The 142,250-nt window shown below is 49.2% G+C and overlaps 1 protein-coding gene, 1 long non-coding RNA gene and 1 pseudogene across 5 annotated transcripts; 1 reads left to right on the forward strand and 2 right to left on the reverse strand.

Moving 5' to 3' along the window:
• Positions 1-24,983: 24,983 nt before the first annotated feature.
• Positions 24,984-111,939, reverse strand: LOC144179808 (uncharacterized; annotated as a pseudogene). The gene is made up of 12 exons (XR_013324331.1): positions 109,646-111,939; positions 106,339-106,676; positions 94,657-95,041; positions 78,937-79,070; positions 78,059-78,184; positions 73,766-74,230; positions 68,801-69,022; positions 57,260-57,402; positions 51,757-51,880; positions 46,409-46,954; positions 46,307-46,366; positions 24,984-25,532 (listed from the first exon to the last, which is right to left on the reverse strand). The product of XR_013324331.1 is annotated as an uncharacterized LOC144179808 (transcript).
• LOC144178958 (zinc finger X-chromosomal protein-like) lies at positions 25,397-46,404 on the reverse strand. 3 transcript variants are annotated; one of them, XR_013324114.1, is made up of 4 exons: positions 45,935-46,404; positions 41,629-41,850; positions 30,073-30,488; positions 25,397-25,532 (listed from the first exon to the last, which is right to left on the reverse strand). XR_013324114.1 is itself a non-coding variant. In XM_077707108.1 (3 exons), exons 1-3 carry the CDS (start codon positions 45,957-45,959, stop codon positions 30,175-30,177), a joined length of 561 nt encoding a protein of 186 aa, XP_077563234.1. In that variant the 5' UTR covers positions 45,960-46,404; the 3' UTR covers positions 27,499-30,174. The 3 variants fall into 3 exon arrangements, 1 of the variants encoding a protein (XP_077563234.1); XR_013324113.1 differs by having other exon boundaries at positions 25,411-25,532; positions 29,692-30,488; XM_077707108.1 differs by lacking the exon at positions 25,397-25,532 and having other exon boundaries at positions 27,499-30,488.
• Positions 50,542-55,543, forward strand: LOC144178968 (uncharacterized). Its single transcript, XR_013324117.1, has 3 exons — positions 50,542-50,803; positions 51,657-54,193; positions 55,417-55,543. It is a non-coding gene; the product is annotated as an uncharacterized LOC144178968 (long non-coding RNA).
• Positions 111,940-142,250: the final 30,311 nt, after the last annotated feature.

Consider the following 142,250-nt stretch of genomic DNA (forward strand, 5'->3'; position numbering starts at 1 on the left):
GTAGCGGGGGAATCTCCAGCAAGCTTACCCGATGGATAGAAAATCGGCGGCAAACAAAGAAATGTTCTCTGGATTCAATTTATTGCCAAAAGTGGCACAAGGGACCTGTTTGTGCTTACAATTCCCTGTCTTCGTCTTTTATGCGCTGTTTTCACCATGAACATTTCAGCGTCGTGTTTGTGTTTACAATTCTCGGTCTTCGTCTTGTAATCGCTGCTATCACCATGAACGTTCACAGTGCCGTGTTTCTGCTTACCCTTCTCTGCCTTCAGCTTTTACACGCTGTTTTCACATTTGAACATTTCAGCACCGTGTTTGTGTTTAGAATTCACTGCCTTCGTCTTTTACGCGCTGTTTTCACCATGAACGTTCACAGCGCCGTGTTTCTGCTTACCCTTCTCTGCCTTCAGCTTTTACACGCTGTTTTCACCTTGAACATTTCAGCGCCGTGTTTGTGTTTACAATTCTCGGTCTTCGTCTTGTAATCGCTGCTATCACCATGAACGTTCACAGCGCCGTGTTTCTGCTTACCCTTCTCTGCCTTCAGCTTTTACACGCTGTTTTCACCTTGAACATTTCAGCACCGTGTTTGTGTTTAGAATTCACTGCCTTTGTCTTTTACGCGCTGTTTTCACCATGAACGTTCACAGCGCCGGGTTTCTGCTTACCCTTCTCTGCCTTCAGCTTTTACACGCTGTTTTCACCTTGAACATTTCAGCACCGTGTTTGTGTTTAGAATTCATTCCCTTGTTTTTTACGCGCTGTTTTCACCATGAACGTTCACAGCGCCGTGTTTCTGCTTACCCTTCTCTGCCTTCAGCTTTTACACGCTGTTTTCACCTTGAACATTTCAGCACCGTGTTTGTGTTTAGAATTCACTGCCTTCGTCTTTTACGCGCTGTTTTCACCATGAACGTTCACAGCGCCGTGTTTCTGCTTACCCTTCTCTGCCTTCAGCTTTTACACGCTGTTTTCACCTTGAACATTTCAGCGCCGTGTTTGTGTTTACAATTCTCGGTCTTCGTCTTGTAATCTCTGCTATCACCATGAACGTTCACAGCGCCGTGTTTCTGCTTACCCTTCTCTGCCTTCAGCTTTTACACGCTGTTTTCACCTTGAACATTTCAGCGCCGTGTTTGTGTTTAGAATTCACTGCCTTCGTCTTTTACGCGCTGCTATCACCATGAACGTTCACAGCGCCGTGTTTCTGCTTACCCTTCTCTGCCTTCAGCTTTTACACGCTGTTTTCACCTTGAACATTTCAGCGCCGTGTTTGTGTTTAGAATTCACTGCCTTCGTCTTTTACGCGCTGCTATCACCATGAACGTTCACAGCGCCGTGTTTCTGCTTACCCTTCTCTGCCTTCAGCTTTTACACGCTGTTTTCACCTTGAACATTTCAGCGCCGTGTTTGTGTTTAGAATTCACATCCTTCGTCTTTTACGCGCTGCTATCACCATGAACGTTCACAGCGCCGTGTTTCTGCTTACCCTTCTCTGCCTTCAGCTTTTACACGCTGTTTTCACCTTGAACATTTCAGCGCCGTGTTTGTGTTTACAATTCTCGGTCTTCGTCTTGTAATCGCTGCTATCACCATGAACGTTCACAGCACCGTGTTTCTGCTTACCCTTCTCTGCCTTCAGCTTTTACACGCTGTTTTCACCTTGAACATTTCAGCGCCGTGTTTGTGTTTACAATTCTCGGTCTTCGTCTTGTAATCGCTGCTATCACCATGAACGTTCACAGCACCGTGTTTCTGCTTACCCTTCTCTGCCTTCAGCTTTTACACGCTGTTTTCACCTTGAACATTTCAGCGCCGTGTTTGTGTTTAGAATTCACTGCCTTCGTCTTTTACGCGCTGCTATCACCATGAACGTTCACAGCGCCGTGTTTCTGCTTACCCTTCTCTGCCTTCAGCTTTTACACGCTATTTTCACCTTGAACATTTCAGCACCGTGTTTGTGTTTAGAATTCACTGCCTTCGTCTTTTACGCGCTGCTATCACCATGAACGTTCACAGCGCCGTGTTTCTGCTTACCCTTCTCTGCCTTCAGCTTTTACACGCTGTTTTCACCTTGAACATTTCAGCGCCGTGTTTGTGTTTAGAATTCACTGCCTTCGTCTTTTACGCGCTGCTATCACCACGAACGTTCACAGCGCCGTGTTTCTGCATACCCTTCTCTGCCTTCAGCTTTAACACGCGGTTTTCACCTTGAACATTTCAGCGCCGTGTTTGTGTTTAGAATTCACTGCCTTCGTCTTTTACGCGCTGCTATCACCATGAACGTTCACATCGCCGTGTTTCTGCTTACCCTTCTCTGCCTTCAGCTTTTACACGCTGTTTTCACCTTGAACATTTCAGCGCCGTGTTTGTGTTTACAATTCTATGCCTTCGTCTTTTACGCGCTGCTATCACCATGAACGTTCACAGCGCCGTGTTTCTGCTTACCCTTCTCTGCCTTCAGCTTTTACATGCTGTTTTCACCTTGAACATTTCACCTTGAACATTTCAGGGCCGTGTTTGTGTTTAGAATTCTCTGCCTTCGTCTTTTACGCGCTGCTATCACCATGAACGTTCACAGCGCCGTGTTTCTGCTTACCCTTCTCTGCCTTCAGCTTTTACACGCTGTTTTCACCTTGAACATTTCAGCGCCGTGTTTGTGTTTAGAATTCTCTGCCTTCGTCTTTTACGCGCTGCTATCACCATGAACGTTCACAGCGCCGTGTTTCTGCTTACCCTTCTCTGCCTTCAGCTTTTACACGATGTTTTCACCTTGAACATTTCAGCGCCGTGTTTGTGTTTACAATTCTCTGCCTTCGTCTTTTACGCGCTGCTATCACCATGAACGTTCACAGCGCCGTGTTTCTGCTTACCCTTCTCTGCCTTCAGCTTTTACACGCTGTTTTCACCTTGAACATTTCAGCGCCGTGTTTCTGTTTAGAATTCTCTGCCTTCGTCTTTTACGCGCTGCTATCACCATGAACGTTCACAGCGCCGTGTTTCTGCTTACCCTTCTCTGCCTTCAGCTTTTACATGCTGTTTTCACCTTGAACATTTCAGCGCCGTGTTTGTGTTTAGAATTCTCTGCCTTCGTCTTTTACGCGCTGCTATCACCATGAACGTTCACAGCGCCGTGTTTCTGCTTACCCTTCTCTGCCTTCAGCTTTTACACGCTGTTTTCACCTTGAACATTTCAGCGCCGTGTTTGTGTTTACAATTCTCTGCCTTCGTCTTTTACGCGCTGCTATCACCATGAACGTTCACAGCGCCGTGTTTCTGCTTACCCTTCTCTGCCTTCAGCTTTTACACGCTGTTTTCACCTTGAACATTTCAGCGCCGTGTTTGTGTTTACAATTCTCTGCCTTCGTCTTTTACGCGCTGCTATCACCATGAACGTTCACAGCGCCGTGTTTCTGCTTACCCTTCTCTGCCTTCAGCTTTTACACGCTGTTTTCACCTTGAACATTTCAGCGCCGTGTTTGTGTTTACAATTCACTGCCTTCGTCTTTTACGCGCTGCTATCACCATGAACGTTCACAGCGCCGTGTTTCTGCTTACCCTTCTCTGCCTTCAGCTTTTACACGCTGTTTTCACCTTGAACATTTCAGCGCCGTGTTTGTGTTTAGAATTCACTGCCTTCGTCTTTTACGCGCTGCTATCACCATGAACGTTCACAGCCCCGTGTTTCTGCTTACCCTTCTCTGCCTTCAGCTTTTACACGCTGTTTTCACCTTGAACATTTCAGCGCCGTGTTTGTGTTTAGAATTCACTGCCTTCGTCTTTTACGCGCTGCTATCACCATGAACGTTCACAGCGCCGTGTTTCTGCTTACCCTTCTCTGCCTTCAGCTTTTACACGCTGTTTTCACCTTGAACATTTCAGCGCCGTGTTTGTGTTTAGAATTCACTGCCTTCGTCTTTTACGCGCTGCTATCACCATGAACGTTCACAGCGCCGTGTTTCTGCTTACCCTTCTCTGCCTTCAGCTTTTACACGCTGTTTTCACCTTGAACATTTCAGCGCCGTGTTTGTGTTTAGAATTCACTGGCTTCGTCTTTTACGCGCTGTTTTCACCATGAACGTTCACAGCGCCGTGTTCCTGCTTACCCTTCTCTGCCTTAGGCTTTTACACGCTGTTTTCACCTTGAACATTTTAGCGCCGTGTTTGTGTTTACAATTCTCTGCCTTCGTCTTCTACGCGCTGGTTTCACCATGAATGCATTCACAGCGTCGTGTTTGTGTTTAGAATTTCGAATGGCTTTCGAATGGCTTTCGAATGGCTTTGGCTTCCGAATGGCTTTACTTTAGAGTGGCAACCCCATTTGCCGCTTCTCGTTTATGCCACCATGTAATGAGGGCGCTGACGATGACGGTGAATTTCGGTGGTTGTTATTCCCCTACCTTCACTACTATTTACAGGCAGGGCGACCACCCCTCGCTAGCAACTACTGCAGAATTTAAGCTCGCACTGTGGGAGGCCTCGTGAAGGAATCGTTTTGAAATGATGAACGCCAACGCCAGACGCCGGGATTGTCACTTAAGCTCGCGTCTTGGAACGTCTCGTAAAACATGTGGATTGCACATAACGACGCCACCGCACTTTTTGATCGATCGCTGTCAGCTTCATCCGCACTGCTCCATATAAGAGCTGCAGAGAGAGAGAGAGAGAGAGAGAGAGAGAGAGAGAGAGAGAATAGTCTTTAATGGTACTGGTGAGGTTAGCCTGGCCAAGGCGCCTAGCTTGCTACACCAGATGTATAAAAAATGAAATCGATGAAGAGATGATGATAATGACTGTGATGAAGATGACGCGCTCATTAAGAGAGTCTGTGTTTGTGTTTGTGTTTACAATTCTCTGCCTTCGTCTTTTACGCACTGTTTTCACCACGAACATTCACTGGGCCGTGTTTGTGTTTAGAATTCTCTGCCTTAGTCATTTACACACTGTTTTCAACATGAACATTCATAGCGCCGTGTTTGTGCTTACCCTTCTCTGTCTTCGTCTTTTACGACCTGTTTTCACCATGAAAATTCACAGCACCGTGTTTGTCCTTACCTTTTTCTGCCTTCATTTTTTACGCGCCGTTTTCACCATAAAAATTCACACCACCGTGTTTGTCCTTACCCTTCTCTGCCTTCGTCTTTTACGCGCTGTTTCCCCATGAACATTTCAGCACCGTGTTCATGTTTACAATTCCCTGTCTTCGGCTTTTATGCGCTGTTTTCACCATGAACATTCACAGCGCCGTGTTAGTGTTTACAATTCTCTGTCTTCGGCTTTTATGCGCTGTTTTCACCATGAACATTCACATCACGTGTTTCTGCTTACCCGTCCTTGCCTTCATGTTTTATGCGCTGTTTCCAAAATGAACATATCAGCGCCGTGTTTGTGTTTACAATTCCCCGTCTTCGTCTTTTATGCGCTGTTTTCACTATGAACATTTTAGCACAGTATTTATGTTTACCCTTGTCTGCCTTCGTATTTTACGTGCTATCTTCACCATGAACATTTCAGTGCCGTGTTTGTGTTTACAATTCTCGGTCTTCGTCTTGTATTCGCTGTTTTCACCATGAACGTTCAGAGCGCCGTGTTTGTGTTTAGAATACTCTGCCTTCGTCTTTTATGCACTGTTTTCACAATGAACATTTCAGCGCCGGGTTTGTGTTTACAATTCTCGATCTTCGTGTTGTATGCGCTGTTTTCACCATGAACATTCTCCAACTTTTACTTGCCCAGTTCGCCACAAAGACTCATCGTAGAGTCCAAACAAATATATTTGTCCATCCAATTCGCTTGTACCACATCTTTCTCACTCGGTTTTCCTCCCAATGCACATTCTTCGCTAAGCCAGGCACAGTATCCCACATTTTATTAGAGTGCAAATAACTCCGACCCCCTCCCCCCATTTCCTTCCCCCTCCACCTCCCTGAGGTGTGGGAGAGCCTGATTACCAGTGACCATCTGGACGTATACAGCAATGTCTGACATCTAGCGCATCGGTCGGACCATAGCTCGGCAAAACTGGATGCCATTCACTCACGCTCACTCAAAAAAATATATTTATCCTAACACACTCAGTCGCACTCGCACTCGCCACTCCGCCCTCACCACGCACTCTCACTCGCACTCACGCTCGCCACTCCACCTTTACTACTCAATCACTCGCGCTTATGCTTGCCACTCGCCCACACCACTCGCTGTCACTCGTGTTCACGCTCACCACTCCGCTCTCACAACTCGCACTCACTCGCGCTCACGCTCACCCCTCCACCCTCACCACTCGCACTCACTCCCGCTCACGCTCTCCACTCGTCCTCACCACTCGCACTCACTCGCGCTCACGGTCACCACTTGTCGTCACAACTCGCACTCACTCACGCTCACCACTCATCCCCACCACTCACACTCGCTCGCGCTCACGCTCACCACTGGAACTCATCCGCGCTCACGCTCACCACTCGCATTCGCCGCTTACACTCCCTCGCACTCGCACTCACCACTTGCAATGACCACTCACACTCACTCGCAATCACCACTCGCTTCCTCCACTCACACCCACGTACAAATATTTTCGGGCATGAAATACTCATTTGAGCTAAAATTTGCCTTTCTCAGGAATGGGGTCTCCCTTTTGCCTAAGTATGCATTCGGTTATTATAACCGCAGATCTTGATATGTCACTTTCAAAGCGGTAATCGTCGTTGGATTCTTTTGCGAAATGAACAAATTATCGCAAATTTGCCTGACGCCATTAATCATAACTTTTTAATAGTGTCTATGTTATTTCTCTCAGATTCTACAAAAGAAAAGAAACACCGAAAATTTTCACAGTGGTGGCAAACATAAAAGAAATAGTCCAGTTTGGAAGAAAACCTTAGAAAAGCTGTTGCCCTCTGTCAAAATACTGGCTAGCGCGCTATCCGCTATCCGCTATCGGTATCGAAATATTCCTATTTCGAAGCGCGCTATCCGCGCCACTAAAATTGCGCAGTCAATTTGCTCTGGACAACCCTCCAAAGGGTTTATTTCAAGAGTAATCCCAGGTGAAAAGAGCGCACAGCGAGAGTATCCAGCAAAACACCACCACGAAAAGATTGAAAACGGCAAACAGGGTGCAGGAAGGCTAGTGAAGCGCTTCGCTTTGAGCGCTTAGCAGAGGCAAGGCGAGGGAGAGAGGCGGCGCCGCGTGGTCGCACCAAATCGTCGCCGCCTGACTTTAGCGCGGGCGTCCTTATGAAGACGAGTAGCCTGGCGCCCGCCTCCCTACTCGGCCCCCTCCTTCCCCCCCCCCCCCCCCCCCTTAAACGGCGCCAGCCTACCGCAGAGCAAAACCGCAGCTTGATCCTAAACTACACCGTCATGCGCCCGCAACGGGCACCGAGACAAGTTCACGTCGAAAGTTTTTAACAAATAACGGGGAGAATAAGTCATCGGACACACACACGCACACGTACGCACACTCACGCACGCTCGCACGCACACAAACGCACGCATGCACACGCACGCACGCACACAACCACGAACACGCACACAACACACAAGAACACATACACGCGCACACTCACACAAACGCACATGCACGCACAAACACACCAACGCACTTAAACACGCGCACGCACGCACACACATACGAACTCTCATGCACGTGCACATGCATGCAGACGCACTCACGTGAACACGCAGACACACGCACGCACGCACGCACTGATTCACTCACTCACCCACGCACAAATTACGCTAACCGCCTGCCGAGAACGCTTACTATTCGTCACACCACTCAGGGGTCACAGTACCCTAAGCCGTCGGCACGCGGACGACGACGCAGTCCGCGTGAAAGCGAGTATCATAACATAGCGCCGCCGTAACAAGTAATGACAAATTCTGATGTTAATACGCCAAGGCCTCGAAAAGGAGCTACTGCTTCCAAAACACGCAACTCGCCCATTCGAACCGTTTCGCCATACTGAAACGCGATTCTGTGAAAATCTGCGATACCTTTTCAAACGTTTACGGGCACTCACAATTTGCGATTCAGAACAGCCGGCCATTTGACAGCTGCAGCAAGCCGGCCAATTATGTACACCAAGTACTACGGAACTAGGCCACGGTGCTTCCTAATGCCTCCATCCCAACGCTCAGCGGTAGGGAAGTGCAATCGCTTTGTTGCGACGACGTTACCGACACTAGTTACAATGCAAAACGCTGCGAGCCAGAAACATCCTTCGTCGAGAGTGCGCGCAACAGCCCCAATGAGTCATAACAGTGAGAGTATCAGTGCATTAAGGCGTCAGACGTCCATCCAAATCGTATTCCTAAATCAACAGGTCACTGGAAAGTTGGTTAAACGGTGCCCTAATTGTAAAGGGGACAAGCCACGTATTCCCGAAGCTAAATGCAGTCGTTCCATTAACTAGTGGCTGTGCGTACGAGTGGATATCGCCAGCAGCAATTACCACAGCAAGCGGCTCCTGCGACGAATGCCAACAGCGAGTGATGCTCACCGCGGTAAGCGCCGCACATCGCGCAAGGAGCGTGGGTTCACTCGCCACTCATGAGTGGTGAGCGGAGCTCGCCGCGAGTGGAACTCGCACTCGCGAGTGGTGAGTGGGACTCACCGCGAGTGGAATTCGCACTCGCGAGTGGTGAGTGGGGTTCACCGCGAGTGGCTTTTGTACTCGCGAGTGCTGAGCGGGGCTCGCCGCGAGTGGCGCTCGCACTCACTCGCACTCGCACTCACCAGGCCAAAACGACGGTGAGGGTCATTCACCACTTACTTGTGAGTGGTGAGTGGGGTGTGTGTGAGTGCACTCATGAGTGAGTTTGCCGACCTATGGGTCGGACGGTCATCACTTGGTCTTGGCATAGGGAACCACTCAATAAAAGTTTCGTATTACCATTACTCCAAGCTCTCATCTTCACAGGTTACAACGCAGGTGCACACTGCGGAACGACTGCTTCGACATTCACGAACACTCGTCTTGTAAAATAACATTCTTGAACCTGCTAGCCAAAAACACTGAGCGCCAAGTGACATTTTAGTGGCTTCTAGGCCACTATGGTGTTCTCTGGAACGTGAAGGCACATAAAACAGCTCGCAGGGGCCTTCCAATGCATGATATGGGGAAGGAATTCTTCACTAAGCATGATTCCTCAGCTATGACGGAGGCACTTGCGTTAATGGAGCAGAACCGTCTCTTGTCTATCCCACACCACCATTATGCTTTCTTGCACTACGTAGACCCCGAGCTCAGGACTAAGCTGCCGGAGCGACTTCCGCGCCGGCTATAAACTTTATACCACCGATTACGCCTCACCGCAGCGCTCATGAAATCAGGCCTGTTTCGACTTGGTGCAACGTCGAATCCTTACTGGGATAACTGCGGATCGCCGGAAACCGTGAAACATCTACTGTTACAGTACCCCGCTTATATGCTCGCAAGATGCCGTTTCGTTCAAAAGGTCGGGCACCTACGCCCAGGAACAAACAGCCTAGAAGTACTGCTCGATTTCTGGCCCACCCCTTCAGCTCAACGCAAAGCACTGGTGGCGTTACTTGAAATCGGCGTCACTGAAGCGATTTAAAATACTATTGGGAGCATAATCTTCATCAAACTGCTCACACGAACTGCACACTGTCTTCTTTTTACTTCTTTTCTCCTCTTGATCCGAACAGCCTACAAGTTTTCTCCCGGTTTACCCCTTACTGCTTTTACAGGCAAATATTGCAATTGGATCTGCACAACACTTGGGAGGGAATTGGCTGAAGCCAACAAAACTAGCCAATTGGAATGCCTAAAACTCACCAAGGCGGGAAGACACACCCTACGAGAACTAGGTTACGAAGTTCCCAAAGGCAATAACACTAAATGACGCATTCCTCTACATGTTAGAGAGAACATCACTGTCGCCCCGGTACCAAGCAACATGCATCCAATCCACAACAAAGCATGACCCAAGGCAAGAGTTCAAGCTCTTCGATCTGCATACGGGAAACGGCATGACGTTAGGCACGCAGACGCATCACTATACACCAGTCGATCAGCCCTCGCAATCAGCATAGTCAATAGTCAGGGACTGGAGATAGCTTTCTGCTTCTATACCTACCAAGGACATCGACACCGCCGAAGAAGCAGCCATTGCTCTTACAGCTACCACTGGCAAAGAACATGTCACCATCATATCAGACACACAGAAAGCGTGTCGAAACTTCCAAATTGGGCGCATTTCATCAACAGCAGCAAAATTCTATCAGCCCACCCTGATTTACCCGAAATTTTCATCATATGGACACCGGCTCATTCATCACTGGAATGGAATGAGGCGGCTCATGCATGCCGCTGCCCCAGCTCATAAACACCGGGCGCCTCCTTCTGGGATATCAGCCAGTCCTTCCCTTAGCGCAACACGACAAATAATCCCCAAAATGTACAGTGACATCCTGGGCACTACCGCTTGGAACGAAGAACCTATTCCTCCTCTACATCTCAACATGTCTCGCGAATACACAGTGATCTACAGACAACTAAAACTAACACATTTTCACATGGTAAATTGCTACACGTACCCAATAGATCCTACATTATACACATACACTTGTAAATTCTGCATAGAGCCATGCACTCTCTACCACATCCTATGGTAGTGGCGCCACACACCAACCTTTTCCCCAAATCTAAATCCCTCGTTTGAGCAGTGGGAGAGCCAGTTGACCAGCTCCAACCAGGATCACCAACATCTGGTAGACCGGGCGAGACAGGCCCCCAGGATCCAGGGCTTCATGGACTAAGGTGGTCCCCCACCTGGCGGTCAACCCCACAACATTTACTGCTCAATTAAATGTTTGTTCCTGCTTTTTTCCTCTTTCGTCTGCCCTGTTGCCTATAGGCCCTTTTCTATCCTCCCTTACCGATTCCCCCGCCAAGTAGCATGTCGGTGATGAGATTCTGGCAAACCTTTCGGCTGCCTTCTCTAATAAAGAGCTTTCTCCCTCCCTCCCTCCCTCCCTCCCTCCCTCCCTCCCTCCCTCCCTCCCTCCCTCCCTCCCTCTCTCCTCGGAATGCCTCCTGTGATGACGAAATACCAGCATTACGAATGAAACGGCCCGTACCATCGTTGGAAAAAGCCCAAGAACACAAATGCATCAAGCCACGCTATCGAAATCGGCGGCACATTTTTAAAGCGCTTCACTGACATGGTCAAGTTTTCAAGACATTAAACGTTGAAACGCTCTAGTCCCAGCCTAACGTAACCTGAAAGGTTACGAGTCGCTCCCAGTTTAGGAAATGTTGCATATTAACTTGATTACTCTACGGTATTACGCTGGTAATGTTGCAGCAAGAACAAAAAAGATTCAGCATTAACTACCTTTCAAAGGCCAACTGCACTCAAATTTCACCTCGACCAAATTTCTTTTTAATGCATATTATGTATCCCCAAATCAGCTGGGACACAAGTAGTATCCCCGTAAAAAGCCTCGTTAATCAGTCAGAAGCGTTAAAAAAAGCTCCGCCGCAGATCATGCTGGCCGTGGCGGCGGACCGGGTTAACAGCCATGACACGCCTTTGACGTTCCAGCCGACGGGGCTTCTTCCTGTGACCAGCCACGCAGCTGAAGGACCGGTCGAGCTCTACTGCCCCGTGCGCGCGTTGAGCTTGCGCGCAGACTTTCTCCAGAGCTGGTGACCGTCCGGCCGCTCGCTGGGCAGTTGCAACGTCACTGCAATGGCCGCGCTCTCCTCGGTTCCGGTTTCGAAATCGTCCATTTTTGTTGGCCCCTTGCGGCGCCACGCGAGTATTTCAGCTTTTGTATTTTGCATTTTGTTTTCTTTTTTAAGCACACTATACGGAAATAGCGTTTTCAAGAGGTCGAAAGTTTGAGTGCAGTTGGCCTTTAGGCCGTGAATTTATGCTCAGATATCGAAGATTTTCTGCCCGCCACGGGGCCCCAAAAGTTTAAGTGCTGTAGCGGAATTATATGCGACTATCCAGAACTTCCTAGTAATGACGCCAGGCCATCTAAATGCACTTGTAAACTACGCCGGTGCTGTTATTACGATGTGTTGTGCCTTGAGGCTATGGGATAGTTTGTGTTCGTGCAAGAGATTGGACGCCCCGTATCACAAATAATTTAATATGTAGGTAGCTTCGAACCTCGCTGGAAATAGTTTATTCGCCGAAAGTCAATGTTTCCTTGTTATCCGAGAAGTTGTTAAAAGAGATGGTATTTCCAATGTCGTTTTGGTGGTTTTGTACAACGGAGGGCAAATCATTGCTACGCCCGAGCCCTCAGGGCGCTGCTGTGCACTCTGACACAACAGCACAAAGAAGGGGGACAGCAATGCGCTGAACATTAGAATTCCCAAACTCAAAATACCATCTAGGCCTTAGTGCACCGGGCCTAGACAAGTTCGTGTCGGCATTGACCACCAGAATGCGCAGCTTAGTGCCCCAAATAAAAGCCCCAAAATTACACAGACGACCAGACTTCTGACATTTTTTCTCCCCTTTTATTTTCCTTCCTTTTTACTCTCACCTGTGACCACGCATGCGTTTGCACGAAGGCTATGCTGCGGGCTCTAGTCGGGAGGCGTATAGGCGTTTCCTAGTGAGCACAGCCAAGCGACGCGTAGCGTATTCTAGGGGCATGTTTGAAGCTATGTACACGTGTATGTGACCCTCAATTTAATCACTGGGAACCGCTTGGTCTCGTAGTGTAGTAGTTCCGCTCCTGCGAAGCAAACATTTTACTGGGGTTCAAATCCCGTTACCGCTTTTTTTCATTTTCAAGGGTTTGTCATAGTTGAATATTAACATTTGTTATCGCGCATGTATTGTATTTATAACATCTTTATGCATTATAAATGGGATTTCGGGTATTTCGGTTGCCTTTTGGTCAGTTTCAGCTAGTACTTCTTGTACGTTTTCACGGGTTTTCCCCTTTTAGGTCGGTTTCGGCTATTTCTGTTGAATATTTGTCTACACCGTGGTTTGAAACCATTGCAGATCCGTTCTGGCTGTTATTTATTACAGTTCGGGTGGTTTTCGCATGCTTCAGATACGTTTATGCTCTGATATAACCCCCAGAAGATAGCTCAGCCGACGGCTGGCTGTACTGTCTAGGCAACGCATATACGCGTCCGGGAGCTTCCTCCCCACATGGCTACTTCTGTTCTGGAACCAAGCTCTGGACCCGGGTTCTGGGTGCTAAGAACTCCGTTGGGTACGCATCGTTTGCCCCGTCTGTTGGTATAGCCCCAGAAACTCGGCCACTCTTCTGTCCGAGGACTTCAGCAGGGCCCTTTTTGTGATAAAATTATTGGGCAGACAGCAGTGTTGCCAACCAATTTTGAACGCAGAGCCCCACACCGCGCCTGACAAAGTTCTACATCGTCCTACACAATATTGTTAGTGGCCTTAAGCTCCGCCCTACGCTAAAAAAATGGGTATTTTGCGACATACATGTCAATTTACTTGTAATTTCTATCGGTGTTACTGCAGTTTTTGTAATTATTTCTGTTTTACTACTTTCACAGCGAACATGTATATATTTCGGTTTCACAAGATAGCGTGCGTCGAAAGCATGCCGAACGCGTCCTCTTGAGCTAAGAAAAGCAAAACTACCTCGGATGGTTAAGGCTGACCCCAACCACGAGGGAGAAATTCCGCGCAGAATAGCACTCATCAAACACTCCCAATTAACGAAAAGTAAGCTACATCTATCACTAAAAAATACAACCAGTGCATACTTCCGGTGATAACATACGGAGATCAAAACTTGACGCCTCACTAAACAAATAGAAAGCAAACTTAGATCAGCTCAACGGGCCATGGAATGAATAATGGTATGCATAACACTTAGGGAAAGGAAACGAGCTTCCTGGATCGGGTAACAAACTCGAATAGATGATATCATAGTTCACGTAAAGAAAAAGCAATGGACTTGGCTGTGCTTGTAGTGAGACGAACCGACAACCGGTAGAGAATTAGGGTAACAGAGTGGATAACACGAGACGGGTCTAAAATGAGGGAAAGGACAATAACGCAATTAAGGGATGAAATAGGGACATTCTGTGGTTAACAGTGGACTCGAGCGGCGCGGGACAGTGTAGAGGCCGCTGGCCACTCTGACACGTGTGAGCGAGCGCGCGAGAGCGCCTGACATGGAGCGCGTGCTGCGAGGCTGTCGGGAATATAGAGTTCCATTCTTGCTGCTGAACGGGTCGCTCGTCTCTATCGTGGGCTCCGAACAGCAGGAGTGATTGGAAGTCAATGGGAGAGGCCTTCGCCCTGCAGTAGACCTGAGTAGGCTGTTGATGATGATGATGATGATGATTGCTACGACCCCTAGTGGCATGGTTTGCCCTAAATAAGAGTCTCAAATAGCAGATTGTACTTTCAACAAATGGAAACAAGTTAGACTTCCCGCATTTCGGGAAATTACACAGTACAGTGGATTCGACAGACAACATTTCCATCAACCTCCTCCCAAGCTCCTCAAATTTGAAGAAACGACTCGCCGTCGCATCCAAAAAAATAACTTCGTCCATCCACTTCGTATCATACCCACATCACACATGTTTTCCGCTCAATTTTTTCCCAACGCACTTTCTGCTCTAAGCCAGGCACAGTATCCCGTATTTCATCAGAGTCCGCACATAATCCCGACCCCCTTTCCTTCCCTCCTCCTCTCTGAGCAGTGAGAGAACTTGATTACCAGCGGCCACCTGGAAGTATACAGCAACGGCTCTCATCTAGGGCACCGGTCGCCCGGTCATCACTTGAATTCCCGGACTAGGGAACCACTCCTACTTCCTGGCTCAATGAAAGTTTCGTACTAATACTACAACAGCCTTCAGCGCCATGCTTTACAAAATTGGGCTACCTGTCGTTAGCATTCTTAATCAGATGGTCCGTGCCCTCGTGGGAGACTGGCCAAGCATGCAAGTGCATTAAGCCATGCTACTGAAATCGGCTGCACATTTGTGGAGCGCTGCGCTGGCATTGGCAAGTGTCCTTGCCATTAAACGTCGTGAAACGCGCCAGTTTAGGTCCAACGTGACGTGAAATGTACCATCTCACACCAAGTTTAAGAAATGTGCAGATTAAAAAAAGAAGCGATGTACATGACACGCTGGTTAGAGGAGGAGGAGGAATACTTTTATTGTCAGAGGGGCCATGAATGCCTGGTTGGAGAAGGAGAGAGACGCGGAGGAAGGGAGGGAATAATCGAAAAAAATCTCTGTTCAAGGTTCGATCACTTGCAATGGTGGATAGCATTTTGAAGTGTATGGTTCCGTGAAGATATAGTTCGTAGATTTCGGGAAGAGATAGGTGCTACGCTTATGACAGGAGTCGGTCCAGGTTTTCACACCAACTGGTAGAGACCACTGGTCAGTGAGTCATCAATATTTTCTCTAGCGCTGAGGGGTCCTCTCGAACGCGTTGCAAATGCGCTTCTTCATCTGCGGGTGGGGAACCGAGGTCCAATAGTGGCTCGCGACCAGCCTTGAAGTGTGCACAGTGACATATCAAATGATATAGGTTAGGGATGCACGTCTCCTTACAATACGGGCAGTTGTACGGTGCAGTGGTAGTAGTGCGGAATTCAATGAAGAGTGGGCCGCCGGGAGCATCTGGCCACATTCTCTATAAGAACCTTCAAAATTAGCCATGCCCAGGCTACAGTGCGCACAACCTTCTCCATCTTGTCATGTCCGGATGTATGCATCCCTTTAGCGCTACCTCACCCCTAAGATTTGTATGCGGCTTTTCAGATAAGGTATCTCGGGTGCTCCGTATTATACACATATTTACTTTTCGTAGACAACTGCCGGCTGTTAAACAGCCACAAGCTGTTATTTTGGAGTTGTTATTTTAGGGCGCAGCCCTTTGGCGGCCGTTTCTGGGCTCAGCAGCGTCACCGTCCTGAGGGAACGATGACAAGACGACGGGTGGAAGAAAAACTCCCACCTCCACTCGCGGGAAGCCCTGTGTAGATGCGACGCATAGGCGGAGCGGCGAAGGGACCGCGTTTTATAGCGCGCATAACGTTGAGGGGACTGCGTAAGCTGGTCCCAGTCGAGGACGACGTTGGCGTACTTGTAAAGCGGCGTGGACTCTAGGTGTTTGAGCCAAGCGTGGATGTTGCTTCGCCGGGGAACGGCACACCGGTTATATGCGCAGCGCGCCCGAAGGCGAGGAAACCGCGGAAGAGAGAGTACTGCACATGCGCCGGCCCCAGCGCGTCTGCCGCGGCTATGACGCAACACAATCCAACACAATCCACTTTAATCCAATCCAATCCAAATCCAAGCCAATCCAATCCGATCCAATCCAAGCCAATTCAATCGAATCCAATCCAATGCCACTCGCGAGAGAGTGTTCGCTATCGGAGAGGAGAGGGGGTGAGCGGCGGAGAGCGCAGGTGGCGCGGCGAGGAGAATGGGGGAGGGGTGGACAACGCCGACGACGACGACGCCGGAGGGACAAGGCGAGTGAATCAGATGCTCTGCATCTAAAAAGCAAACGATGAAAGAGAGCAAAGGAGGAGAGTGTCGCGAAATTGTGAGGGGAGGGTGGTTCGCCGGGGCGGCGCGAGTCAGCGCGTTCCGAAAGTAAGCGGTGGGGGACAGGAGGGGGCAGTATGACGTTTGGCCAAAACGTCAGGGGGGCGTACTGTGATGTGTTTTCGCTTAAGACGCAGTTCGCGGTCCCTTCCTGAGACGCACTTCTCGCCGCCGACGCAGAGCTTCCCGTGGAGAAACCCCACGAGTGAATGCTGCCTCAGCGCACTGCTGCTGCGCCCAAATATCGCATTAAGGAGTGTTTAAATCGCCGGCCAATTTTTCTGACGTCATCCCTGGAATGCGTGGACTTCTGAAACTTTACATATTGTGACGACAGTCACTATCGACCCCAGGATGAAAGCATCTTCGTTGCGACACACGGTCTATTAAGTTTATGGCGATGTAGGGGACGTGGGGCCGTTATTCACCATTGGTAAAAAGTGACAAGATTGTCGTTTTTTTCGAAAGTTCACCCTGCTGCGTAATTAACCCCCTTCTAGTCATTGTGTAGTCAATCCCCCATGGGTACGTGCCATTAGTCAGAAAACACGTGCAGAAAGAAATGATATGGATTTGCAAAGGAAATTGGATCATTTATACACATACATAGAGACAAAACACCCTATATGTCGCCGCAGTACTGAACGGCGTTGTATTGAGGAAGCCTGGAAACTTGACGATTAAAAAGCCCATTGAAGTGCGAACAAATTTTGCCGAAAATTTCATTTACTTCACATCAGGATGCTTCGTAGAGACGCGTGTCTGCGGCCTCATTGTTTGAAGAAGAAAGAAAAGATGTCTGGCGTTAGGACACCCTCGACGACAAATATGTCCATTCTGGCCTTATTTATTATTTTCGCCTTCTTCACGGCGATCTGCAGTATTAAGCTTCCAGTTCACGCCTAATGCGGCAAGAGGGCGGAAGCGAAGGACATTTGGGTCTTACCAGCGGATTTAATTGCACGCATTTGTGCTTGTCGGTAGATTATGAGGCCTAAAGCGGGGCCCACACGCAATCAAATTGCAGGAAAAAAAAAAACACGGCCACCGCCCCCCGGCTGTGGCTGCGGCGACAACAAACAGGCAGTTTGTCAGGGATATAGCAGTGCTGGATACATAAAAAAAAGTATTCTTTGGGCCCTGGTAGGGTGAACTAGAATATCGGGTGTCTAAGGGGGCGGAGGGTCCACAGGGCGTGCCGCTGGCTGCTGCCGCCGTGTTAACTACGTTGGCGAAATTTGATCCATGTGGATGGCGAGTTCTGTTCTGGCAGTACGATGTGATGCCACCACCTCGTCCCAGTCGCTGTACTTCACGTCCGCAGGTTGGGGTGGCCTGTCAGTTATTTAGCTGATATAGAGCCGTCCCTGCGGCAGGCTGTAACGTTCACTCCACTCTTTACTTGGGTGTCACTTAATTATTGATTGATTAGAGCGAAATCCCGCGGTGCAGTTGCGTTTCTCAGGGACCATACCCCTCTCCTGTTACGGAACAGGTGTGCCGGTAGCAAATTTTGTCTATTTTGAAGACGAGCGCACTTGATTGGATCCACAGCCACGCGAGCAATGATACGCTATTTCTTGTGTCTGGATCACGCTGTTGAAGATGCGTTTCTTTTCTTTGCACTTCGAGCCACGCTATGGAAAAACGTGATGGCAACAACTGTGAAATGTGCAAAGACTTCTCGTTACTCCTGCTTCCCCATAGGACAACCACTCAGCCGGTTTGTACGCCGCTACGAGCCCCTGTATTACGATCCAGAACCTGTTCATCGGAGCCACGTGCGAGCAAAGCGCTCCGTCGGTGCCGGCGGAGGTGGCGACGTTCACGTGCGACTTCGCAGCAGCAAGAGGCGAGTGCGCATTCCTTGTCCGAGGAGTGTAATTCCAGCACGGGTGTCGTGGACGTGTGACTGCGAAGAAGCGTGAGTCAGTGTGTACATGCGTGCGTGATTGGATACATACGCCGTGACACGTCACCATCGGTGGCAATTCTTGTCAAAAAGTGATCATAAGTAAGAGAACAGGGGATCGGCATGATTTTTTTAAAGCGAAGCTTTAAATGCCTCACTGGTTGACGTCCCGGTAAAATACTTTGCAGAAAAGCCAACTTTACACAATGAGTTTCACAAAGCATACATCAGTCGTACACCACATAACATAACAACGGGATGTCTTTGCCCACCTAACGGACCCCTCGAAATACGCAAAGCATATTTTGGCGGTACACACGGTTGCGACGATGATGTTGAAACGCATTCTCTAAAGTGGGTTGAAATTTGGCTTTGGCTTTTGTGGCTGCCGGCTTGGGCATTTGCTTTGGACTTTGACCGAGTGGAAGGGGACTTTGGCAGCTCGGAATTGCAGCTTTGCCTCTGGTTGAAATTGCATGGGAGAAAGCTTCATGTTTCCCTTAATGAACGGAGTTAAAATACGATGGGTGATCGATCGACGATGACGATGTTTAAGGTGGCTCACTGATCGAAGTCACATAGCTGACGACGGTCTACTCCACAATATGTACACTTTATTACAATATTTACAACGATGTTACAACTGACATTGCCGATCCGAGCTAGAGACGAGCTCGAGACGAGCCCGCATCACGCGGTGCTCTCTCCTCCTTCTCTTAAACAAACACCTTGGTTTTATTTAAAAAACCACGCTTTCAAGGAAGGTTCAACCAGAAAGAGAAAGAAGGACACATAATGAAAATAACTGCCCATTCATAGGCCACACAGCCGCCACAGGCGGAGGTCATAATTAAGCAATTGGCGCTTAATTATGTCCCAAATTCCTTGTACCAAACTCCTTGTCCCAAACTCCATTCCTATTCCCACGCAAACTAGACGTATACGTGAAACCAGATTTCCTCGACCCTGGCCAGGCTGGGTTTCGCAAGGGATTGCACTTTTGACACCATACACCTGACAAAGGCAGCTTTTAAGCGTAGACACGGGCGTCTCCGCCAGGTTCCCGGGCTTTTGGTGGCTGTCCATCTTCAGGAAGCTTCCGATACGCGGTCAGACACGACTACCTGCGTAAGGATCTGGCTGAGACAGGTGCGAGTCCCCGTGTTCAGAACTTCGTATGAGCTTTTTTGAGACGTCAAACCTTGGAGTTTGCAGCTTCAAGAACAGGTGTCCCCTGGCCCAAGGTATTTCATGCTGCCGCAGTTGGAGTACCTCAAGGAGCCAACACATTGCCTACCCTCTTCAACAATGCTATGGCTAAGACCGCCCGGGCACTCAGGAAGATACCAGGTCATGTCTTGGCTGCCTACGCGGATGATGTCACCATCTGGGTCATTTCACAGCAGCGCACCACCCCCGAAGCCACCGTGATTGCTGCTAAACAGGCCTCGACACACTCTCAGAATACCTCAGACCAACGGGCATGCAAGTGTCTCCAACCAAGGCGCAATGTCTGGTCATTCGGGGCTCTGAAGCTGAGCGTGCCCAGGTCCATCTTACCCTGAATGGAAATGCCATATCGCGACCGACACATGACCAGATGGCTGGACTCGAACACTGGGCATTCCCTTCCACAAGAATATTGGCACTCCCAACGAATGGCTATCGCATCTCCGAAAGTCGTGTAAGTCGATACTACACGTAGTACAGAGGATCGGCAGCCGCTTCGGCGGTGCTTGCACCGAAGTACTGCGAACGCTCGTCACCATGATCCTCACAGCTAAAGCGTGCTACGGAAGGATGGTCATTGACTTAACCAAGGCACAATTGCTCAAGCTAGAAGTCTTGCACTGAGACTTCCTTCGGGTGGTCACCGGCCTCCCACGCCCCGCAAAAGTTGAGGAACTACATAGGTACGCCCGAATGCCTTCCTTGGCGGCCACGCTCGCTGCCAGAAGAGACAGCAATGCCTCGAGGTGAACCTTAACGAATGCTGCCAGGCGTATCATACGCCTTGCTGATGAATGGGTCCGTCCCGAGCAACTCCCACTACCGCTTATGACACCACCGTGGGAGGACACGCTCGTTACTCGGCCAAAACCACTGCCACGAAGACGCAAGAAGGAGCGTCACACGAAGGAACGGGGGGCTCGTGCACGCAGCACCATTACCCCGAGCTTCAGGCAACTACTGTGTACACAGATTCCGCTTGGAATGATGAGACACAGGAGGCCACCCTTGCAGTGGTCACACCCTTTGGGTCATACAGAGGGTCACAGGCCTACAAATATCGCGAGCCTACGAGCACACAACTATAGAGCTCCATGCCTTGTGGATGGCGACACTCTTGATACGCACCGAGGCGGCGCTCTCACTGTGGACGGCACGACAAAAAATCACCGTTATGTGCGACAACACAGTAGCCATCAAACGGCTTCAAGGACCAAGCACCCATTGTTCAGTGTGCCACCTCATTAATAAGGAGTGCAAAGCACTAAAAAACAACCACAACGTCCATGTGTGCATCGGCTGGATGCCGAGAGAGAGAGAGAGAGAGAGAGAGAGAGAGAAACATCTTTATTTGTCCTTCTCTAAAGGCTTCTGCTTTGACACGCGGGTAGCTTCGGAAACAAGGTTGCTCACGCGATGGCGAGCGCTCAAAATTTTACGCTTCACTCGCTTCCCGAACGCCCGGTGCCACCACTGATTGACGTCGACCCGGCGAGCCTCGTCGAACAAGAGAAAATGAAGGAAGACAAACCTGAGAGACATGACTCCCCAAAATGAGCACCCTCTTCCAAAGGGCTTACCCAGAGTGGCTCAAGTTCTGACCTTCAAGGCCCGCACAGAGGCCGCCCTTATCGAGGATGTGCTACACAAGTGGCGCTCCTACGTTAAAGTGACGGCGCGTAGTAATCCAGAAAGACGCAACGGCTTCGCCGCTCCCATCGACTCACCGTACCCCTGCCCGTACTGCATGGACTCCACAGTCAAGCATGACATTCGACACCTCCTGTGGGACTGTGGGGGTCTCCGTGAACTCCGAGCCTGACACTTTCTAGGGACCATACCGACACGCTCAACAGGTGCCACCACACGAAGAGTGGACTACACCCATGAATCCTAGTCATGCCAAGGAGAGATTGCTTTCCCTTTAGGTATAGTGTACTAGAATTGGAAAGTGTGTCGTCCGCGGCGCCGAACAATGGGAGCGGAGGGGTCACTGCCGCGATGAAAATCGCGGCGGGCCGGCAGGGGCGCCCCCGGCAAGAGGGATGCTACGGCGGCTGCAGCAGCTGCGGCGGCCAGCCTAACGATACGTTGCAGTGGCGCTCGCATGTTTCGTTGTAGGTGCGTAGTGTGGCTAAAATTTCAGGGGGATGGCGGGACAAGCGCGACCGCGTGTGTTTTGTGCCCAACTGTAACAGCGGCCATCGGTCGTGCAAAGAAGCGCGATCCATGTTTCGAGTTCCGGCTGACGCCGCTGAACGTGAAGCATGGTCACGACTTTTCAAAAGAGCCGACAGAGACCTCGACGACGCAAGTGCGGCTTGCGATCTGCACTTTGAGTCGCAGCTGTTCATTGAGCGGACCGTGAAGACAACTGTTAATGGCGAAGGTGTTGAGATTCATCCAGAGATATTACTCGAGACCAACCGCAACTAACATAATATTCAGCGCTCAGCATCGTTCCCAGTTACTCGAGCGGCATTGTAAAATCACCTAAAAAGGGGGAAAGATGTGAACAACATGCTTACCGCACGCGAGAGTAAAAAAAAAAAAAAACACCAAGCAACACCATTCGCGCATACATGTGCACTTGCTTTACCGTGTTTTATGGAACTTGCAGCAATGTACAATAATTAACCCGTATATTTACTTATGTCAACGCACCATGGAGATGATTGTTTCTGCGTGTCATTCAATTTTATTCACACTGGTATATTTCCTCATGGTGCATGCAAACAAGGTTTTTTCGCAGTTTATGCCACTACTGTTATTTTAAACTTGTGTCTCGTGCATTCACAGAAAAGCCCCCCCCCCCCCCCTTCCCCTCCTCAAAAAAAATTGAGCCCAGGGTCATGGGCATCCCGCGGACTAGGGACGTAACCACCAAGGGCAAAATGCAAGTCGTCTACTTGCAAAGTTCATTTTACTACTACTACTACTACTTCATCCCAGGTGCATGCATGGGCGCTATAATTTCGCCTAACATCGAATAATTATTTTGCAGTCTCTGAGCCGACTAGCTTAAAGGTGTTCGCTCGACACGACAATCTTACAATTTCTCTAGGAAAACAAATGAGCGTAATATCAAAGGTACCCAGAAAAGCCTTCTGTAAAAGTTACAAAAGGCCTGTATTGTCGCGTAGCACCAATATAGCGATGCAATGCCGTTGGAATTATTGATCTACATTCAGTATTAGCTGCACCAGAAGCAATTAAATGTACCTCTCCCCGCTTGCCGATCGACTCCTCTTCCCTCTCTGCTTCCTTCAAGGCAGCTGGAAACACAGGGAATAGCCATGGGACATCGCGACGCTCGACTTCCGTTCTGCGCTAGCTACATTCCTGCGCCTAGGCACGCGTCCATCGCTGCGGACCCGCCTTTGCCTCGGGATCGCGCAGGAAGGAGGAAGAGCAGCCGGAAGCCAATGGCAGTGACGCCGCCGACGGCCGACCTCGCCGGCGATTGGGCGAATCAGGGGGCGCCTTCGCCGTTGCGTCAGCCGCGATCGCTGTTGCGTCATCCGCGGTCGCCGTTGCGTCAGCCGCGCTCGGCTCGCTGCGGCGTCGCACGCAACGGCTGAGAAAGGAGATCTTCAAAAATTGTTTACAAATTATCCGTACAACGTATGGGGCTCACACTTGGCTCAAAAATCCCCCGTTATATGTTCTACCACCTGAATGCATTTGATTGCCACCTTCACAAAGCTTTTCTGGGTCCCTTTAAAGGGACCCAAAAAAGCCTTTTGTAAAAGTTACAAAAAGCCTTTATTGTCGCGTAGTACCAATATAGTGATGCAATGCCGTTGGAATTATTGATCTGCATTCAGTATTAGCTGCGCCAGAAGCAATTAAGTGCACTTCTCCCCCCTTGCCGATCGATTCCTCCTCCCTCTCTGCTTCTTTCAAAGCAGCTGGAAACACTGGGAATAGCCATGTGACATCGCGACGCTCGACTTCGTTCTCCGCTAACTACATTCCTGCGCCTAAGCACGCGTCAATCGCTGCAGACCCGCCTTTAACTCGGGATCGCGCAGGAAGGAGGAAGAGCAACCGGAAGCCAATGGCAGTGACGTTGCCGGCGACCGACGATCGGCCGAATCAGGGGGGCGCCTCGCCGTTGCGTCAGCCGCGATCGCCATTGCGTCAGCCGCGGTCGGCGTTGCGTCAGCCGCGGTCGGCTCGCTGCGGCGGCGCGCTCATCGGCTGAGAAAGGCGATCTTCAAAAATTGTTTACAAATTATCCGTACAACGTATGGGGCTCACACTTGGCTCAAAAATCCCCTGTTATGTGTTCTACCACCTGAATGCATTTGATTGCCACCTTCACAAAGCTTTTCTGGGTCCCTTTCAGGGACAAAAAGAGCGGAGTGGGTGAGGGAACAAATGCTTGTTAAGGACATATTATTAAATAAAGAAGAAACGGGTATGGGCAGGGCATGTAAGGAGAAGGCAAGGTAACCGTTGGTCATCAAGGGTAACAGAGTGGATCCCTAGAGAAGGCAAGCGTGGCAGTGGGCGGCAGAAAGTTATGTGTGCAGATGAGCTCACGAAGCTTGCAGGGATAAATTGGTTGCAGTTAGCACAGTACTGGGATAATTTGAGATCTATTGGAGAGGCCTTTGACCTGCAGTGGGCGTAGACATGCTGCTACTGCTGATGATGAAATGGTGGCATATCGAAATTCCCCCTTTCCAAGAGGGGTGTGCTCCTTGTGTCGGACTGTAGAGCTCCAGCTTGTGGTCAAGCACGCACTCTGTACGCTGGTGGGCCAGCCCTGGTCACAGACCGACGTGAGCCGTCATTGCCTGCCACAGGTTGCTCCCACAATAACACTTTCCGTGCTAGTGAGGCGCAATTGTCACCCAGCTGGTGAGGCCATGACGTGACAATCTTCGCTCGGAGCCAGGTTTCATTCCACTATAAAAGTAAAGATATTGGGCCCGCTTTATGACTCCCAATCACTTGGCATGCTCTTGCGTCACAACAACTGCCACAGAGAACTTTCTTCCCTTTCTCCGCTCACGACATATGGTGAGCCGCTGCGTACTTTCTATGTCTCTTCTATCCCCAACTCCCTTCCCTCTGAACTGTTTCCCCTTGGCACACGCGTGCTCAAGTTAGAGACACTGTTCTTGTGTTATTGAATGTTGAATGGTTGAAGTTTTTGAATATTTTTTCTGGTGCTTGTTTTACTCCCAAACTCTTTTTTTTGTACATTCTTTTTACTTTTTTCATTTATTTTTTTTTTCTATTCTTTCCTTTACAGACGACATAATGTTTGTATCGCTGTGTCCATGATGTGCAGCAACTTCTGGGCACGGCCCCAGAAGCCTTTACTTGGCCCGGGCTGGCCCGCACACGAATCCAGTGATGTTAAATAAAGATTATTATTGTTAAGTCACACTGGGTGAGCGTTCACACAGACACACGGTGGTTGTGCTCCTTCTCCTCGTGCGCCTTCTTCTGGAGGCGGTACGTGAAGGCCTCGGGGCAGAAGCGGCAGCGGAAGGGCCTCTCACGCGTGTGGGTGCGCAAGTGGCTGTCCAGTGCGGGGCTCTGTGCAAAGGCCATGGGGCACAGGTGGCAGTGGTAGGGCCGCTCGCCCGTGTGGATGCGCACGTGTTCGACCAGGTGGCCCCTCCGCATGAAGGCCTTGCCGCAGTGGCTGCACTGGTGGGGGCGCTCGCCCGTGTGGATGCGCAGGTGGATCCTCAGATGGCTCGGAAACGGTGCCACGTAGCTGCACTGCTGGCAGCGCAGCTGTTGCCGATTTGGCGGATGACCACGCTGCGCCCAGCGGAAATTCGCGGAACGAGGGGACGAACCTGCAACAGGAAGGGGAGGAGGAAAAAAACTGGGAGCCCCTCCACTGGAAGCCGCTCTGGCAGTGCACCAGCAGTGAAATTTTAAGCATCACCATGTTTCTTGGGCTGCGTAAGGGGGCCATGCAGACAAAACACAAGTTTGGTTCGATCGAAATATTGCCTCGTTATAATCATCCTGACATTATTCTTAATGTAAACTTCACTCAAATAAGCTATATAATTAGGGAAAAAGGGAATGGCCAAGCGACCCACTAGCTCATTTCCCACAACAGAACCTATGATGTCAAATGCACAGCTGTGCGGTTGCCTGAGGCCGACAAAAACAAACACAAATTAGGTAGGGCTTGTAAGCTTGCCGAACGAGCTATTTGCGCCTCAATGTAATGCCTATTCATGTTTCAGGAAATTATGATTACTTTCTACCGCAACAGAAACAAACCAGCTGCAAATGCGGTCAAAAACAAAGCAACGGCGGATAGGTCCGTGGCTGACAATGGTAGCGCCATCTGGGAGGGCTAACGGTAAGCAAGGCTGTAAAGCCTAATGACGCACTGGAAGTTCGTTTGAATACCCGCCCTCATGACTTCATGGCAGACGTCAGGGAAACACACGATTTGGTGGGAGAATCAAACTTTTAACCTAAATTTTCAATTTCTCAGTGAATACAGCATCGTTTGCTGCCGGCCAAGCGCTGGGGGCTCTATCAAAAACACAAAATCTTTCGTATAAAACAAACTTGTATTTTGTCAGCATGGCCAGGGTTAAACACGAAAATTTTGGTCTGCCTGCCTGCCACGAGTCAGCCTTCTGGCCAACCAAAAGTTGAAACCTTTTGTCAAAATGAAGTATGTATCCGCAGAACCACTCCAAACAACTTAATCTGCTGCGCTAAGTGATACACGTCCTCTATAATAATACAAAAAAAAAAACAGGCACATTTTAGGCAAAATAGAAGTACTTAAGCAGCAGGTCCTGCCTTCACTTAGGCAACAACACCTTGGATTGGTCTTTACAAAGATCGAGAGAACCAGAAAGAGGGCATTAAAAATGGTGCAGAAAGACTCCAGCAAGAGCGAGGTGAAAACAATCACGAAAAGAACAGGGCTCGCACCCATTTGGTTTCAGCTCCTGCAATAGCCCTTACGATGCTTCTGGCATTGGACCAGGGGTTAGCGACAGGCTGGTGGCCTCCTGGGACATCACTCATCACTATCGCACGAAGTGCCAGAGATATCCCGCAGCACAACCCACGCTCAAAAGATTTCAATCTGTAGCCCGGCGTCAGACAAGCCCAATCCTGCAACATTCAGCCACACTTATCCCAGTTTTCACAACCATCGATGTGAGTGGTGCACCCAGCAAGCTGCACTTTGAGCACTCCCGTGATTCGCACTTGTGATGCTCAGCCACGAACTCTGGGAGCACACTTTTGCATTACCAGTGCGAAGCAGTAGGAGGCCTTTTCGCTTATCTCCGCCCCAGAAACACAGGTCAACGTCATCCAACTGGCCAAAGGCACCGCTTGCACCCAAGGTACAGTGTACTAGAAGGTAAGGTGTGTCGTTTGGGGGAAAAACCAACGGGGAGCGCAGGTCCCTTTTGCGATGAAAAAATTGTTTGGAGTGCAGGCGTTCCCCAGGGAACTTCTACTGCAGCCAGTGCCACCTATAAGTTTTTAAATCAATCTGAACAGTTATTCGACAAGTTTTACAAAACATTATATCATCAAAGAAAGAAAGAAGGCTATTTAGGGCAGTAAATAAGAAATAGTATAAGAAACAAAACTTCTGAAACCAACTGGTATGCAGCAGCTTCCAGGGGCGCTGCTGAAATTTTCCTCAGCAGAAATTTTCATCGCGAAAGGGCCCCCCCCCAATCGTCCCCAAATGGCACACGTTTCTCTTTTAGTACACCGTACCCAAGGGCTGCAGGCCGCCATCTAGGGGAGGAGGAATCCTGAAGACTCCCACTTCCCCTTCCTCCCTTCAACCAGTTTTGGACGAAATGAAGTTATCCTCTTCATCGTGCCGTTCTAGGCAGAGCAAGAAGCAAAAGATAAAAAAAAGGTTGCAAGGTGCCCCAACAAATGGGCACCACCAGAGAAAAGTCGGGAAAATGGAATCGCACTGAACATTGCATCCGTTCCACTCATCGCAAGAGGAGCGAGAGGGGAGCAAGTGGAGAAGGAGTTACATGGCAAGGCAGGATGAAAACTATCGTCTTTCAACAACATTTGCACTGAAGCAAGCATATATGCGGCCATTTTTTGGAGACAGCTAAGGGGCCTACCTGAACAAATCGCGCCCTCACTCACCCTTAACAAATGAACCAGATAAAGCTCCACCCACGGCAGTCATGCCAGGAATCAGTGAACATGAAGTTGTTGGCATTCCTCCGAGGCATTCCTCCCGTTTGAGTTCGGTCACTCCAACAGCGGTGCCGTCAACTGCTTTGTTATCAGCAGTAAAGAAATCTTCCCCACATCAGATCATCGCGGGCCTCGAAAAGCAGGCCTAAGGAATGCGGGGTACCCAAACAGCCTACTGAGGCCTGCGTGCATGACAGGGCTGCAGAAAATCAAAGGAAAAGGGGAAAGAGGGCCACGCGAGCTTCCCGAAGGGAGTAGAAAACGCTTAGCTGTGTTGCCGTACGTATATTGGTTTTCCCACCCTGAAAAAAGTGGGGGAAAACATGGTGTCACGGTTGTGTTTTCAGCGCCCAACAATGCCTATGCCTTGTGTTGACGAGCTGAAAATCGTGCTCAACTTTTCGTTTGCAACAAAAAACACTGCAAGAATGTCGTTTATCGAATTCCTTTGAAGTGTAAGCGCGTTTACATATGCCAAACCAGCCAATGCCCAAATGACAGAGCTCATGAGCACGCAACGTCTCTCCAAGCCACCACTCCATTTGGCCACTGTCGTGATTGCACGTGTGAAGCTACCATGCATGACATTGCTGTGATAGACAAGCCAAACAACAAACTCGGGCGCGAGATTGCCGAAGCCTGCGGGGTCGACTTTGCTGGGGAGCTATGAATCAGCATTCCGTCCGTGGCTTTACCAGACTGTGAAAAACAGCTTCTGCACAAAACAATGGTAAAATCTTTATCGGTAACCTCGCAGAAGCTATAATCTTTAATCTCATGTTGAAATCTTTATTAGGAGATTGTTTATTTATATATGTATTTGTGTTCTCTTTCTGTTAAAATTCAGTTGTTAATCAACGGCGTGTCCTGTTTTCTTGTCTTTCGTTTTGTTTCAAGTTCGAGCTGCTTTTGGCCAAGAATGTACCAACTAGCACAGGTCAGAGCCATTCTATGAAGCTGTTGTCTTCCCGATGAAATTAAAGGGACCCTGAAGCAAATTAGTCCAGCCCCTACTTGTGGCTGCATGACGAAGTGTCTCCCACGTGATTGATTGTTTAGCAAACTCTGCAGTCCCAATTTTCTGTAGAAGGGGCAGAACAGAAAACCCTGTGGATCGGCCACGGTGACCCTATCGACCACTGCAGTGACGTCATACTAGTTTGCAGTCTGTTTTCGTGCAACATCAGCATCCGAAACTTCAGCCTCTTGTTTTTTATTGTGCACCGTTTAATACAAAAGCTTTAGTCAACTAGGCAGGTCAAAACTCTGCTGTTGCTGGGGCGGAGATAGCACACATCGCCGACAAATGGCTCACACACGAAAAAAAAAAAGGCTGACACCTCAAAAAAGAGGGAAAAGAATGCTCAAATTGATTCTAAATTCACTAGAAAGGCTCCCATTAACAAAGTAAAGCAACTAAACTGTAAAGAAAGTTGGGCAGATATAAGTCTGCGAGCGAATCAAACCCAGGGTCTCTGAAATGCAGAGAAGCATGCATGCCAACCAATGCCACAGTGGCTCGACGGCTCAACCCCCATTCCCTCCTCTTTCTTTTTTTCTCATTATGGTCAGTTTCTGCTTGTGAGATAGCTTTGCAAAGGGGTAGAAGCAAGCTTTAGTGGGTGGTTAACCATAAGTGGAAGTCTTCGTGTTTCTTCACTTCATCGATGTTCCTAGTTGCCCCTTGAACTGACTTCGCAGGAAGCAAACAGGTCAAGAACTGAACATCAGCTGCTGTTTACTAACAGAAAGCACCACCAAAGCGGCAAATCGCATGAGACACACACATACACAGCATGTGCGTTTGCATGCATATCAATGGTGACACATCGTAATCGCCCTTTTCCAAAATGGGTGTGTCTTCTTGCTTGAAAGCTGCAGCACATGTTCAAATGGGCACTCTACGGAGGCCGCTTGAGACCAGCACAAGATAGCACAGTCAGCCATAGGTCCCACTCGCAATCACACCTCCCGCACTAGCGTAGAGCAATAGTCAGCCAGCTGGTGGGGCCACGATGTGACGACTGAAGTGGAAATTTTCACTCAGAGTCAAGTGTTGGTGAACGATAGAACAAGCCCTCTCTCTGGCCTTCCCCTGCTTTCTTGGTGCGCCGCACAGCACCCCTTCGTAGTAACAATCTGCCAAGAAGGGGCTTGCTTCCTTCTGACCACGTCATGCATGTGCGTGGCTGGGTCCATCTTCCTTTCCTGGTGGTGACACGGTACGTCCTCCTGTTCGCCCTACGGCGACAGAACAACACATGGGCAGACAAGTCAGTAGGAGGAACGGCCGGCTGTGTGGCTGCGCAAGTGCTGGTCCAGCGTGGTCTTCCGGGCGAAGTCCGCGGGGCACAGGTGGCAGCGGAAAGGGCGCTCGCCCGTGTGGATGCGCAGGTGGTCCACCAGGGTGCGCCTCTCCATGAAGGCCTTGTCGCAGTGGCTGCACTGGTGCGGGCGCTCGCCCGCGTGCGTGCGCTGGTGCCTCAGCAGGCGGCTCGGGAGCAGCGTCACGTAGCTGCACTGCCCGCAGTGCAACTGGCCAGTCGGTGATGCAATGTGCTCCTGCCCACTCGTGGAGGGGGAAGGGCCTGCAACAGGGAGGAAAGGGAAACACTGAGAGCACTTCCACAAACAAACACGGAGGCAGGGCACCAGCAGTGATGGGGAAGAGGAAACAACAAGCACAAAAGAGGAGTTAGTGTGTCTCCGTTGGTACCAGGCAGGCCGCTCTGCGCCGGTTTAATATCCCTGGCCACTGCCTGGCAGCAGACGCGCCCTCCGCTTTCTTGGTGGCTCAGCAGCCTTTTGCTCAAACAACGCTGAAAAATCCTGAATTGTAATCAGTTCAGGAATGGCACGTCTGGTGCGCTCGCACTAAAAGCAGTCTCCCCTGATACCACGCTTACCCTCAAAGCTGCTAAGTTCAAGCAAGTGTTAATCACTGCAGCTGCTTTGCTGTCTACAGCGCGTTCGCATTCACTGACTCAATGGTGCCAGGATGGCTGCCCCAGCACGTGCACACTGCCTTCAGGTGCATTAAGTTGGTTCAGTTCTGGATGTGCTCTGTGGTGGACACTTAATACATGCATGCAAGTGTACAGTGGCACATAGCAATGGAGAGGAATCGGCCAGGGCTTTGTGAAATGACTCACAAAAGAGATATTCTCCTTTAACCAGTTACCACCAAAATGAATCGGCAATAACTTATTCACGTGAAACTGACTCGCAGAGCTTCCGCACACGCCCCCGGAACTTTACCTGAAACAGAAAACGTGCAGCAAGGGGAAGCTAACTGATGCTGTAACAGTGCAAAATCAAAGATTCAAAGAAAAAAGAAGCTGCGCATCTTTTCAGGCAATAATCAAAATGTGAAAGCGACATCCAAACCAATTTTCAAATATACGTCACACCCTAAACTCGGCTGTGAAGGTTTCCACAACAGGAACTGCTTGCAAGCATCTCATACAGCATGTATTAAAGTCTCACTGGACGCCGTACGCCCCAAGGGAAATTTCAGAACGGCAAAACGCTTTATCAATAAACATTATCGATAACAGGATTAATACCATCCTCCCACACAGCCTCTGTGAAAGTTATGTCATAACTCAAGGACGAATTAGGAGCAATTAAAACCAACTGTATTATTGTTGCCGCGAGCTCTAACCCTCCCGCTTCCCCCACTTGACCTAGCGTCTCCCTGCTGCAATAAAGGCTATCTCTCTCTCTAGGGCATTTCATCATCATTATCGCCCTACTCAGGGCCACTGCAGGACAAAGGCCTTTCCCACTGACCTCCAACCGCTCTTGTCTTGCGCTACTCGAGTCCACAGTTTACGCCCAAAGTTCCGTATTTCATCCTTCCATCGTGTTATTGGCCGTCCCCTTCTCCTAGACCCATCTCTTGGTATCCACTCTGTTACCCTAATTGTCCACTGGTTGTCGGTTTGTCTCACTACATGGCCAGCCCAAGTCCATTTTTTTTTCTTTATTTGAAGTATGATGCCGTCAACTCTAGTTTGTTCTCTGATCTAGGTAGCTCGTTTCCAGTCCCCGAGTGTTATTCTTAACATTATTCGTTCCATGGCCCTTTGGGCCGACCTAAGTTTGACTTCTAGCTCTTTAGTAATGTGCCAAGTTTCAGCTACGAATGTCATCCCCGCAGGATGCACTGGTTGTGTATTTTCCTTTTTAGTGACAGAGATAGCTTACTATTCATAATTTGGGAGTGCTTGCCAAGTGCACCCCAGCCCATGCCTATTGTGCACCGGATTTCTCTCCCGTGGTTGGGGTCAGCACTAACCATCTGTCCGAGGTAGTTATATTCTTTTGCTTATTCTAGTGTTTTGTTTCCTAAGCTGAAGAGGACGTTTTTGGCATGCTTATTCCTCATTGCTTTAGCTTTATTCATATTTATTTTTAGCCCCTTGACCTTGCTTTCTGATTGTAGTTCCTCAAGTGTGTGCTGCAGACTCACTCCGCAAGACTATGTTGTCCGCATACCTCAAATGGCTTGAGTATTCCAAGCTTTTTAAATACCCCCTCCAGACATGCTGTAAGTAGTTTTGGTGAGATGGCGTCTCCCTGGCTTACTCCCTTTTGGATCGGAAATTTATCGCTTTGCTTGTGGGGGGTTATCCTGCCCGTGCATTCCTCATATATGTTGTCTAAAAGCCTTATGTAGGTTTCCTCTATTCCCTAGTCTTCCAGTGCTTCTAGCACAGCTGCGGTGAGCACAGAATCAAATTCTTTCTCTAATCTATAAATGCCATGGAAAGGGGTTCAGTGTACTTTGCGGATTATTCTACAACTTGATTGACGACATGTATGTGATCCATGGTTGAGTACCCTTTCCAAAACCCAGCCTTCTCTCTGAGTTGCTGGGAATCCAGGCTGCCACCCATGCAGCTGGCTATAACTTTGGTAAACAGCTTGTAAACAACTGAGAGTAGGCTGATGGGTCTGTAATTCTTGAGGTCTTTGGGATCTCTCTTCTTATGAATCAAAATAATGTTGGCGCTTTTTCAGGCTATGGACACCTTTTTGAGTGTTCAAGCATTCCGAAAATAGTACAGCAAGCTTTTCCAGTACAATATCTCCTCCCTTCTTCAAAAGATCCACGGCTATGCCGTTGTCACCTGCAGCTTTTCCTATTTCCATGCCTTTCAGAGCCTTTCCAAATTCCTCTTTAGTTACTAGTGGGACATTGCAAGTTGACCTTGCATTCTCATTAGTTTCCCCTGGTCTAATCTCGCTGGCATACAGCCTGGTGTAGAATCGTTCCACTACGTTTATTATCTCGTCCAGGTTGTGCGTAATGTTACCCTGCTCGTCCCTGAGTCCATACATCCTGTCTTTGCCGATGGCTAGCTTTCTTTTAAGTTGCTTTCAAGCTTCCCCCTATTCGTGGCGTTTCCTCGATCACTGCCTAGTTATATGCAGGAACGTCATTTATTTTACTTCTGTTAATCAGTTTCGAAAACCCAGCTAATTCAATCCGATCCACTGTGCTTGACACGCTTTCATGTTCTTACTTTTGGCAATTAATTCCTTTGTTTTCTTTGTTAGTTTTCCACTTCATTCCATACATGTTTCTCACACAGTTGCTGCTGATTCACTGAGCGCCGATATTAGGTTGTCATTTAGCTTGTCTACACTGACCTCGTTCTGCTCGTTCAGAAGTGTGAATTCGTTCACAAGGGCATAACAGGAAGCTTAAATGCTGCCTCAGTAGATGTTAACTTAAAGCACACTTAAGCAACTTGCTTTCGAGCCTACCAGAGAAAACCACTTGCTTGATTCACTTCACACAAATGAATCAGATAGTCATGCCGGAAACAGCAAGGAACCTACTCTCTGCCCAATAATTTTATACGGAGCACTGTCAGGACAGGTTTCTTGTGGCTGTATCTCACCCATGTAATTATTTAACTGCTTGCCTAACACCCAGAGTTTTGATTTATATATGACAGGAAGCAGAAGAGAACCCCCCTCCCCACACACCTATCAAGGCGACCCTGCCAAACACACGATGACATCGTACTAGCTTGCAGCCTGTTTTCGTGCTATGTCTGTCAGCCTTCAAAATTTTTACTTTTTCCGTGTTCGTTAATATTGACTTTTTAGTGTGAAAGCATTAAACGTGGCACATGGACAACCTGACGTCGCGGTGGCAGCCAAGAGATGGCACACAAGATCAGCAACGGATGATGCCCCTCCCCCCCTCACACGCACACACACAATTGCTGACTATGAACTCTTTCATTACCGCACCAATTAAAAATCATTTATTATGAAAGATACCTTAGGAGCCCCTTTTCATAGCGTTCCAGGTGTTGCTGGAACAAGTAAACTATTTGGAGTTGGTACAGAAAATGCCCTTTCAAAATCAATTCATTTTTGCAACAAAAACATGTTCCCCTGAGTGTGGAAAAGGGGCGTGGTCATTGCGCGTCACTGCTACCAACGAAGAATGAGTGCCACTTGTAATTACTCTACATCAACGTTTGGTTTTTATTATTAGGACACGAATGATGAATCAGAAAATGATTTTCAATAGTCAGGTTTGCACTCTGACAGTACTAATCTCTTAAATTGGCTGAAAATGTCAAGCAGCGCCTGTTTGCAAAGCTACTTTATGATTTTAGGTAGTTTAGGCGCACGTTGTTATAAGTTGCGCTGTAATTCTACTTACCACAGGACTTTTCGCTAACAGTTCACAGCAGTTTCAGTTTCGTTTATGCATCGCAAAATTCATATTTGGTGCTACTACGCAGTTACTCAACTTCAAGCCTACCTGCCATGGTGCCTTTAGCGTCTGCGACTGATCCTCAAACAAAGCATGCCGCTCCTGATTTTACCCAACCCTAACCCAATTTCTGCGATAAGAACTTCTGACGCAAGTCAAAAGATAACACCCAGTTGCCAGATATCTGTTCCGACAAGAAGAGTGCTTCAAGCCGGCCTTACACACCGCCAGATGTTCGCCTGCCAGTTTCGTTTCCCTACGAGGGTATCTCTGGGAGTCTAGTGTTGCTCCTTAATTTTACTGTCTATTAAGACTGAGTTCTATAAGTTTTGTACTCTTTCATTTCAAAAACGTTAGGTGGCGCTGCAATGCAGGAGGCACGTAGTGCTGATCTTTTTTATCGCGCAACAGCTATTAGGCCAAAGTTTGCAGGGCACAATTCTAGCGCATCGTACCTCGTTCCTCGTACCTCGTTCCTGCAAGCAAAGCTACAATAGCGAGTCAGAAGATGATAATAAAGCGCAACTTTATGTTTTGACAGACAACTCACAATGAACGTCAACAAGCATGAACCACGGAGTTCCGTTTTCAAACTTCTTGTGTGTTTTCCGCATCACCTGCTTGTCCCAAATCCTGTGCTGGCCGTAAATGCAAGGTCAGTCATTTACAAGATGTTTTTACGTTATGTGGGGGCAAATTGGTGCCTCTAATAATGTCAAACCGCCAGATTTCTTACAGAGAAGTTAGAACCACCCGAAATTGCACATTTTGAAATGGAGGTTGGGCTTCACTGCATGACACGAGCACCACCTGTGCTAACATTTTTTTTATATCTGACAAACTGTTCCCCGCAAGTGGAGCAGTTTTTCTAGGGTGTGTTTTTGGAATGCTTCCCTGCAAAATTATATTCTATTTTTTCTCTACTATCGATAATTTCTTATACACAACTCCTTTTTAATCGTTTTCTTCAACAACTTGACAAAAATCGATTTTGATGTTTTTTTTTTGCAACTACGATGCAAAAAAACATCTAAAAAACTGGTGTTATTGGAAAGGCCGTTATAATCTGCATTTTGTGTTCCTGTAATTAGTGCCTAACCAATACTTTAGCAGAAAAAAAAATAAAAATTACGCCCACCTCCCCTCGCGGGAACCCTGGTGTGATGCGACGCTGAAGGGGGTTCCATTGGTGTCGCATCAAGCAATCGTCCGGTACGGCAAGAGAGCAAGCGCAAGCGCAAGCGCAAGCGCAAGCGCGGACGACCGTCGACTGAGGGACCGGCCGGAGTGCGGCACTCCGCTTCTATGCGCAGCGCACCCGAAGGAGAGGAGACCGCAGAGAGACCGCCGCGCGCAGCGCGACCGCAGTTGTTGGGAGAGAGCGTTCGCTATCAGAGAGAGGAGAGGAGGCGAGCGGAGGAGAGACGCAGCTGTGCGGACGCGGACGACGGACGCATGCAGGGCAGGGCCGCCGGCAAGAGATGCTCCTCAGCGTCGCATCTAAAATGTTTTCTTGGACCCCTAAAATCCGTCTCCGTCAATTTTCCCACGGTCACGAAAGAGTTTTCCCACGGTCGTCATCCCAACTCCTGGGATGACGACCCCACCGCTTCACAACATCAGAATCTGACGCTGTGGAACTCATACCCCTTCCTCGGATGAGAAACCCTCAGAATGCAAACTCGAACTCAGCTCGTCTTCAGATTGAAATTGGAAGAGACATCGCTCGTTGCCTGCAGTTGAAGGCCATGCACGGTCAGCCATCCGAAAGTAACCGCGCGCATGGAGGGAGCACTTTCAGCAGCCCGCACAACGCACAGAAACGACACGTTGCAAAATAATGAAGGCAGATAGAGATAAAAAGGGGATACAACACTGATACAACAACCTCGTGTGCTGCTGACACCAGCAAGTGAGAGCGTGGCAAGTGTGCGAAAGCCGTGATTGAGCCATGTTTCGGTCTATTGGAAAAGCAACGGTGCGCTGGGTTATCCTGGCATGCCTTAGCAGACGCGGGAACAGAACAGAATAAAAAAAAATCCTAGAAACCCGTTGTGGATGGCACAACAACACTTGCACCAGTAATCGCATGCGTGCTGCGTGGTCACTCATACGACAGGGTACAGCACATGGAGTGACCATGCCCCCATCAACGAAGGGTGGCCGAGGTCGCTCCATACTCTTCAATTTACCGTCATATGGAGCTTGCGAGTGAAAATACCAGCAACTAGAAAGATTCGACAGATGGTCCGGACAGTCCAGGTGTGCCAGCTTTGCGCTATGGCTCGAACTTTTGAACGCACGATGGAGAACGTACAGTGCGTGTCAGGCTTGTCTAGGGCAAACAAGCGCACGGCTCCGGAGCGTGCTGGCAACATCTGCTGATAGCCGCTGGGTTACAGATAGCTTGCCATTGCGCGTGCGTTCTCGGGCAGGGTCAGGCCGGTCGTTGTTTCGCATAGGCCACTCTAATTTGCAGAAGCCACCACCCACGAGTGGCGCTGATCTTCCAAAGTGCCAGCCGTGAGCAGTGACAGGCCAAATGGACGCGTCGTTTGACGCGGTGCTATGCCACCACAGGCAGTCACGTACCTTCTGAATCGCACGTGCACCAAATGAAAATCACGCAACAAGAATGCACTGCAGTGCTTTTGGTCGAACTTTTTCTGAGATTACGTGACTTCCTGGTGTAATAATGCACAGCGTCAAGTTACGCGCTTATCCCCGGTGCCACCGATTTCGCCTGGCACTGCTGCACAGAAGCACACCTAGCGGGTGAGGGCGTCTGCAAATTTGAGAGGCCCAAGCTAAATGACGACCGGCCCGAGCCTGTCCGAGATCCACGTACGCGCAAGGGCAAGCTATCTCTAACCCAGCGGCTATCAGCAGACGTCGCCAGCATGACCCGGAGCTGCGCGCTCATTTGCCCTAGACAAGCCCGACGCGCACTGTACCAGTACGTCAGTGAGACTGCGGAGGGGAAATGCGGAAATGTACGACTACGTCAGTGAGAGTGAAAGGGTTAAAAAGCAATGACACCTCCCCTCCCCTGTCCTTTTTCATTATGGTTTGCGCTCATTTGTTCAAGACATGTGACAAACAGTGGAAACAGAATTTATCAAATACCGTATTACTCAAATCTAGGCCGATACTTTTTTAAAAAAAGTTTTTTATGAAAGTCGGGGGTCGGCTTAGATTCGAGGATGCGGCTTTCCTGCCACCGCTAGCCACTCAACACCATCTCGCGGCCATAAGCTTGCAGCTTGCAGGCGCCATTTTGCTTGTTTGAACGTAGTGAACTTGGCTCTGGGCACTCTGAGATTGATTGTATGGCTTAAGCAGTACTGACACGAAATTTCTCACTTTCAGTTTTTATGCTGTAAAGAATACCTATTGGCCCAGTAATTATGAAAATCAAACCGAAAGCCGTCAGCCATCAACACAGAATTAATTATAGCACGTTTATTGCAACCAGTTTCAAATTTGGTCGCCGCGCGGGAAAATGGCCGTTCGAAGGCCAGCCTGCAAGCGGGCCAGCCTTACGTCACGATCTCACCCGTGACGTCAGGTACGTTCGCCGCATCGTCTGCTACGATTGCACATGGTCCGCACTCGCCCGCGCAGTCGACATGTCGTCTGAATCGTCAGACTCGGATGAGTCGCTGCCACCCGACAGACAGAACAACTTTATTTGGCCAGGCAATTAGGCCAGCGATGTCTTCGCCGTCGTCTGTTTATTAATATCACTGCGGCTCGAACCGGCGCAGACCGTAACAGCAACAGCTTGTCACCACTCTTCTAATCAATCTGATCCCGAAAAAGAAGTTCCACATGCGAGAAAGCAGATGTTAGTGTGTTGAAAAATTGTGCTAGGGGTTGTTATCAGCGCTGAATTTTAAAGCGGCGTTCAGATATTTGCCGTGATGGTAAGCCTACGCTGACCGGCAGCGGAGGTTCGGCGCTCCGACCCAGCACTGCCGGCACCGCGGTGCGGCGAGCGGCCGAAAGATGGTGCCACCTGCGCGCTAGAATCAAAATAGGCCACGGCAGATGTCTTGGTCACCGATCTCTTGCGGCCGCCGCCACGCACGAACTCAGTCCACGTTTAGCGCCGCATGTCGTCGCGTGGAAAATAATGCATCTTGGTGTCGTCATCGATCTGCTCCGACAGGCTTCCACAAGCAGTACTTCGCATTCCGCGAGCTCGCCATAGCACAACTTGGTCGAGCTCGGCGACGCGCACCGCCGCGTCGCCGCGGTGGGCGTCGCGCGTCGACATCGCGCACCGCACGGTGCCGGCACCGCGCAGTTTTCAGCACCAGTGCAAGGGAACAACATGCGCTGGCCACGAACTGAAGAGCAAAGACGTCGAACACGCAAAGTTACAAGCATTGCTCACACAGCTACACCCGTACGTCTCCTGCCCAAACGAATACCACCGAAAACAGCAGCGCGCAGCGCAGGATATCGTTTCCGGTTCCGAAAACGACTATATGACGTCACCCTGAACTGGCCAGACATGCAGGCCAATGTTTCGTCACGCGGAAAGCGATTTCGCTAGTGCTGCCGATTTGTGGAAGCTCGCGGCCGGGACAATCAAAATCGATTTTAGATGTGATTCCGGCCTCGGATCGCTGCAAAAATTTCTGTGAGGCATCTGTGCAAACTACTGAAGCCAATTATATCATTTTTTAGGTGTCAAAATTTGGTGTCAGTACTCCTTTAACGTGCCGACGCAACGCAGGCGATGAGGCGCGCCGTAGTGGAAGGCCCCAGATTAATTTTGACCACCTGGGGATCTTTAACGTGCGCCAAAATCTCGTACACACGGACATTTTTGCTTTTCACCTCCATCAGAAAAGCAGCCGCGGCGGCCGGGAATCGAACCCGCGACCTCGTGCTCAGCAGCGCAACGCCTTAGCCACTGAGCCACCGTGGCGGGTTCTGAGCGTTCCGTGCTTGCTTGCGTTCGTCGCTGCGTGACGTCGAGAAACGCCCGTGTTCGCAGCACGGGCGCTACACCGTGGCTTTTAAACGGGAGATAGCCTTGGATGCAGAGAAAACTCGAACCTTCAAGCACAGCGCGAATTCGGTATCGATGAGAAGAATGCGCGCCAATGGCGGAAGCAGCGGAACAAACTTTTCAGCTGCGCTGCCAAGCCAATGGCCTGCACAGGACTCAAGAAAGGTCAATACCACGAGGTGGAAAAGGAAGTCACTGACTTTATCCGGCAGCAAAGAGAGGGTGGAATGCCTGTGATGACGGAAATGATACAGGCGAAGGCGAGGGAGATCACAAACGTACGAGGCGTCGCACGGACTCAGTTCAAGGCCAGTAGGGGCTGGGTCACTCACTTTATGAAGCGGTTCAGGTTCAGCCTGCGACGGCGGACGTCTGTGTGCCAAATGCTGCTCCCGGACTTCAAGGAGAAGCTGGTCGCATTCCAGCACTTTGTCATCAAGAAGCGGGTGGAAAAGGAGTACCGACTGGGCCAGATCGGTAACGCCGACCAGACCCCGGTGTATTTTGACACGCCTGTGGCCTACACCGTGAATGACAAGGGCGCAAAAGAAGTCAAGGTCAAAACTGCAGGCTACGAGAAGCAGCGTGCCACCGTGATGTTGTGTTGCACGGCCGATGGGCAAAAGCTGCCGCCGTACATTATTTTTAAGAGGAAGACTCTTCCAGCTGGAGAAGTTTTCCCTAAGAACGTCATCGTGCGAGCCAACGAGAATGGTTGGATGAGTGGTGCCCTCGTCGAAGATTGGGTGAAGACTGTTTCGCAGCGACGTGCCGGTGCTCTGCTTTTTAAGGAGTCACTCCTGGTTCTGACTCCTACCGCAGCCACTTGACAGATGCCATTACGTCCGTGCTTTTGGAGGGCGGTACGAACATTGCGGTAATATTCGGCGGTATGACAAGCCAGCTACAACTGCTCGATGTGGCCGTCAACAAGCCATACAAGGACAGGCTGCGGAAGCATTACGACGACTGGCTGATGCTGCAAGAGATCACCACCTGACACCGACCGGCGCATCAAGCGCGCTTCACTCAGCCAACTGGCGAACTGGGTTGCCGCGGTATGGGCCGAAATTCCGGCCGAGGTAATTGTGTGGGCCTTCCGTAAGTGCAGCATTTCGAACACACTAAACGGAATTGAGGACAGTGCCAAAGAGGACAGCGACAATGAGGGCACCGATGTCGACGACGAGTGAGCATTGAATATTCTACTACAAGCGTTGCAAGCGTAATAAAGTGCATGTTCTGGTCTTAGTCCAGTGCCTGTTTTTCATTCCGCTTAGGTACATTCGACATAAGTTCTGTTTATTTTCTGACCTTCTGAATTTCGGGAGTCGGCCTAGAGCCGAGGCCGGCCTAGATACGAGTGAATACGGTAGCTGGCGTCAGTTTGTGCTTGTCATGTTCCTAAACTCTCTGGATGTTGCCACCTGACCCTTACAACTATATCAAGAAAAAGCATACGCGACGAGCCCTGGACATCAAGTGCAGTTTACCGACAGGAGGGACCATTACAGGGGGAAATTACGTGCGACATATGCAAACTGTGAACGTCTGCATGCGTAACAATGGAGACGTATCGTGATTCCTGCATTTTCCAAAGTGCTGTGTCTTCTTGCTTGTGTCGAACTGCAATGCTGCAGCATGCATTCAACTAGGCGCTTGTGATGAGATGCCGGTGATCGGCACAGGACACCACTGCCTGCCACTGGTCCCACCGGCAATCACACTTGCCAAGGTAGCGAAGGAAAATCGTCAACCGGGTGGGGAGGCACCGACGTGAATAAAAATGTGGTAATTTTTTCTTGGAGCGAAGTCTCAACGTACAATAAAACAGGCTCTCTCTTTCTCAGAGTACCCCAGCTCTGGGTGTGCTGCACAATACCGCTTTGCAACGGCCGCCAAGCCACCCTTCCGGGAGAATGGCATACGGGGCACAGGTGGCAGCAGAAGGTGCGCTCACCCATGTGGATGCGCAGGTGGGCGGCCAGGTCGACCTTCTGCACAAAGGCCTTGCCACAGTGGCTGCACTGGTGGGGGCGCTCGCTCGTGCGCGTGCACCGGTGCCTGTGCAGCGTGCTTGAGAATGGCGTCACGTAGCTGCAGTGCTGACAGCGCAGCAGCCGACGACCTGGAGGAGGGCTGTGCTGCAGCCCGTGGCCACCACACGCGGAGGGGGAAGAGCCTGCGAGGGGGGGAGAGGGGGGGGAAACACTGAGAGCGCTTCCACCATCAAACACGCCGACAGCCAGGCAGAAGAGGAAAGGACCAGCACGAAAGAGGAGGGGGCGTCTCCACTGGAGCCAGGCGAGCTGCTCTTGGCAGCCCTGATGCACCTGGCCGCTGCCCAGCAGCGCAGATGGACCCTCCTTTTTCCTGTTGGCTCGGCAGGATTTCGCTCAGGGGGCTTCCAAAACCTCGCAATCTAGGCTTGTTCACAAACAGTGTGCGTAATGCTCTCGCACAAAAAAGGGTCTCCTCTGTTACCACATTTTGTGGTACAAGCATGCCAAGTTCATGTCTACCCTGGAAAGCCATGGGAAGTGTTAGTCACTGGAGGTGCTTTGCTGTCCACAGAACATTGGCATCGGCTGGCTTGGCAGCGCCAGGCAGCTGGTGCGTACAGCGCTGACAAACGTCAAGTGCACGTACAGCCCAACTGGATGTGCTCAGAAGAGGACACGTACATTCGCACCTACTGCGGCAGATACCACAAGAGGGGAATGGGCCAGGGCTTGGTAAAATGGCCGATAAAATGTACATTTTCCTTTAACCAGTTAACACGAATTTCAGTCAACCAGAACCTCACCTTCTACTGGCACTGTCAACCTGGGCTCCTAGGCATAACCTGTAGGCAAAATGCTACTCTTAAATATTGTTAACTAATCTGCATTGAAGCAGACAGTTCTGGATGGAGCCTATTACAATGAACTAACAAATTAGCTATATAAATTTACCTCCACAGCAGTCATGCCAGGAATCAGCAAACACAAAGCTGCACTCAGTCCAATGAATCAGAAGGGTGAATTAGCAAGTTTGTTTCAGTAAATAAAATTAGCAAACATGCAGTAGGTCCCATTTGTGGCTCCATTGTTGCATTTGACCCACGTAATTAAATATTTCACTGTTTACCGAACGTCTAGGTTCTCAATTTGTAGCAGGCGGCAGAACAGATAAACCCATACACCAACCACGGTGGCCCCAGCAACTACCACAATGGCATATTACCTGACAGCAACGTGTTTTCGCACTACGTCAGCATTCAAAAATTTTCACTGACTTTTTCTTTGTTGCCAGTGACTTTTGGATGCGAAAGTCATATTTAATACAGTACGTCAGAAATCTGGCGGCGTCGTGGCCAAGATATGGCTTGCAATATGGCTGCTGTATGGCCTACCAAAATTTAAAAAAGGCCAGCACCTCAAAGGACAGAAAAAAAATATGTGGGAGATAATGCTCAGATTTGCAGCAAATTTTTCAGAGAACCTTTCATAAACAAAGGAAAGTAATCGAGTTGAAAGAAACATAGGGAATTATACACATGTGTTATGACTGTATCAAACCTCAAGCCTACATCAGTAATTTGGCCATGTTAATTATAGGAGTGCCAATTAAGCAAATACCAAAGTGCTTTTCTGCAAAATGTCCACTTTGCTCAGTACGAAATAGTAGTGCCATTCACTAAAACTCGCACTCACACAGCATTGTCCCAATGAATAGTGATGCAAGCACGGGAAAAGAAAAAGGCACACAGGGTAAATGATGATGATAATAATGGGAGAACATGTTTGGCAATCTTACAGTAGTGCTTTCACATTCACCAGCTGCAAGAGCAACTTCTTTTCTGTCCAAGCGCTCGATAGCAACAGAATGAAAACCCCTCTGAATGACCGACAGCCACTAAATTCATATGTACGTGACTAACCGCCGAGCACTTTCGCGAGAACTGCCAAGAAAACAAAACTTTTTTTTTCTTGAACCCTCCTGAGAAATCAGGGTCACAGCAAAGCAAACAGCTGCGCCATGATGGCCAACAGGAATTTTTTCTTTTCCTGGCTTCAAAATATCCAGCTTTAAACAACGAGAGAGTGAACACATGAATGCGCAAAGTGTGCAGGTAAATACACTTGTTAAATTGTTATGTGCCATCACATGTCTTACAGCACCGCAACATGGCCCAGTCTTTCAAAACAGCATCCCCCAACAACAAGATGACACACACAGTGTGGCTGACGGATGGGCCACAAAAAGAAAAGAGAAAGGAAAAGGCGACGTCTCAAAGAATAAAGGAACAGGTGGAAGAATGCTGCCAAAATTCTCAAAAAAAAGGTTTTGTACACAGAACCCCTCTGCCTACGTTGTATCCTTCACACTTTTCAGGCAACATGTGCATGAAAAGAAATCAATAAGCAGCCACTGAGGTGGTTGAATTCTTCATCATACACTGAATAGCAGGGCTTCTCTACAAACGTTCAGGAATTGAAGAAACACAGACGTTCACTCATGCAAACTGACCACTGAAGTTTACTACAGCCTGGGGGTGCTTGCAAATACAGTGGAACCCCGATAACATGACATCAAAGCACCGCGCGAAAGTGTTCTATGACCAGGGTGTCGTATGATTGGGTAACGGGCAAATGCCGGCCTATTACACGGTCTCCCACAACAGGTGGGTCAAGAACTTATTCAAACTACTATATTTAGCGCGTTCTCACGTAATTAACAAAGCTTTAGCTATATCCTGTTCCTTTAAAAAAAAAAACCTATTTGGTGCCCCCCTCCCATCCACAGTATCTGGCACTAGTCCGCCAGCCCTGCGCCCCTTGCGCGAGATAGGCTGGAGAGGCTGACGCAGCCGAGCAAACTGAGTAAAGAAAAAGGCGAGTGTCAAACTGCCAAGGTCAAGCGAAACAAACGATGGTACAAGGCGGCAATGGGAAAAAAGCGTGGAGGGGATGGAGCGACAATGCAGCTTTGAAAGACACTGGGGCTCTTTGATTTACAGTGTCCGACTCATCGTGGACTCCCAGGGAAGAAGTCCGGCATCCAATTTTCCCATCTATCCCTACGGCTTCGGGAAATCCTCGCACTACCTACAGACTATCTATCCGCAGTGAGTCCAAAACTGTAAATCGATAATTGATAACCAGAGAGAGCGGAGGGGGGAGGGGGGGGAGAGCGTTATGAAAGGGAGAAACTTGGATCGAGTAGGCAAGGAAAGCGGGTGTTCGCACATCACTATGGGGTTGCGTCGTAAGTGTTTTCACGTTTGTTGGCTCAATGAGAGCTACAAATTTGCAGTTCGCCGGCTGTTTGGACTATGACTTGTCGCTGTTGGCACGATGGCGTTCTGCTGCCATGTGGGGCTGTTGAAAATTAACACCTGCCCGCCAGCTTGGTTGCTTGCGCCTGTCGAGAACGTGGTCTGGCCCGCCTGCAGACCTTGGCACATCAAGGAGCATCAAACGGAAGTTAAGAATAAAGAAAGGTCGGGACGGGGCGCCGAAGCGGCGTAAAAGATGGGAGGAACAATGGTTTATCCCTGCCAGGGTTCATTGTATGAAGCAGACCGCGTACACCTGAGCGTTTTATAATCGAGGTTTTTATAGCACTGTTTCTATTGGGAGCTTGCCAGTAGCGCGGCGATCCCTCGTGAGAAGTGGGTTGTAATGTCGGGGGAAGTAACATTGGGGTTTCACTGTATATCAAAGAAATGGAAACACAGCATACTGGAAAACTGTCAGTACCGTTATATCACTGTTTGGCATCTTAAAAAGGCATGACCCCTACCCTGCTTTGCCTTTTTTTCATTATGGTTGGTGCTCGTTTGTTCAATGCATTTTACCAACAATGGAGCGGTGAAACATGGTAAAACAGCACAGCAGAGACGGGACGACCAAGAAGGGAATACACAGAACTAGTGCTGCAGTTCTGTGCATTCTCTTTTTTGTCGCCCCGTCTCTACCGTATTGTATTACCACGTTTCACTGCTCCAACCAACTAGCTCACATTCAAGCATTGCCTAACAATGGAAACAAACTTTATCAAGTGGTTCACAGTTATATGTGTCGTGTTCATTCACTCTGAGTATTTTTAGAGCTGACCCTTCAAGGTATTCGCACGCGGAGGGATCTGGACAAGCACTGGACGTCTACTGATATTTACAGACCAAAGGCACCTCACAGTGGCAAATTACACGAGAGACAAAAACATAATGCGCGTATTTGCACACCTACACATGGCGACGCACTGTGACTGCCCGAACTTACAGGGAGTGTGTATTTTTGCTTGCATTGGTCTGCAAAGCTACAAGCAGACACTGCACCGTGGTGGGCTGGCCCTCGCCGCAAGCCACTTGTAACCAACACAGTACGCCCCTGTCTGCAACAATCCCCACCCGATCACACTTTCTGCACACACGTGGAGCGATCGTCACCCGGCTGGTGAGGCCTTGGTGTGAAGACAAACGTGGAAATGTTCACTCGGAGAAGAGTCTCAGCGTGTGACAGACCAGGCTCTCTCTTTTTGAGCCCTCACCTTTTGCACGCTGCACAACACTGGTTCGTACCGATCCGCAAAAAAGGGGCTCGCTCTGCTCCAGTCTCGTCGGAACGAGTGTATGCGCACATGCACAGCTGGACCCTTCTCCTCCACTCCCCCTGCAACACTTGCAGTGTTGGTGCACTTCATCTTGATGCACCCTTTGGAAAAGGCAGAGGCAAAGGCCACAGGGCCGAAGAGTTAGCGCAAGGAGCGCCTGGACGCGTGGGTGCGCACATGGCTGTCCAGGTTCTTCTTCAGGGCGAAGGCCCCGGGGCACAGGTGGCAGTGGAAGGGACGCTCGCCCGTGTGTACTCGCAGGTGGCCGACCAGGTGGTGCTTATGCACGAAGGCCTTGCCACAGTGGCTGCACTGGTGGGGGCGTTCGCCCGTGTGGGTGCGCAAGTGGCTGACCAGGTGGGCCTTCTGCACAAAGGCCTTGCTGCAGTGGCTGCACTGGAATGGGCGCTCGCCCGTGTGCGTGCGCCGATGTCTCTTCAGGAACCACGAGTCCAAAGTCGTGAAGCTGCACTCCTCGCAGTGGAGCAGCTGACTTGCCGGCTGGGGGTGATGCTGATGCAAATGGCCACATGGGGAGGAGGAAGCACAGGAACCTGCAACAGGGAGGGAGGTTAGAAACACTGACAGCCTTTCCACCAATGAACGCGGCAGCACTGAGGTTTTAAAGACTGTGCGCTTCATTGGGCTACCTAAACGCAAGAACTTTAATCTCTCTTTCTGTCCTTTAATTCAACGTACTGGCCAAAAGTTGAAGGAATTTGTCAAAAATAAGTACGTATCAACAGAACTCGTCTAAACAACTAAATCTGCTTGCCTAAGCCATATGTGGCCTTATTATCGCAAAAAAAACCTTAGGGGCATTTCAGGCAAAATGGAAGTACTTAAGAGGTAGGTCCTGTGTTCATCTAGGCAAGAATACTCCTTGGATTGGTTTTTACAATGAACATGACCAGAACAATAACTGCACATTAAATGGCACAGAAAGACCCCAGCACGTGCAAGGTAAAAGCAAGCACCAAAAGAGCAGAGCTTGCGGTCTTGCCGTTCTAGGCAAAACAAAAAATAAACAAGCACAAGGCGTACCAACAAATGAGCACAAGCGGTGCAAAGGTGGGAAAATTGAAATGCACCGAATAAACCATCGTTCAAGCCATCAAAACAAAAGCAAGAGGGGAGGGAATAGTGCAAGGGGCGGAAGTGGAGAGCAAAGAAGGTGCTATGTGGCAGGAAAGGCGACATTTGCAGTGCAGCAAGCAGATGTGCAGCCAAACATTGGAGACTGCTTTGGAGCCCACCAGAATGTGTCCATGATTCACCTTTAACAAATAAACCAGACAAAGTACTCTCCACACACAGTGATGCCGGGAGTCAATGAACACAGAGCTGTTGTCTGCTTAAAGAGACACTGAAGCAAATTAGCCAAAGCTCTCCTGTTTGTGGCTGCATTACAAAGTGTCTCCCACTTGAATAAATGAATGTTCAGCAGTCTTTGAAGTCTCAATTTATGTGTAGCAGGTGGCAGTACAGAAAACCCCATGCACCGTCTGATTTTGTGCAATGTGAGCCTTCGTAACTTTAGCTTTTTTCCTTGTTAAAGCAGACTGTTTATTAGAGAAGCATTAGTCAACTCTGTAGGTGAAAGTCCTGGCGTCCCCACGGTGAAGAGGTAGCACACAACATGGCAAACGGATGCTTCACACACTCACCAAAAAAAAAGGCCGAGGTATTAATGAATACCAAAAGGGGAAAGAACATTCACATTGACGGCATATTTCTCAGAAAAGCTCCCCGTAAAAAAGAGTAAAGCAACCAAGCCGAAAAAGAATTGAGCAAATGTAGACCTGGGTGGGAATCAAAACAGGGGCTTCTGAAATGAGAAACAAGCAGTCATCCCCAACACCATGGTGGCTCAATGGTTCCAGCTAACTATAGGAGCACCCATTGAATGCATTGTGGTCTTCGACTTGGAAACACAGGTTCACCGAGGCCTACATTTGTAGTTCGGGCATGCTAATTATACAAATAGCAGTCAAACAAGTGAAAACATGAATTTTTGCAAAATCCCTGCTGTGCTTGGGTATCAACTACAGTGCTATCACGCGGCATCTATTGTAACCTGCAATCGTACGGTAACAGATGATGTGTGAGCAGTGCGAATTGGGGAAAAGAGAAAGGTGCCAGGGGGAAATGACATTAAGAGGACATAGTACTCAGCAGTGACGCATTAATGCGTTCATTTTCACTACATCACAAGGTGCCGTCGTAATTCTGTGTTTGTCCACCGCATGTAAAACACACTAGCAATCCATCAAATTTACCCGAGTGTTTACCGGAGGGTCGTCATAGCCAATGTCAGCAATTTGGCGAGCAGGATGGTTCGAGAAAAACAGCACTTTCGACCATACTTTGCCCGTTAATGTGCGCGTAAAGCTACCACAAATGCTTCACACCTAAATCAAATCAAAACAAATGAATGAATTATGAATTCAGAAAAGTAATGTTTGCAGCTGATTTATGAGTACAGCTAACTTATGAATTCAGAAAAGTAATGTTCACAGCTCATTTAAGAGTTCTTATAAGCTGTAAGAGATTAGATAGACTAGCAGCTGGCATGCACATTGCTACGCAATGGCAAATAATGGCGGAACTGCTGCCATGCTTGATGATTAAGTACCGAATCGAAAAGACTGTTTAATTGATGCACGGCATTCTTCGTACACCACCCAACTGCTCCATTTAAACATGTCCACCTAGATGGCTGAGCACACCAGACCTTAGCAACACGACAACCACAGCAGCATCAGGTGGCGAATGAAGGGCACTCAACAGGATGACCGGCCAACAATGAGAAATAACAGAGCTGCCTGTAACAAATGATTGACAAGCTCAAGAAGTGTTGAAGGTACATACACACAATGGCATATGCAGTTCATAACAGTTTAACAAAATCTTGCTAGAACCGTCACTTGTAACCCAACAACAACATTCAAAGCATGGCCTTCTTTCAGGTTTAAACATCTGACACAGTCCTTGTTCGCAACTGGTATGGCTAAGCTAACACACTAGCTGGAATTTCAGTTGACTAATTGGAGGAGACGATTTGACTGCTCGGTCATGCGTGAGGAACTCGAAGATCATGGCCATGTCAGAATGCAAACGGCAGGCCTCTTCAGCACGATCTTTCCCTCCCAGCAAAGCAGTAGCTCGCAGACGTGACAGATGCCTGCAAATGTGAAGCAACACATGCCAAGCCGCTCCAGTTTTGCGAAGAGTCACAAAGCTCATTCTACAAGCGGCTGAGCGGGCAAAGATCGCATCCACGACGGGCATTTTTGCTTTCGACAATTCACAGTTGGAACGAACAGCTCGGCCCGCAATTCGCGCTGTATTTTCTTCTGGAGCGTGACTGTTAAATGAATCGTGACACAGCGAACCCGCGGTTACGGAGAGCCCCGACGCTTTTCCGTGATGCTGGAGAGATTACCAGTATACCATCAGACATACCAGTCACTCTCGTTGCGCTCTTGCCAGCAACTCTCTTCTGGTTTTTTCATCTGCTCGGTCGTGTTGAGAAGCGCGTATTTCGCAACCCAGGCGTTAAAATAAACCGTGTTGAAACGAAGTCAGGACCTTGCCCCGTGTTCGAACTTTTCCAAGTGAGTCACGGCGATTTGAACGACTATCAGCTTGAACGACTACTAACGGGTGTCAGCCTCACTGTACCGGCGTGACCACCGACGTGCAAAAAGAATGACGGAAAACCACGCCAATAAATCCTTTAAGCTTACCCAAAGCTTGGGAAAACAATGACAAACTTCGCGGACCGATGCATCACGTGCCCGTTATTATCGCGTTGCAAAATGACCCGAACAGCGCGGGAAAAGAAAACAGTTCAACCCGCACGCGTCCAGAACTCGATCAAATTGTAGAGAAAGAAATATGATCAAACCACTGAGTTGTTTTCTCGTTCACCGTGCGGAAGCATAGAATGAATAGGATGAAACACCAGAAACACCCGCTACCGCGCAGGGTCACCAGATCGCCTCCTGTATTTTTAACAGGAGGCGATGTCGACATGTCGATACTGGCGTCATAGTAACCGCGGTAACCATCCATATCGAACTCTCCAGACTTGGAGGCAAACAAAGCAGAACAAATTAATGCAGCGAGTGACTGCATACTGGAATATTCCGTTTGTAAAAGCCCGTTCTAAAAAGAAAATATGACAACGTGTTGTAAGCGGGATTACTTTTTGCGTCAAAAACTTTCTTTTTTGTTTCGTGTCTGTGGCTTGGCAAAGTCGTATCGAGATGGCATCAATGATGGCGGCGCCCAGCCGGCCGATTGTTTGACAAATTTGACAAAAGGATTCCGATTTCTTTTTGCGTGCGCCAGTATTCCAAAAACATTGAAGGACCCTTTGGCGTGACGTTCGCGTGCTTCTGCAGCGCTGCACTGGCAGGGCGTGTGATTTGTGAGGATTACGGGGCCGGGAGCTTCGAGAAGCTTCCCGTCGTGGCGGACGTGTTTACCTGGAGCTGCGCGAAGTTTCAAATTTTTGTTAAGAAATCTGCCATGTAAGCTCAATCCTTTCCCCTCCTTATTTGTAACGTTCTAGATCACCTTTATGCGCAATTTGAACCTCCTAGCACCAATAATTTTACAATTATAAACGTTCTCTTTTTTTCGGCGTGGGGTGGCCGCGTCAAGTTAGGTGAGAAGGCAAGTAAAGCAAACCTAGCTAACTTCCGCGAGAGGGTGGCCTCTTAAAGGCCATGCTCGCGATATCGAGGTGCTGCTTTGATAGTATGACAAGTTAAATCAGCTTGGCAGGCGCATTTTTGGTAAAGTTACAGCCAAAAGGCCAAATGTAAACAACCGCAGTCACCGTAGCCCCAATCGGCAAAACCGCCGGTGCAAATCACAGAATAAGCAAGTAATCCACCCGGTGTGGCCTTTAAACAGTTGAAATACGTTAAAACAAACGCTTCCGCTGCACCAGTCAGGCACTTCGAAACAAGGAAAGGTCGAGTAATAGCAGCGCTCATCGAAACGCGACATAAACAAACCGCAGTATAACCGCGTGCCTAACCGGCCCAGCCGGCGGGGTTAATTTTTGAAATGAAAAAGGAAATTATTTGCTAGGCAGGGGTTAAAGATTGTTGGAAAAGCAAAATAAGACCTTCTGCAGCATTGGACACTAAGTTACGACGGTGAAAGAATCAAAGTTCAGCGCTGCGTCAGAAACGCTTTAGTAAAACTTGCTGTTGGGCTAGTTGGTTCAAGGTTCGAGAAAGGATTTAGTGCAAACAATTTGACAGAAGACACTGAAAGGCCAAACGGCACTTTATACGTGATTACCTATATACCTTACTGTTGTGTTCGTAGGTGGAAGGGCTCTCAGTGTCTGCCCCTCCTTCCCTGTCGCAGGCCCTTCCCCGAATGGCCCCAGGCAGCACAGCACGACCCCCTGCTGAGTCCTCGGGTGCTGCACTGCCAGCAGTGCAGCTTCAGGACACTGCTCCCGCACCAGTCACCCACATGGGCGAGCGCCGGCACCAGTGCAGCCACAGCGGCAGGGCCTTCGTGGAGAAGACCAACTTGGTGACCCACCTGTGACCCATGACATTCGCCCAGAGGACCACGCTGGTCAACTATGTGCGCAACCACACGGGGGAGGAGCTCTTCAGCTGACTCTTCTGCCGCAAGGCCTTCCCCCTCAGCATCCAACAAAAGACGCACGAGATGTCTTGTAGCCACCACCATTAATTAATGCAGCTGGAGCAGAGGAGAAGGGCCCAGCCATGTGTGTGCGCAAACGCTCGCTCCAACTAGAGCAGAGTGGAGCAAGTGGATCGTTATGGAGGGAGGTTGTGTGGCACGTCAAGAGGTACAAGGCTTAGAGAGAGAGAGCCTAACTCATCCTGCAACGAGCCGCGACTCCCGAGTGAAAATTTCTTCCGCCGTCACCTCGTGTCCTCATCGGCTGGGTGACCATTGCTCCATGCTTCTGCAGAAAGTGTGATTGTGGGTGGGACCTGTGGCAAACAGTGCCATCTTGTGTTAATCTCAAGCGGCCACTCTACAGTGCCCATTCGAACACACGCTGCAGCTTTGCAGGCCGACACATGCCCCTCTTGGAAAGGGGCTATCACAGTGTGTCACCATTGATGGGAATGCATGAAAGACATACACACATGTTGTGTGCGTGTCTCGTGTAATTTCCCACTGCAGGAGCGGAACCGCTGCGCCATTAGGCACCAAACTTGTTTATCAGTGCCATCCTGCGCCACAGAGCGCGAATTGAACCGCAGGATATGACCATCATGATGCCTCGTGCGCGAAACTTGGCTGAAACATCGTGTTTTCGGTTTGATTGTGGTTATGGTTTCGATTTCATCAAGTCTATGAGTGGCTATGGAAGCTGTGTTTTGCTTGGCTGTAAAGCCGCAGTCATCATGCGCACTTCACAGCCTTCAGTTTGGATTTATTTGTGTCGCATTTACGCGGTTTTGTTTACCGGCGCTGGTCCCTGCGCCACAATCAACGAAAGACGACCAAACTGAGTGAAATCTTTTTGTGTAACATCGCAAACATATAGAAAACAGAATAAGAATTACACGAAAGGTTGTAGCTTATTGGAGGTGAACGTCAATTTAGTTGGCCCTTTGCATGAATTGAACAAACGGGGTCTTTGTTGACGCTTTGCCCTCACTCGTTAATTTGGTTGGACTTTGTTGCGATGTAGTTACTCATTTTCATCTGTGAACTTTGGGGTTGGCTTTGCTTACGCGGAGGATGGTCCAGCATTAATTATACCTTCCAACACGCTCTCGTTACGTAGTCTACGGCATACGTTTAATTTTTGCAAGTAGCCCTTATGACGGGCCAAGAAAACAAGCTATGTCCTGCCCTACTTCGCATGCTGCTGTTCGATAAAAAAAAATGCAAGCAAATGCCTTGTTGTACGGAATGCCAGTGTGAGTTAGCTTTACACTGCTGTCTCTACCGCACATGATGCCAGGCCTGTTATCTGACCCCCTTCGATTCTGTGCGTGAGGTTTACACTTCGAACGGGGATAACGGGGCGCATTTGTTGGGGCCTATGGCAGATAACTCCGTTTATTGTAAATTTACAGATATAGTACAAGAACTGCATTCCTGGTTTGGAGTAGGTTCTAGTGCACGGTAGAAGGCCTAATATAGCAGATAAAAAGATTAAACTTAATTGCCTGGCACAGCAGCCCATGCCAGCACCCTGCCAAACGGCCTTTCTGGTGCTCCAAACCCGCTCCAAAAGGCAATTTTGCCACCTGCTCCCAGGACTGCTCCCATACCCGTGTCCCCTGTTCCACCCCTGCACTGGGATGGTTCCTTCTGTTTGGTAAAAAAACGGCTCATGTTCAGTGCTTGTCTCGTGTGCTTCTTGTGCAGGTGATTGACAGGTGCACCCATAAACTCCCCAAGAGAGAAGAAGAAATACGGGAACATCAACTTGCAGCAGCTACCCATTCAACTTTACTTCCACCATTTGTCAAATGTGTTGAACAAGCAAGCACAAACTGTAATGAAGTGAAAGGAGCAAAGTTTCATTATATCTTTTTTTTTGTAACAGTTGATACCTAAAACTAGCGTTTTATATCGGGATAGTCATGTTACCTCCCCTCCTCTATTTATTGGTACGGTGGGGTTCATTTTTTTTTATATATATCAGCTAAATGGCAAAAACAAACTGCAGTAGGCAGTGTTCGACCGTGTGTTCCTTCACTCCCTGAATGTTTTTATATGAACAATGAATTAGCCAACAACGTCAATGCTCACCCATTTTACTTTTCAGGTATAAAGGACCCGAGGGATCCCTTCAGTGGAAAGTGGAAGCAGCTAACGGAATTTACTGCCAGAAAAATATTCCAGGGAGACAAAGTGGCTCTTCGTAGCTTTCTCCCAGAAACACTGTCATTGTTGCTGTAAACACTTGTCTTCCCCTATTCCTAGAATCTGTAATTTCCACCTTTTAGCCTTCATGTCATGTGACGTGTGCGCCACAAATGCAGTGACTTCCACACTGCACAGCCATGTGTGGAAGAAGGCACATGCCCTACTTGACTACGTGTTACCTGAAAAATGTAATCCTGTGTTTATTTGAACATACTTCGTCCCCAAATTAAGCTCCTCTTCATTCTTAGAAACCACAAGAGTACAAAAATACCAACTGAATATGCCAGGTTGTGTGTGGCTTCTTTAGTGCTGGGTGGTATCTTTGAAAAGGCGTGAAACCTGTAACTAAATGAATACAGTGTTTCCTTTTAGGTTTTAAACTTTTGGGTCATCAGCCTAACTGCAACGGTGGTCACAGTGCAAATATTTTTTTTGTCTTTGCCCTTATTTTTCTGGTATTGCTGTGGCAGCATTTGTTGCGTATACTAGGAGACTGCTTTGAGTGGTAGCAGGCAGAGAAGCACGAGTGTTGTAACTTGACCCAGCCACATGTGACAGCTTTTCTTTTTGTTTCCTGCTAATCGCTGCCATCAAAGGCTGTCGGATAGACTCTGATAGCGGGGCATGTCATGCACTTTGAACTTGGTGAACACTGGCAAGGTGTGCAGTCTCCTGCAGCCAGTGCAACAGCCATGCTGCTTTCAGTTGCGTTGCACACCATTGTTTTTAAGTCGTTAGAACTGTTTTTGTTATTGTTTGACGAGACACATATGTGTGGGAGTCGGGCATAGAGGCCGAGGCATAACCACCACGATGCATTTACTTGAGATTTCTGGTTGGAACAAATTCCCCGCTCAGTGGGTGATGTTTCTTGGGACACCAGCAATGCAGTCAGGAAAACCCAGGAAATTTTGAAAATTTTGGGTGGGCATAAACGTAGCAGTATTCAGCACCAAGCATGTGGTATGATAGGGGACATGTTTAGTGCGAAAGCACTACAGAGGTAATTGTTGAACAAGCTGGGGTTCCGCATTTTCTGAGCCTTCTGAGGGACCAACTGCCCAGCCATCACAAAGAGCAGGGCTTATCTGCGTTGCTGGTGAGCCCTTCTCTCTGCTCAGGTACAGAGGTTTGCCTGGCACCAGTGAATACGCTGCCTAATCTTTCATGTTTGTGGTTTCCTCTTCTGCATTGCTATCGCCGTGTTTGTTGGTGGAGGCACCCTCAGTTTTTCCCTTTTCTCCTGTCGCAGGCCCGTCCTCGTACCCAAACGGCCCCGGGGTGCAGCACGACTCCCCACGGGATCGTCGGCTGTTGCAATGTCAGCAATGCAGCTACGTGACGCGGTTCACGGGACACCTGAAGACCCACATACGCACGCACACGGGCGAGCGCCCCTTCCAGTGCAGCCACTGTGGCAAGGCCTTCGTGGCGAAAAGCGCCCTGGTCAAACACCTGCGCACACACACGGGCGAGCGCCCCTTCCAGTGCAGCCACTGTGGCAAGGCCTTAGTGGACAAGGTCGCCCTGGTCAAACACCTGCGCGCGCACTCAGGCGAGCGTCCCTTCCGCTGCCACCTGTGCCCCGCGACCTACGCCCATAGGACCTCGCTTTACTCCCACGTGCTCACTCACAAGACTGGGCGTTCCTTGCGCTGACTCTCCTGCCCCACGGGCTTTGCTTGCCATCTTCAGCGGAGGACGCACAAGTTCACAGCCACCACCAGCAGCGCAGCAAGAGAGGAGGAGAAGAAGGGCTGGGTTTTGTGCGTGCTTGCGTGCAAATACTTGTTTCGGTGTGGTCGGAAGATAGCAAGCTTTTTTCGCGGATCATTGCGAAGCATTGTGTTGCAGCACGCCGAGGGGTGGGGGCTCAGAGAGGGAGCACACATTGTCGTGGAAAGACACGGGGCTCCACGAGAAAATTTCCTCATTTGTCATCACTTCGTCGCTTCACCAGCCGGGTGACAGTTGCTCCTTGTTAGTGCGCGAAGTGTGGTTGTGAATGGGAACTGTTGCGGGAAGTGGCATCCTGTGTTGATCTCAAGTGACTACAAGTGGCTGCAGCATTGCAGAATGACACAAGCAAGAAGACAAACCCCTCTTAAAAAGGGGCAGTTACGATGTGTTGTCATCGATACACATGCGAACAGACGTACTGTGTGTGTGTGTCTCATGTAATTTCCTGCCGTGATGGTGCCTTCTGCTGGTAAAAAAACAGTTGACTTTCAGTGCTTGTCCTGTGTGCTTGCAGCAAAGGGGCAGCTAGAAAAAAATTGGGCCCATCTCCCCGCGAGGGGGACTCGAGTAAATGCGTCGCATAGGGGGTGGGTGTATTGCGTTAACGTTCAGTGTTTGGGGAGTTGGTGGTAGTGAATGCGTTGTATCAGCAGCTTCTTGACGCAGTTTGAATGAGTCAAGGATATAAGGCGCGTTCGTAGCCTTTCATTCTGTGTCGGTTTTGTGGGGCAGTGGGTAGAGCACCATGTACCTTGCGTTCCGCCCGCAGGGTCGTGGGATCGAAACCAGGCGCCGGTAACTGTTATTTCTTTTTCTTTTTATAGTGTAGGGGGAGGCTGGCTGCTGCGGACGCCGACGCACGGGTGACATCGTGAGTTATACAAATGCTCTGTATTTAAAACGCTTCCGCTGCATCAGCCAGGCACTTCGAAACAAGGAAAGGGTGAATAATAGCAGCACTCATCGAAACGCGACATAAACAAACCGCAGTAACCGCTTGCCTAACCGGCCCAGCCGGTGGCGTTAATTTTGAAATGAAAAAGGAAATTATTTGCTAGGCAGGGGTTAAAGATTGTTGGGAAAGCAAAATAAGACCTTCCGCAGCATCGGACACGAAGTTACGAAGGTGAAAGGCTCAAAGTTCAGCGCTACGTCAGAAACGCCTTAGTAAAACTTGCTGCTGGGCTAGTTGGTTCAAGGTTCGAGAAAGGATTGAGTGCAAACAACTTGACAGAAGACACCAAAAGGCCAAACGGTACTTTATACGTGATTACCTATAAACCTTGCTGTAGGCACACTGCTGCTGTGTTCGTAGGTGGAAGGGCTCTCAGTGTCTGCCCCTCCCTCCCTCTCACAGGCCTTTCCCGGTATGGCCCCAGGCGACACAGCACGACCCCCTGCCGAGTCCTCGGCTGCTGCGCTGCCAGCAGTGCAGCTACGGGACATTGCTCCCGCACCAGTGCAGCCACATGGGCGAGTGCTGGCACCAGTGCAGCCACTGCAGCAGGGCCTTCATGGAGAATATCAACCTGGTGACCCACCTGTGCCCCATGACATTCGCCCAGAGGACCACGCTGGTCAACTATGTGCACAACCACACGAGGGAGGAGCTCTTCTGCTGACTCAAGGCCTTCCCTCTCCGCATCCAACAAAAGACGCACGAGATGGCTTGTAGCCACCACCATTAATTAGTGCAGCTGGAGCAGAGGAGAAGGCCCCAGCCATGTGTGTGTGCAAATGCTCACTCCAACTAGAGCAGAGTGGAGCACGTGGATCGTTATGGAGGGAGGTTGCGTGTCACGTCAAGAGGTGCAAGGCTTAGAGAGCGAGCCTAACTCATCCTGCAACGAGGCGCGACTCCCGAGTGAAAATTTCTTGCGTTGTCACCTCGTGTCCTCATCCGCTGGGTGACAATTGCTCCATGCTTCTGCGGAAAGTGTGATTGTGGGTGGGACCTGTGGCAAACAGTGCCATCTTGTGTTAATCTCAAGCGGCCACTGTACAGTGCCCATTCGAACACACGCTGAAGCTTTGCAGGCCGACACATGCAAGCACACATGCCCCTCTTGGAAAGGGGCTATCACAGTGTGTCACCATTGATGCGAATGCATGAAAGACATACACACGTGTTGTGTGTGTGTCTTGTGTAATTTCCCACTGCAGGGGCGGAACACCTGCGTGATTTGCGCCATTAGGCACCAAACTTGTTTATCAGTGCCATCCTGCGCCACAGAGCGCGAATCGAACCACAAGATATGACCACCATAATGCCTCGTGCGCGAAACTTGGCTGAAAGATCGTGTTTTTGGTTTGATTGAGGTTATGGTTTAGATTTCATCAAGGCTATGAGTGGCTATGGAAGCTGTGTTTTGCTTGACTGCAAAGCCGCAGTCATCATGCACACTTCACAGCCTTCAGTTTGGATTTATTTGTGTCGCATTTACGTGGTTTTGTTTACCGGTGCAGGTCCCTGCGCCACAATCAACGAAAGGCGACCTAAACTGAGTGAAATGTTTTTGTGTCACATCGCAAACATATAGAAAACAGAATACGAATTGCACAAAAGGTTGTAGCTTATTGGAGGTGAATATCAATTTAGTTGGCCCTTTTTTGATGAGCACAGCTTCATGAATTGAACAAACGGGGTCTTTGTTGACTCTTTGTCCTCACTCGTTAATTTGGTTGGACTTTGTTGTGAGGTAGTTACTCATTTTCATCAGTGAACTTTGGGGTTGGCTTTGCTTACGTGGAGGATGGTCCAGCATTAATTATACCTTCCAACACGCTCTCGTTACGTAGTCCACGGCATACGTTCAATTCTTGCAAGTAGCCCTTATGGCGAGCCAAGAAAAAAGCTATGTCCTGCCCTGCTTCGCATGCACAGAAACTGCTGTTCGATAAAAAAAATGCAAGCAAATGCCTTGTTGTACTGCCAGTGCGAGTTAGCTTTACACTGTTGTCTCTACCGAACATGATGCCAGGCTTGTTATCTGACCCCCTTCGATTCTGTGCGTGAGGTTTACCCTTTAAACGGTGATAACAGGGCGCACTCGTAGGGGCCTACGGTAGATAACTCCGCATATTGTAAATTTACAGATATAGTACAAGAACTGCATTCCTGGTTTGGAGTAGGTTCTAGTGCACGGTAGAAGGCCTAATATAGCAGATAAAAAGATTAAACTTAATTGCCTGGCACAGCAGCCCATGCCAGCACCCTGCCAAACGGCCTTTCTGGTGCTCCAAACCCACTCCAAAAGGCAATTTTGCTTCCTGCTCCCAGGACTGCTCTTATATCTGTGTACCCTGTTTCACTCCTGCACTTGGGATGGTTCCTTCTGTTGGTAAAAAAACGGCTCATGTTCAGTGCTTGTCTCTTGTGCTTCTTGTGCAGGTGATTGATAGGTGCACCCATAAACTCCCCAAGAGAGAAGAAGAAATACGGGAACGTCAGCTTGCAGCAGCTACCCATTCAACTTTACTTCCACCATTTGTCAAATGTATTGAACAAGCAAGCACAAGCTGCAATGAAGTGAAAAGAGCAAAGTTTCATTATGTCTTTTTTTTTTTTTTTGTAACAGCTGATACCTAAAACTAGTGTTTTATATTGGGATAGCCATGTTTCCCCCCCTCCTCTATTTATTGGTACGGTGGGGTTCATTTTTTTTATATATCAGCTAAATAGCAAAAATAAACTGCACTAGGCAGTGTTCGACTGTGTGTTCCTTCACTCCCTGAATGTTTTTATATGAACAATGAATTAGCCAACAATGTCAATGCTCCCCCATTTTACTTTTCAGGGATAAAGGACCTGAGGGACCCCTTCAGTGAGAAGGGGAAGCAGCTACCGGAATTTAGTGCCAGAAAAATATTCAAGGGAGACAAAGTGGCTCTTCGTAGCTTTCTCCCAGAAACAGTGTCATTGTTGCTGTAAACACTTGTCTTCCCCTATTCCTAGAATCTGTAATTTCCACCTTTACGCCTTCATGTCGTGTGACATGTGCGCCACAAACGCAGCGACTTGGATGCACTACTGAACGTCAGCTGGATTTCTTCTCCAAAAGACGTCTGAGCTGCTACGTTGCATTAGGCTGATATGTACTGCTCTCCAGGCTTTTGATAAAAGTAAATTTGTGGGTCAGTAAAGCTCCCTGTAGTGTTAATACAATTTATTGCACTTATATCTTTTTCCTGGATGCGAGGTCACATGCTGTCCTGGTTTATGAAAAAGTGAGCTGTTACGTTTAGAACCTGTCAAGCCTCCATGTCTGATGCGTATGCATGTGCACACAATACTGGGAAAAGGGCACATCAAAGTTGGCTGTGGAACGGCTGTTTTCAAATGGCACCGGACGCCTTCATTTTCTTTGGAGTTTGCCACGAGGCATATTGTGTGTTCCCAGAGCAACTATATACACTTGCTTTGCCAGGAACATCATGCACTGTTAGCAGTTGTCTCTTTTGCAAAAAAAAAATCATGTCTGCATGCTACTGCACAGCCATGTGTGGAAGAAGGCACATGCCCTACTTGACTACGTGTTACCTGAAAAATGTAATCCTGTGTTTATTTGAACATACTTCGTCCCCAAATTAAGCTCCTCTTCATTCTTAGAAACCACAAGAGGGCAAAAATACCAACTGAATACGCCAGGTTGCGTGTGGCTTCTCTAGTGCTGAGTGGTATCTTTGAAAAGGCGCGCAAGCTATAACTAAATGAATACAGTGTTTCCTTTTAGGTTTTAAACTTTTGGGTCATCAGCCTAACGGCAACGGTGGTCGCAGTGCATAAATATTTTTTTTATCTTTGCCCTTATTTTTCTGGTATTGCTGTAGTGGCATTTCTTGCGTATTGTAGGAGACTGCTTTGAGTGGTAGCAGGCGGAGAAGCACGAGTGTTGTAACTTGACCCAACCACACGTGACAGCTTTTCTTTTTGTTTCCTGCTAATCGCTGTCATCAAAGGCTGTCGGACAGACTCGGATAGCTGGGAATGTCATGCACTTTAAACTTGGTGAACACTGGCAAGGCGTGCCGCAGTCTACTGCAGCCAGTGCAACGGCCATGCTGCTCTCAGTTGCGTTGCACACCATTGTTTTTAAGTCGTTAGAACTGTTTTTGTTGTTGTTTGACGAGACACGTATGCGTGGGAGTCGGGCATAGAGGCTGAAGCAGGAACCACCACGATGCATTTACGATTTCTGGTTGAACAAATTCCCTGCTCAGTGGGTGATGTTTCTTGGGACACCAGCAATGCAGTCAGGAAAAACCGAATTTTGAAAATTTTGGGTGGGCATAAACGTAGCAGTATTCAGCACCAAGCATGTGGTATGATAGGGGACATGTTTAGTGCGAAAGCAATTCAGAAGTAATTGTTGAACAAGCTGGGGTTCCGAATTTTATGGGCCTTCTAAGGGACCAGCTGCCCAGCCATCACAAAGAGCAGGGCTTATCTGCGTTGCTGGTGAGCCCTTCTCTCTGCCCAGGTACAGAGGTTTGCCTGGCACCAGTGAATACGCTGCCTAATCTCCCGTGTTTGTGGTTTCCTCTTCTGCGTTGCTATCACCGTGTTTGTTGGTGGAGGCACCCTCAGTTTTTCCCTTTTCTCCTGTCGCAGGCCCTTCCTTGTACCCAAACGGCCCCGGTGTGCAGCACGACTCCCCACTAGATCGTCGGCTGTTTCACTGTCAGCAATGCAGCTACGTGACGCGGTTCACGGGACACCTGAAGAACCACATACGCACGCACACGGGCGAGCGTCCCTTCCAGTGCAGCCACTGTGGCAAGGCCTTCGTGGAGAAGGGCGCCCTGGTCAAACACGTGCGCCTGCACACGGGCGAGCGCCCCTTCCGGTGCAGCCACTGTGGCAAGGCCTTCGTGGAGAAGAGTGCCCTGGTCAAACACCTGCGCACGCACTCAGGCGAGCGTCCCTTCTGCTGTCATCTGTGCCCCGCGACCTACGCCCATAGGAGCTCGCTGGACTACCACGTGCTCACTCACACGACTGGGTGTTCCTTGCGCTGACTCTCCTGCCCCACGGGCTTTGCTTGCCATCTTCAGCGGAGGACGCACAAGTGCACAGCCACCACCAGCTTGCGCAGCAAGAGAGGAGGAGAAGAAGGGCTGGGTTTTGTGCGTGTGCGTGCATGTGCGTGCTCGCGTGCAAATACTTGTTTCGGTGTGGTCGGAAGATAGCAAGCTTTTTTCGCGGATCATTGCGAAGCATTGTGTTGCAGCACGCCGAGGGGTGGGGGCTCAGAGAGGGAGCACACATTGTCAGAAAATTTCCTCATTTGTCATCACTTCGTCGCTTCACCAGCCGGGTGACAGTTGCTCCTTGTTCGTGCGCGAAGTGTGGTTGTGAATGGGAACTGTTGCGGGAAGTGGCATCCTGTGTTGATCTCAAGTGACTACAAGTGACTGCAGCAGTGTAGACTGACACAAGCAAGAAGACAAACCCCTCTTAAAAAGGGGCAATTACGATGTGTTGCCATCGATTCACATGCGAACACGCGTACTGTGTGTGTGTGTGTCTCATGTAATTTCCTGCCGTGATGGTGCCTTCTGCTGGTAAAAAAACAGTTCACTTTCAGTGCTTGTCCTGTGTGCTTGCTGCAAAGGCAATTTTAAGGGGCAGCTAGAAAAATACAGGGAGCAAAGAAACGCAGAGACATAAACTGATGCCCAACTACGCACTGAGAGTTGTTTCTAACATTTGGTGAATGAATTGCAGGAGCGAGTGCTAACCATAATGAAAAAGAGAAAGAGGACAGGGGGCATAGTACTGACACAAAAAACTGGTATATATATATCAAGAAAGTTATGTCTTACCCCCCCTCCCATTTCTTCGTTATGGTTTGCTTCCATTTCCACAATATATTCGCTAAAGGCAAAAATAAACTTCAGCGGCAGTTGGTGTACATCTCTGCAAAAATAACAGGAGTAGTAAGTACTGTGTGCTGGGGCAGGCTGGCCTTGCATAAAACTGGCAGCAATGGCTACGCCTATGCAGCAACATACCACATCGAAGACACCAAGTCACCCCTCCCTTAAACCAACTGCACTGAAAATTTCGACCTCTTGAAAACCCTATTTCGGTATAGTCTGCTTAGAAAGAAAGCAATGTGCAAAATACAACAGCTGAAATACACGCGTGGACGCCGCAAGCGGTCAGCAAAAAATCGGCGATTTTGAAACCGAAACCGACGAGAGCACAGCCATTGGAGTAACGTTGCAGCCGTCCAGCAAGCAGCCGGAAGGCCAGCCGCTCAGGAGAAAGTCTGCGCCCAAGCTCTACGTGCGCACGGGGCAGCGAATGGGTGAAGCGTGCGCAGCAGAGCTGGACCGGTTCTCCAGCGGCGTGGCTGGCCAGAGGAAGAAACCTCCGTCGGCTGGAACATCACAGGCGCGTCATGGCTGTTTACGCGATCCACCGGAGGTTCGGTGTCGCCTGCGGTGGAGGTTTTTTAATGCTTCTGAATGATTAACGAAGCATTTCACGGGGCTACCACTCATGTCCCCAGCTGATTTGGGGGTACTTACTACGCATTAAGAATTAATTTGGTCAAAGTGGAATTTGAGTGCAGTTGGCCTTTAATGTTTCTAATAAGGAATCTTTGTGTACTAGGAATTACCAACCAAGAACCTCAATGGCTGCAAGATTTTCTCTTTTCAGGCGTAAAGGAGATACATAAGCTCTTGGGGGCAGCTCGCCCCGTTCACAGGATCCTTAGTCTTCCATTTCCACCTTGCCTTGTTGTCGTAGCTCGCTCGCTGGACCCAAGTAGAGCCACACGGCGTTTCGTCGTAGCAGCTGTCGTCGCAGCGTAACCCACAGGCTTCGAAAGCCAAGCAGCTTCTATAGACATAAGCGTTTGAAACTCGTGAACTGCTGGTGCTTGACATACAGGGTGTCCCAGCTATCATGCACCAAGATTTAAAAAAAGAGAAATCGCGTAACTTGAAGAAAACCTAGTGCATAATGTTTGCAGTACTGTCAAGATGCGGAGAGTAATTTTTTCGTTAATGAGACTTAATTAATTAATTGTAATTAAATATCTAACTCGAAAAATACTGTCCTAATCACTAAAGTGTCGATGAGGCACTTGTAGGTAACCATGAGGGGCATCTAACTGCGCTATTTTCAGCGACGAACTAATTGCGTACTCATTTATTCTGACTGATAAAGGAAACCCGCGAAATATGAAAAATACCACGTGACGACGCTTACGCGCGCATTGTGAAGCAGCGTCCCCAAACAAAGCTGATTGAAAGCAACTGCTTTGCGTGTTACCCGCCCGAAGAGACAGCGCATCACCTTGATAATAGCATGCATAGAAGGAGCAGCAGGGGCCCTATTCTCGACTGCACAAATTGCCGGCAATTTAGGCAATTTTCCGGAAGTCTTTTCTGATTGGCTTTCAATTTTGGTCACGTGCTTCCGGCTGACAAAGCGGTTGTGTGTGGTGTCGTCATTTTGACGTTTCATGTCGTCAACGGACACTAGTTCTAAAGTTTGCCTTATTTCTCGTTACTAAAGGCGCATAATTCTTGGCCGGCAATGAAAAACCAGACAAAATGCGGCGGACATGACAACGTAAGCCTGTCTTTGCTATTCAACAACAATACTGCTTGTAATACACACCCCCTCTGTGATTGGCTGAGAAGGCGTGACGTAATTTAAACAGTTGGCGGGAACGATTACGTCATGCATTGGCAACTTCAGCCTGCGTAAAAGTGACGTAATGCTACGTAACAGCATGAAAATGGCGGTTGTTTTTGTCGCAAAATACAAGCAAAATAGGGCACAATATTACCCCGGCTTACGGCGCCGCGAAATGTGCGGCAATTTGCAGCAGGCGCAGTTTCGCATGCGCGCTGTTTAAAGTATGTTTCCTACCGAAACAAATTATAGTTTCAACTGCTTCCAAGTCAGCGATCATGCGACATACAAATAACATGCAGTATTTTGCTTTTATGTTTGGCAATGAAATAAAAAATATTTGTTTGGCGTAACCGCAACATAAGAGGGCAGTACAAGCCTCTCCATGACAAAGAGAACCCAATGCATGGCATTTGTCCATACTTGTCCTAGTAAGCTGTTGGGTCACATGATCGAACTCAAGAGAAAAATAACAATGAAAAGTGACTATTTAGTTCATTACAGCGCTGATTGCAGTCGAGCTTGACGAATGAGTGAATCGGTGACATCGGTGTGCTCCGCGGTTATCAGGCGTAGCGCTTCGCTGCTCTTATGTGTCATAGAAGCGATAGTTGCGGCCGTCTTTTTCTGTGATCACGCCATAAACTTGTAACATAGCAGCAGACGATGGCGTGGCGGCGGTGGCGGCAGGGAAGGTGATAACGCAACAAAGCTTGCATTGAAGCAGAGAGCCCAGCTATGTTAATAAAAGCGATTGAAAGAAATAAATAGATACGGTAAAAAAATTGTGTGATGTTCTTTAGCTCGACATCCGCCTTTCGCTCGCTTTTGGATCAACGTTACTCTAACGCCTTGTGGTGTTGGCGCCAAGTCTGACCTCCAGAAATGTGTTTTTCTTGTCAGCCTCAGCTACCGTCTTAATTTTTATAGTACATGCCAAGTGTTTTTATATCTTTCTTGCACAATATTTGATACCTTGGTAGCGATCGTTATGAGTGACTCGTCAAATTACACTGCATGTCGTCATAGCTATAGGTGCAGAACGTCACTGATTGCTTACGTCGTGCTTACGCAAAAAAACATGGGCGAAATGCCGGCAATTTGTGCAGTCGAGAATAGGGCCCCAGCAGCAAGATTCGCGGGACGCATGTGCAGATAAGGAACAAACTCGGTCGCGATTTCTTCTTTCTTTCTTTTGTCTATTTCATTCTGGCTAACTCAGAGGCAGCCTGTTTGAGGGCGTTGCTTTACGGTGCGCGCGGAGGCGCCGTCACGTGGTATTTTTCATATTTCGCGGGTTTTCTTTATCAGTCAGAATAAATGTGTACGCAATTAGTTCATCGCTGAAAATACCGCAGTTAGATGCCCCTCGTGGTTACCTACAAGTGCCTCATTGACACTTTAGTGATTAGGACAGTATTTCTCGAGTTAGATAATTAATTACAATTAGTTAATTAAGTCTCATTAACGAAAAAAATACTCTCCGCTTCTTCACAGTACTGCGAACATTATGCACTAGGTTTTCTTCGAGTTACGCCTTTACTCTTTTTTTAAATCTTGGTGCATGATAGCTGGGACACCCTGTATATCTCCCCGTTGTTTAGCGCAAAGAAAAGTGTAGGTACATTTGAGATAAGAATTCGGCACACGTAAAAGACCCCCAGGCGGTCAAAATTAATTCGGAGCCCTCCACTACGGCGCGCCTCATCGTCTGCGTTGCGTTGGTGCGTTAAACCCTGCAATCAATCGAGACAAAATATACGTAATTAACCGGCAGCGCCCACGTTCATTTAGTTAGGAACACTCGTTGGGTTGGTTTTTACGATAGTAAGCGAAAAAAGTGGCAGTGCAACGCCGGCCTGGGTGGGAGGAAAAGCAAGCACAAAAAGAACAGAACTCCTGCTGGCACAGTTTCAGGCAGGCGGCGCGCGAGCACCGCGAAGGCGGGAAATTGGAATTACATTGGGTGGTAGCAGTGAGTGGATAACGGCGCCACAGCCCATTATGGCGAATCCCTCCTCTCCACTTCCGACAGCTTGCACATTGAGTGGAACGGCTTAATTTTTATGTTATGTGACCTCTGTGTCACAAACGCAATGGCAGAAGTGCACAGTGCACTGAACTTCAGCCAGCTCAATTCTCCAAAAGACATCTGAGCTGTGCCATTGCATCATGCTGATATGTACAAGCTCTTGATGAAGTAAATTTGTCAGCCGATGCAGCTTCTGGTATAAAACAATGTCACCTTGTTTTTTTTGTAGATGTGAAATCACGCGCTGTTTTAATTTATGGAAGTGCAACCTGTTACGTTTGGATCCTGCCAAGCCTCTATGTCTGACAATCATGGATGTGCACACACGACTGGAAAAATACACACACTAAATTGCTAGTTTAAGAATGACACTGGCCGGCTGCATTTCCTTCCACATTTTCCATGAGGGTTTATCGTGCTATGTTCCCATGGCAACTGTTTACACTTACTGCTCCGGGAAGATTGTGGGCTGTTGAGAGTTGTAATTTTTGAAGGAAGTCACACCTGCATGCTACTGCACAACCATGCATGAAAGAAGGCACGTACCATACTCACCTGACAAATATATTCCTACATTAATTCAAATAAACAATGGCCAAAAATAAGGTGCTCCTCATTGCTAGGAGCCATATAAGCAGGGTAAAAACCTACAGTTTAACCTCGTTGTGTCGACATGGATGTTTCAGACAAATGGGTATAAGAGACACTATTAACCCACACGGTTGGATGCCCTATCTTTCCCATTAAATTGACCTCTTTTATAACAGACATCGGATGTAGAATATAGCTGGTAATAAAGGACAAGTCATCCTTGAACTTTAATCAATTATCTCGCTTGTAACGGACATTTTAACTTCGGGTGCAGTGCCACCAGCCACCAACTGCAGTTACGTCTGTTGTGGAATGAAACAAAGGGGAAAGACAGATGCCTGCAGTTGCTATTTATTATAACTTCAAGCAAACCCAAAGTGGTTCAGTCAGCTATGAAATGATAATGAGAAGCCCTGCCAATGGAAATGCAGCTTACAGAAGTGGTTAAAGCTTACTGCCATGCGTTGGGGCGCGACCGTGCAGGTGGGCTTCTGCACAAGGCAAGAATACTGGGAGTGCACAGTGGGCTCTCCCAATCACGCAGCTCCCAATTAACAAGCACCGCAGATGTGGAGTCCTGCAAACCTGATGAAGAGCACACTCATCAGGCTCGTGAACTCGACATTTACTATTCTTCATCTTCTGCAAGCAGTGACAGAAGAGAAAGCTTGTAGATGATGATGTAAAAAAAACAGCGTAAATAGGTACAGTCATGAAACAAACAAAGATTCAGAACTATTTCATAAATTCTGGGGACCAAACATAAATTATGTAGTATGAATCTCTTGCAACATGCTGTAGCGTTCTTTTGAGCTTATTTTAATCGTACGGCGCCCAAATCGCACGACACTCGAGACGGTGGGGATACGCGTGCTGGGAGCAGCCATCTGCCTACAGATGTGTTAGGCTTGACACTGCGTGCAGATGACGATTTCTAATGCAATTCGCCATCGCATCATGAACTCCTTTCTCATATGTGCTGCATTGTTTGGGACTTGAGTCCCATTTCCTGCAGCAGTAACAAGCTATCGCTCAAGCTGCCTGCGCCACTTCGCGGCCATTGTAGCTGCCTGCGCAGTGACCATGCGGCTCGCTCAGTGCGCATTTCGTGTCACCAGCGCGTTTTCGCATCCAGTGTAATAAAAGTAGTAAAAATAGAGTGCCTGGAATCACTGTAGAACTTAGGTTGCGGCCAGATGCCCGATGAGCCAACAAAATCCCAGCGCCTCCGCCGCCAATGATCGCATCAATTGTTGCTTGAGAGTGAAAGCACCGACTACAGTGGCTATTCTAGCCACTGTAGCACCGACCTCCGTTCGGAGCGCCGAGCCTGTGAGAAACACCGGAAGTGCGGAAGCGGCCAAGTGACGTGTTTGGATGTTGTTTTGATGTCCTCCCCAGCCAGAAGACGATCCAGCTGGGGAGGCACCGACGTGATTAAAAACGTGGTAATTTTCTCTCGGAGTGAAGTCTCAATGTACAATAAAACAGGCTCTCTCTCTCTCAGAGTACCCCAGCTCTGGGTGTGCTGCACAATACCGCTTTGCAACGGCCGCCAAGCCACCCTTCCGGGAGAATGGCATACGGGGCACAGGTGGCAGCGAAAGGTACGCTCACCCATGTGGATGCGCAGGTGGGCGGCCAGGTCGACCTTCTGCACAAAGGCCTTGCCACAGTGGCTGCACTGGTGGGGGCGCTCGCTCGTGCGCGTGCACCGGTGCCTGTGCAGCGTTCTCGAGAATGGCGTCACGTAGCTGCAGTGCTGACAGCGCAGCAGCCGACGGCCTGGAGGAGGGTCGTGGTGCAGCCCATGGCCACCACACGCGGAGGGGGAAGGGCCTGCGAGGGGGGAGAGGGGGGAAACACTGAGAGCGCTTCCACCAACAAACACACTGACAGCCAGGCAGAAGAGGAAAGGACCAGCACGAAAGAGGAGGGGGCGTTTCCACTGGAGCCAGGCGAGCTGCTCTCAGCAGCCCCTGGGCGCTGCCTAACAACGCAGATGGACCCTCCTTTTTCCTGTTGGCTTGGCAGGATTTCGCTCAGGGGGCTTCCAAAACTTTGCAATCGAGGCTCGTTCATGAACAGCGGGCGTAGTGCTCTCGAACAAAAAAGCGTCTCCTCTGTTACCAAACTTTGTGGTACAAGCATGCAAAGTTCACGCGCATCCTGGAAAGCCATGGGAAGTGTTAGTCACTGGAGGTGCTTTGCTGTCCACAGAACAGTGGCATCGGCTGGCTTGGCAGTGCCAGGCAGCTGGTGCGTACAGAGCCGACAAACGTGAAGTGCATGTACAGCCCAACTGGATGTGCTCCGCAGGGGACACGTACATTAGCGCGTAGAGTAGCAGATACCACAAGAGGAGAGTTGGCCAGGGCTTGGTAAACTGGCTGATAATATTAATATTCTCCCTTAACCAGTTAACATGAATTTCAATCAACCAGAACTTCACCTTGTACTGGCACCATCAACCTGCACCCCTGTCCATAACCTGTAGGCTAAATGCTGCTTATTAAATACTGTTAACTAATCTGCACTTAAGCAGACTGTTCTGGAGCCTATCACAATTTACTTTTAACAAATTATCTATATAAAGTTCTGCCCACAGCAGTCGTGACAGGAATCAGCAAACACGAAGCTGTTCTCAGTCCAATGAACCGAAAGGGTAAATTGGTAGCAAGTTAATTTTAGTAAATTAAATTAGCAAACATGAAGTAGGTCCCATTTTTGGCTCTATTGTTATGTTTGACGCATCCAACTAAATATTTCACTGTTTAGAGACTGTCTAGGGTGGCTAATTGTAGTAGGCACCACGTCTGATGCCCGTCAGCCACACCAGCCACTCGTGTCGGTGAAGGAAGAGGTGAAGGGAGCCGCAGAGAGCTGTTGCACTTGTTGTGGCACCCAGGGCCTACGCCGCGAGGAGTGACCGCTGACCCGTGGGGGTTGCACGGCAGTCGCGTGAGGAAGTGCTGGCCTGGTGTGTTTGTCGCGTCGCACATACCGACATCAGGCCTTGAGAGTTTGGTGAGGATCCATGTCTCCGCTCGGGCCTACACCACGAGCCACCTTGAGGACACGAACGGAACAGCCAGGGCTTCCCGGAACACCCCGGAAGGAACCACCAGAATGGGCCTGGGACTCGGCAAGGGCGAAGATCTGGCAGTCAGAACTACAGAACCCGACACAACATGCTCGCCTTGACGAGATTCCGCGGAAACAAAAAAGCTCGAGCGCACTCCGTTTTCCTCTTTCTCTTTTTTAGTTGAAGCACATACCTCATTGGTCTTTGTACAGTAAACCACACCTCGGTGGACTCCAAGCAAACAGCTCATATTTTAGGGGCTCGCATTGTCATCGTAGCTTACTGTAACGCCCGATGTCAAGCAATGTCCGGAATCAGGCAGCGCAGTGAGATAACATCCGGACCCAAGTAGAGCCTGGTGTACCATCGTCAGGGCAACCTGCAGAGGCTTCGAAAACCAAGCAGTTTAAATAGGTAGTCATAACTGTTCGAAACTCGTGAATACCGCTGGCGCTTGTCATACATTTCCCTGTTGTTTAGTACAATGAAAACTGCTGGTACATTTGAGGCAAACTACATGTAATTAACCAGCAGCGCCCGTGTTCATTTAGTTAGGAATGCTCGTTGGGTTGGTTTTTAAGATAGCAAGTGAAAAAAGGGGTAGTGAAATGCCGGCACGTGCGGGAGGAAAAGCAAGCACAAAAAATGAAAGCTGTTCTACTCCCATTCAACGTGAAAGCTTTCGGAAATGCAGATCAGTGATTCGCCATAATGGGCTGTATCGCCGTTATCCGCTCACTGCTACTGCCCAATGCAATTCAAATTTCCCGCTTCCGCAGTGCTCGCGCGCCCCCTGCCTAAAACAGCACCAGCGAGAGTTGTTCTTTTTGCGCTTGTATTTCCTCCCACACGTGCCGGCGTTGCACTGCCACTTTTGAGTGCAGTGCAAGTATGTATCGTAAAAACCAACCCATCAAGCGTATCGAAGTAAATAAATGTGTGTTACATATATTTTGTATCAAATGTACCTGCAGTTTCCTTTGCACTAAATAACGGGGACAAGTGCCAGCGGTTCACAAGTTTTGAGCAGTTATGACTATTTAAACCGCTTGGTTTTCGAAGCCTCTGCGGGACACCCTACGATGGTACGCCAGGCTCTACTTGGGTCCATTATCTCGCTGCGCCATCTGATTCAGGCAGTTGCTTGACCTCGAGCATTATGGCGAGCTACGATGACAAGGCGAGCTGCTAAAGTGCTCTGCACTTAAAAGAACAGAACTACCGCTGGCTCAGTTTCAGGCAGGGGGCGCGTGAGCACTCCGAAGGCGGGAAATTTCAATTGCATTGGACAAATCTCTGTTCCATTCATCAAGAAAGGAGAGACCGGGGTGTCGTATGATTGGGTAACGGGTAAATGCCAGCCTAATACACGGTCTCCCGCAAAAGGTGGGCTAAGAACTTATGGAAACCACTATATTATTTAGCGCGTTCTCGCGTAATTTCCGAACCTTTGGCTAAACTTCCATGTTTCTTAAAAAAAAATTGCTATTTTGTGCTCCCCTCTACTTTACAGCGTCTGCGCTAGCCCACTAGCCATGCGAGATGCGCAACGTGACCCCCATGCCATCCGGTGCTTGTCTGCCAGCCCTGCGTCTCTCGCGCTAGATAGGCTGGGGAGGCTAACGTGGCCGAGCAAATTGAGAGGGGAAAAGGCGTGAGTATGAAACTGCCAAAGCCAAGAGAACCAAATGATAGTACGAGGTGGTGATGGAAAAAAAGTGGGGGGAAGTAAGGAACGGAGCGACAATGCGGCTCTGAAACACACTGGGGCTCTTCGATTTACAGTCTACGACTCACCGCGGACTCCCTGGGAAGAAGTCCGGTGTTAAATTTTTCCGTGCATCCTCGGGTTTGGAGAATCCTCGGACTACTCGCGCACTATCTGCGGTGAGTCCGAGACTGTAAGTCAAAGAGCCCCACTAATAACCAGAGAGAGGAGGAGAGAGAACATCATGAAAGGAAGAAACTTCGATCGAGCGGGCGAGGAAAGTAGGTGTTTTGGTCATCACCATTGGGTTGCGTCGTACGTGTTTCCACGTTCGTAAGCTCAATAAGAGCTACGAGTTTGCAGTCCGCCGGCCAACTGGACTTTACTTGTTGCGGTTGGCTGCTGCGTGGGGCTGTTGAAGGTTAACACCTGCCCGCCAGTACCTGCTTGGTTGCTTGCGTCTGTCGAGAATGTGGTCAGGCCCGCCTGTGGACCTTTGCACATCAAGGAGCGTCAAACGGAAGTTAAGAATAAAGAATGGTCGGGACGGGGCGGCGAAGCAGTGTAAAAGATGGGAGGAACAATGGTTTATCCCTGCCAGGGTCCATTGTATGAAGCAGACCACGTACACCTGAACGTTTTATAATCGAGGTTTTTACAGAACTGTTTCTATTGGGAGCTTGCTGGTATCGCGGTGATCCATTGTAAGAAGTGGGTTGTAAGGCCGGCGGACGTAACAGTGGGGTTTCACTGTATATCAAAGAAACGGAAACACAGCATACTGAATAAGTCTCAGTACCGTTATATCACTGTTTGGTATCTGTTATTAAAAAGTCATGACCCCTACCCTTGCTCTGCCTTTTTTGATTACGGTTTGTGCTCGTTTGTGCAATGCATTTTCCCAACAACGGAGCGGTGAAACATGACAAAACAGCGCAGTAGAGACGGGACGACCAAGAGTGGAATACACAGAACTAGTTTCACAATCAAGCATTGCCTAGCAATGGAAAAAAACTTTATCAAGTAGTTTGCAGTTATCTCGGTCGTGTTCCTTTACTCTTGAGTGTTTTTAGAGCTGACCCTTCACAGTATCTGCACAAGGAGGGATCTGGACAAGCACTGGTTGTCAACTGCCATTTACTGACTGAAGGCACCATCACAGTGGGAAATTACACACAAGACCAAAACACAATGGCAACGCATTGCAACTGCCCCATCTCACAAGCAGTGTGTGGTTTCGCCTGCATCTGTCTGCAAAGCTACATCGCGTGCTGAAATAGACACTGCACAGTGGTAGGCCAGCCCCCCACGCAAGCTACTTGTGAGCAACACAGAACACCCCTGTCTGCAACAACCCCCCCCCCCCTCCCCCACACACACACCGATCACACTTTCTGCACACATGTTGAGCAATCGTCACCCGGCTGGTGGGGCCTTGATGTGAAGACAAACGTGGAAATGTTCGCTTTGAGTCGAGTCTTAGCGTGCGACACAACAGGCTCTCCCTCTCCAAGCCCTCACCTTTTGCGCACGCTGCACAACACTGGTTCGTACCGATCCGCAAAAAAGGAGCTCGCTTTGCTCCAGTTTTGTCGGAACGAGTGTCTGCTCCCCCTGCACAACCTGCAGTGTTGGTGCACTTCGTCCTGATGCACCCTCTGGAGAAGACGGAAGTGAAGGCCACGGGGCCGAAGAGTCAGCGGAAGGTGCGGCCGGACGCCTGCGCACATGGCTGTCCAGGTTCCTCTTCAGGGCAAAGGCCACAGGTGGCAGCAGAAGGGACGTTTGCCCGTGTGCACCCGCAGGTGGTGCTTATGCAAGAAGGCTTTACTTCAGTTACTGCACTCGTGGGGGAGCTCACCCCTGTGGGTGCGCAGGTGGTCGGCCAGGTGAACCTTCTGCCCAAAGGCCCTGCTGCAGTAACCGCACTTATGTGGGCGCTCGCCCGTGTGTGTCCGCAGGTGGGCAATTAGGTTGCCCTTTTGCACAAAGGCCTTGCCGCAGAGGTCACACTGGTGGGGGCGCTCGCCCGTGTGGATGCGCAGGTGGCCAACCAGGTGGTGTTTATGCACAAAGGTCTTGCTGCAGTGGCTGCACTGGAATGGACGCTCGCCCGTGTGCGTGCGCTGGTGTCTCTTCAGGTTCCACGAGTCCGATGCCGTGAAGCTGCACTCCTGGCAGTGCAGCAGCTGACTGGCCGGCTGGGGGTGATGCTGATGCAAATGGCCACATGGGGAGGGAGAAGCACAGGAACCTGCAACAGGAAGGGAGGGACAAACATTGAGAGCCCTTCCACCAATGAACCCGGCAGCACTGAGGTTTTAAAGACCACGCGCTTTGTTGGGCTACCTAAACACAAGGACTTTAATCTCTCTTTCTGTCCTTTAATGCAGCCTACTACTGTCCAAAAGTTGAAGCCATTTGTCAAAAAAAAATTATCAACAGAACTAGTCTGAACAACTAAATCTGCTTGCCTAAACCATTCATGTCCTTGTTATCGCAAAAAAAACCTCAGGGACATTTCAGGCAAAATGGAAGTACTTAAAAGGTAGGTCCTGTGTTCGTTTAGGCAAGAATACGCCTTAGATTGCTTTTTACAAAGATCAAGTGAACAAAAAACTGCACATTAAACATGGCACAGAAAGAGTCCAGCACGTGCAAGGTAAAAGCAAGCACTAAAAGAGCAGAGCTCACACTCATCCTGCTTTAGGTAAAGCAAAAAACAAAGAAATAAAGGAACAGGTGCGAGGTGTCGCAACAAATGAGCACGAGTGGTGTTAAGGCGGCAAAATTGAACTGCACCAAACAAACCTCCATTCAACTCATCGTAACAGAAGCGAGCGGGAAGGAAATAGTGCAAGGGGTGGGAGCAGAAAAGGACTTGTGTGGCAGGAAAGGCAGGCGACAATCGTCTTTCAACGAAACTTGCAGTGAAGCAGGCAGATACGCAGCCAATTATCATTTGAGACTGTGTCAGAGCCCCCCAGATTCAGTTTTGTCGAAGATTGACCTTTAACAAATGAACCAGACAAAATACTGTCCACACACAGTGATGCCGGAGTCAATGAACACAGAGCTGTTGTCTGCTTAAAGAGACACTGAAGCGAATTAGCCAAAGCTCTCCTGTTTGTGGCTGCATTACAAAGTGTCTCCCACTTGAATAAATGAATGTTCAGCAGTCTTTGAAGTCTCAATTTATGTGTAGCAGGTGGCAGTACAGAAAACCCCATGCACCGTCTGATTTTGTGCAATGTGAGCCTTCAAAACTTTAGCTTTTTTCCTTGTTAAAGCAGACTGTTTATTAGAGAAGCATTAGTCAACTCTGTAGGTGAAAGTCCTGGCGTCCCCACGGTGAAGAGGTAGCACACAACATGGCGAACGGATGCTTCCCACTCGCCAAAAAAAAAAGGCCGAGGTATTAATGAATACCAAAAGGGGAAAGAACATTCACATTGACGGCATATTTCTCAGAAAAGCTCCCCGTAAAAAAGAGTAAAGCAACCAAGCCGAAAAAGAATTGAGCAAATGTTGACCTGGGTGGGAATCAGAACAGGGGCCTTTGAAATGTGAAACAAGCAGGCATCCCCAACACCATGGTGGCTCAATGGCTGGCACCCACTGAATGCATTGTGGTCCTCAACTTGGATACACATTTCAAGAGGCCTACATTTGTAGTTCAGGCATGCTGATTATACAAATAGCAGTCAAACAAGTAACAGCATGCATTTCTACAAAATGCCCGCTTTGCTCGGGGTTCAACTACAGCTACCATGTGTCATCTACTGAAACCTAAAATCGTACGGTACTGTCCTGACAGATGATGCGTGAGCACTGCAAATAGGGGAAAAGAAAAAGGTTTGAGGGGGGAAATGATATTAAGAGGACATACTCGGCAGTGGCACCACATTAATGTGTTTGTTTTCACTACATCGCAAGGTACTCTCATAATTCTGTGTTTGTCCCCCGCATGTTCAAAAAATATACAATCTGTCAAATTTACTCTTGAGCATTTACTAGAGTGTTGTCATAGCCAATGTCAGCAATTTGGCGAGCAGGATGGTAAAAGGATAGCAGCACTTTTGACCACGCCTCTCCCATTAAAGCGCGGGTAAAGCTACCACAAATACTTGACACATAGCTTATGAATTCAGAAAGGTAATGTTTACAACTCATTTAAGCATTCCTCTAAGCTGTAAGAGATTAGATAGACTAGCAGTTGACATCCACAGCGCTACGCAATAGCAGATACTGGCGAAACTGCTGCCATGCTTGATGATTAAGTACCAAATCAAAAAAACTTTTTAGTTATGCATGGAATTCTTAGTGCACCACCCAAGTGCTTCATCTAAACATTAAACATGTCCACCTAGACGGCTGAGCGCACCAGACGTTAGCAACACGACAACCACAGCGGCATCAGGTGGTAAATGAAGAGCACTGAACAAAAATGAATGAGCAACAATGAGAAATAACATAGCAGTTCGTAACAAATCAGAGACCAGCTCAAGCACTGGTGAAGGTTAGAGCAATGGCATATGCAGCACCTAACAGTGTAATAAAATGTTACAACCGTCACTTGTAACCCAATAACTACATTCAAAACATGGCCTTCTTTCTGGTTTAAACAGCTGACACAGGCTAAGATAGGTAGAACTCCAGTTGACTAATGGGAGCAGACGGCTTGACTGCTCGGTCGTGCGTAATCAACTCGAAGATCATGGCCATGTCAGAATGCAGAAGGTAGGCCTCTTCAGCACAATCTGTCCCTCCCAGCAGATCAGGAGCTCGCAGACGCGACTGACGCCTGCAAATGTGAAGCAACACATGCCAAGCCGCTTCAGTTTTGCGAAGTCTACAAGCCGCTGAGCGGGCAAAGATTGCATTCACGACGGCTACTTAAAGCATTTTCGCTTTCGACAATTCAGAATTGCAAGGAGCAGCTCAGCACGCTATTCGCGTTGTATTTTCTTCTGGAGCGTGGCAGGCCATTACTCTTGTAGCGCTCTTACCAGCAACTCGCTTCCGGTAGTTTTATCTGCTCGGTAGCGTTAATAAGTGCGTATTTCGCAACCCAGGCGTTAAAATAAACCGTGTTCGAGCTTTTTAAACTCACACCCGTTGTAAGGCGCGAGGTAATTAGAACAACGCAAGTGAGCCCCGACATGATGTGCCCGTCATTTTCGCGTTGCAAAATGACCCGAACAGACGGCACGCACAGAGCGGAGAAAGAAAACAGCTAAACCCGTACGCGTCGAGAACTCGATCAAACCACTAGGTTGTTTTCCCGTTCACAGTGAGGAAGCATGGAATGAAGCACCCGTTGCGGCCGGGTTCCTTCTCCGCTGCTAAGCTGCGTAAGCACGCGACTTTTCGTTTCCCTAAGCACTTCACCCGCAAAAGTTGCACGGAAAAAAGAAATCGGGAGCCAGTTTTCACTACATATTAGTACGGAACTGTATGAGTTGTCAAACCCAAACAAACGGCTGGGCGCTGCCATTGTTGTTGCTTACTAAAGTAAAAAAAAATTTTCAAACAAAAAAAAACAGTAGTCAACGCTAAACATTGCTAAAACTACGCCATTCTATCTGTCTAGAATGCGTTTCCACAGAATAGTAACCGAAATATAAGGTCTCTTCAATTTGGCCTGCACTTTCTGCACGAGTTCAATGAGTTCGTCCAGTTCAGCGCAGGCGCCGCCACTGCAGATCCGGTCCTGCACTTTTGTCGTCTGCTTCTGCACCTCCTCCCTGGGAAGTGCGGGACGCTAAGAATTATTCGATTCAGATGATTCAGACGCGATTCCCTGCAACGCCTGCACCGTTGCACGGTGCGCTGCACCAAAGCGCTGTGGCTAGAAGTACAGTGGCTAGAATAGGCGAATATGCACTTTTAACCCTTCTATCACGCAAGCGCGCAAACGCAACATTACGGCCAGTACGGCATCGTTCATTTCATTTTTCTGTTGTTTTCAGGCCCAGCGAGATCGCGCCCAAGAAGCAAAATGAGAAGCTCGATACAGTGCCAGCGCGCTCAGCACGCACGAAAACAGCGCATGCACATGCGGAGCTGTAAATATACTTACCAGAAACGAAATGATCGCAGTAAACTTTGGTGTGTATCTTGTCTGTTGATGCCGCCGCCGTTGACGGGACGAAACCACACCGAGTGCACTCCGCGCGACGCTTTGTCACATCTCTTTCATCTCGTGCACAGCGTCAGACGCCAAAGGGAAGCTCACCAGTTGATCGTTTTCACATCCACCTCGATCGCATCGACGTGTTGCAGCAGTGTACTTGTTACTGAAGTACTATTAACGTGCACCTACAGGCTGCTAACCAACAAGCACACCAGAAAACTACCGCCAACCTTATGGCGGATCGCTGAGTCACCCTTCCCATAAGGCCTTGCGGCATCGCGCTTGTGAATGCTCCCTATATGAAGCATACCGTTATCAACCTATTAAATATTATTAAGTGTATTGCTACAGCCTCACGGACAGTGTTCAAACTTAGTGACAGGGGGGCATGCTAAGGATTTGCGGGCAATTATGGCCACACCGCCAGAAGAGTATGTGCAGCCATCCCTGTCCTTTCTGTATACCAGGTAACTATTCAAGAAATTTTTGTGTTTGGAATTCAAATGTGTTTCTTGGACACACATTACACTTGGCTGATTAGCATGCAGAATATCATACACGTCGTCAAGATTATTCAGAAGGCCTCTGCAGTTCCATTAAACGATATTTTGTCTTCCCATTATGATGTACGTGTTAGAGCTACTGGAGTGTAACTATTTATGTAGGGTCTTTCGGGGCTTGAACTCTTGAAGGGGTTTTTTAACCTTCTCTGGAGGTTTGGATGAAGGGACCCGCTCCTTCCGCTGAAAGGCAGACAGGAAAGGTCCCACATCCATGTCGTCATCAGATTTGGAAGGGCGGACCGGACCCCCCGGACTTGGCACCCTTTCCGGTGCCCTTCATTCGAGCCGCGACCGCCAAGAGCGCCAGGAGCGCCCCGGGTGGCACAGGCGGTGCGGCGATGGTGGGGACTGCCGCAGTTTCCTCCGTCTCCATCTCCACCGTGCCCTCGCGTGAGCTTCGGGCCGGTGGAGAGGAGGAAACAGCGGGTGCATCAGCATCCCCACCGGACGCGGATGGCACCACAGCTGCTGCTGGCTCAGCGAGCAGCGCGGTGGTGGGTTGAGCCGCCGGAGGCAGCCCATGGGGGGGGGGGGCAGGACAAAGTCCGACTCGCGGTACTGGGTCCCCGCCGAAACCAGACGCCGCTCCACCCCCCGGTGAGCCGCGTCGGCGTACCTCCCCAGGGAGAAAGAGGCGAACCTTCCCAGAGGCCCCTCTGGGAAGGTGATGTTCTCATTTACTTTCAAGGCAATAATCTGTTTCTCTTGTTTAAACTTTTCACAGCTTCTAAAATAGGCAGCATGCGGTCCCTGGCAGTTCTGACAGGTGAAGTGCTCGGATTCACAATTATCGGTTGGATGATCTTGCGCTGCACATTTTGCGCACATCAGTGTACCACAACAAGAGGTTGTGCCGTGGCCAAACCGCTGACACTTGTAGCAGCGGCGTGGGTTCGGCACGTAGGGTCGGACCGGACATCTCACGAAGCCTGCATTGACCGACTCAGGAAGTGTTCAGCGGTCAAACGTCAAGATGATGTGTTTGGTAGGTATGATTTGGTCGTTTCGGCGTATGGTTATTCGCCTCACTGCCATCACGCCCTGATCACGGAGGCCCTCGAGCAGATCGGCTGCGGTTTCACTTATAAGTTCCGGATCAGAGATCGCACCTTGCCAGCTATTAAGGCTGCGATGAGGCGTGATGTTGATGTCAACATTGACCATGCGCATTTGTGCAAGAAGGTTTGCAGACTGCTGTTTGTTGTCCACCTCAATCAGGAGTTCTCCCGTTTTCAGTTTCTTAGCATTGTACGACTTTCCGACAAGGCTTTCAAGATACTTGGAGATTAGAAACACGGACTGGGAAGTGATTGGCTTTGTCTTATCAAGAGATTCCATGATCAGAAAGCACGATATTTTATCGGGCTTTGGGAGCGAGATTGATTGCAATGGAGGAAAGGATACTTCGGTGCGGCCTCTTTTCAGGGACCGATCACGTTTGGAGGGGGGGTTTGAAAATACCATACAGCATGTTTAGAAGCAGGGGACGGGGGTACTTTCTTCCACAGCCTTACCCTGATAGCTGAGGAGGTCCCGGAGCTCCCTGCCTGGTAAACAGACAGAGAGCCCATCCGCCGAAGCTTGACCTGGGCTCCGACGGCCACCGTTTAAACACATCACCACGGTAGGTTACAGCTTATGTTAGGGGCTCGGGGCCCGCGGTGTCGCCAACACGGTCACCAAGTTTGCTCAAGGTGCCCCGTGCGGGGTACACGGGTTCGATATAATTGGGTTTGGCTGTATTGTTTTTCTTTCTCACATCCTCAAAAATGGACAGGACAGTTCGTGTGCTGCTCGCCAGGTGGCCACCGACGAATGCTGGCTGGCAGATAACCAGAGGCCCTATTTTCGATGCACCAAATTCACCAAGAACTTTGAATTCGCTGGAAGTCTTTTCTGTTTGGCTTTCAATTTTGGTCACGTGCTTCCGGTTGACAAAGTGGTTGTGTGTGCTTCCACCATTTTGAGGTTTCATGACGTTTACTACATTTACTACAATGACGTTTACTAGCCCGTTTTAAAGTTCGCCTTATTTCTCTCTACTGAAGCGCATAATTCTTGGCAATCAAAAACTAGACGAAATGCAGCAGACATGACTATTCAACAACAATACGGCTTGTATGGCACGCCTTCTCTGTGATTGACTAAGAAGACATGACATAATTTAAATAGTTGGTGGGAACGCTTACGTCATACATTGGCAACTTCAGTCTGCACAAAAGTGACGTGTTGTTACGTAACAGCTTGCAAATGGTGGCTCCTATCGCCGTGAAATAGGGCAAAAAATTTCACCCACCTTCGGCGCCGTGAAATCCTCGCGAATTTTCAGCAGGCACAGTTTCACATGACACACGGTTTAAAGCTGTTTTCTACCGAAAGAAATAATAGTTTTTGACTGTTTTCAAGTCAGCGATAACGGAGCATAAAAATGACGTCCGGAATTTTGTTTTTGTTTGGCAATAAAATAAAAGTTATTTGTTTGGCGTAACAGCAACACAAGAGGGCAGTACAAGCCCCTCCATGACAGAGAAACCAATGCAAGAGAACCCAAAAGAAGAGTGTCCACACTCTTCTTTTTGTCCACACTCCTTCTAGTAAGCTTGTGGGTCGCATGATCAAACTCAAGAGAAAAATAACAAAGGAAACAGACTGTTTTATGCACTACTGGGCTGATTGAAGTCGAGCTTTACGAATGAGTGAATCGATGACATCGGTACGCTCTCCAGTTATCAGGTGTAGCGCTTCGCTGCCCTTATGTGCCATACAAGCGATGGTCGCGGTCGTCTTTTTCTGTGATCACGGCATAAACTTCTAACATGGCAGCAGCCAATAGCGTGGCCGCAGTGTCGGCCAGGAAGGTGATAACGCAACAAAGCTTGCATTGAAGCAGAGAGCTCAATTATGTTACTAAAAGTGATTGAAAGAAATAAATAGATATGGTAAAAAAGATTGTGTGATGCTGTTTAGCTCAACACCTGCGTGTTGCTCGCTTTTGGACCAACGTTACTTGATTGCCTCATGGTGTTGATGCCAATTTTACCATGAAGAAATGTGTTTCTCTTGCCAACTTAAGCTGCCGTCCTAATTTTTATAATAGACACAAAGTATTTTTATTGTTTATGTGCAATATTTGATAGCATGGTTGTGCTCTTTATAAGCGTCAAATTACACTGCATGTCATCATAGCTATACGTGCGTCACGTCACTGATTGCTTACATTTTGCTTACGCAAAAACATGGCAAATTCACTGTGATTTTATGCAGTTTAGAAAAGGCTCCTGCTCAGAGAAATACCCAGCGAACAGCCTTTTTCAACGCTGACAGCATCGTCCCCCACTCCTTTGATCGTTTTCCACTGCATGGAGTTGGCCTTAAAGGCCAACTGCACTCAAATTTTCGACAAGATAAAAATAATGTCACCTAATAGTACACATAAAAAGAGTGCGAAATGCAAAATACTACGTTTCAAACATGAACACACGCGACGCAAATGGCTCATGACGTTGGTGTTTTCGGAACCGAAACTGAATAGAAAAGGCGGCCATTAGCGGCGGCCGGATGTGACGTACGTGATGGAACGGAAGCAGCCATGATAGAACCGGCGGCCGCTGACAGCCGCCTTCAAACGCGTATGGTAGCGTCGCGTTTCGCACTGTTATTGACACAGATGAACTCCCACTAACATTTGACCAGGGTAAGGAAGTTAGGCGCAATTCCCACCCACATCATGGTACTATGAATCGAGATGAAGTAGACCGCACGAAAGTTATTTGTGCATCAGAATAGCTGCTGTTGTAGCAGTCTTTGGCATTGTCAGTAAAAAAGCGGGACCTGATTTACAAAGCTAGTTGCTCGTACGATATCGAAACGCAGCTATGTTTAGCCGGCGCCTCGGCTATCATATCGTTCTCTTTGAAGGGAATAAACCCCACGCGGGCGGAGACTATTTTTACTATACATTACGTGCAAACAGCTTCATCAGGCCAGTATTTTTCGCTTTGCTGCACATTGAGAATCGAAATATAGACAGGATCTGAAACTTCAGCCATCTTCCGCAACTACATGATGCACTGAAACACGAAAAAGTTACCTGTCTGCCGCTGTTTTCTACTTTCACCATAGACATGTGCTGTTGAAAACATTTTGCGTTCAAGTAAACTAAACCTAGCACTCTACAAAAGTAAATATTTCATTTGGGAATTGAAAAAAAATCAAGTTAGGGGAGGAGCAGTTTCGTTAGCTTTTGCACTTTGCGACGGCCGATATTTATCCGGATGTATTTGTTACCAAAAGCAAGGGTGATTTCGGTTCGTTTAGTGAGCGAGGCAAAAGTCGCAGAAATTCCCGTACCCTCATACAGCAACACTAGTTAGGTGGCAAAATTTTGGACAAGTCTAAGGAATGGAGGTGGCGTCGGCCCAGCCCAAATATTGCGAATTTCGGACGCGGAAGTGCAAGTGGTCAAGAAGTTATAAAAGATCTTTTTTTGTGTGTGTGATAGATGCAATAGTAATGACAAATGTAATTGGTTCAAGACTTTTGCAGCAGCTTTTGGAGCAGCAAAATCGGCTTTTGGAGCAGCCAGAACAAGCATTAAGATTTGAGAAATAATGCTAGAAGGGGAGCAAGCAAAACAACCGAGAGGAGCCCCAAAAGCAGCATCCTGGGCACACAGAAATGTTTAAACAAGTAAAACGCCTTCGGTGCAGACGAGTTTCTGCCGCACAGATGTCTTTTAGCAGTGACTATGAAATTCCTCACGACAAGCACTGAAAGAGTTTGTGTGAGTGTGTACATTCACTGCATGAGCCAACAGATCATGAAAGAACTTGAAGTTTTATTTTAAAAATGACTACCAGGTTGCATTCTAATCGGTAGGCTACAGAACTTTTCGTGAAACCATAACGAACGAAACACAGTCACATAATGTGGACAGTTTGATGTACGTACAAAACATTAGAACATTTTGAAGCAAAAAACAACTACTACATGGCAATAAAACACAACATGACTAGAACCACTGAAAGTGCCTTCGAACTTGTTTAAGTAAGCAGAACATGTAATGAAACAAAACAGGCACTTGTGCTAAACCCATGCTTCTCTGGTCAAATATGCATGAAAGTAGAACTATCGTGACTGGTCCAAAGTTTTCTTTTGTGCCATTTTGTCTAGTGCTGCCGCAATTCTTGTTTTACCCTCAGCTAGAAGAGACTGTCCACTCTCGACACCACTGAAGCTCTTAGACTTCATCCCGTAACTAATTGCACTGCATTCGCCAGCATGTTGTGTTGCGGTCTCCACTTCTCGCAGGAGCCTGTCTCGGCCATCGTGTCTAGGACCAGCCTGGCTGGGTCAAGACACCGCTGCTTAGCTGCCTGAGCTTGTTCAGCTGCAATGCGCTCTTGGTAGTTTTTGCTGGACGCTCATACTGCTCTCAAATCCTCCGGCATCACATTGAAGTGACTTGCATCTCCTTCAAAGCGCTTGGAGAATGAAACAGCGTGCCTGATGCCATTAACATTTTGTATCGTCAACGAAGCCCTTTCATTAAGGCGCCGCCGGTTCTCACTGAAGCCCCTTTCCACATCCGCATTTATATGCAGAATGCACGCAACGCCTTCACTAGCCTGGAGAAGAGAGGAAATTTGGCTTTGTTTTCCGCCTCCTGCTCAAAACTTTGCTGCCAATACTCGTCAATCTGTGTAGACGGATCTCATTCAACATGTTCAAGCTGGAGGAGCGTGTATTCATCGATTGAAGTAAAGGCACCGCAGGGTTTGATCACTTGCGGCAGCCTGGTAGTTAGCACCCTAAAATGAGCGCAAGAGGACTTCTCTTCCATCAACCATGGGCTTAAGAAGTGCAGGCTCTGCAAAATGACATTGTCGAATGGCAGCTGCGACAGAATGTATCGAGAGCATTTTATGTAAAAGCTTCTTGCACCCAACCTAAATGTCTGTTTCTCTCCGGGTTCCCAAGACAAAATTGCATGCTACGTGTCCTCTCCAACTTCTACTCTATCTTTCCAATTCGCAGGGGACTAGGTTTGCAATGGCAACTCTCTGGCTTTCATCGAGCGGTAAGACTCTGCATTCATGAAGTGTGCACCCAGCTGGTGATTGAGAGTCACCTATGACGATCATAGAGTAGGTGGACTAAAGGCTCACTTATTTGAAACAAAGACAAAAAAAAAAAAAAAAACAGTGGAAACTTCGACCACATTCTTCACAAAGAGTAGCTGTGTGACGTTTCATCAGAAAATGCTTTCCTGAAGCGCTCCTGTAGCGTGCCTCCTGAACGACATGTTGAATCAGGCAAGACACTTTCTTCGAAGCTGGAAATTGTTCAATGAACCGGCTTACAGCCAGCCCAAATTTGGCCATCTTTCGTCCCTTTTGGCCAACTTTCGTCCCTTTTCCCTTTCCCGCTAAGTACCCATGCAATGTCCCTTCTATCTCGACCCCTTGGAGCTGGTCACGTGAACTCCTGCCAAGCTTTATTGCAAAGCAGATAGTAAAGCGTGAACCGCGCGGCGTTTTTGCACACGATTCGTGCCACCGGCATTGCAAGCGATATTTTCACGCCCGCGTCGACGATATCGCGCTCGCGACACCTTCTACCTCGGTCAGAAAATGACGCGCGACAGTGGGAGGAGCTTGCCGACCTGCGCCAATGGGGAGGCGAGCACCTCATAGCGGAAGTTTCGAAGCGCTTGAGACAGCCAACTGGCTCCATGAGAGATATTTAGGCTTACTACCTCAGCAGATATTGCATGGGTGCTTTCGCTAGCGGCGCGGATGATGTTTCATAGTACTGTTTTCGACCACATTATCAGCTCCTTTAGAGCACAAGCAAGTTCGTGTATGCCTTGAGCGGCATTTTAGAGAGCGCTTAGAAGCAGTTGCTCGAGATCCCCACACCACTTTGCTGCAGAAGCCGCTGCCATGTTGCCGGCAGCGGCAGCGCCGCACAGCGTGCGGGTGTTCCGTGGCAGCATCAGCGCGCCTGTGGTGTGCACGGCGTGTTTTCGCGAGCAGAAAACGCTCCATGCGGTTCAAGCTTAAGAGATTCCCTCCTCTTCAATGGTTGTGGCGTAAAGAAGACTCCTACCACCAGAAGAGCACGTCACATCGAAAAAGCCCAGAGAAACGAAGCTTCGGCGCAAGATTGGCGCAGACTGCTTGAAATGTAGCAGGATGTAGCAAGATTTACCTCTCAGCGCAGTTATCACATCACTGCAAATGTAAGCCAAGTGTGCGTGCCACGCTATATTTCTTTAGCAGAAATATTTTCAACTAAAAAATGTTCTGCTAGCCCCAGGACGTTTGCAAGCGCGTGAAAAGATTGTAGACTACTAATCTCTTTTATTGTGGTTAGTTTTAAACATGTGATGGCGACAGCGATAAAGCGCGGTGGTGTAGCAGAAAACCCCAGGCGAACGCATCCATGAGCCCGGCGGAGCGTCGCGCAAGTCACTGGAGAAGCGCGAGCTTCACGGAACAGGTTCCCTACCTCCGTCACACTCTCCCCCAGGTGCAAACGTTGTCTGCATGGAGGTACTTTGAATGACGATACCTAGTGTGGTGTGTGTTGTGTTCGTGCTCGCCAGCGGAAGCGCAGTTCTGTGTCGGTGCCTCCCGGCAGTGCGCCAATGAGTGGCCCCCGTGACAGGGCCTACCCTTTCCCTCGCCGACGCCACCCCCGACTCCGCGGGGAGATGGACAATGGATGGGGAGATGCTTTGGGAACGCGCTTCAGATCAGTGGAAAAAGTCGTGCTCTTGGCTGAATAAACCATATTTTAAGTGTCCCCATGCATCGGCTCGTCACCGACTGCGCGGACATAGCAGTGGCGGCGAGGAAGCGTACCGTATTTACTCACATAATCCTCGCACTTTTTTTTAGGAAAAGTCAATGCGAAGTTAAGGGTGCGAGAAATATGCGGGAAAAAAAAAATCCGGTGCACAGTGTTGCCAATTTGCCTTATGCCAATCCCGCTAAATGTAGCGGTCGTTTTTTTGTGTATGTAAGCTCAGTGTTGCGAACAGCAGCTATTTCTTTTTATTTTATTATTTACAACGTAAACAGTCTCCCGTCGATCAGCGATCATGAAATTGCCGCCTTTGCTTTCTGGCGCGCGCCCTATCTCGTCGTCGTATGTGCTTGCCCTACTCCAGTAACGCACGTTGAAGTCGGTGACGCCGAAGTGCCTGCCTGCGGCACGGTTGTCGTGTTCGATCGCGCACTCTTTCGCTTTCAATTTGAAAGCGGCAGTGTAGCTGGCGTTCTTCCCCATGGCGAAGCGGCACCAAGCACAAAACAAAGAGATCAAAAAGTTCTCAAAATGGCAGCGAGCTATCCACCACTGACGCGAGTGACTCACTGACTGCTGCCGCTCAACGACGGGACCACGACGGCGACACGACAGCGGGCTGCGCGAACACTGTCTAGTTGCGCGCATGCGAAACATGCGCGAAACCGGCTCAAGGACAGTGTGAGTAGCGTGTTAGGGCGCCTGTTTGGGAGTAGCCATGCAGGTTAGGGCGCCTGGATGGCCTTGGATATATACACAGCGCTCTCCGCCGAACGGAGAGGCGGCGGGGGAGGGCGCGCGTTGGAGAGCGCGTGCACCATGCGGGTTTCGCGAGCAGGCAACTTTCGCCGCTGCAAAGTTGGGGGTGCGAGAATTATGCGAGGAACCAAAAAATCCAAGTTTTGGTGGCTCACATTAGGGGTGCGAGGATTACGCGAGTGCGAGGATTACGCGAGTAAATACGGTATGTTCAACCTACGTTGAAAGGCAGAGTGCTACACAATGGCAACGCACACATCAGGACGACTACCTGAATTCAACAACACCTCCTGGGGGTCATGGTTTGGACACCTTCAATTCTACTTCGAGGCCAACAACATCACAGACCCCAGCAAGAAGAAGGCACACCTGCTCACGCTGTGTGGGGAGGAGACGTACAACACTGTCTGCTCCTTGGTTCAGCCAAGCACCCCAGCAGCAGTGGACTACAGCGACATCGTTGCAGCACTGCAGAAGCACCATGACCCGAGGCCATCCGAAGAGTACAGCCGGGCCCATTTTCAACGAAGAGACCTGATGGAGGGAGAAGCAGTCAGCGCCTACGTTGCACTGTTGAAAAAACTGGCCGCCTGTTGCAACTTTGGAACGCTGCCCACCACAACGGTAGCTACCGAACACCCAGTCGCCACGCCATCTCCGAACCCTACCATGCTACCACTGGACACAATGCTCCGTGACCGATTTCTGTGCGGACTGCGGGATGACTTTTTACAACGCCTGTTTGCCAAGACCGACTTGACGTTCGCAAAGGCTTACGACACCGCCATTTGAGTGGAGAGTGCCGGCAAGCAGCATCGTGACATCCGGAAGCCCACCGAGCCGGTATACCTCACAAATCGCCAGCTCCAGCCCCACCGACAAATGGTAAAAAACCACCTAAGGCACAACGCTGCTGGCGCTGTGACGAGCAGCACAGCCCGCAGTCATGCAAGCTTCAAAGCGCAACGTGCCATTTTTGCAAGAAACGAGGTCACATTGCGAAGGCATGCATAAGAAAGAAGAAACAGTCAACGGCGCCTCCTGAACGACACAAGCGTGTGAACGCCTCAGAGGCGATAACACAGGCGGAGACGCACGGTAGTCTACCAGCATCACCGGCGCAGTACGACCTAAACACTGTTCTTAACCTACGCACGCAACCGAAGATCATAATCGACGTCACCGTGCATCACCAGCCGATCCACTTCGAGGTGGATTTCGGAGCAGCATGTATGCTCATTAGCGAACAGACGTATCACCAGACCTGGCAACAGCATGCACCCATCTTGCTCAACGATGACACGCACCTGAGAACGTGGTCAGGGCAGTGCCAACGTAGACGTTTGCTTCAATGGCACAACCTGTCAGCTACCACTACTTATAGTTCGAGAATCCACATCTAGCCTCTTGGGCCGAAATTGGTTCGACACTCTTGGGATAATGATCGGAGGTATCAACCAGGATACCGAGGGAATTATCCTTGAGCGACAGGATTTGGTGGAGTGACTTCAAAAGAAGTACGAAACGGTCTTCGCTAAGGATATTCCTGGTCACAATGGACCTCTCATCAACCTGGAGCTCCATCAGGACGCCAGCCCCAAATTTCTCAAAGCCAGGCCAGTACCCTTTGCCATGCAGTCGGCGTACGATGAAGAGCTTCGCAAGCTCGAACAGCAGGATGTCATTGAGCTGACGCTGCCCTCAGACTGGGCCACACCACTTGTTGGAGTGAGGAAAAAAGACGGAACTCTGCGTCTTTGTGGAGACTACAGGAGCACCGTGAACCTGGCAACGAAGGCTTCTGCTTGCCCACTACCGACGCCACAGGAGGTTTTCAGCATACTCCGTGGAGGCCGAATCTTCAGCACGCTGGACCTGACCGAGGTGTATCAACAGCAGACGGTGAGCGAAAAAACATCTGAATTGCTCACTATAAACACTACAAGGGGCCTCTACAGGGTTAAACGACTTCCGTTTGGAGTGGCAGCAGCCCCAGCAATTTTCAAGAAGTACATGGAGTCCACGCTTGGAATTCCAGGAGTGTGTGTTTACCTGGATGACGTGATTATTAGTGGCACATCAAGCGAAGAACACGCAGCAAGCCTAGAGCTTGAACTTGACAGGCTAGCCAGCACCAACTTGCGCTTAAGCATAGAGAAATGCTGTTTTGCGGTGCCCGAGGCAAAGTTCTTGGGGCACCTGATTAATGCTCAAGGTATTCATCCCACTGATGACATGGTGCATGCTATCACTGAGGCACCAGCACCAACCAACAAGCAGAAACTGCAGTCCTTTTTAGGGCTCATTACGTTCTACGATCGATTCCTAGAGCAGCGAGTAACTGTGGCTAACGACCAGTATTACCTGTTACAAAATGATGTCCCATGGAGCTGGTCACAATGCCACCAGAAAAGATTCGATGCACTTAAGGACCTGCTCCGGCAGCGCGTAGTCCTCAGGCACTACGATGAAATGAAGCCCCTGCTCCTAGCCTGCGACGCATCACCCTACGGTGTCGCAGTGCTCTCACAAACCGACGATTAAGGCATCCCGCACCCTTTCAGTGGCAGAGCACAATTACTCACAACTGGATCAAGAAGGACTCGCAATCGAGTATAGAGCCATACACTTTCACCAGTACATTGCTGGCAGACACGTGATCATCATTACAAATCACCGACCTCTGTTGGGTATTTTGGGCCCCCAGAAACAAATACCCGATACGCTGCCTCCACGTATGGCATGGTGGTGCATAAAAATGTTAGCGTACAACTACGAGCTCGTGCACCGCCCAGGAAAAATACACCAGAATGTGGATGCATTGAGTCGTCTGCCGCTCGGCGAAACAATTGAGGATCCTCCACAAGTGGGCTGCGTGCTGATGTTTGAAGCCCTGCCAAATCCACTGCTAACAGCCGACGCGGTCGCCGTAGGGATGCAAGAGGACCCGGCGTTGTCGCAACTGAACGAGGCACTGCACCAAGGCCGTGTGCAGAAACTGACCGGAGAAAACTTCAACGCCTTTTAAAAAAGAGCAACGGTCTCCATTGCAGCTATGTGACACTCGGGTCACGAGTCGTTATCTCCCCCGCACTACGCGAGCAAGCCATGGCCCTCAGCCATGCTGGACATCGAGGAGTAGCAGCCATGAAAAAGTGTGCTCGCAGCTACATGCGGTGGCCAGGAATTGACTACGGCATCGAAACAGCTGCACAAACGTGTCAAGCTTGCCAGGCAAACCAACAAGCCCCACCAAGAGTCCCCATTCCTGAGTGGGAGAAGCCAACAACTCACGGCACACCCTGCACGTTGATTTTGCAGGCCCAATCGAAGGAACATTTCTGGTTGTGGTGGATAGCTACACATAATAGCTGGAAGTTATACAAATGAGTAGGCTGACATCTGCGACAGTCATCGATGCCCTGCGTGTGTTGTTTGCAACGTTCGAACTACCTCAAAAAAAAGTTTCCGACAATGGCACCGCTTTTGTGTAGGCAGAGATCAGGCGACTCTGCAAAGACAACAGCATCACAGCTGTGACATCCGCCCCGTACCACCCAGCAAGAAACAGCCAAGCTGAACGCTACGTGGCAAAACTGAAGAGGGCACTTGGCAAGGTAAGGACGAGACAGAGTCATTACAGGGATGCTTGGCTCACTTCCTTTTCAAGCAGCACACAACAGTGCGAAATACCACAGACCCTTGCGGGGCTAATGTTTTCGCGGGAAATGAGGACGCCTCTCACGGCGGTTCGACCAGAGCCACCTTCAAAGACAGCACAGGATGCCTGCGACCCACTGCGCAGCCGGTGGATACAAAAGGGAGAACGGGTGCTCGCCTGCCAGTTTCACCACAAGCCGGAATGAGTCCCAGCGACCGTGAAAAAACGAATTGGCCTGTGGTCGTGGCTCGTCGAGATTTCTGGGACGACAACTCGGCAGCACCTCAATGAGCTCCGCCAGTTGAGGCCGTCTTCAAGCAAACCAGACCCTTCTGAAGGAAGTTGTGCGTCACCACCCGTCAACAGGGCCTGGCATCTCACTATGGAAAGCGCCGCTGCGATACCGACAACCACACGTGCAGACGCCCAGCTCCCGTCTTTGTCGCACCCCCAAGCCGCTGACCAATGCAAATCCACACGGCGGCAACACCCCCCTGACCGCTACCAGGCACTCTTCTAAGGGGGGAAGAAATGTTGTGTTCGTACTCCCCAGTGGAAGCGCAGTTCTGTGTTGGTGCCTCCCGGCAGCGCGCCAATTAGTGTCCCCCGTGACAGGGCCTACCCTTTCCCTCGCCGACGGCACCCCCGACTTTTGCGGGGAGATGGACAATGAACAGGGAGACGCTTTGGGACCGTGCTTCAGACCAGTTGAAAAAGCCGTGCTCTTCTTGGCTGAATAAACCTTATTTTAAGTGTCCCCGTGCGTCAGCTTGTCACTGACTGCGCGACATAACAGTTTGTGCTTACGAAGCTTAGGATTTCGCCATGGTGATCTTAAGAGCATAGACTACGGTACTTATTTGAATCAAATTTTGACAAAGAAAAATTTGAATGCAGTTGGTCTTGCAAGGGCACAGCGTGAGGCAAAATTGAAAAAAAAAGGACTGACTTTTTTTTTCTTCGCAATTAGAGAAGTTCATCTTCTTATGCACATTTTCTATAGTCACACGTTTCTTAGTCGGATTTCTGGCTCAAAAAGTTTTTCCGTAAGCAAGTAGTAAGTGACCACGTCCCGTTTTAGAATGTGCTCTGTGTTTATTGTCATTTTTTCCATGAAGAAACTTCCAGCTCCAGATCAAAACAACTTGTCTGAAACTAGCCACATTAATAAACTGTTTGGCAACCATTGCATAGCTTATTTTTCAGCCAAGGCAATTTAAAGACGCTGTGAACGTTTTTTCCACATCTATGAGTCGCAGCCATGCGCCAAAAAATGCCTTTGTTGGGCTTCACACTCGCTAGATTGCAACATTGCATCCTTTTCTTTCATTCAATGATGGCAGCATCGCACGAGCCAGTATTTTGAAATCATTTGATTGAACTCTGGGCACAACACCACCACCAAGTGGCTGAAATATGTTGGCCACAAGCAAAGATACTTTGCGAACAGAGCTAAATGGCAGCTCGCAAAACAGCGGGCAAGGCAGGACAAACAACAGGCTGAAAGGCGAAAAATGACTTCGACAGTGATTAAGAAGCTGGTGCTCACTAAATAAATGACTTGATGTTTGTGGCAAAAAAATATTGTTTTTCACCTCTTTTCTTAACTCAATTATCTCAAAACAACGATTTTTATAACACCGGTACCATTATTTTCTATATCTTCCAGGATAACCATCCCATTTTTTTTACTGTCATTGACATAAGTTGCCACATCTATTGCGCCAAAATTGAAAATATTCACGCAGCGGTTTTTCTGTTACACAATTTTCAATATGCAAATAAAGCCAGAATTTAGTTACTGCAGAACAAAATTATTACAATTTGTTTTAGCCAGATTTTAATAATTCTTGCACAGTTAAAAGAGCCTAAAATGTGAAAGAAAACACTGTATGCATTATGTAGATACCTTTATATATAGATGCAGAGAAAGAGGTACCTCAAAATGGCCAAAAATGCGTGGTAAGAATAGGGCTTACCCTCTGCCCTTAACTCTTTCGTTACAGCAGGAAATTGACTGATTTTGAGGTGTCTAACAAAACATTTTTTCTGTGCATTACATTTTGATTAGGCACATGTTGCAGTGACATAAAATGCAGATGATTACACGCGCTTTCCAACGACAGCAGTTTTAACAATGTTTTCATAAATAATGATAGCGAAAAAAATTATCAAATTCGAAATTTTTGTCCAAGCATGGAAGAAAATAATAATAAAAAAAGAAGTTGTGTATAATAAACCATCAGCAGTATCAAAAATTTAGAATACATATTTTGTAGGTACACATTTCAAAACCTGTCATAGAACAAAAATTGAGTAGCGCTGTACAATTTGTCAGGTATATAAAATAAAACGTTAGCACGGGTGGTGCCCGCGTCTCGTGGTGAAGCCCAATCTCAATTTCAAATGTTTCTATTTTGGATGGTTCTCTGGAAGAAATTGGTAGATTGACATTACTGAAGGCCCCAATCAGTCCCCACGTGATGTAAAAACACTTTGTCAATGATTATGACTAGCACAATATTGAACGCAAGCAAGTGATGTGAAGAAGACTGCTTGGAGTTGAAAGCCAAACTCGATGGTGGATGGTTGTTGACGTTCGAATCATCACTTATCCGCCAGACCTTTTTTTGCAGTTTATTATCATGTTCCGACTCACTATGATAGCCCTGCTTGCAGGAATAAGGCGTGATGCGCTAGAATCGCGTCCAGCAAGCTTCTACCAAGCAGCCGTCATGCTATGAAGCGAGTTCAGCACTATGAGCCTACTACATTGCAGCGCCACCTAACAATTTCGAAAAGAAACAAATACAAGCCTGCTCGAGACTTTGTCAGAATAAACAGTTCTACTAAGAAGCAACACTAGACCTCTGGAAATACCCTCGTACGGAAACGAAACGGGCCGCTGAACAGCTGGCGGTGTTCAAGACCGATTGGAAGCGTTCTCCTCATCTGAACTGATATCCGACGACTTATCTTTTGACTTTCAGCTGAAGCTGTTATCGCAGAAGTAAGGCGTGGGGAAAGTAGAAGCACGAGCGGCGTGCTTGTTTCGGGGAACAGTTGCGGGCAACGGAGGCGCCACAGCAAATCAGCTTATAGTTGGGTAACTGCGTAGTAGCGCCAAATATGAGTTTTGCAACACAAAAACGAAACCAAAAGTGCTGGAAACTGGCTGAAAATGCCAGGTACACTAGCTAGACATGTGGGGGACCGTCAGAAATAAGCTTTGCCAGAATAAAGCTACCCTTTCTCCGAACTTAACATCACGAGTGAATAGCTAGTGTCATTTTTAAGTAATTACGGTATCACCTCTCAACGCTGTCGGATTACGAAGCTGACAACATTTTTTGGTACTTGACTCGCTAAAAGCCTTTTGATAAAACAAATTATGGTAATGCATCCTGACCACAAGTGGCATGCTTTTTTGTCAAGTGCAGCAACGCCCTCTTTCTCAAAAACACATGCACGTGAGCTCGCAAAAAACGACGTCACAAATCTCAACGTCAATGTAGTGGGAAAATTTAAACCGATTCTAAAAGTGCAGTGCCTAGAGTGACCACTGGTCGCATTAGGTGTACGAAAAACGACGTGTCAAGATAGGCAATGTAAATCATTGATCACCCGTGATCGATTTGGATAGGTGTGGTAATGAAAGAGTTAACACTGCTTTGTAGCTACCCCGCAAAAAGAGCTTGCTGCCCTCTGGTATCGCTGGGGTGTGCGTTTGGGCCTCCTACCACACGCACTACTGGCGGTGGGTGTGCTCCTTCAGCTCGTGTCTCCTCTGCTGGGGCCGATGGGTGAAGGTCTCGGGGCAGAAGCGGCAGCTGAAGGGCCTCTCGCCCGTGTGGGTGCGCACGTGGCTGTCCAGGTGGGCCTTCTGGCCAAAGGCCACGGGGCACAGGTGGCACTGGAAGGGCCGCTCGCCCGTGTGGATGCGCACGTGGGTGACCAGGTTGCACTTGTCCACAAACGTCCTGCCACAGTGGCTGCACTGGTAGGGGCGCTCGCCCGTGTGCGTGCACACGTGCCTCTTCAGGTGGCGCGGGTTCAGCGTCACGTAGCTGCACTGCTGGCACCGCAGTGGGAGGCTGTGCTGTCGCCTGCGGCCGCTCGGGGGGAGGGAAGGGCCTGCAACAGGAAGGGAGGGGGAAAACACTGAGAACCCTCCTGCCGATAAAACGGTGACAGTGCACCCGCAGCGGGGCAGAAGGAGGGGAAAAGAATGAACACAAAAGATGAGGGCGCATCTCCACTGCTGGACACTGCCTAGCAAAGTAGGCGAGCCATCCTCTTTCTTGCTGGCTAGGCAGCTGGTCTCTCAGAAGGCTGCAGAAACTTTGGAACCACAGCTTGTTCAGGAATGACCTATGCAGTGCTCTCACAGTGAAAAAATCCCCTATCACCCTATGCTTTGCCTCAAAGCCCAAAAAGTCAAAACTCTGGGAGTCTTCTGGCCACACTGCTGGTGTCCCAATTAGGATCACCCAGAAAAGGCAATCGATTCGACCAGCCCTTTCTAAGTAAGCTCACGTCTGCTCATCGGGGCTGTTCCTGCCTTCCGCCCAACTTCCACACAAATGCACTCAATAAAACAACAACGAAAAAATAAGCTGAAAGACTGAAAAACAGCAGTGAGTGGCGCTGTTTTTCCACACCACACCTGCTCTACTAGATTGACTTGACTGAGGATCTCGGCAGTGTTCACCAAGCTCGGTGTAGATAACTTGCCCAGCTATCAGGTTACCCGACAGCCTGACGTGCAGCAGAAATGACAACAAGCTATTGCCCCCTTGTCCACAACATCAGAACAGCAAAGCATCCGGTAGGATTAAATTAAACCAGTCACAGCTGTGTGTCAACCGCCGCTCAGAGTTGCACCTTGCCAAAATGCTACAGCAGCAACACCAAAAAAACACAGGTAAGAACAAGTAAAGAAATGGTTTTGGACCACGATGATCATTGAAGTTCTATTGCTCGCCAAGAACTTGACAACATGAAAAGAGGGTACCACGATGATTTAGTTACATGTTGACTGCTTTTTCCCAATTCAAACATCCAATGCTAGGGAGGTCAGACTGCAATCATTACCACAGAAGGCTGACCCAAAGCCACAACAGAGAGTGATGATGATGATGATGGTTGGGTGTTAATGGTGCAAGGCGGACTGGGGCAAAGAGCGCCAAAACTTGTTATACATATGACAAATGAAGAGGTAAATGCTAAAATCGGTTAGAAGAACAAAAGTAAAAGACAATGAGGATGGCTGGTGTAAAAGGCCAGTTAGCGATTATGCGTGGTATGAAATTAGGTGCAAAAATTTCACTTCGGCTAAATAGTTAAAAAGCACTTGGCAGGGAACATGGGATCGTCAGAGAGGAAGAATACTGGGTGTTGTGGGGTGTGTTGTCAGTAGATTTTGGTGAAAAAAAAAGAGCGGCCTGCATGAGGTTGTCCCCACACAAGACCTGGCATGTTCAGGTGGTATTCCTTGCCCTCGTGTGGCTTCTAACAAAGGAGGGGCCTATTTGGGTCAATGTATGTTTGAATAAAGATAGGAATATATTCTTCAGGTACACACTTTTATGTATGGCCTATGACGTCTCTCATGCATGGTCGTGCAGTAGCGTGCAAGTGTAATTCTTTTGAAAAAATTAGAACTTTTAAAAGTGCACAATCTTCCCAACAAAGTAAGTGCATTATACAGTTGCTATGGGGACAACAAACGATAATCCTTGTGGCACTCTGAAGAGGACGCAGGTGCCCGGTGCCATTTCTAAACCGGCCCGTTCCAGTAGTAAACTTTGGCGTTGTGCGCGCATCCATAAATGACGGACATGGAATCTTGGCAGGCTCGCAACAGCTTGCAGCTTTATAAACCAGAACAGTGCATGACCTCAGGTTTACTAAAATAACAAAACAAATTGTTTTAGTACCAGAAGAAGCAGCATCGACCCACGAGTTTACTTTATCAAGATTGCTCGCTTCAGGACATGTACTTTTCTAGCACGATGCAACAACACACTTCAAACGTCTTTTTAAGAAGCAAGCTGGCTGAAGTTCAGTGAACTTAATTCCTTGTGTTTGTGACACAGAGGTCGCATAACGTCAAGATATGAAGGTGAAGATGGAAAACTTAGGGATCTTTAAAATGTGGAGAGGGGGGGGGGGAACAACTGAGCAACAATGACACTGTGTCTAAGAGGCAGCTACTAAGAACTACTTTGTCTCCTTTTCTCTTTTCCATGTCTGAAGAGTAGAACTTGGGGCTATTGAGGTTCTTGGTAGTTAGTTCACTGAACAAAGAATTTCAGGGTTCAGCTAGAGACATACAAGGAGTGGAAGAGCAACACTTCCTGTGTCTTTGAAATGATATGGTGTCGCTTTGGTGGAGCAACTGGCTGCCATTTAATGCAAGTTTAAAGGAGCACTGACACCAATTTTCGACGTTAATATTATTGCACAGTTCGTTTTCTTCACTCAACAGATTACCCTGGCTAAAATATGAGCGGCCTGCGACACGAAGAACATAGATCAATTGGATCTCATTTATCGCACTGACAGAGCAGCGCGTGAGCGGCACTCAGCAAATGGACATCAGTGTGACATCACTCCAGGAGAGGAAAAAGAAGTGACGCGACAGCGCTCGTCAAAAACCTGTGACGTCACTTCACGCGCGCGGCCCCATGAGCAGCGAGCGGGCGCCACACCCTCTCAAGCGGGCGCCGGTGACGTCCGCACAAAGCGGTGAGGTCAGGCAGGGAGTCTGTCATATGCGCCGTTCGGGATGAAAGCATGGGAATTTGAAACAAACAATTTTCAGGCCGTTCAATGTAATTAACTATCGCGCCCTGAAGTATTTGAATCGCTGTTTCAGGTTGGCCAGACCATTAAGCATCGATAAAAGCAATAAAAGTGTAACATAAAATTTTCGTGTCAGTGCTCCTTTAAGCCTGCCTCAGCACACAGCACTAACTTACACCGACACAAATTGATGCCATTTCATGCTGGGGTTGATTTTTGCCATTTTGCGAATGTATAAAAAAAATAGAAGCAAACCATACCAAAGAAGGGAGGGAACATGACTTTCCTGATATATGCAACAAGTTTTTGATGTCAATAATATAGCCCCCAGTCCTTCTTCCTTTTTTTATTATGGTTGAAACTCACTTCCGGGGTACATATGTGAAAGGATAAAAGCAACCATTGGTGGGAAGTTGGCTCTCACTTCATTACTCTGCACTTGTTCACTTTCTCTATGTTTCTAGCTGCCCCTTAAAATTATCTTAAAGGGAAGTGCATGGGATAAGCACTGAACATCAGCTACTGCTAACAGAAGGCACCACCACAGTGGAAAATTTGAAGAGACACATACACCCAGTGTGCACGTTTGCAATGGCAACACATCGTGACCGACACTTTCTAATGGGTCTGAAAAGTCGTGGTGAGTGTTCAAACGGACACCCTATGGTGGTCGCTGGAGATCAACACAAGATGGTCCTGTCTCCTACATGTTGCAACGATGATGTGTTTAAATAGGCACCATACGACAGTCACTTGAGACCAACACAAATGGCCCAGTCTGCACAGGTCCGACCCACAATGTGTTCAAACGGACACTCTACTGCGGTCACTTGAGGCCAACACAGGGTGGCACTGTCTTCCACAAATCCCACCCACAATCACACTTCCCACACTAGCATGGAGCAATCGTCACTTGGCTGGTGATGGGACGATGTGAGGACCAACACAGAAACTTTCGCTCAGAGCCAGTTTTCACTTTAGGATAAAAGAGGCTCGCTTCAAGCCCCACACGTTTTGGAGTGCTGCACAACACTGTATTTAGCCTTTTTCATAACGACCCGCAGAAAGGGCGGCCCGCTCCCTTCCGATCACGTTGGGGAGAGTGCCTGCGCATACACACGGTTGGGCTCTCCCCTACCGCTGCGCCACGGGGAGTGGCTGCACGCCTCATCCTCGTGCGTCCTCTGCTGGAGACAGCTAGTGAAGAACATGGTACAGAAGTCAGCGGGTCGCGTGGCTGTGGACATGGCTGACCCTCATGTTCTTCTGGGTGAAGGTCCTCGGGCTCAGCTGGCACCGGTATGGACACTCGCCCGTGTGGACGCGCAGGTCTGCTTGAAGGCCTGGCCATGGTGGCTGCACGAGTGGGAGGTGCCCGCCCTATGGATGCGCAGGTGCCTCTTGAGCAGGCTTGGGCATGATGCCGTGGAGCTCCACTGCTGGCAGCGCAGCAGCTGACAACCCGGGGGAAGGCTGCGCGCTACTGCTGCTGCCGCCTGCGGTTATCCATGGAGGGAGAAGACAGGGAAAGACCTGCAATGGGGAGAGGGGGAAAACTGAGGGTGCTTCCTGCAGCAAACGCAAAGGCAAGTGCGCCAGCAGCGAGGAAGAGGGGGAAAGAAGAAGAAACCAGTGTATCGAACCGGAAAAGACACCAGTTCGGTTACAGTTCGGGTTCGGGCAAATTCATTTCATTCCGGTTCAGTTCTGGTTCGACTAAATCGTGTGCCGAATCGGTTCGCAAACTGGTTCGGAAGCTTGAACCTGTTCACGAACCGGTTCAGAGCTGAATTATTAGCAAAGTGCGAAAAATCAGTTTTGTATCCTTTAAATTTATCATAAAACTACATTTTTCTTCACTCGAACTACTGGTTTTTTAAAATAAACTGCAATACTACAATCAAATTTTAAAATCTAGGCCAGATGTAACAGACTACGTACCAGCCTCTTTTCCACTTTCGTTAACACTACATACAGCCACGGTGAAAAGACGTGACTGTGTTAGGTATTGGTGCCCTTTGCTCCGTTATATTGCACCACTTGGATGCTAACAACAACTTCAGACATTGCCCATTCTGCTTAAATTACTTCCTTGTTACATCACTGCTGATGCTCTATAACAGAAAACTTAAAAAGTTTTTTCAGTTTTTCTCACCGCTTCTTATAAAAACAATGTCCTTGAGGTCATAATGTAGGTTAACGAGTCACCAAAGGCAGATATTTCAAATAAGGCAAGGTAGGGCTTCGTTTTCCTGGTCCATTTAGGGTCCCTGGCGAAGCGTGTAAAAAGACGCAGCAGAAAAATATTGCCGACCACGGGCTGCGGTTCCTTCGATATCAGACTTACTACGACAGCCAAGAGCGAATGCTGCCTGCATCCTTATTACAAAACAATAATAAAAAAAAAACTTTCACGTAAAGCACACACACACACACTTACACACACACACACACACACACACACACACACACACACACACAACATGGCGTTTTATTCACCTGTGAAAAGCAGCTTTTCCTGTGAAAGAGACTACCAAAGACGCTAGTGGAGATCAGCGAAACCAAATGTCCCGTGCCCAACACTGGGCACACCTCTCAATTTGAAAGAACACAATCTCTAGAATTTCGAATTGACACGTATCTTCGCTTAATCCACCCACTGCGGTGGCTCAGTGGCTAAGACATCGTGCTGCTGAGCCCAAGGACGCGGGTTCGATTCCTGGCCGCGGCGGTTGCTTTTTCTGATGGAGGCGAAAAGCGAAAACACCCGTGTGTTCGAGATTTCGGAGAACGTTAAAGATCCCCAGGTGGTCAAAATTAATCCGGAGCCCTCCACTACGGCGCGCCTCATCAGCGTAGCATCGGCGCATTAAAAAACCACACAATCAATCAAATAATCAAATTTTCACCATGTTGTGACCGTGATGAAAGTGTTCGGAGCGTTTTCATTCTTTTGAAGGGGAAAAATGCATGAGAGATTGTAAAGTTAATGGCGCGTGAAAGAAAGAAGCCCCTAATAACACTGACCGCCCGTTATCATTAACGGGATGGTCGAACCGTTTTGTTGTGAACTGGAAACCGTTACTTTTTTTTTTTTTTCGGTTCAGTACCGATTCGGGTACAGCTGGCTCAAAGAATAACGGTTCAGGTTCAATTCCAGCAAAGATACCGGTTCGGTTCCGGTTTTCGGTTCAGATACGACACCCTGGAAGAAAAGAACGCAAAAGAGGAGGGTGCGTCTCCACTGGTGCAAGGCAAGTTGCTCTGCGCAGGTCTAAGCTGCCTGGGCATTCCCTAGCAATGCAGATGAGCCCTCTTCTTTCTTGGTGGTTTGGCAGTCTGTCGCTCAAGAGGCTTCAGAAAATTTAGTGTCACAGCTTGTTCAGGAATGGCACATGTAGTGCTTTCGCACTAAAAACATCTTACTTTATACCACACTTTGGCAAGATTCCGTTCCCTTGTGGGTGCAAGCCTGCTACATAGTACTAGTACAGTAAATGCTCGTTAATTTGAAGTCAGTTATTTCGCACTTACAATTCATTCGAACTGACGCCATGGTCCCGGCACAGCCCTGTATATTTCAATGGGTGAAAACTCCCGATTATTCAAACGCGTCGGTACCCGGAATGGTTAGTTCAAACTGAACTGGGATCCCCTGGTTTCCATCGCTCCTCGCAGAAGAAGTCGGCCCAGAGAATTACAATGCGTTGAAATCCAAACCGAACCAAATTTACTAGAGATGCAAAAGAATAGAACAGAAAAACAACAGCATAGCGCGTGCCCTATGCTGCAGCGACAGCTTGTTTCACACCCGCAGCGGACTGAGCAATTAATTTCTTTCGCTGTTCGAGCTCCATGAACATCATTTACGAAATCATCTGCCACAAACGTGCAGTAGCGCCTTATTCACGATGACGAGTCCAGTGGTGGCTTTTCGTGTTCTGGCCGCGCAGTGTGGCGCGACGTCCATTCGTTCTAGCCCCCTCCCGCTAATTCGAACTCCACTTAATTCGAACAATGTTATGGTCCCCTTCAAGTACAAATTAACGAGATCTTACTGTACTAGTAGAAAAACTGTTCTAGAAAATATAATTGGGGGTGAGGTTAAAAAGATTAGAGGGAGATTTGTGGGTGGGGCCCCATGTCCAGGGCTCCAGTTTCAGCAGCACCATGCCTTGCTCTTCGGGCCAAGTTTACCTGGTCCTCTAAGGCTGAGCTGGCCAGAACTGGCTTCAATGTTTCTACCTAGAAGGGTAGTAGGGTTGGTGTTGGTTATCTGGGGCCATATGGTACGGCCCTCCCAGGTTGCGTGGAAAAGCGTGGACTTTTCTTTGCACTGCTTGCAGTGTTCTTGTATGTAATTTGGAAGCATCAGTGCTAAGCGCAACTTGCAAATAAAGGTACTGGTTTGTATTCGCCGTAGTGTCTGCAAATCGTGCGTGTTGAGCTCCTTGTGAGCAGACGGAAAAGTGAGCCTGCTATGTCTGAGTTTGGCAAGCTGTTCGCTGTATCGTTCTGGAGGTGGGGAGAGAGTGGTATGAATAATTGTGAAGGGCGCAGCACGTTAGGTCTCTCGCAGCCCTGCTTGCCGTCTCATTACCTTCTTGCCCCTCGTGGCATGGACACCAGCTTACATAGTAGGTTTTTTTCATCTTCGTGGCAAGAATGTATTTTAGCTGCCTTGGATTCTTCCAGCCGTAATGTTTATCATTGCTCGCTTGGAGTCTGAAATGATGTTCAGTCCTCAGTTATTCTATTAATTAGCCCGATTTCCAGGAAAATGGCTCCGGTTTTGGCCTCCTCAATGCTCATGTTTCTTATTGTGAGGCAGTCCTGCAAGTTGCCTCGGTAGTCAACTACAACTGCTGTAGAGTTGGAGTGATGTCCCAGGATTGCATTTGTGTATAAAGTGTTGGTATGGTGTTGGAATTTCCTCCAGAGATATTTACTCTCACCTGTCTTCTATTTTGGTGGAGCTTAGGGTTTATGTTCTTGGCCAGTGAGAGCATTTTCATTTTGGTGCATTGCTCTGGGAGGAGGTCGGTCACTGCCTCTGGGATCTTTTTCTCTAGGGGGGCTCCCAATTCTCCACAAGATAGTCGGTGCGGTCTTGGTGCGGACAAGCCATTTTTGTGACCAGAGTAGGGCATCCCTCATCTCCTGAAAGGGGTTGAATATGCCCAATTTGTAGGCTTTTTCGTTTGCAGTATACAGGTGTGATGCAGGTTGTTTTTGTAAATGAGGAGGTTAAAATTTACCGGCTACGGACAAGGACCAAATTATATTGACGAGACAAATTACAAAATAACGTGCACAAATGAACATCCAGCTAATCTAATGACAACAGTCCTATGATAACAAAGTCCCCTGCGAGAAGTCCCACTCCAAATTGTTCGCGCTAACGTGTTGGTCTCTGTCGGTGAGCTGGCCCGGTGCACAGGGCTCGGTGCGCTGCTACGGTGTTCTTGTTGAGGTCGGTGCTCCGGCCGATAGAAGACACGTCAGCTTCGGTTGAAAGTTGTCTGGTAGTCAACGGGGAAGGTGCGGCTCGAAGCAGAGTTCCCCCGAACGTTAGCGCCCGGCAGGTCGCTCCCCGAACCTCGTTCTTCCTGCTCGTTCGTACCACCACCGTCTTCTTCACTCTCAAATGATGACACGGCGCTGTTGCCCGTGCGATCGCAGTTACCGGAAGAAGGCTGGTGTGAGGCCACCACAGAGACGGCGTTGCCAGTCCACAAGGCCAGGAGGGAAATGTGGCTCGGCTTGGAGTCTCCTGGGCGTTCGCATCCAGCAGAGAACTCGCCGAGAGCAGCGTTCCTCCTGCCTTCAACATGCTACCTCCGTTCCGCCTCTTCCTCGTCTTCCTTCTCGCCCTTCCCGGCGTGCTCTTTTTTCTTTCCGCCCCCAGCATGAGCGCTTCATTGTTTTCACTCCTACTCCGGTCCTTGGGGCTTAAACACGCCTCCTCATAACAGGGTATTTCAGTTAAATTTAGCCAGAGTTTAAAAATATGCCAATGCACTCTAAGACGACGCTACCAAATGCATGTTGCTCACTTTTGTATGCAGTGCATCACGCTATTTTTTGTATTTTGCTCAATTAGATGGTTAGTCAAGATAAAGTAGCAAACTCCTGAAGAAACAAAGCCAGGAAAAAATTTCCAATTAGAAACTTGCAGAGCATCCAAATGAACAGTTTTAGATGCAAAGCGTCTCTTTCATGGGGCTATGTCCGGCGTCCGGCGTCTGTCCATTGTCCGCACCTCTCCCCCTACACTATAAAAAAAAGAAATAGTTAGCAGCGCCTGGTTTCGATCCCACGACTCTCTGGCCGCAACGGGAGGTACGCAGTGCTCTTCCCACTATGCTACAAAACCGGGACAGGAGCAAGTGCTACGGACGCGCCTTATGTCCTTGACTGATTCAAACTACGTCAAGAAGCTACTGATACAAAGAAGGCATGCAAAGCTGAACGTCAACGGAACCGACGAACTGAAAACTTTAGAGGAGGATGCTGAATTTCCCGTGGGAAAGCTGTGGTGGGAAGCGCCACGCGCCTTGCAGCTCAACCAGCCCCATCCGCAGCACCTCTGATGCTGATTGTGGCAGGATGCCCCTAGGGATTGGCCAACCAAAGAATCCATCACGAGATAGCTTCCTGTTCAACCACCGTCGTCATCTTCCCGTAGGGGAACCGATGAAGAAGGAGAAGAATACAAAGCTGCGAAGTGGAGGGCGTGTACGTTGCTCTCTCTCACCCCGTCCGCAGCACCTCTGATAATGATTGTGGAAGGATGCCCCTAGGGATTGGCCAACCAAAGAGTCCATCACGAGATAGCTTTGCGTTCAACCACCATTGTCATATTCCCGTAAGGGAACCGCCGAAGAAGAAGGAGAAGACAAAGCTGCGAAGAGGAGGGCGTGTACATTGCTCTCAGCTGGTGCACCAACGTCAACAACCTTTACCTTTCCAACGCTGACGGAGACTACCGATTCTACCACAGAGACGACAACATCGACAAGAACATGATGGGCGAGTTTCGGCGCCTCGAGAACCATCCCCTCCTCACCGTAACACAACAGTACTTGCGTGCCTTTGCCACTGGTGTGGACCCGGACGCGGAATTCCCTCTGGCGCTAGTAAACACCAGATCACTCAACATAACAGCAACACAATGGAACTGCCAGAATGCTTTGCATCCTCATCAGGGTTCTCCACGGGAAGATGGTGTAATTTTTTCCTCCTCCTCCTTGACCGTCTGCGACTGAACCTCAAAAAAAGCATGCCGATCCCGATTTTACCCAACCCTAACCCGCTTTCTGCGATAAGAACTTCCGATGCAAGTCAAAAGATAACACCCAGTCACCAGGTATCTGTTCCAACAAGGAGAGCGCTTCAAACCGGCTTTACACACTGCCAGCTGTTCGCCTGCCAGTTTCGTTTCTATATGAGGGCATCCCCAGGGGTCTGGTGTTGCTTCTTAGTTGAACTGTCTATCCGGACAGAGTCTCCAATAAGTTTTGTACTGTTTTATTTTAAAAATGTTAGGTGGCGCTGCAATGCAGGAGGCTCGTAGTGCTGATCTTTTTTATCGCGCAGCAGCTACTCAGACAAAGTTTGAAGGACAGGATTCTAGCGCACCGCACCTCATTCCTGCAAGCAAGGCTACAATTGCGAGTCAGAAGATGATAATAAAGGTCAACTTTATGTTTTAAGAGATAACTGACCTTGAACATCAACAAGCATCAACCACGGAGTTCCGTTTTGAACTTCATGCATGTTTTTCTGCATCGCGTGCTTGTCCCAAATATTGTGCTGGCCGTAAATGCAAAGTCAGCCATTGACAAGATGTTATTACGGTATGTGGGGGGGAGCAAATTTAGTCGCAAACAAAAGTTAGTCGCAACAAAAGTTAGTCGCAAATAAAACGAGCGTACAATACCAGTTATTTAAAAAGCTGTGACCTGCCCCTCTCCTTTCTCTTTGTTCATTATGGTTTGCACCCCTTTGTTCAATTCACCTGTCAAAAGCAGTGGCAAGAAACTTCATCGGGTAGCTGGCACGTCTCTCATGTTTCCTCACTTTCTGAATGTTTATAGGTGCACCCATAAATTACCTGTACAAGCGCACAGGATAAGCACTCGACATCAGCTGCTGTTGACTGACCGAAGGCACCACTGCAGTGGAAAATTGCGCGACTCGCATAGAAATAGTGGGCATTTTGCACACGTATACATGTGGATGCATTGCGAGCCCCACTTTCAAGAGGGGTGTGCCCTTTTCCTTGAGTTGTTCTACAAAGCTGCGGTGCATGTTCAAATGGGCAGTTTATAGTGGTGAGTCCGCTATCGGTACAAGCCACCTGTGACCAATGCAAGACGCGCCTGTCTGCGAGGGTCCCACCTGCAATCCCACTTCCCGCACTAGAGTGGAGCAATTGTCACCCTGGCCACAATGTGAGGACAAAACTTTCAGCCGTAGTCAGGTCCCGTAGAATAAAATGGGCTCTCCCTCCGAGACCACCCCTCTAGGTGTCCTGCACAACCTCTCTCCGTAACGCCCACAGAAAGGCACTTGCTCCCCTCCGATCTCATTGGAGCGAGTGTCTGCGCCCACACACCCACCTGGTCCGTCCTCCCCCGGCACTACTGGAGGTGGCGGTGCTCCTTCTGCTCGTGGGCTTTCTTCTGGACATGGTGCGTGAAGGCCATGGGGCAGAAGCGGCAGCGGAAGGGCCTCTCCCCCGCGTGTGTGTGCACGTGCCTGACCAGGTGGCTCTTCTGGGCGAAGGCCTTGGGGCACAGGTGGCATCGGTAGGGGCGCTCGCCTGTATGTATGCGCTGGTGTATCTTCAGGTGGCTGGGGTACGGTGTCGTGAAGCTGCACTGCTGGCAGCGCAGCAGCTGGCGACCCGCCGGCGAGTTGTGCTCCACCCTGTGGCCATTAGGTGAGGGGGAAGAGCCTGCAACCGAGGAAGAGGGGAAAAATTTCAGTGCCCATCCACGCTGTGAAGAAGGATCACCAGCGGAGCTGTGTTGCGCAATGTTAGAATAGTCTTGGCGGCTAATTCCCTTATAATCCGTTTCTGCGTAGTTCTGGTACAAAAAACTGTTACAGCCCTTTTTTAACCCTACTCCTTCTGTAGATGGCCATGCGTCGACAGCACACAGCAAATCTGTAGCGCTTGCAACTTGCTTCTTTACAATTTACAATTTTTTTTTCTGTATGGTAACCGGATTTTGCGTGGTGGAGAAACTTGCTCCAGTTTGAGCTTGACATAATACCAGCAGAGACTGTCGTCAGGGCCAGCCCTAGAACAGCTCCACTGTTAAAACCTGATTAATCTATTGTTTAGCCTACTCTTGTGTCTCAATTTATTCATAGCAGTTGGCAGAACCGAAAACCCCACACAGTGACTATGGCAACCCCATCAACTACAGCAATGATTCCATAATAGTTTGCAGTCTGTTTTAACATGAAAGTGCTTTACGCCCGGGTACACCAAGATCTGAGCGGCGACATATCTGTGACTGGAATGACGTCGCAAGAAAAGTTCCGTTGACGCAGCTGCGCCCGGATTCGAGACACGAACTCTCTCGCCGCAACGGGAGATACACAGCGCTCTGCCCACTGCGCTACGAACATGCCTCATATCTTTCCCACTACTTTCTTCATTCAGATGCCGTCTACGAGAAGTGAAGCGAAGTAGTTCATCATGACACTAATGAGCGCCAAAAGTTACGCCTCGTGGATGCGGGTGATTCGAGGCACCCTCCACCACCTACTGCTTTCTGTTCCGTTTCGTTCACACGGTTTTCAAGAGGCTGTGGTTTCAGTCAGATTTACGCAATGTTCCGGTGTGTGCACTACATTGATGCATCTAACAGTGCAATACCAACACAATATAAATAGCGATGTGCAAGTTCATATCGATTCACAATAATTTATCTTGTGGAGTTTTACTTTCATGTTTTACCGATTCCTACGAAAGAGGCATCAACTATATTTTTTTTGTGCAATATGTCAGCCTGCAAAACTGGATTTTTCATTGCTAGTATGGGCTGTTTAATACAAAAGCGTTAGTCAACTCGGTAGGTGAAAAACCTGGTGTCACTGCGGCAAAGATAGCGCACATGGCTGATGGAGGGTTCACCCACAGACACAAAAAAGGAGCCAACATCTCAAAGAATACAAGTTGATGGCATATTTCTCACAAATGCTCCAGTAAACAAAGTTTAGATCGAAAAGAAAATTGGGCAGATATGGGTCTGTGTGGGAATCAGACCCGCGGCCTCTGAAATGCCAGACCAGCAGGCTCCCGCAACAACACGGTGGCTCAATGGCTCCAGTCAACTAAAGGCATTGAATGCCACTTAATGCACTGTGGCCTTTGACTTTGAAGCGCATGTCCACCACATTTTAAACCCGCTAGCAATCCATTAAATTTAATTTAGCCCCAATGGCTAACCAATATGTCACCATAGCTGACGTAAACAAATATGCGGTCAGGGAAGTATGAGGAAAACCACACTTTCAACCCTGCTTTTCTTATTAAAAACTTGTGTAAATGGGCCATAAATGCTCAAAACCTAGCTTATAAATTCAAAACAGGCAATGTTTACAACTACTTTGTGCGTCCCTTTATGCAATAAGATGTTAAATAGACCAGCAGCCGGCATACACAGAGATTTGCAATGGCAGAAACTGCAGACATTGCTGCCACGATGGAAGACAGGGTACCAGAACGAAAAAATAACTTTTTCCTTGACACATGGCATTCTTCCTACACCACCCAGGTGCTTGGTGTGAACTACGCACTTAGACGGCTGAGAACGCCAAACATTAACGAGACCACAACCACAGCAGCATTAGATGGCAAGTGAAGGGCACTGAACAAGGATGACCAACCGACAATGGGAAATAACAGAGCACTCTGTAACAAACATGCGACAAGCTCAAGAGCTGGTGAAGGTAGCAATGACATATGCAGAGAGCTTAAAGGAGCCGTGCATACCAAACACAAGTTTGGTAAATTCGAAAGATTGCCCGGTTAGAATCATCCTGACACCATTCTTAATGTAAACTCCACTCAAATAAGCTATAAAATTAGGAAAAAAGGGAATGACCTTGCAACCCACTAGCTGCTTTCCCGCAACAGAACCTATGATGCCATTTGCACCAGCTCTGCGACTGCCTGAGGCCGGCAAAAGCAAATGCAAGTTAGGCAGAGCATATAAGCTTGCCGAACGAGCTATTTGGCTTGTTTCTATAGCAGTACGAATGGTGGGATAACCAGGGGAAGTTATAAAAGCACACGTAAACATAGAATTACTGATGCATGCTGCTGTTGGTATTGCACGCACTATGCTTGCTTCAGCTGCACAGCACTGCGGCTCTTAGGAGTTGTCTCAGGCGACACTGGCCGATTGGCGTAATGGCGTCTTACGGGACCATATTTGTTGAGCGAGCACCATGCTTCACGAAACGATTACTTTCTCCCTGGACAAATACAATACAGGTACAAATACGATCAAAAACAAAGCAAAGGTAGAAAACGGCTTGCTGTGGTATGGTGGTGCCATCTAGGTTGGCTAATGGTAAACAAGTCTCACTTCACACCAAGTTTAGCTTGAAGACCCGATCTTACACATGCCGTTATAACACAATTTGGCGGAAGAATCAAAACTTTAACTGAAATTCATTGATCTCACAGTGAATAAAGTATCGTTCGCCTCTGGACAAACACTGGGGGCACTATAAAACACGAAATCTTTCGAATAAAACAAACGTTTATTTTGTCTGCATGGCCCCCTTAATGGTGCAATCAAATGTTGCTTGAACGATCACATGTGTTCCAAAATAAGTACATTCCAAGGTTGAAAACCTGGCACACTTCTTTTGAGCGGGTGGTATGGCTAAGCTCAGGCTCACCCAATAGGACTGAAGCTGACTACAGGGATGAGACGATTCCACTGCTTGGTCACGCAAAATGAACTTCAAAACCATGCCCAGGTCTGAATGCAGACGGTGGATATTTTCGCCCCAGGAGCTTAGGCGCTCGCTGATGGAGAGCGATGCCTACAAATATGAAGCACATGACATACCAAGCCGCTTCAGTTTTGCGAATTAAGAAAGCTTATTCTACCACCTGCTGTGCCGGCCAAGTGTGCATTCACGACAGCACGGTAGAGTCTTTTTGCTTCCGACAATTTACAATAGCAACAAGCAGCTTAATGCGGGGTTCGCGTTGTGCATGCTTCAGTCTTTTGCAGCTTGACTGTCAACTGAACCGCGACACCTGAAAAAGAGCACACTGTTACGGAGAGCAGAGTATCTTTCTCGTGCAGCTAGTTCAGAAATGGCGCTGTAGAAATCGCTGGCAGGTCATTACATCATGAGCAGTTCGCTGACGACAGTGTGAGGGCTGGGCGTGAAGGCTGGGCGTGGAGGCGAACTGCACTTATTGAAAGGAAAGCGTTTATTTGAACATAATACAACACGACTGACCCCACCGGCGGCGCAAACAAAAGAAGGAGCCAACAAGTGAGCGCATCCCAGGCCTCGCTTGGGCCTGCAGCTGCGTCGGCGTAATGGCACTGAAGGTGGCAGTAGTGATTAGCTAGTGATTATGGCATAGGGTGGTGCTCACATCCCACCCCAGTCTGGTTGACCACGCCTTGTGGTCATAAAGATGTCGACACATTGTCCAAAACGGTCACCACACTGACACACGCGGGTAAACACTGCAGCACGCTTCACTCGTGCACAAAGTCATCTAAGTGGCTAGGCAGCCGTCAAGTGCATTGTGGCCGTTGAGGCTGTGGCTGCGCTGCAGAGGTAAATCAGCACTGTGATGCTTCCTTACACTGGCAGTTCGATGCACACTGAAGCGTGGCAACAGCCTTTGTCCTGGCTTAGAAGTTTGTGGAAGGTGCGCCAGTCGTCCTTGCACAAGAGGTTGGGGACGGTCTGTCAAGCTAGAAAACAGTCTCATGACCATATTCAAGCTTCGTGTGGCACGCAGGATGCCACACATGCTGAGCACAATGTAATCGATCATGCTGGTGCCAGACGCTGGATAATCAATGCTGCTGGCAGACTTTCGGGTGTGGGCTTCATCCAGCAGAAGCACATCGATGTCACTCACGAAATGGTCAGCCAGGCACTGACACAAGTTGTCCTTGGTCTGTTTTGGCACCGCAGAAGGCCGAGTTGCGGCGGCTGTAGTTGAGCAGGTGTCTGTTGCACAAGCCGTGGCTGGTTGGCGCCGTTGACGGGCTTGGCACCTGTAGACAGCTGGCTCACGAGCGTTTTGCACTTTTTCTGGCCATTGGCAAAGTTCTAGGCATGTTGGGCTTGCTTTAAGGTGTTGGCTGGGCTGAAAGTAGTTGGCGGTATGAACTCTTTCTGGTTGTTGAATGAATTCTGCATGTGCTGGACTGGCTTTAAGCCGTTAACGGGCTTAACGCGAGACCGGCATCCCGTTAACGCGAGGTGCCAGTTTCGCGCCGTACCTTGAGCATGCTAGCAGCGATCAGGTGTGGTGGCGTCGTCCCACGAAGCAAGCGGCTGCACTCGCCGCACGTCAAGCCATACGTTCACACTGTCGCTGTGCGAACCGTCAAACTACGGGATGGAAGATGACAGGTCGGGCACTGTCGCCACCGTCATTGCAGGGCGAGGTAGCTGCTGTAATAGCAAGCATCAAAGGCGCCGCGGCGGACGAGGCGGAAGCATTCGCTTCAACCGAAAGGGAGGGGTGGGGGGCTAGCTTCATGCTGCTGCCGAATGTCGGCTTCGAGTCGCTGAATGAGGTCCTCTTTGGAGCCGCCGGTGACCAGCTGTCGCCGTGCCAATTCTTCTCGTATGAGGTAATTACTGGGACATTACTGGGTCGAGGCGCTCCCACACAATTCCCGGCATGATATTCCGCCGAGCAGGCTGCACGCAGGCATTCACATACACAACACAGCCTTGCCGGCGCGTCCACCAACAAACGCGCGGAGACGTGCACAAGGAGGCGAGTGAGCGAACGACGCGATACGTTCGGGCGAGGAAGACAAAATGGCGCACCGGCTGTCCTGTCGAACGGCTGGCTTACTTGCGTGGCTGCACAGAGGCTCGGGCGTCGACTGCGCCAGAGGTGAGGGCTGGGGCATTGAAGAGGCATGGCGAGGCGAATCTGACTTCTTCAAAAGAAAGCGTTTATTTGCACATTGTAGAACACGATCATGAACACGATAGACCACACCGGCGGCCGGAACAAAAGAAAACAAGCAAAACGAGGGCGTCCCAGACCTCGCTTGGGCCTGAAGCTGCGTCAGCGTAATGGCACTAAAGGTGGCGGTAGTAATTAGCTAGTAAAAAATGTGGATACACAGTGGAGCATGGAGGAAATATATCTAGGAACCATAATGAAGAAAAAAAAAAACAGAATTCTCAGGCATAGCCCCCTGTATGCGATTGTGCCTGCTCTGTTGCCCCTAAACCCATTGGAGAAGCCCGTTTACCGGGGAGGCGCCAAGTCATGGCCAAGTTCCCGGGTTTTTCGATGGCCATGCAGATGCGAACTGCTGTTTGAAGCGGAGGTGAACTGAAACGCACCTTGGCATCAAGTCTCTTTTTTTTGCCTGCTCCGAGCAGCTCTGAGCAGTTCCAAGCAGCCCAAAGCTGCTCCCGCCATAGATGTTCTATGGGCAAATAAAATACGGAGCTGCTTGGAGCTGCTCAAAGCTGCTTTGAGCAGGCAAAAAAAAGAGACCAATTGTCTGCTACGCGAAGGCGTCTTCCAGTTACAAAAGACCGCAGAACGGCGAGCTTGGACTTCATGAGCCAATATTAAAGACCGAAGCTTTATGCGTGGCGTCGCAGAACTACTAAACGGCGTTCAGTGTACTGTTCCCGCCTGCACGCTAGCCCTTTTGGGTTCACTATGGGAGTTTCACAACAAAATATACACACGGTTGTCACTGCAATAAGAATCAGTCAACTTTTCTCCCGCTCTATAGAAGCTAAGTGAAAAATAATGATACTTGATTCGGTGGCTCCAATCCAACAAAACGACCGAGGCAATAAAAAATGAAGTGAAAGAATCAGAGACAACGACCTGGAAAAAGAGGATGGACGCGAAGAAGTCCTTAGATATCTACTGGATCGGGAAGCAGGAGATCACAAGGGAAAATTTTTTCGATAATACCAAAGGGATTGCATTCCGAGATTCGGAGAGAAAATGGTAGCTGGTCCCAGCTGGTTTATGGTTAAATTCCCAGCTGGGCCCAGCTGGTCTTAACTGGAACCAGCTGCTCCCAGCTGGGAATTTAACCATAAACCAGCTGGGACCAGTTGCATTTTCTGCCTGTTTGTGCACCATTTCACGCCATCAGGTTTGATCTGCTGCGGCTAAATAGGGAAGAATGGGTCTGTGTCCTCAAACGTGGGCACTGGCTGAAGGGGCTGCCGGAAAAGGTCTAAACAGTGTTGCATGAAGGCTGCTTGCGTTACGTGTTTGCCTGATCTCCCATTTAGATCATAGAATCTGTGGATTTTGTGGAGAGAAGAATGGGCGGAAGGAATACCTGACAACAGTTCTCTTGGGCCTAGACGTTCTCATTTCTGCTGCTCACTGGATCTGCCACTAAATAAGCTTATTTAGTGGCTCTAGTGCACTCTTTAGTACGCGCCGCTGAACAGCGTTTTTATCCGTAGTTTTGGCGCAGCAGCCTGAAAGGGTTTGCAACCTCACCATACTTTCTGTGTAAAAAAGACCAGCAGGCGCCTTATTTTGGGGGAGTGAAAACAGCACAGCTGGAGCAAAAGAGACCTGAGGTTAAGTGTATTGGATGGGACAAAAAAGATGTTTGGAGTAAACACGTGTTAATGCCTTTTTTCGTCGTGCCTACAACCCTATCTTTGATCCGACTTTTCCGAGCTTCCAAAGTTAAAAGTAATACACAGTGCTACAACTTACTGATCACAAAGTGTAAAAAAATTTGGTTTCTGGCACAAGCACAATAAAGTTGACACCCTTGTTAGTGAGGTCCTGGAAAGAATCACGCCAAATCAGGAAGCACTGATCAATCCAGGAGAAACACTGTACAGTAGAACCCCGTTGATACGTCCCTCGGACTACGACGACCCGCTTCGTACGACGGATCACCGGGGTCCCGGCAAATTCCCCTAGAAACAATGCATTAAAAACCCCGATGATATGACGCTCGGGTCTACACGGTCCGCTTCATACGACGGATCCTGGCGCGGATAAGTTAACCTGTGCTTTTCCCATATTTTACACCGCTTCGCCGCCCGTCCTGACATTCTTTATTCTTAACCCCCGTTTGACGCTGCTTGATCTGCAAAGGTCCGCAGGCTGGTCAGACCACTTACTGAACAGACACAAGCAAGCAGGAGGGTACTCGTGAGCGGACGTTAACCTGCGACGGCCCCACGCAGCAGCACGCCAACGTGCCAAATGCGATAAGTCGAAGTTCAGGTGGCAGGCAGGTGCAGCGTGAATTTGAAGCTCCCGTTGAGCCACCGACGAAGCGGAAACACATACAACGCATTCCCACGGCGATGACCGGACGGCCGCTTTCCCCGCCCGCTAGTTCCAAGTTTCTTCCTTTCACGACGCTCTTTCTACCTTTATTTCTGCTCTATGCTTATCACATGCCGCGTTGTCAATCCGCTCTTTTCTTTGCTAGAGTGCCTCAATTCACGGGCGTCCGCCGCAAGGGCGGCCGGAAAGGAAGGAAGGAATACATTTTTCCTTCCATCGGGATCAGGTATTGGGGGTGGAGGAGGCCCACAGGGCCGACTGCGACCGCCAGGGCCCGGAGGTGGTCAGGACTTGGCCCGCTTGGCCTGATTCTCCCGGGTCACGCAACACCAGAAGTGAGGGGAGGGAACGGGGGGCACGGGTCTGCGGGGCATTCGCAGAGGGAATGGTAGTGAGTGTCGAGTGCCCCGCAGGCTGGACAGGCAGGTTCAGTAAAGAGGTGTGGATGACTGTTTATCGATTGTGTTGTGTGGGAATTAAGGTGTGTGTTGTAGGATGCGCAGCATGTGGCCTGCCTCAGGAGAGAGGTGTGGGTGCGGGGGTGGGTACCGCTTGGCGGCGGTCGCAACGCCATACTTCACGTCGGCTCCGCGCAGGATCAAAATTCCTTCGGAAAACAGTGCCTGCAACCCCACAGAGCCTCACCACCCCACCAGTACCATCTCTGGAACATTCACAGTGAGTGTCGTGCTCCATCCAGCCCTTTCCGGCTTTTGACAGCGCTGTTTCCACCGCTGCCTACATAAGCCTTGCAATAGAACTGGCTTCATTTCGCCCACGCCGGCTCCGCGCCCTGCGCTGCACGTAACCTCAGCGTCGCCGCGCATGCGCACTATCACCACGCCTGGCCCCTCCGCTCCGCGCCCTGGCGGTAACGTGGCGCCACCTACCGAGTCCATGTCCAACTCCTCGCCACTCACCCCTTCGGGAGTGGCGTTCTCCGGCGCGCGGGAGAACTCTGCCACTACCACTCTTCCCGGATCTCAAACTGAAGACAACGCCCCCCAACACCCTGCGCAGGTCAACTGCGACCCAATCACCGGAATGGAATACGCTGTAGAAGGAGAAGAAGTCTCCCCCCACGAACTGCTAACATCTGATTGGAAAGAGATTCGCCGTCGCGCCGCATCGGCCTCTCAGCCCCAGACCACTAATCCCCCCGACTCTGGCCCCCAGCCCAGCAACTCCAAACGCCGTCAACAGCACAAAAAGCGACCCCAACCGCCACCTGAAGACCCCCTCCCGGACGACGACATCAAAATTGTCCTCCGTCCACAGGGAGGTCTCGACCTCTCTAAAATCAATGCCGCCCTGCTTGCAGACACCGTGACGGCGCAAGCCTGTCTCCCCCCCAACCTACACGACCAACTACGGGTACACCGCCGCTCCAACTTTATAGTTGTCAGCACTCCCTCCGAAGCACGAGCACAACAGTACCTCGATCTGCGGTCCCTTACCTGGCAGCAGAACACCTACCCTCTGCTAAATCACATTCCCCCACCAAGCACAACCATTGCTCGGGCCATCTTTGAGGTACCCCCCCAAGATGACGACACCACTATCATGGACAGCCTCACTTCGTATAACTTGTCCCTCGGCATTCTTGAAGCTAAACGCACCAAGAACACTAACATCGTACAAGTGCTCTTCACCGGCCCCTTCGTCCCGTACTGGATCCGCTACCGAGCAGCTATTATCCGCTGCCATCCTTTCAAACGGAAACAACAAGCCTGCTACGCCTGCTGGAAACCTGGCCATCGCCGCGATGTGTGCCCCCAACCCTCCCCTCACCCCCACTGCTTCACTTGTGGCCTTCTGAACCCTCCCACAGAACACCCCTGTTCCCCCCTGTGCATCCTGTGCAACGGCGGCCACCTCTCTGGGGCCGCAGGATGTCCCAACCGTTTCCAACCCAAACGTAAACCACCTCCACGCTTGACGCCACCACATGGCCCGCCACCACCTAGGTCTCAACATTCGTCCATGGGAGGCCCACCGCCCAAGACGTACAGCCAAGCCGCCCAACGTCTGGTAAGCCCCCAGGGTCTGCTCCCCACCCCTCCCCCTCCCACCAACACCCAACTTTCCACTTCTCCTCCCCTTGACACTGCATCCATCCTTCGCGAAATGCAACACCTTCGCCAAACGATCGTCCAACTACGACAGGAAAATGAGCGTCTCGCCCGAGAAAACGCTGCGCTCAAACAACACATCTCAGCCCAACCTCCAACCCCTCCACCCACCACTACCAACCCTGACCCACCCCCAGTTAAACGCAAGGCCACTGAATCCCCTCAGACGGAGAATGAAGAACTCCGGGAGGAGATACACACACTCCTCACTGCACATCACACAAACACCCAAGATCAGATCTCCTCTTTGCAAACCTCCATGCAGGAGCTCCACAAAGAAGTCTTGCAATGGATGCGCACCATCACAACACAGGCCCCACGTCTACCTCGCCCACTGTCGACCCAGCACAAATCCCCATCTCCATAGACCATGACCAGGACCTCTAAATCTCCTACTTTCTGGCAGTGGAACTGCCGAGGCTATCGCACTAAACGAGCTAACCTTCAAGCCCACCTCTCCACCCTTGACCCCCTCCCCACAGTCATTGCTCTTCAAGAGACTGGCACACCTGCCAAACTCCTACAGTACGCCGCATTTCATGACTCACGTTTTCCACAAGTTGCCACTCTCGTCCACCGAAACTTTAGTGTCACCCAACAACCACTGGCCTCCGACATTCCTCACGTCTTTATTACCCTTCTACCCCGAACTGTCCACTCACAACGTCTACACGTCCTCAATGTATACAGTCCCCCCAAAAGCTCACCTCATCTCTTCTCCTCCCTCTTTCAAGCCGCACTCACACATGCGCAACAACACCCCCTCATCATCCTGGGGGATTTCAATGCCCCGCATGTGGCCTGGGGCTACCCTCGGACCACACGTAAAGGCCGCATACTCTGGGACATTATACAAGGCCTCCAGCTCACCGTACACAATGACTCTACTGTCCCGACCCGAATTGGCAATAGCGTCCAGCGCGACTCCACTCCCGACCTCACTATCTCCCACTGCCTCGGTCATGCAACATGGCAAGTCCTACCACAAAACTTCGGCAGCGATCATTATATTGTCTCTATCGTACCTCGCCTCCACTTCCACTGCCCCGACATTCCCATTCACGCAACACTCACCAACTGGGACACCTTCCGCACCCACACACAACAGCTCCCTCCACCCGCCGACTCCTCTGCCGAAGCACTAGATCACTGGATAGAAGACCTTCTACAAGCTCAAACGAATAGCTCAACCACTCTTGACCCCGCTACCCCTTCCGCCTACGTTGACTCCAAAATGCACAATCTCTGGGAAGCCTACGCCAGCATCGAGAAGCGGTGGCGCAGGCAAAAACACCGCCGCCCCCTCAAGAGACGCCCGCACCTTCTCCGGTCTCAAATAGAGCAACACGCCAACTACCTAGCCCGCAGTAACTGGTTGCAAGTTTGCGACGACCTTCGCGGACAGCTCTCTACGAAACGAGCCTGGGCTCTCCTCCGCCACCTGCTAGACCCCTCCACCTCTCGCCAACAAACGCAACACCGCGTCGCACAACTCCTCCATTCTCTGAATGACACTCGGGACACTATTCTAAAAACCCTCATATCTACATACATCCCCCCATCCCTTCCCCCACCTCCTACCACACCTTTCTATACTGGTACTGACAACCCTTCTCTAGACACCCCCTTCACATTCGAGGAGGTCAAAGCTGCTCTCGCAGACCTCCGCAGACGCACTGCACCTGGCCCAGACCGCATCACCAACACTCTCCTTCGCCACCTGGATGATCTCACCATTGACCATCTCACCTCCTACCTCAACTCCCACTGGACTGCAGGCACTCTCCCCCAATCCTGGAGGCATTCTGACATTAACCTCATTCCCAAGCCTGGTAAACTTCTCACTCTCTCTAACCTCCGCCCCATCTCCCTCACATCCTGCCTTGGAAAACTCCTTGAACATCTTGTCCACACGCGTATTTTACACCACCTCGAAACACACTCCACCTTTCCCCCCAATATGCTCGGCTTCCGACCTCATCTCTCCACGCAGGACGCCCTCATCCAAATCGATCACGACCTCCTTCGTACTCCCCCTTCTAAGGACAATGCTGCCCTCCTCGCTCTTGATATCCACAAAGCCTTCGACCACCTCTCTCACACGGCTATCCTCCGCGCTGTCTCCCAGCACAATCTGGGCCAACGTACTTATCAATATCTCTCCAATTTCCTTAACAACCGCACAGCAACCATCAGACTTGGCCTCCTCCAGTCCCAAGCCTTCGAAATGCCCAACCGCGGTACGCCCCAGGGCGCAGTCCTTTCACCTCTCCTATTCAACCTCACCCTCTCCTCTCTTGCCTCCACACTACTTCGCATCCCTTCCCTCCGCAGCTCTATATATGCGGATGATATCACCCTCTGGGTTCCTGGTGGAAGTGATGCACACATTGAACACACCCTACAGGCCGGATTAGACGCAGTCACCTCAGCCATTACCCCACTCGGCCTCTCTTGCTCACCCACGAAATCTGCTCTGCTCGTGTTCGCTCCTCCTCGCACTAAAGCACGTGCCACTCCTCCCATCCAACTCCTTCACGATGGCCACCCTATACCGCATGTCACACAACTTCGTATTCTCGGGCTATACCTGCAATCCAACCGCTCCTGCTCTCATACCATCACACAACTCCGTAACTACACCACCCAAACAATTCATCTCATCCGCCGCGTCGCTAACAAGCACCACGGCATGACTGAAACAGAGCGACTCCGTCTAGTGCAAAGCTTCCTACTCAGTCGACTCACCTACCACCTCCCCTACTTTCTTCTCACACTCACACAAATTCAGTCCCTGGACGGCCTCCTCAGGAAGGTATACCGAGCGGCCTTACTCCTTCCGCCCTCGGCATCCAGCTCTCGCCTTACTAGCCTCGGCCTCCACAACACCATTACGGAACTCCTCGATGCTCATCGCACCGCCCAGTATGTCCGCCTCTCCCTTACCCCCACAGGTCGGCACATCCTCCATCACCTCCGCATCAACCCACCAACACACCCCCAACCCCCCCTGCCCATCCCCCCACCCATCCGACACCTCATCCGAATCCGGCCTTTACCTCGTAACATGCATCCCTCCCACCATCACCACCGCCGCTTGACCCGCGCTCAGTATCATGCGACACACTACCCCGCTTCCAACCACACACACTATGTAGACGCAGCCGCCTACCCTGAGGGTGAAGCGTTTGCTCTCGCTGTTGTTGGCGACATCAGCCACTCTCCAGTAAGCTCTGCCACGATACGCACCGCATCCCCCACCTCGGCGGAGGAGGCAGCAATAGCCCTTGCTCTCACCCAGAGCCCCACCCCTCTTCATGTAATCTCTGACTCCCAGCAGGCAATTCGGAACTACATTAAGGGACGCATCTCCCCCCCCCTGCTCTCAAAATACTACTCACCAATCCCCCCTCCGACCCCGTGGCGCTGGTATGGACTCCGGCCCACACTGGCATAGGCGCTAATGAGGCGGTACATGACCATGCTCGAGCTTTGACTCTCCGGGCTCCCGCTTCTTTTACGGCTACCCACGGGGCCCCTAGGCCAGTGGCTTCTGAATCACTTTTAACTTACAGGGACATTACCCTGCACCACCGCCTCCTCCGCCGAACTCTGCCTCCACCCCACCCCTCCCTCACCCCCGCTGCAGCTCACATGTGGCGCATTCTGCAAACACACACCTTCCGCCATCGCACCCAACTGGTCCACACACACCCCCACATTTTCACATCCCCTAATTGCTCAGCATGTGGGGCTCTGGACACCCACTACCACTCCCTTTGTGAGTGTCCAGCCTCCCCATATCCCCCTCTCCCCTCCCCCACCCTCTGGGAACAGGCCCTGGGGAGCCCAGACATCTCCGATCAACTATTGGTGACGTCGCGGGCACTGGAGGTCGCGGAGGCCTTGTGGTCTTCCGCCACCCCCCCCTTCCTAATCCCAGAGACTAATAAAGTTTGTTCTCTCTCTCTCGGCGGCGGAGAAGGGGGTAGTGCTTGGCAATATCCCTGTATATCAGGAGGGAGGTTGGCTTACCTGCAGGGACGTCGCGTGTAGGCGTAGTGAGAATGGCGACCTGGTGAATTAGTTCGCGAGCACGTACGTGCACCACTTCATTAGCGCCTACGCCTGTGTGGGCTGGTGTCCACAGCAGGGTCCCGATGTCGGATGGAGGATTTTTGGAGAGAATTTGCAATGCCATGGGAGAGATGTTACTGCGAATAAAATTGCGAATGGCCTGCTGACAGTCAGAGAGGACGAATTGGGGGGTGGGGCGCTGGGTGAGCGCGAGGGCAATGGCTGCCTCCTCCGCCGTGGTTGTGCTGCTAGTTAGGATGGTAGCCGCCGTGACGTTTGTTGATGTGTGTTGGCCAACAACAGCTACACAGTGTGCAGTTTTGTGAGGGTAGGGGGTGGCATCAGTGCATAGTGTGCATGATGATGGTGAATATAGTTTGGCGTGGGCGTTGGCTCGTGCTAGTTGCCGGGCTGCATGGAAAGTTGGGTGCACGTGGCGAGGAATTGGTCGGATTCGGATGCTGTTACCGATATGAGATGGAATGGGGAGTGAAGGGATTTGGATGGTGGGTGGTAGTACATTTATAGAGTTGAGAATGTAGTGCCCTGTAGGGGAGGACGCGAGGCGCATGAGTTTGGGAGATGTGGTGGGCGTCTAGGTGCTCCCGTATGGTGTTGTGTATGCCGAGGTCGAGTATGCGATGCGTTGGTGCGTATGGGGGAAGCAGGAGTGCATGCCTATACGTCTTCCGGAGGAGGGCATTAAGGGAGTCGAGTTGGGTGGATGTAAGATTAAGGTATAATAGGTGGTACAATATACGGTTGAGTAGAACACTGTGTACGAGACGGAGGAGCCCTGTTCCGTGATGCCGTGGTGTTTGCTGGCGATCCGTCTAATGAGGTGCGTGGTTTGGGTAACGTTTTTCTTTTCGTGCTGGAGGGTGAGTGCGGGTGATCTGTTGTGTGTTAGGGTGATGCCTAAGATTCTAAGTTGCTGTGTGGGGGGTATTGGGTCAGAGTGTATAAAAAGTTGGATGGGGGGTTTGGAGGGGGTTTGCTGCGAGGGTGCGTGAACGTTAGGAGTGCGGATTTTTGTGGAGAGCACTGGTGCGCCAAAGGTTCGATGTGGTCTAAGACTTGGTTGAAGCCGTGTTGGAGTGTTGTTTTAATGTGTTGGTCGGAGCCAGAGTGAACCCACAGGGCAATGTCATCTGCGTACAGTGTGCTGCGTAGTGTGAGTATGGTGAGGAGAGAGCGGGCAAGTGGGATTAGGGCGCGGTTAAAGAGCGTGGGCAAGAGAATCGCTTCTTGTGGCGTTCCGCGGACTGGCATGCGGAAAAGATCAGACTGGACATGGCCAAAGCGGATGGTAGCAGTACGTTATTTAAGAAAGTTATAGATATAGTGATAGGAGTGTAGACCTAGGATTTGGGATGAAACTGCCTGAAGGATGCAATGATGTGTGACATTGTCAAAGGCTTTTTGAAAGTCCAGTGAGAGAATAGAGGTGTGGTCTTGTTGTGGGGGGTGCTGGTGGAAATCATGATGGTACTGTATAAGGGCGTCTTGAGTGGATAGGTTGGGTCGAAAGCCAATCATGTTGGGGGGTAGGCTTGAGTGTGTTCAAGGTGTGCATTAATACGATTTTGCAGGACGTGTTCGAGAAGATTGCCAAAGCAGGAGGCGAGGGAGATAGGGCGAAGGTTGTGTATGGAGGCGGGTTTTCCAGGTTTGGGGATGAGGGTGATGTTGGAGCGCTTCCAGGTGGAGGGGAGGGAGTGGTTAAGCCAGTGTTAGTTAAAGAGTTGCACAAGGTGTTCGAGGGCCTCCTCGTCTAGGTGTCGTAAGAGGCCGTTTGTGATGTTGTCAAGTCCTGGCGCGGTGTTACATTTCAGAGCTTGCATCGTCGCATGTAGCTCTGCAAAGGTGATAGGGGCATCGAGCTGGGGATCGGGGTTACCAGTGTATTGTGGGGAACAAACAGGGTGTGGTGAGGGCGGTGGGATGTAAATGGAGCGGAGGCTGTCGCATAGGGCAGTCGGTGAGAGTTGAGTGTCCGCTATCAGTTCAGTGGTTTGGTTCCGAGATTGGGTATGAGTAGAGCGTGGCCCAAACTTTCTTAGTGGAGAGCTGGCCTCGCATTTCGTCGCAAATGTTATTCCATTGGTTCCTAGCTAAGGTGAGTGCGTGTGCCTCGATCTTCGTACGGAGGGTTTGCAGTTTGAGGCGAAGGTTGCGTCGGTGTTTATGTTTCCGCCAGCACTCCTCTATGCTGGTGTAAGCCTCCCAAAGGTTAGGGAGGTGCGTGTCTACATATTGCACTGGATGAGCAGGGTCGATGGTTTTCGCTGCAAATTGCTTAGCTGAGAGAAGGTGGGTCGTCCATTGTTCTAGGTCGGAGTCGCAGATGGTAGTTGGCGGAAGGGGGCATTCAGTATGGAAGAGATCCCAATCTGTGCATGTTCGGGGTGGGAGTGGCCCAGTGGAGGTGTTGGGGTGATGCCCTTAAGGGTAAGGGATGTGCTTATAATATAACGATCGCGGCCGAGTGTGTCTGGTGTCCTGGAGGTATGACACGTACCCGTTGGCACCGCCATTTTGGGTCCCTCGCTTGCCACCGCAGCAAGTCGCTGTAGCAAGAACGCTCTATAATTTTCGCCGCAACACGGTTTACTCGCGCAGGTTGAATAATTTTATCTATTTCGCGTTGCTGGGTGTCGCGGGAAACGAAAACAGCTCTGAAAACAGTACTACGACCCAATAGCGATGGGACGGGACCAAAGGATGTCTCCACTAGGTACGGCAATGGTGTTTTTTGTTCATCTCCGCCTTGCACTATGGTTCGTTTCGCTTGGCTTTGGCAGTTTCACACTCGCCTTTTCCTCTCTCAATTTGCTCGACCACGTCGGCCTTATATCGCGTAGCACGCGGCGCTCGGCTGGCGGGCTGGATGGACGCCGTAAAAAGGGAGGGGGCACAACACAGGCGTTGCTTTTTTAACTTGGGATTTGAGCTAAGGGTTCACAAATAACGCGATAACGCGCTAAATGTAGTAGTTTAAATAGGTTCTTAGCCCACCTGTCGTGTGAAACCGTCTACCAGACCGACATTTACCCTCCCCCGGTCGTACGACACCCGGTCATACGACGCTTTCTCGCGGTCCCTTGAAAGTCGTATTATCGGGGTTCCACTGTACTTCGTTTCGCCAACTTCATGCACCGTTGTAAAACTTGTGCTGGTAATCAATGGGGATCTTCGATTTACAGTCTCGGTCTCACCGCGGGGTCCCCGAGAAGCAGTCCGGAATTTTATTTTTACATGTATCCCTATGGCTTCGGGGAATCCTCAGACTACCTGCGGGCTATCCGAGGTGAGTCCGAGGCTGTAAATCGAAGAACCCCAGACCCCAGTAAACAGCGAGAGCGCAGCGCTGTACCACATGCTGATAAGGGCAGGAAATGTAGCGCCAACAATGGTCTACCACATATACCATGCCCACAGCTCCTGTCAACACCAAATTGATAAAGGTGTTTGCACATAATTACAAACGTCATGTTAGCAGTGCTGCTTTTGCATAGCAGCAGCTGTTCAACAGCCTACCACTGCAAGGGACGAAGAACCTGCCAATCATGTGACCTGAAAAAGCGTGGTAGTGCGGGCTTGCTGGTACATACTTGACAGAGAATAACAGTGCTTAAACGGGACGCAAGAAAGATTGACCAAGACAGATCAGCGCCTGTCTTGTCAATCTTTCTTGCGTCCCGTTTAAGCGCTGTTATTCTCTGTCAATCCTGTGATGTTTGTTGTCCGAAAAGAAGGAAGCACTCAGGCCTTCGTTTCCTTTCGCGCGTCATTGCTTTTGCTTCCATCTTTAAAAATCGGGTGATGCGACTTGAAAATTATTTCTGATGGGTCTTGTTGACTGCGCCCAGTCTAGGAACTTAATTTTTTTGCTGTGAATGAAATAACAAATTAATGTCTCGCACCTTTGATTTATTGTTTGCAGGTCTCACAGGCCATGCAGACAAAATATGTTTGTTTCATTCAAACGATTTGGTGTTTTATTGTACCCCCAGCGCTTGTCCGGCAGCAAATTGCTTTACTTCCTGAAAAATTACAATTTAGGCCAAAATTTTATTCTCCTGCTAAGTCGTGTGTTTCGTGACGTCTGTGATGACGTATCTGGACCAGGTAGCAGCCTCCTCGATAAACACACACCGGCGTTGCCCCAAAACCAGCGCTGGACACAGTGCCCCACGTACGACGGTGCGCGCCAGCACGAAACGTTGATCGAGGAAAGAAAAAGCGGCTCTACCCTCACCGCGTCTTTTGGGCTACGAGAGCAACTCGTGGAAGCGTTGATGTGCCAATAAAGCAGCTCAGTATTACACACCGCTGCTGCAAAATGATATTTATTGAAAGCAACTACACAACCTATATCCCGCACACATGCGCGACAACGTACTCATAATGAACAGCCACCTACAAGCCGCTTCTCGTCATCTGAGAGACACATTAACGCGACTGCCTACAGTCACGGAGAGGCACGTGCTCGGACGTGACGGGTTCGGACGTGGCTCGTTCGGCTCCTGCTTTCTAGATGCAGAGCATCTGATTCACTCGCCTTGTCCCTCCGGCGTCGTCGTCGTCGGCGTTGTCCGCCCCCCCCCCCATTCTCCTCGCCGCGCCAGCTGCGCTCTCCGCCGCTCACCCCCTCTCCTCTCCGATACCGAACACTCTCTCGCGAGGGGCATAGGATTGGATTGGATTGGCTTAGCTTGGCTTGGATTAGATTGGATTGGATTTGGATTGGATTGGATTAAAGTGGCTTGTGGTGGATTGTGTTGCGTCATAGCCGCGCCACGTTGCGTCATAGCCGCGGTAGGGGGTTCATGGCACGTTTTACGCGATGGGAGAATCAAGCTAACGGAAACAACAACGGAACCCCCTATGCGTCGCATCTACACAGGGGTTCCCGCGAGGGGAGGTGGGAGTTTTTTGCCAAGATTCCGGAGATTTTTTGATAGCGTTCCGCTGAACTTTCTGCATTTTTGCATTCGTGAAGTCAAGAGGAACACTACTATACCCAACTTTTATCGGTGGGTGGACTTTTGTGATTTTTATGGCCGCTTTTCTAGCGACTACGCCGTGACTGTGTGCAAACGCTAACCGCGCTCGCGCGGCGAGGCATCGATCGCCTGCCTTTTCTCTTCGGGAGCTTTTTTCACGGACTTTGTGATGGAATGAGAGGTGGAAAGGGAGCCCCCGAGAAGTTTACTAAAGTCTTCGGGTGGCAGCACGTTGTCTCCAGACGTTCTTCAGTGAGAAACGCGGCCATCAACCAGATTGGCGGCAATGCGATCGACCTTACGCCTAACGAAAGAAGAAGCAAAGATCGTCGTGCGGCTCCGGGGAGGCCTGTGTATCAGCAAGGTTGGACCTACCGCCGTCGCCGACGCCATATGGCAAGCTGCCGGGCTCGCTCTGGCGACGCGGGACACCGACACGATGTGTCCCAACTTTCAACAAAAAAAAATCACGCCATATCCACGGAATGAATGATGATAAGTGGGGCGAAGCTCGAGAGGGGGAGATCATCGGTAACCGTAACTCTCCCGTGAAATTTCGCCCATTACATCATTAAGAAAGACGTAAGACTGTGTGCGTACATTGTACAAATCAACTTTTATTTTCGGAGTCAATGCTCCCAGGCCCAGACCTGGTGAAAGACTCCGCGCCATCGAGGACTACCCCGCACCGCCACCACAATTTGTCACGTAGGATGGGACACAACGGTAAAGAAAGAACTTTTATTTAGGGCGAACGTGTACCCGAACAAGACGAGAGGAAACGAGCAAAGGTCCTTGCGTCTCGTTCGATCTCCGAGAACGACTGCCTGCGTTCGTGGCGTGATCTCTTGCGTGATCTCCCCCTCGCAGTGCACGTGCGCTCGCGCCTCCGTTGGCGAACACAGACAAGCTCGCGCTCCCGGTGCCGAGTTTGCGCTACCGGTTGCAGCCGGTTCTTGCGCGTGCAACGCGGCCCACTTTGCGACATCTCCGAAAGCATGCGGCGGTCACGTACCACGAGACACAAGGGATGGACAGACCCATGGCTTTAGGAGCTTCGCCCCTAAAATATCATGGTGGTAACTTGTAAGCACACCCAACAGGGACAACGCTGCATGCTACGTCGGTATCGAGGGCATCTCCATCGCCGGTCAACGCATCGAGGTGAGCGCTTACGAGGCAGCACCCCACTCCACGTGCAAGGGCGTCATTCGAGGCGTTCCTCTCAGCGACGGACCCGCGGAGATCGAAAAAAGCTTGTCAATTCAAGAAACCCTGCGGCGCTCGGCGCCAAAAGAATCAAGAAAACTGGTACCGTAGTGGTCCTGTTCGACGGGTACAGGGTGCCCAATTTCGCCTTCTATGGTGGCACTATGATCAGGTGCACTTTATTTCGCAACAAATGGACGTGTGCTGCAGCTGCGGCCGCCTCGGACACCGCTCCTATGTCTGCCCTTCGCCTAAGCACGGCCGCTTGATGGAAACTAGTTTCCATCAAGCGGCCGTGCTTAGGCGAAGGGCAGACATAGGAGCGGTGTTTCCATCGAGCGGCCGTGGCCTAACGATGCCATTTCCATTTGCAGGGGATGCGGAGAAGTAAAGCCCTACGCTCAGCACAGATGCAAGCTGTGCGGAGGCGGTCACCTTACGGCCGCCAAGGAGTGCAAGCGAAGATTCCAGATGCCGTACCTCGTCGGGCGCAGACGGGGGGAACGCTCCCGCGCCGCGGAGAGTTCGCGACAGACCGTCACCTTCAAAGACGACGATTTTCCGTCCGTGGAGCCCTCGAATCATGCCCAGCAATCACCGTCTCAACACCGATCCGCCCGCAGCCGCTCCCGGTCCAACGAGAAATCCAGATCTCGTAGCCGCTCCCGGGGCCGTACATACCTCAACCATGACGTATTCGAGTCTACCGCTCGCCAGCTTGAGGTCGTGGGTGAGATGAGTAAACCTTTTATCGATCAAAGTGCAAATACCACGGCCCCCAGGCTGGCCCGATACGGCCTTGAAGCGATGCGGCGGAGACAAATGTTTCTTGGAGTGCGACGACCTGAGGGTTAACCGCCAAAGACCTGAAAAACTTCTGCGGAGGGGCTTTCGTGGTAGAATACCCCCTGCAATTCTATTTCCAGATGCGAAAACTTTCTTTGGACCTATCCATTATGGGGCTGACCGAACTGACTACCGCCTAGCGGGGCAGTTAAGGTTGCGCTAAGAATGGGACATTGTTTCACCGCGTTGGTGGAATACTTAAGCGTAGCTCCCCTCAGTATGGTAGGAACGGTTAGAGGATGTACGACGGTGGCAGGTGAAGCCATTCGCGCCCGGGTAAATTGTGTCGATGCGATTTGCGAGAGCTCCGAGGCCCTGTTGGGATACCCTAGCGCAACCTGAATTTGCCGAGCGCTGTCGGTGAGAAGGCTGACGCTCGCGGTGTTCTGTTCGAGGCCGTCTGCCAGCGCAGTGAGCGTTTGCTTAATCTCGCTGATTTCTGCGGACAACACTCCCGACTCACGTGTGTGATCGACCACTGCCTTGCGTTTGGAGGATGTTGCAGCACCGTCTACCGGAGCCGGTACTGGAGTCTCGGTGGCCCTGACTGCTTCAGCGTTACCCGACGTATTCGATTTCTGCCATTTCGTTAACTAGCCTGTTGATCACTTTCTTAAGGTCATCGTTGTCTTTGCGTAAACGAATGACTTCCGCGTCTCTAGCTTGCTCTGGGATCGGATTGTTACGAGAGTCCGGTGCGGCCCCAGTATTGGCGCTGGGATTGGGACGCACCAAATCGGCCCAAAGGAACGGTTGCCTCCCGCCACGTGTAGAGGCGGGCTGATATCGTATGCGGGCTGGGTTCTGGAAACCGAATGGCCCCTGGTACCAGATGTGGACCTGGGACTGGATCGGACTCAGGATCTCGACCTGGACCGGGTCCTGCAGATGGAACGTCTCGTGCACGGCCTCTGGGGTTATGTCTATGACACTACCAAAGGGCGCGCCTTGTGGCAAGACGCCAACGAGATGGACCTCACTCTGGTAACCGACAAGGCTTTTCCCACACGCATCGGCAACTCCGTAACCCGAGACTGACTCTACACCCGACCTCGCCCTCGTCAAGAACGTGGAGGACGTGCGATGGGAGAACACCGCCATGGAGTTCGGCTGCGGCCACTACATTCTCGTGACGCATTTCAAGGTCGCTCGGAGAAGGGTCGGGGAATTCACGTTCGTCGATTGGGACAATTTTCGCAAGATTCGGGAAGACCCCGGGAGAGCGAGTGCACCTGGCAGCCTCAAGGAATGGTGTGAAGGCCTCCGCAACGACGCTTCCGCGGCCACCAAGAAAGTGGTCCCCGATCTCGACGTCGAGCAAATGGATAGCAGGCTCGCCCACCTGATCGAGGCCAAAAACGCCCTGCTCCGCCGATGGAAAGGTGAAAGACTCAATGGCACACTTCGAAAGAAGATTTCGGAGCTCAACAAGTTTATCGATGACCACTGTAAAGTGCTGTGGAAGCAGCAGTGGGACGAGCTCTGAGAATCCATCGACAGACAGATACGTAACGGCAAGTCCTGGGGCATGAAGCACCTTCTTGACGTAAGCGGCCCCAAGTCAAATCAAAAGCACACATTGGCCCAGGCCCTTCACGAGGCCACATGGACTCACATGGTCGACGAACTCGTCTCCAAACCCCTTCAGAAGTACCTGCCCTTTCAACACGACGGGGATCTGGTGACAACTCCCGGACTACCGAGGACCTCCTCTCCCCGTACTGGACGAAGACTTCTCCGTTGCCGAGGTCAGACAGGCCATCTTCGCGCTCAATCGCAAGTGTGCGCCGCGGCGGTCCCGATGGGGTCACTACCAGAATGCTGCGAAACCTTGACGCCCCATCGATTGCCTTTCTGTTAGACAAGATCAGCGAGGTCTGAAAGAATGGCGTTGTTCCTGCGTAATGGAAAATGGCCTGCACGGTGATCATCCCCAAACCCGGCAATGCCCCGAACATCGAGAACCTCAGGCCGATCTCTCTAACGTACTGCGTCGGCAAGGTAATGGAGCACGTCGTCCTTAATAGGATTAACAGTTACCTCGAAGACAACGAGGTTTATCCGTTCAACAAGATTGGCTTCCAAGTCGGAGTCTTGACTCAGGATGCCTTGAAACTAATCAAGCATCAGATACTGGACGGCCGTTCCAGGGACGTAAAGGCTCTGCTCGGCCTGGACCTCGAGAAGGCTTTCGATAACGTGTTCCACACCTTCATCGTCAAACCAGTTTCGGACCTGGGTCTCGGTTGCAGATTCCACAACTACGTTATCTCTTTTGTAACGGACCGGAAGGCCAAGCTTCGCATTGGAGACTTCCGCTCCGACGATGTGTCCCTCGGAGGACGGGGCACTCCTCAGGGCGCCGTAATCTCTCCCATGCTGTTTAACATCTGTAAGATTGGCCTTTCGAAGAGGTTGGCACGAGTCGAGGGTGTCAAGCATACCATCTACGCCGACGACATCACCATCTGGTGCTCTGGCGGCTGCGAGGGAAGAATTGAAGAAGCTATGCAGGAGGCGATCGATGTGACCGAGCGGTACCTCCGCCCCACCGGACTTCGGTGCTTCCCTGCTAAGTCGGAGCTTCGGCTTTACAGAAAAGAGAAGGGAGGCAGACCCAAAGACTGGAAGCCAGTCTCCTAAAGCAACATAACTCTTCGCACCAGCGACGGGGGGCTAATACCCAGGGTCGACGTCATTCGGGTCCTGGGCATGTTTGTCGAATTTAATGACAGGAATGGAACGGCTCTCCTAAAAATCATCGCAAAGACGGAAAACGCTTGCTACCTCGTTCGCAGAATGGCAAACCGACACCGAGGCATGCAGGAGGACAATCTCCTCAGGCTGATCAATGCCTTCGTACACCGCCACTTCGCGTACACGATTTCTATGCACAACTGGCTCAGAGCGGAACGAGACAAGCTCAACGCTCTCATCCGTAAAGTAGTCAAAAGGGCTCTCGGATTACCCATCCGGACCCATACAGAGGACCTCCTCAAGCTGGGGGTACACAACACCGCCGAGGAGATTGCCGAAGCCCAAGAACGCGCGCAACTCGCTCGCCTGAACACCACAGCAGCAGGAAAACGCATCCTCGAAGAGCTAGGTTACCCTTCAGCAAGATCCTCGAGGAGTAGTACCCCGATCCCTACGTGCATTCGAGAGAAGTTCCTAGTGGCCCCGTGCTTCCAGACTGGAACAGTGAACAGTGAATCTGGAACAGTGATTCCAGAAACGTACATCCTGTCAACAACGAGGGCAGACGCAAGGCGTGAGCAGTAGCGATCCTCAAACAGATCAAGTGAAAAAAAAAAAAAACATCAGAGCGAGCTTCGTTGACGCCGCAAAGTACAGCAATGGGAAGACCTTTGCCGTCGTTGTGGTCGACTCCAGCGGAAAGATTTCTAACAGCGCTTCCATGCGCACTTCAGACCCCCAAGTCGCCGAGCAAGTCGCCATCGCCCTCACCCTGTGATTCCAGAACAGTGATTCCAAAACGGCAGTCAGGGCTTTTCAGAATGGCCGCATAGCTGAGCAAGCTGCTCGCCTTCTTATCGTTTGGAGTTCAGATACCCTCACGTGTCATTCAATTCACTGGTTTCCCACTCATGTAGGATCTGTCGCGGGTGCTCCCCCGACCCTCAATGAGTCTGCTTACGAGGCTGCGCGTGATCTTACTTACCGCGATTCCTCTGTAAGGAGAGCTGACTCCCCTCACCCTTACGGCCACAGGGACGCTACTGCTACTTATAACAAGGTCAAAAAATTCTTCTACATGTCTACAAGGGTCTTTCCACCCCGTCACCCCAAGTTGAATAGGGCGCAAGCCGTTTCCCTCAGACCATTACAGACCGGCACATATCCTTTTCTGGCAATTTCACGAAGTGTACCCCGAAGTATATCGCGACGACGCCTTCCGTCCTGCGGACACACCTCTACTCTAGCTCACATGCTCTGGGAGTGCGGGTCCACATACCCCAAGTTCAGCAAGGACAAGTGGGACTCTCTTCTGCGTAGCCCCGCTAAAGACAAGCAAATCCTGGCATTCGGCGTGCCCGGACCGGATCTGCCGGTCACGAAGTGGGACTGACCGGATGCGCGACGGGCTCGCGTCATCGCCGGACCCCCAATAAAGTTATTTCACTCACTCACTCACTCAGTCACGGATATCCCTCGAGCTACGGCAAAATATGTAGGCCCTTCACCGTCTAGGCAGTTTAGCGAATGTGCGTGATACCTCATTCGAAGAAAAGGAATGCAAAGCTCCAATGTTTACTTCTACTGGCTGGCGCATGCAGACTTTTTTGCAGTAAGCGAAATTCCCACATAACACATAATGTTCGTGCACTCATATGCATTCTCTGGCCGCTATTAGCGCCCGGTCGATGAATTCGCAAGCAATTGGTCCTTGTAAATAATGATGTACATCCGTTTTTCGTCTTTATACGAGTGCATCGACGTGCCGTCGCTGCAGAAGACGGCCATGCAGATGGCGAAGAAAACTGCTTCACCAACGCCGTTCGTGATGCATCTCGAGATTGTACCCCTGTGCTCCGTTGACTCTCGCGGTGCGCGACGGTGCAACCAAAAATTGCCCCGCGACAGTGCACTTCGGTCATTAGGGGACGGATGGTGCGCACCAGTGCAGTTTATTGAAGATGAAAAGGCGCACTGGTGTGCCCCGGTGCGCAGCAGTACGGTTTAGCGAGGATGTCATAAGTGTTCTTGTGAATGTTAGGGCGCTGTTTAGTCTGCAACTAACTGCAAAACGCTTTGTTTACCATAAGTCCTCCTAGATGGTGCCACCATACCATCAAGATCTCTGTCCGCACTCGCGTTGTTTCTTACCATATTTGCACCTGCCTGGTTTTGGCTATGGTTTGTAGTGATTGTTTAACATTGGGTATACTCCACAAACAGAGTCATGTAAGACAATGTCGCTTATGCCAATCGGCCAGCGTTGTGTGAGACAACCCCAAAGCGCCGGACTGCTGTGCAGCTATAACAAGCATAGTGCGCACAGTGCCAACAACAGTATGCACTGGTGCTTCAATGCTTACGTGTACTTTCGTTACTTTTATCGTTTACCCCACATTCTTACTACTATAAAACGAATATTCTTTAAATTTTACTGCTATAGCTCGTTCTGCAAGCCCTGCGTAACTGGTGTTTGCTTTTTCCGGCCTCAGCCAATCGCACAGCTGGGCATATTACGTCATAGGTGAGTCGCAAGGTCATTCTCTTTTTTCCTAATGTCTGATTTGAGTGAAGTTTGTGTTAAAAGTGGTGTCAGTGTTATTCTAATGAGGCAATCTTTCAAATCAACCGAACTTGTATTTTGTCTGCATGGCCTCTTTAATTACGCTGCATAAAGTAACAAACACTGCATCATTACAATCTGATGCGTAGTTTGTGCTAGCATTAGCAGTGCCCCGTTATCGGGACTCTTTCTGACAAATGAGCATTTTTCTTTGATATATAATTCTTGGCTAGTTATGTAGGTAGCAAATTCTCTACTGAAAATGGTACCAGACATGAAGGAAGAAAGGTCTCTATAAATATTTCTGGATAGATTTGCACCCAGTATGCAAAAATTTATTCTGATTATATTTCTTAGAATTTGCATACAAGGGTTCATTTGACTGCTTATGCATATTGATACTAACATATGTTCTTACAGTCTGCAGGAGGTGTACTAATGGAGGATCCAGGCCACCATGCTAACGACATGTTGCTGTGAAGCATTCCTTCTTATTTGTTTTCTTATGTGTTTTCTGTTCAGCATCTGGCCATGCCCGGCTGTGTTATCTGTGTTCAAAGTGGAGCGTGTGTTAAGATCTTTTTTTGCATGCTGCGCAAGCTATTTTATTTGATAGAAAGAGTTGGTACTAGGCTAGAATGTTCTTCATTGATCATCCGTATTCTCAACCTAATTGGACAGTTCCAGAATGAATTGCATGGAAAAATAAATGCCCGCACGGCAAATGCCACGGCATTCGATTTGCCAACACTTGCCTGAGCACGCCACTTTGTTGACTACTCCTTCAGTGCTTGTGTATTCTTTGAGTTGTTAGCGGAGCACAAGTTTGCTCCAATAAACTTTGTTTTTTGAAGAAACATGTATCATCTTAGGTTGCATGACAATATGCATGCAGTACTGCGCGCAGTACTATAAGGTCGCTATAATAAAAATGAAATCTGAAGCAATTGCAATCAGTTGCTTTCGGCACTTTGGGCTTGTGCAAGCTAAAACAATGTCTCAGTTATTGTCTATTCATTCATCCTATAAAGCTCTTGGATCAAAGCTGTTTTGTGGGACCCTCAATTTACTAATGTTTCTCCGCATAATGTTTCTCTCTTTTTGGATCATCAGTGTTGAGATCTAATAGTTTTGCTTGGCAGTAATTGCTTTTCGCATGTAAGTTTTATGAGCCTGAAATGACAATGGTAGTTCGAATGTTTAGTGATAACAGATATTAATAAACTAGTTTTGAAATGGTGGGGAGTATTCATTGATATGTCGAGTTTAAATTGAAAAGGTTTGTAGTATTATCTCGGAAAGTTTTATTTGTAACTCCGGTTTTAGAAAGCTTCTGCTTAAATTAGCTTGGTCTATGCTAGTGAATTATAAAAAAATGCCATAAATTTTAGCTGCATAGGAGAAGTCTTTCCTGCAATGAGTACTTGTTTTACATACCTTGCATTGAAATATTCATAATACGGTCTTGTATAATGAAAATTTCTGGTCTAGGAGCCACAGTTGCCGTCCGCGAACCACAAGCCCACTTTAGGACAGTACAGAAATTTTTCTTTAGGGTGCACAACGGTATAAGTGACTAAAGCCAGGTAATTGAGTTTGCTTAACAACTTGAGCGTACATGTTGCAGTTGAAATTTAGAACAAAACAATTTTGGCTGGGGATTGAGAAATGTAAACCAGCCTTATATTGTCACAAATCACAAAATTTATTGCTTTCCCATTGTACACTAACAACTACTGAGTCAGTTGAAGTTTTGCTTGTTTACCTGTCGCTTGCAGGAATACAAATCACTTGTACAAATATTAGCGTGTAGAAAAAAAAACTATCAGGACTTGAAGCCTGCTGTAAAGAAAAAGGTGAGACATCGGCAAAAGTCGACAATAAGCTGTTTTGAAATGCCACTTTGTTACCCCAGTGGGAATAGAGTGGCTACTAAAAGGTGGTTTTAAAGGGGGAGAAGGCCAACGACTAGATGAGGGAGAGAAAGAATTTGGTGGCAGACAACACACTCTGACAATGCAGAATAGGAGCGGTTGGAACTCGATAGAAGAGGCCATCATTCTGCAATGGACATAAAGTGGGCTAATGAGGACGATGGTGAAATGTGATAGCACTAACAATATCAATGGGCTGTTTTCATGCAAATAAGGTGCCTGGTGAGGATGTAAACTTGCATTAAATTCGATACTGGCATTCCTCGATCATCAGACCCAAACTTGATCCCCATGGACTCTCTGAGATGCTGTTCGGTATGCTATCTGTATTCCTGTGGGGCTCCCTGCCCAAAGAGTGCCAGCAGACGATCGGACATCCAAATTGAGGAGGCCCAGAATCGGCAAAACTGGCAGAAGGGCTCTCAAATGTTATATAATGTAACGGGTATCAGGAGAGGGTAGTTTATTCTACGTATAGACGCAGTAATATTCACAGCTGGGGCAGACGGCTCTCAACGTTGTGGAAAATTAGGCGTGTGAGGAAGTACACAAGAACGAGTATTCGCTGTGATAGTATTTACAATATACAACAGTGCTGAACTGCTTCATAACTAGAGATGTGCTAATATCAAATTTAGGACTGCTAATCAAATACAAATATTAAAAACTAATTGCGAATCAAATATTTTCAACCACAAATATCTTTGCTTTGTGTGTATAGAGCTAAAGCAAAGCTAAAAAATTATCTAAAATTCAAAATGTAGTCGTTATAATCACGTAAATTAAGACAATTGGTCGTACGAAATTTCATGAAAATGGAAAATAAGAAAAAATATTGAAAAATAACAAAAAAATTGCGAAACGTATAACGCATCGCATTTCAAAAATAATGCAGATTTCGCGAAAGTGTCCCCTGTAATGTTTATAACAGCGTAAATGAACATAATCTGTCGAACAAAATTTCGAAAAAGTAAATATTAAGAAAAATATAAAATAATTCGGGAAATGGTGAACCGGGTAACAGCCGTGCATTACTTCAATAATGCAGATTCTAGAAAACTCCCCCTGTAGTCGTTATAATAGCGTAAATGGAGATCATTGGGCGTAAGAAATTTCGAAAAATAATAAATAACGAAAATATGAAAAAATACGGAAAGTGGCAAACCGTATAACGACTTGCATTTCAACAACAATGCACATTTCGCGAATGTTCCACTTCGAATCGTTATAATAGTGTAAAAGGAGATAATTAATCGTACAGGGTTTAGAAAAACCAAAAACTGTGACTGTAAAAACTCACACTAAGACAAGCGGCATAAGAATGCTACGCATTAGTACATAATTCTCTGAATTACTGCAGAATTTTTTATTTGTTTTTTTTTTGTCCACCTTTCAGGAGCGAAGACCTTTTGAGGCTCGGGGCGTCGGCGTCTCCTGTCGTCGTCGTCGTTTGATGTAGTCGCGGTACTAAAACACCCGGACACTCGTTTTCCGACACCCCGCTCTAGAAATATTCATCTCCGTGGGCAAAAACGCGTACTAAAGGAACACATCGGAACACTCGTTTTCCAACGCCTTGCGCTGGACCGGCCCGTGCTTCAAAGACACAAGACTTTTACAGCAAAGCTGTATACCCTGTACCCCCCAACGGTTTCATCTCCGCTGGGAAATACGCCAAAAGCGCCAAGAATACACCTATACACTGCATGCTTCGCCCTTCCCCTGGTTTGGCGTAGTGGAGATGGCTCGGGATTTTTCGCCTAGGAGCACGGTTGAGTTCTCACAGTGAGAGTCAGCAAGAACAATTGTTATGTACCTATGACATTAGCGCAACCAGGATTTTTACAGACCGTTAGGTTTTTCTTAGTCCTTAAAGAAATTGGTCACTTTTCCACGCAGGCTTCAGCCACAGGAGGAGCCTAATCAGACCAAATAAGGAACAGTTCGACAGCCGCGCTCCTTGTGTGTCTACCCAGCTAGTGAAGCAGACATGCAATTTCTTTTATTTTCTCGACAGTCCACTGCAGTAAATTGTTACCACAGGCTAGGCTGCATATTTTCTCCTCTAGATTACGTTCTTGCTGGTTTTCTCAATTTCTTTCCGTTTCTGCTCATTGCTTGGCACGCTTCTTTGTTATTTCGAGGCCGGTAATACTAAAGCTTCTTGATCGACGAGATAAACCAAATATCTTCAATAACTGCCACCAACTTAAAGGATCAGATTATTCAATCAGTGAAGATTTTTCACCGAACGTTCGCGAAATTAGGCGAAAGCTTTGTAATAGTGCCAAATCAAACAAAGAAGCGGGAGACAAAGTATCGTTAGCCTACGACAAACTGCGCATAAACGATGACGTATTATGTTGGGATCAAGAAAAAACGACAGAGTTCTATAAAAAAGATCTCACCCCATTCTGTCCCCCAAAAAACGAAGACAGTCAACTAGTTTCACGTCCCCGCCGCACGCAAGCTCGCGCCACCTAAGTTTTCTAAACGCCAATGCCTGTAATATGCTGAACAAGCTGGATGCGATTGAATCCTTACTTATAAGTTTTGAACCCGAATTTTGAACAAAGCTCTGGAAGCAAAACTGACGTTACAAACTTCAGCCCAACCTCGTTAACTTGTATAGTAAGCAAACTTCTTGAACATATCACCATATTATTACTTACCTTGAGAACGAAGCAATTTTATCACCCCACCAGCATGGCTTCAGCAAAGAACTGTCAACGGCTACCCAACTTTTAGGATTAGCTCATGAGATATCCAAAAGCATCGACAATCAAAAACATTGAAGTGAATCTGATATTTCTAGACTTTACGAAGGCTTTCGACAAGGTGTCGCATAGTAAATTAATTAGTAAACTTGAATTTTATATTGGACCTAGTCCTGTTATCAACTGAATACAAAATTACCTGAGTAACCGCTCACAGTTTGTTCAAGTCAACAATGATATATCACCGCCTACTCAAGTCATGTCTGGTGTCCTCCAAGGCTGCGTTATGGCTCCAGTCTTGTTTTTAATATTCATTAATGACCTGCCTACAAACATTAAAACCAACATATGGCTATTTGCAGACGACTACACTCTTTATAGGGAGATAAACTCAGCTGAAGATCACAAAGTGTTAAATATAGCCTTGAACGTAGTTCCTGAATGGTGAAGAGACTGGCAGATGGCGCTAAATGTGAAAAAAGTGGGGTATTAACTGTTAGTAGAAAGAAACAGACGTCTACTTCTCCATCCAATATAAATAATAGTCCTTTATGTAGAGTTAAAAAGCACAAATACCTTGGCTTAGTGATTACTCACGACTGTAGATGGGACACCCACGTAAAGCACGTCACGTCTTCCGTATACGGGCGGCTCATCTCTCTCAAAAGATGCCTCGCTTCCGCCCCATCACATATCAAGTTGTTAGCATATAAAACATTTGTTCGATCAGTCCTTCACGCTATCCGGTTTCCGTATACCAACCAACTTCAAACTAAAATAGACTGTATTAAAAAAAACAAAAAAAAACCAATCAGATTCATTTTCAATAAATATATGCGAATCGACTCCCCCTCGTAATTACAAAAAAATCCAGGCACACCTACTCTTCAAAACCGAGCGCCAGCCACTCGACTAAGCCGTATGTACCAGTTAATTCACAACCAGGTAAATATCGACACTTCCAAATATTTCTCCCTTTCAAAAACCAGAGATACACGTCACAAGCACTCATTAACTCAAATTGAACCCCCATTTCGCACCGACAGCTTCAAATATTCATTTTTCCCTCGTGCTGTGAGGGAGTGGAACAGCCTTGATTCATCAATCACTAGCAATTCGTCTGTACGAAAATTTTTAGAATTAGCAGAAACACACTTAAACCAAACAAAGAAGTTGGATATGTCTGTTTTGAACTGCTTCCTGAGCTTAGCGTAGCGAGGTTTTTACACTTTTTACAAATTTGACATGTTTTTGCTAGTTTTTATGAAAACTTTGTTGCTGAACTCGGATACCTCATGAGAAATGTGTCAATGTTCGCCTGCTATTCGCACTCTGCATGCACTGGTTTAAACAACGCAAGTGTGTTCTGTAAAAATGTTTAACCCAGTTTCTCTTCTTTTACAAACAGATGTATGTATTTGACTGTATTGCCCTCCTGCGATAATCCTCATTGGATTGGCAGTATGTACAAATAAATAAATAAATGAATTTCGTGCTGTGCCCTGGCATCTTTGTCGCTTTTGAGTAAGTTGGTCGCCTATCCCGCTATTTTGGCCGATCCCCATGGGTTAGTTTGTGGCGCCACCTTGGCGATCGCCGTTGTCAGAAGTTGAAAAATGGCGGAAAAAAGCATCTGCAAGTTTTCTTTGTATATCAGTTTCGTCTCGTCTGTGTTAAGGCGCATTACGTAAAAATAATGTGCGCTTGGAATAACAGACAAGAGAGGAAATGAGACCTACATTTACTGTCAACCATTTCTCCTCTCTCTGTTCTATGCTTTGTTTCACTCGCAGACATAGGGCAAACTGATGCCTTCTTTCGTCTCCAGGGGGAGTAGAAGCACGTACTCCATACTTCCTCAGTCAGTCATTGCAGGCTTCATTAGATGTAAGGTCTGACCCTACATACCGAACCCGCGCTGCTGCTTCAAGTGCCAGCGGTTTGGGTGCGGCACAAACTATTGCACTGTAGTAGAACGGACAATTGTCTCTGTTTTCTACCTTTTGTCCCTGTTGTTCCTGTTGTGCCTGACCTTTTGGTCCCTGTTGTGCGAGCGCTTCCACCTTCAAGACAAACTATTGCCATGGCAGACTGACGTGCAACAAATGTTCCGCACCAGACCACCCACCTGAAAACTTCTAATCGCGCAGCTTCACGTGAGCGAACTGTCAGGGACCTCACGCAACCTATTCCAGGACTTTCTAGATTCAAACAAACAAAAAAAAGATAATCAACTTGAAAGTCACAGAGAGCACCACCTTACCAGAGGCGCGAAAGAGGTTCGCCTCTTTCCCCCTGGGGAGGTACTTTGGCGCAGCTAGCCGGGGGGCACAGCGGCGTTGTGTATCGGCGGCAACCCAAGTAAGTCAGACCGACCTGGTCTCACCCCCGCCCCCCGCTGGGCTGCTTTCGCAGCCCAACCAGTTGCCGCAGCGCATAACGAACCGGCAGAAGTAGCAGTGGCAACCGCCTCAGTTGGGAATGATGCCGCTCTCGCCGTTCCCGCTCTACCGACGGACACCTGAGGGCACGGAGATGGACACGGAGGGGCCGGTGGTGACTCCCACCCTTGCCACATTGCCTGTGCCACCCGTGGTGCTCCTGACGCCCTCTGAGGCGGCGGGTCAGGCGAACAGCACCCAGATGGGTACGCGGTCCAAGAAGCCCGATCTGTCTGACGGGGTCTGACGACGGAATTAACGTCGGACCGTTCCCGCCTGCGGCGCAGCGCTAAGAACGGGTCCCTACACCAAAGCCTCCAGAAAAGGCAAAAAATCATTGAATCACTGCCCCGAAAGACAACACAAACATACACACTCCAATAGCTTTTACACTAAATAATGGGAAGACAGAACACAACACAATGGAACCAAAGAAGCCTTCTTAAAAATGTTGATGATGTGCACTAAATACTGCATTCTAATCAGCAAAGTGTGACGTGTGTCCAAGAAACACCTCTAAATGCCAAACACACCAATTTATTGAATATTTATATGACGTTCAGAAAGTAAAGGGACGGTTGAGCACACTCTTCGGGTGGTGTGGCCATCATTGCCAGGAAATCCTTAGCGTGTCATCCCATCAGTCTGAACACTGTCCTTAAAGGAGTACTGACACGAAATTTCAAAGCTGAGATAACTATGTAAAACGCTTCATTTTTATCAGGAGATATCTCCCAGCAAGTTTCAACAGCAACCGTTCAGCGAAACATATTTAAAATCCATTTTAATCTTCGCCCGCACGAGAAAGCCCAGAGCGGGCCGACGTGACATCATCTGCTGCGTGCCCCAAACTGCCGACGTCGGGGCTCCCGTGACGAAGCCGACGCGCTGGCTGTGGTTGGCGCGCGCTGCTCGGGCGTGTGTACACGTCATGGTTTTGGGACTGACGTCATGCTGCCCGGGCCTGTGGGGACGGCGAAGACCTCGGCCGGTCTGGGCGCGCGCGTGCGCTCGCTCGCGCGCGCTTCCGGAGAGGCAGCGGTATGGCAAGAATGGTGACGCCATGTGATACACGCTGTCATGGCGGCCGCTCGGCATTTTTTTGTCGAAACCGAAACTGGCACGAATAAACGACGCCGTAAATGAATGTTTACGCTGCGCTCGACCGTCTAATCTGTCATTCTATGATTAGTGGGCTGGTAGGCACGCATAGCAGCGAAAAAAACGTAACATAAAAATTTCGTGTCAGTACTCCTTTAAGGCTGTCGCAATTTGCACAATTATATTTAACAGGTTAATAGCGGTATGCTCCCTATACATTCTTTCTGATTCCGGGCTATCGAGCTCAGATTTAGAGGCTCTGATAGGCCACCTACCGGAACCATAGGCCACCTACCGGAACCAAAGTTCAAGATCGAACTGGAGCACATTTACAGAAACATCCAAACTACACCACGAATCCATAACACAACTACACGTGGAGGAAGCAGCCCAACTCGTAACGGCGCAGATCCTGGACGACGCCGAAAAGTCCATTCCCCAGGCATCTGCTGCCTCGCGCAACCCAAGGAGGCACTTGTGGAAGGACGACTGTAGGCGAGTGCGAGAGGCCCAGAACAAAGCGTGGGGTGTTCTTCATCGCTATCCCAGGTCGCGGAACCTCATCTCCTTTAAACGGGCAAAAGCACTTGGGAAACATGTGCGTCGTGAGGCGAAAGGGGAGAGTTGGTGCAACTTCTTAACATCCATAAACTCATACACAGAAACACGCAAAGTATGGACCCGAACACGCTAACTCAAAGGACAAGAGGCAGACGTACAGCCTTCCCTGGCCGGCACAACAGAGCAACCTTTCGAAGAGCAGGCTAACGCACTCGCGTGCAACACTTCCAACACATGCCCAGCTTTGCACATTACACGAAACCTTTCATTCAACATAAAATATCTGCCGAAAAGAAGCCCCTGCGCGACAACAACACGTCAGCCATGTCTTGAAACTCCGAATTTTCGCTTTTACTAGTTGAGGGCTGCTCTAAACACGTGTAAGCCTTCATCCCCGGGCGCAGCTTGGTGGAATAGTGGTACTGCGGGCAGCGTAGTGTGGTGGCAGGCACGCATGTCATTTGCGTATTAGGATTCGGTTGTAAAGTGGCATTATCTGGGTACTTGTTGATAAATACTTCGACAGCTTTTGGAAGTTTGTACAAGGGTCGGGGGGAGGTGAAGAAACTATAGGTTGGGCGAGGTTTTTGCGACGGAGTTTTTTCCTTTTTTGTAGCGATGTATCCGCACCGCTGGTGAGCATGAGGCGTCGAAGGCAGACATCTGCGTGGGAATAAAACAGCGCATACGTATA

The sequence above is a fragment of the Haemaphysalis longicornis genome, unplaced genomic scaffold, assembly GCF_048455015.1.
Source record: "Haemaphysalis longicornis isolate Haplotype H1 unplaced genomic scaffold, Haemaphysalis longicornis Haplotype H1 scaffold_4, whole genome shotgun sequence".
In the NCBI taxonomy this organism is placed as follows: Eukaryota; Metazoa; Arthropoda; class Arachnida; order Ixodida; family Ixodidae; genus Haemaphysalis; species Haemaphysalis longicornis.

Excerpts from the sequence above, each read along its gene's own strand:
- LOC144178958 (XM_077707108.1), bottom strand. The coding sequence starts at position 45,959 with ATGCAAGCAAAAATACACACTCCCT. Across the intron at positions 41,851-45,934 it reads AGCAAAAATACACACTCCCT|GCTCTTCCCCCTCCGCGTGT; the intron begins GTAAGTTCGGGC and ends CCCCCCTCGCAG. Across the intron at positions 30,489-41,628 it reads CCACCTGCGCATCCACATGG|GCCCTTCCCCCTCCACGAGT; the intron begins GTGAGCGCACCT and ends TCCCTGTTGCAG.